We start from the raw sequence: 144,179 nt of genomic DNA, 5'->3' as shown, positions 1-144,179 counted from the left end.
GATCTTTCCCCACTCGTGCTGTGTGTGTAAGAAGAAAAAGCAGACCTAGAACAGGAGACAAAGAACCTGAGATCTTAGAACCTGCTCTGCCCCTTCTCACCTGTGGCCTCAGGTGTGTTGGCACGCTGCCTGCTCAACCTCTTATGCCTAACGTGGGGTGCAGGAGTGGAGGACGCTTAGGTCCTTTCCTGTTCTCACAATCCATGGCGTTATTTGGAGAATTTTGCCTAGATTGTGCAAAAGCAGGCATTTGCTAGGTACTTATTGAAGAGTCTGATGTGTACCCAGCATAGAGCTGAGCCCGACATGTTACCCCCAAAGTTATATAATGTGGCCTCTGCAAAGAAAAATGTTAGAGCGTAGCTGGAGACGCAAAACTAGTTCACAAGGAATAATGAGAAAGTCGTCTCATTTTGGGCCGCCAGTCACTGCAGAGTCCATAAGCGTTTGGAAGATAGGTCATTTTGAATTGGAAAAGTTGTAGTGACTCTTACAGAGGATGTAGAAGTTATCCTTCAAGACTTCCAAGAATTCGTGAATGATGGATGGTCCTTGAACAGGGGGCCATCCCTGGCTGTGGGTGGTAGCAGGAGCCCAGGGTCCGTGCAGGAGACAAGAGGGACCCGGTGCTCTGGGACGCGGCTGTTTACCAAAGGCAGTGTCCCGCTCCGTGCGCACTTGTGTCATTGACAAAAACAAGACTTAAGTTCTTCGATCAGCAGTTCACTCTTTTTCTTTGTTGGAAGCCCACTTTTTAGAAGGCCCTGAACAGCACATGGTATGGCCATCTAGCTGACACTGAGAGGGAGCCAGGGAAAGCTTCCTGGAAGAAGTGACATAGAAAAGAAAAGCTGGAGGATGAATGGGAGTTAGGGGCAGGGGGAGGGGAGGTATCCGTTGGGGAAATGAAACAGTGTGTGCAGCGTCCAGGGCCGAGGCACTTATGAAAACTGGAGGCGAGTCAGTGGATCATACATCAGAGTCCGTGTGGTCACACAGCGAGAGCTGAGGCCAGAGGTCTCAGGGCCCCATGGACCCCTATGAGGTCCATGGAATGGAGAAGGAATGGAGAGCCATTGAAGGGGAGCCTGGCACCATCAGATCTGTGCTCTAGAAGGAGAATTCTGGCTTCGATGGAGTGAGCAGGTTGGGAAAGAGATGGACAGGAGGGGAGGATGGCCGGTCAGGACGCTGAGGCCGAGGTCCAGGAGCGGGCCTGGGGGCCGGGTGAGGGCAGCAGGGAGGACACTAGTTCCCGGGGAGCGGGGGGCCAGCCTGGGGCAGGGGGAGGCGGGCTGTGGGTTTCTTCCCACTCAGCTCCCCAACGAGCATCGGGGCGCAGGGGCGTCGGCGGCAGCCTGGGCTGTCACTTCACCCGAGTCCCTGAGCGCTGATAAACGGAGATCAGGAGAGCACCGCGCTGGGGCTAAGGCATGAGGATCAAACGGCCCGATCTCTGCAGGGAACTCGTCACGGGGTGAGCAGTGCACCAGGCATCTGTGATCACACATCGCATCCCACCTGCCCTCCGTCCCCGGGGCCGCTCCTCCACCCTACAAGACTGTCGTCTGCGAGAGCTGGCTGTGCACGCGAGCCTGGGATTGGGGCCGGGGGGCTTCAGGAGGATGTGTGACAAGGAGAGGCAGGGGCCCGGCCACGCCAGGGCCGGCCCTTCAAAGGGGGCGGAGCTGGGTCGCGGAGCAGAGGCGTCCAGCCTGGTGGCCTGTGTCCTGCAGCTGCTGTGACAAACCCCCGCACGCTTGGTGGCTTAGAGCATCACGCGTTCAACGTCACATGGTTCTGTAAAGTCCTGCACGGCCTCGCAGGGCTACAGGGTGCCAGGACCGACTCGCTCCTCTCGGGGGTGTGGGCCGTGGGAGAGGCCGCTTCCCTGCCTTTCTGCGGGCGGGGCTGCCCCACCCCTTAGTGCACACACCACCCGACCCCCGCCCCTGCAGGCCTCTCCCACGTCGAGGACTCTCGTGGCGACACTGGGCTGCCGAGGTACGCCAGGATAATCCCCCTAATTTAAGGTCACCTGAGCAACCCCCTTGATCCCATCTGCTACCTTGACTCCCGTTCGCCAGGGGCCCTAACATCTTCCCAGATCCCAGATCCTAGAGTCACGGACTCTCTGGGGAGGGAGGACTATTCCTGTTGTCCCAGCGGGAACAGGCTGCCAAGTCAAGTAAAATCAATGCTTGCCTGAATTGGGAAGAAGAGAGACACCTGGGGAACTGAACTCAGTGAGGACGAGGCCAGCGAGAAACGGGTGCAAGGAGCAGAGGCAGGTGGCAAAGTGGAGAGGTCCGCTCAGGACGCTGTCGCGGGTGGCTCGGCCGTGAGGGCAGGTGACCGTCACCAGGTGTGAAGGGTCGGGTGTCCAGGTGCGAGGCGGGCTCTGGTCAGCGTCTGAGTTTGGATGCCGCCTCCACACTGGGGCCTCAGCTGCGTGCACGGGGTGGGCGAGATGCTGGCCTTTCCCAGAGAGCTGCTGGGCAGCGGCAAACGAGAGCAGGGATGTGAAAGCACTTTGTGACGTTCCAGATGGGTGTGAGATGTCATTCTGGTGTCTTACCCGGAAGAGTATATTTTCATACCCAGGGACCTTGGGAGTTCCTGATACTTTGGCTCATACCCAGTAAAAGGAGGTATTTACTGACAGCTGTCCCGTCCTCAGCGTTTGTATCAAAAGTGCTCTCAAATATGCTTTCCTAGGGGACCATCAGAGTTACGAGAATGCCGAGGCCCGTTCTCTTAGCCATATTTAGGAATCTTTTCCTATATTCATTTCTTAATTCTTGATCTCATAGAAACCACTATAGCCTCCACTATCAAAACCCCCGCTGTTGGTGTCTCCTAAAATTAACACCGAAATTGTTCCGAGGTTCACTGGCTGTAAGCAAGACAGCACCGTGGTTTCTTTATTAGGTCGCTTCAAAGTCCTACAGTGACTTCACGATCCTCTTTCTGTTTTTAATGAGCCACCAAGTCCTAATTTTCCTTTCTTCATCTCTGAGTTGTCTTGGTTGTCATGATTGGAAATCCTTTGTTATTATTTAGGTTAACAAGGCTGCGGGGCCTCTCCTTGCCCTTTGCCTCCCCCTCCGTGGGAGAACGAGAGGGTTGAACGCAGCTTCCTGTGTCCCCAAAGATCACTGTCGCTTGCCATGTTGTCCCAACCATTGCTCAGAGGATGCTTTCCAAATGGAATAATGAATGATTCAGGATTTATCGTGTTTTAAAAATACGGTACCGTGTTTTAGTTTCACATGGTAAATTATTAGATGTTTAGGTGGGAATGCCTCGTTGGGAGCTAGGCCTAAAATAAGTTCGCAAAACGTTCACTAAAATGATGATTTCCGTGAAGTTTTGGTCTGGGACAGAGCCTGTTGGCTGGCTGCAGGAATAAGGGCGATGAGAAAGGATCTAACAAAGGAATTACCATTGGCAAACCACGACTAAAAACCGTTGAATAGGACGTTCACTGTGCGTTGACGGCTGTGGTAGGAAGGGCAGAATTTCAGCCTCTCTGTCTAGCGGTTTCAACTACATTTCTGAATGTAGCTGTGAAGTTGAAGGGAAAGACCTTTGGGTTATGGGATATCTCGGTTGAACTAATTATAACTCTGTGTAGATCCTTAGCAATTCATCATTGAGAAGAATCATGAGATTTTATTAAACACATTCTAACATAATAAATACCTTGCTAAGGAAAAACCACTTAGAATGAAGTCTGTAATAGGGCTGAGAAAAGCAGGGTGACCTGAAGTCAGGTACCATATTCTCTCCCATATCCTCACCCGTTAGTCCGACCACGACTGATAAATAAACGCTAAGGCATCACCGGTTACCTCCTAAACGTCCAATACTGATTTCCTGACTTTGTAGACTTTCTATTCTAATCTATCAGCCAGGCCACGGTCATGGGCTATGACAGCATTTCAGTGGGGAGTATAAGATGTGGAATGATTTCTTCCCCTAGTCATTTCTTGGGCTTTAGGGAGCAGGGAACACAGGGAAAAGAAAGAGAAGATGAAATAAATGAGGGAGATATAATTGTCCCTTTCATTATAAGAATTCCACCTAATTTCTACTTCCCAGGAGTACAGAGTAAGTAGCTTTTCCTCCTTATTTAAAAAAAGAATTAATTTGATTTCTATAATTGGAACACTTTCTGTCTGCTGATTACCAACTGGAATCAGGATTCATGAATAAAAGTTTAGAATGACAATTCAAGAGAATCATGTCGTCAAATAATTAAGTTATCTGCAATAGAAAAAAGCAAGTCTGGATATGATGAGGAATAAACGGGGCTGTGGGCCTTTCTTGCAAACTCGGCCCTGGGGATGTAACATGAGATACGGGGTGATGGACAATCTCGAGATGCTCAACCGCTGACAAGAACGTTGTCTCAGGTGGGAACACAGTGGGCATGTCAGGCGTGAGGGGTGAGGCCCAAGACGGTCAGGAACTACAGGTGGGAGGGGGATTGGCAGTGTCCTTCTCGGTGTGTCCCCACCTCTCCCCTACCTTGCTCTGAGTGGGTCATTTCCAGCATGACACTGTTGTGTCAGGAAAGCTACAGAGCCAGCCAGAGGGAGTGAATCATCATCAGACAGAGTGGACACTGGCTGGGGGTCCAGCCGTCAGCCGTGAAATGGCCTGTTGGCCGGTCCACCCCAAGTGGTCTCTCCACCCCCTTAGCCAATGCAAGCGTTAGGTGCAGCTGCCCCTGAGAAGAACAGGTGTGGCGGTCCCCACAGCCGAGCTGCTGGGAGGAAAATGCAGGTCTAGAATCAACAACAAAAACACAAGACACACGCACACGTGCACACACACACACACACACACACACGCACACACGCACACAGAGTTGGAAGACTAACCCTACCCAATCTCAAGGATTATTATTTTAAAACTACAGTAATCAAAACATGTATTGGACTAAAGGTAGAAGATAGATCAATGTATAAGGATAGAGAATCCCAAAATAAACACACCCACATATATATATCGAAAACTGATTTTGGGGAAAGTTCAAAAGGCAATGCAGTGGAGAAAGGATAACCCTTCAGCAAATGATGCTGGAAAAATTGGATATGCAAGAAAAAGGAAACCCACCCCTACCTCACACCATCTGCAAAAATTGACTCCAAGGAGTCATAACCAGTGTAAAAGTAAAAACTGTAAAATTCCTAGAAGAAAAATTAGAGCGATAATTGTGACATTGACTAGACAAAGATTTCTTAGAAATGACACCAAAAGGATGATCCATAAAAGAACAGATTGATAAATTGGACTTCCTCAAAATTAAAAACTTCTCCAGAGATACCGGTTAAGAGAAGGACAAACAAGTCACAGTCTGGGAGAGAATTTTGCAGAGCATGTATCTGATGAAAGACTTGTATCTTGAATATATAAAGAACTCCCAGACTCAACATTAAGAAAATAAGCAACACAGTTTTAAAAAAGGGAAAAGATTTGAACACTTTACAAAAGAAGATATACAAGTGACAAATAAGCACCGGGAAAGAGGCTCGAGCGTTAGGGAAATGCCAGTTACAGCCGTGATGAGACACTATCATCTGATGCTGTGTCTACCAGACTGGCTCAAATTTAAGCGACTGACCGCGCTCAGTGAGGAGGAAGGGACTGGGACTCTTACACTGGTGGTGTGGGTGTAAACGGTACAACACCCTGGAAAAGAGTTTGGCAGTTTTAAAAAGAGTTAAACATCTAGCTACTCGCTTTTAAGTATTTGCCCAAGACGAAAGGAAACATGCTTCTATGCGAAGACTTGTAAATGTTTATTCATAGCAGCTTTACTCGTAATAGGTAAAAACTAGAAGCCACCAACAGGTACATCAACAACCTAATGGATAAACAAATTGTGGATTTCAAGCAATGGAATGTCCCTCAGTGAGAGAAGGAACGTTAATGATACACACAACAGATGGATGAAGCTTGAAATAATTATGCAAGTAAAGAAGCCCACCAGAAAAGAGCAGATGCTGTGTGGTCCTGCGACACGGTACTCTGTGAAGCGTAAGGTACTCAATCTTCTATGAGACGACAGAACACCCAGTGGTCCCCACCTCCTGGTGTTCACACTTCTGTGGAGTCTCACCTTGTGTGTGGCTGGACCTAGCAATTCACTCCTACTGAGTAGACTTGGCCCCTGTGGTGGGCTCTCACCTCCTCAGAAGGTTGCATAGACATTGGGCCTTCTGTCTCGGGCCCCCTCTCTCACTCACCACTTGCTCTGAGGGGTTTGAGCTGCCTGGCCGTGAGTTGCAGGGGCAAGGAACTGATTCTCTGTCCCACAGCCAGTGAGGACCTGAGGCCTGGCCACAGCTACATGAAGGGGCTTGGAACTAAATTCTCTGTCCTCTGGCCATGAGATGATGGAGGTGCCAGCTGACACCTCGCTCACACCTTCTGAGAGACTCTGAGCCCTTGGCCCTCAGCTAAACTGTGTCAGCATTCCTGGCATTCAGACACTGTGAGATAAAAAATGCTGGTTGTTTTAAGCTGTTAAATTTTGGGATAGATTGTTACACAGCAGTAGATAACTAATACACTATGCGAAGTATAAGTATAGGTATAAAGAATGTTATGTTTCTCATCTCGAACAGGGGAAGACATAAAAGACAATGCTATTGATAAGCTATAAACATTTCATAGGAAAAACAGACAGATGCTAGGTGCTAACAATTTGTGGGTAGTAGTAACAAAAATAAAAATAGAATAAATCACTTTCAAACCAGTAGAATTAATGTCTATATCCAAGACAAAACAGAAAAAGAGAAAGAAAATTTAAAAGAAAGCTTTATAAATGGAAAATGTACAATAAGATGAAATAAGCTGCTTAATATCACAGTATTTGACATAAATGTAAATAGTTTAAACTCACTGATCAAAAGAAGAAAGGCTCTCAAATTCTGAAACCAACAGATGAGACCCAGAATTATGTAATTAGCAAGACTGCATTTAAAAGGGTCAGAAAGGCTGGAAATACAGCAAAAAGAGATGATCTATACCACAGAAAGGTAAAAGTAAAGGGATCCAGAGTAGCAGTTTTAAATTTGCATGAATTATAACTTAAAGGAAATTGTGAAAAAGAGCAAAGATAGAAGTACTCATAAAAGTCACTTTGCCTTCCTTGGGCCAGAGTCAGGGAAGGGGCAGAGAGGGATGGAGGGCGTGCCTGGGAGCCTCTGACTCCTGGGGAGGAGAGGGATAGAGGGAAGATGGTTCCCTTAATAGAAAACCAACGGGGGCGGGGGGCAGGAATCAGGGGAAATAGATACATTAACAAATGTTCTTTTTTAGTGCACATCTCTCAGAAACTGATGGGCCAAGCACACGCAAACGTATAGCTACGTCCAGTAATGGTGGACCGGGTCATCCCAGCCAAAACTTATGCTGGGAACAATAGTAACTCCACACACACACTGCACACAGACACACATAGGAATGCTCGCACACGCACACACACACACACGCGCACACCACATGTGTGCACACCCACACACGCACAGACACACACAGGGATGCACACTCGTGCATATACACAGGCAGACACACATCTGGAAATGACTAGAAAGTTGACGAGTGGTGACGTCCTGGCTCAGGGTCCCGGGTCACCTGAGGGGGGCAGGTGATTCCAGAGTCTCGGGTTGCCTGGACTCCTGGGGAACTGGCTGATTCTCCGGCGCAGCTGAGAGGCTGCATGGCTGTGTGTGCGCGTGCGCAGAGGTGGCGGCTCTGTAGGGCGGGGGGACAGGCCTGCCAGGGGACCCAGTGAGTCGCTTCGTGTTCTGGTCCTGAAAATCTGCACCTTGGGAGTGCAGTGACTAAATGACTAACCTATTTCAAGTCCAGTTTTGCGTGTTGTGTGACGTAAGGTTTGAAGTTTCTTTTTGTGGCAGATGATAGCTGTTATTTCATTGGTTGGAAAGACTAGGCTTGCCCCCATTGGATTACGTTGGAAATTTTGTACACTGGGCCACGTGTGCAGGCTGACTTCTGACGCTGCCCTGTTCCACTGCTCCATGGTCTGTCCTGGGCCCAAACCAAACTGTGCTGTAGCCTCATGGTAAGTCTCGGAGTCAGGTGGCTTAAGTCCTCTATGCTAGTTATTTTTTGCAATTGTTTTGACTGTTCTAAGTCCTTTGCTGTCCTGTATACACTTTAGAATCAACGTGTCAAATGCGAAGTAAAAGCTTATAGGGATTTTTATTGGAATGCCACGAAATCTATTGATCAGTTTGGGGAGAATTAACATCGAAACCATTTTGAGTCTCTTCTGATACACAAACATGGTGTATTTCATCATTTATTTAGGCTTTGGTGTAAATTCCTTAAGATGTTCTACAAAGACGAGCACATCCTCTTCAAATAAAGACAGTTTTTCCTATTCCTTTTCACATGGTTTACCTTTTCTGCAAATCCCCGTTGAATGAAAGCGGCAAGGTTCTCAGTCACAGGGGAAAGATTTTTATCTTTTACTGTTGAGATTGGTGTTAGCTGTTGGGATAGTTAATGCTATCAAATTAGTGCTTTAACTAACTTCATTCCACAAAAATTTTGTTATGTTGTGTTTTCATTTTCGTTCAAACTGTTTTCTAATTCCTCCTGTTAATTCTTTTTGACACACTTGTTATGTAGAAGTATGTTGTTTAATTTCGAAATATTTCAGGATGTTCCCAAATATTTCTGCCAATATTTTATGTTTAATTCTGCTGTAGTCAGAAGAAATACTTTGCTCTATTACGATCCTGTTAAACTTTATGAGGCTTATTTTATGGCCCAGAACATGGGCTATTTGGTAAATATTCCATGTTCACTTAAAATGAATGTTTTTCTGCTCTTGTTGGGTGTCCTCCTATAACCATTAGGTCAAGATGGTTGGTAGGGCTTTTTAAATCGCCTCTTTCCAAATACATGACATTGAGGGTTAGGATTTCAACACATGAATTTTGGGGGATGTAAACGTTCAGTCCACTGTGAGCTTCAATTGAAAGACAGAAATATGTGAGCGGATTAAAAAATCAGATAGCAGCCAACAGAATGCTGCTCGTGAGTGACACATGTGCACATAGGGAGGCGGGAAGGTTGAAAGTGAAATGATGGAAAAACATATAATTTACGGACACTAGCCCCGCAGTTCCCGAGCTAGGCCTTGAGGTATCCTGTATGCCAGAGAAGCCCAGAGGGACGACACGGGGTATTTCACAATTTGAAGGAACACAGCAAAATGTGTCAAGCCCTGCACCAATTACCAGCTCAAGGTACTTCCCGGTTCCAGCGTCAGATCTCTATGTTATTTATGATGATGTCGTACCTTTGTGAGGCTGACATTTCAGCAGTTGCTGGGATAAAAAGCAAGTGCTGTGCAGAGATCCTTGTGGTCCTGGAAGTGAAGGGGGTGGTGTTCTTTCTGATTCCAGGTGCTGAGAGGCTGTGTGGCGCCTGGCAGGTGCCAAGTGCTTAAGACAAATGTTTGTCAAGTCTTCTGGGCCTATTTAATAAATGGAACAACTTAGTTTTATTTTGTCTTAACATTTTTTATCTTGACACAATTACTGAGACGTTGAGAAAATTTGGGAACCTAAACAAATAAACAAACAAAAAAGGGGTGAACTTATATTAATATCAAAGTAGAAATCAAATTAAAAAGTTTACTAGAGATACACAGGTTGCTTCATGATAGTAAAAAGTTCAAGTCACCTGGAAGATATAAAAATTCTAAGAGAGCCTCAGTTGTAGGAAGCACAGACTGACAAATTGACATGGAGAAAGTCAAAATTACAACCATATGGGGAGTTTGAAAAATCTCTCTCTCATTATCTGATAAAACACCTTATTAAATTATTAAAAATACTTATTTAAGCTGTGAGACCAGTAAGGGTTAAAGCATTTCTACAGTTAGCAAACTGGACTCATGGATATATTTTAAAACTACACCCAGGGGACTTCCCTGGCGGTCCAGTGGTTAGGGCTCCGTGCTTCCATTGCAGAGGGCACGGGTTCGATCCCTGGCCGGGGAACTAAGTGAGATCTTGCATACCGCACGGCGCAGCCAAAAAAATAATAATAATAAAATAAAATAAGAACTACACCCGATGACTGTAGAGTACATGTTATTTTCCAACACGTGAAAAGCATTTATAAAAATTAACCATATTCTGGCCATAAGACAAGGATGTCTCAACATATTTCAGTGAATTAAAATCATACAGGGTGTATATTTTGACCATAATTTACTTAAACCAAAACCCAATAGTAATAGATAACTAGAAAAAACCCTACACATTCATTTGAAAATTAAGGAATAAACTTCCAAATAATTATGGGTCAAAGGAAAAGTCATGATGGAAATTAGAAAATATTTTGAATTGGATGATAAAAATGCAATATATCAACACCCGTAGGATTCAGTTAAAGCTTTGCTTAGAGAAAATGTACAGGTTTTCATGCATTTTTCAGAGGAAAAAAAGGCTTAAAATGTGTAAGTTAACTACCTATCTTAAGCAACTGGGAGATGACAGCAAGTTAAACTTAAAGAAAGTAGAATGATGGAAAAGACAACACAAATTAATGAACTTGGAGATGAACAGAGAAAATCAAAGAAGGCAAAAGTTGGATCTTTGCAAAGATGTGAATGTCAGTCAACCTCTGGCACGTTTAATCAGAGAAAAAGAGAGAGAGAAAAATTAACGGTGCCTAAAGTGAAGACTCCATATCTCCAGATCCTTTAGACTTTAACAAAACAATAAATGTATTTTAAAGAAAAGTATTTATTTATGTTAATAAATTTCTAAAAGTAGGTGAAGTAGAAAAATTATTAGAAAAGTAAAACATCAAAAATTGTCTCATAAAGTATAAAAGTATGAATAGTTCCATAAGTATTAAAGAAATTTAAAGAGTTTAAAAACCTGTCTCTGAAAATTTGGGGATGATTAGTTGTGTTGGTAAATTGTACCAGATACTTAAGGAGGAAATGGTGTCAATGTTACACACACTCTTCTAGAGAACAGAAAACCTGGGGACGTCCCACTTTTCCAGCAGTGTGACCGTAAACAAATTACTTCACGTACCTGTGTGTCCATGAAGGTAATGACCCGATCAGGTCGTTATGAACAGTGAAGCACTTGGTATTTCTGAAGTGTCTGAGACACGTCCTGGCACAGGGTAAGCAGGTGCCAATGTCGTTAAATAAACTAACTTGTTGGATAACAAGATTGTCAACTAACTAGTCTGTATTAACTTGTCTAGTGACTTGCTGAGCGCTCTGAGTTCCGTACGGAGCTGACGTCCCCCCGAGAGCCACCTGGGCGAGGAACTATAGGGCAAGCTGAGATCAGGACTGTTGTCATAGCTCAGCTTGGGGTTCCCTGAGCCCCTCCCACTTAAAGCATGAATTTGAACTCCGCGGAAACACAAGAAGGCAAGCCTCTGATAAAGCATTCTTGGGGGAGAAAATGTTCCTATCCAAAGCCAAGTTCATCCGTACCCGCACCAGGTGTGGCCCTGCAAGGCTCTTCTCCCCACACCCGTTCTCCTCTCTTCCTTAGAGGGTGAAACCGATGACAGGCTCGCGGGGCCCCTTGCCGACTGGTTGGTTCTGGTTGGATGTAGCCAGTGGAAGGACTGGTGGGAGACCGGAGGGCAAGAGGGGAAGGGTGTCCGAGCATCCCGCCAGCCCCTCCGCTCCCGGGGCGCTGCTGCCGAGGGCCGGGCCCTCCTGCACCTGTGGTCTCTGCTGGGGGAAGGCTCCTCCCGTGGCTCTGTCCCCCAACCCCGGGCTCCCACTGTCGCTGACACTCGACCTCCTCCTCTCAGGCTGGTCCCCTCAACGCCCCGCCCCCCGTACCTCTGTGCATCATTCCCCCCTTGCATTTACTGCATCCCTGCCAGGGAGGGGTCCTGACGGGTGCACTCAGCCTCGTGGTGGTCCCGTTCCTCCGGGGGTGAAGGGCTCCTTCCAGCTTAGCTCTCTGCCTTTCAGCATCGCTTTGCTTGGCCTCTGACGATTCCTTTGCTTTCTTGTTAGTTCAGCTCTGCATTTAAAAAGACGCTTGTGCTATTTTATCCAGAATTTCTAAATGTCTTGTCCCGAAAAGTTTCATCAGGATGTCTAGTCTGCCATGCTCTCTAAAGGCAGATGTAGCCCAGGGATTTCCGATATTATTATATTGGGGGGGGCACTGCTCTTCAAACAAAATCGTATATAGATTCTTACTGTATACCATAAGAGTCTTAATATAGAGACACAGTAAGGAAGAGTGCTGTGCCTCTACTGCAAAAGAAATGGCACTGCCTGGATTTGTTTGTCTCTCCCCGTCTCCCTCATGAGGAACTCACGCCCCTGGAACTCTGTGCAGCTCAGTTTGCTGCCCCTTTGCTAGCTCAGTCCCGACTTTAGTAATACACGTAAGGAGTTACTTGCTCTGTTGGTTGATGGTAGATTTAGAAAGAACCAGGTCTCCTTGTGGCTAAATTAAAGCATTTTGCATTACATTTCATACTGACATAAACATGACACAATAAAGATAGCAAACGAGAGCAGTTTACAGGTAAGCACTGAACTGCAATTGTTGGCCTAAATGTTAGAACCTATGGATCATAAAGACTTTGCTTTCAAACATGCGCCTGGGACCTGAAATTAATTCAAGGGTCAGCTTCAAGCTGGGGCTTGAGATCCCCACATTTTCCCTACATCGAGTAAAAAAAGTCTTTCCCTGTTATATATCTTCAGCCCTAGGCACTGGCTTACGATCTGGTAGAGTGATAGGTTATAGAGCATGGCCGTTATGCTTTAGGAAGAAGCTTCTAGTGCCCAAATTGATCTTCTGTTTCCTTACAAACTGTGTATCCCAGAGATATAGATGACGGGCTTGAATGAAATAGGTCAACAGTACTTAAGGTAAGTAATACTTTAATCAATTTTAAGATAATTTCTGATGGCTAGTACATAATGGTAATATACTACTTTTAAAATTTCCTTCTAAAGTGGTGTAGACATTTAAAAACCCTGTTGTATAAATTGCTTTTGAAAGACACAATTACCCGTTCTGTCTTCCCTCAATGGATGTGTTTATTGAAGTAGGCCATAGCAGAGTTTTCATATTTACTGTGATTATTGTCGCTCTCTGGGTACCTTGTGAATTCCCATATGCTGGGGACGTATGGGTGACCTACATAGTTTTCATGGCTCTAGCGCTACGGAAGGAAGTCGCCTGCTTTTGTGACTGACGGTTTTGAAATTGGCAATGTATTCTTAAGGCCCAGTGAATGTCTTATTTAAATTCACACTAATTTTTCGTAAGTCCATATTGTAATATCCCAAGGGCAGAAAAAGAAACAAAACTGAAAAAAAAAAGTGGGTGAACAACGAGCCACAGTTACGCAGCACGTGACTCCTGACCCGCTCTTTCTAGTCAGCGGTGGACTGGGCAGCGTGTGGGTGCAGAGGGGAGTAGGAGGCGCCGTCTGTCTCACGGGGTGATGGAGTAGCAGACCGTCCGTTCTGACAGCTTGTGTTCTCCAGCACCGAGTCCCACGTAGAGCGCAAGTGCCCCCAGTATGCCATCTCCACAGAATCACAGGACGATGGAGCCAGGAGAGGCCTCTGAGGACACGTGGTCCAGGCATGACAAACGGGTTTCGTCTGGTGTCACCGAGTGACTGATTGGACAGTTAAGATAAACCAGAGCGATGGCTCAGTTAGCAACGTCTGCCACCGCCCAGGGCCAGGGGTGGGACCTGAAGCAGATGCTGCTTAGTCCAACCCCCTTGTTTCCTAGATGGGGCAGCGGACACCAGGGAGGCTGCTCGCTCAGGGTCATCACCCCGTAGTTAAGGCAGTTCCAAAACTCGGTCTCCTGGTTCTTAATTCAGGTTCATGCTGACACACCACAATGCTTCCTTAATCTGGAGGGTGAGATACCTTCAATTAAATGTGGTTTTTAAGTTGTACGTATTTTGATGGTAGGCGAACCCATGCATTAGTTTTCAGTCCTTCTGTCATTTCAGTTTGTGGCAACCAAGTGTTCTGTCTCTATCCAATGTCATCTCAGTGCAGATCTTCTGTGTATTAAAAAAAAAAGTAACTGTTTTTGTGAATTCAGCATTTAATTTGCTGGGCACGTGACTCACCCTCAATCAAACTGAACATCCTATCTCTGAAAAAAATTAATTTCCTGATCCTTCTTCAAGTAAATGAAAATATCAACTAAAGGGTAAATATAAAATGTTGATCATTTTTTTCTGGATATTAAAATGGAGTTGTCCTTTACCTACAACATACATAGCCATTATTTTTCTGAAAAATCATCTCTAAAGTGTGCATCCCACCCAGAGAGACTCAGGGGTCCTTGTTCACAAGGAGACGTGGCTTGGAGGGCTCATTGCAGCTTCGTTCATTATGGCAAAAACTGGAACCCGCATAAAGGTCCTTTACCAAGAGTGTAGACAGAAAAACTCAGGGCTTACTCATGTAACTGAAGGTGACATAACAGTTAAAATGAGTGAACTGGAATTGTATTTATGAATGTAAATAAACGTAAGTAGAAATACTATTTTACTGAATTGAAAACTTTTACCTCTAGTCTGATGACATTTATATGAAGTTAAAAACCCAGGCAACCACCTTCTGTAACACTTACGGATGTTCATGGGTGCTCACTATGCATTTCTTTATCTTTGTCTATTTGAAATGTGAATCTAAAAATGATGCTTACGACAATGAAAACTAAACCCGGTTTAGTTCAACCAAAAACTAAAAAAGATTTCACTGGTGATGGCGAAAACATATTCTCAATGATCAGATTCGAATTTTACTGGATTTTGACATACCCAACTTGCCCTTTCTCATCAGAATGCAAGTGTATTGTATGGTGCATGTCAAAAGTCAAAGAGTTTTTACACTAAAGGTAATTAATTGGCTTTGCTCATTTTAAGGCAAAAGTAGCTGTTTCTCTATTTGCTTTGCATTTGGTAGAATCTGCGGAGGTACCTGTGTTGGTGAGGAAGCTGGGTTCGTGGTGCCGGGTGGGTCAGCATCGAGGGCAGTAGGGGTTGTCCCGGGGGCTCTTCCACCCGGGATGGCCAGCAAGAGCCCAGCTGTGCACAGAACTAACTTCCAGGGCTGCATCCCTCAAAACCCAAGTATTAGCATCCCCACGTCACCACGGATGCCTTCCGCATCTTGTCCCCGGATCTAACGACTTGCACAACACCCTGCATCTCATCCAATCTTTTTTCACTCTCAGGGTACTTTCGTCTAGGCTGATGGCCTGATCTCCATCTCCCCCACCACCAATCTCTCCCACTAACGCCCACTCCCGACGGTCCAACTTAGATTCCCGTCGACAACGCAGACTCAACATTTCCAGAAGGAATTGATTTTTCCCTCCGCCCAGGTCTGCACGGCGTCCTGATCTCTCTCCGCATGTCTCTCCAGTTCCCAGAGATCCCAGAGCTCAGGGCTGTCTGGTCTTCAGGACTCCTGCTGTACCGTCCCGTATGCCGCCAGTTAGTGCCTTGGTGAGGTCTGATGCCCAGACCTTCATTCCGCACCGTGACCACTCTTACTACTTCAGGCCCGTGAACAGCTTCTCGGTCGCTGTGCCACATGTGTTTCCTCTCACGTCCTTCGCTTGCACACCAGTGACAGGGGAGCCCCTTCAACTCCACTTCCATCCTGTTCCTCCAACCAGTGGATTCTGCTTTCTCAGTCATTCTTCATCCAAACCCGTCTTGTTAGCCGTTGTCCACCCTTCTCCAGCAGGAATCCTGTATTTCTACCAATTTCGCTACTCCTGTTTCTTAGAAGTCAATACCAATCGTTGGATACTTATGATAAACTGCATGTATTGCCTTTGAATTTGCATAGCTCTTCTCTCCCTTTGGGTCATGAGTTTCTAAATTGTGTGCAGTAGTTCTTTTTATTTTTTGTTTCCTGAATAGTCACTTGCTGTACGTCTTTTGGGCACTCAAAAAGGAATGAATAAGTTCAAATAGAGTCTTGTGCATCTGAAAAACATTTTCATTTCAATAACTGTAAATAATCAAATCAAAAAATCCTGTCAGTTTTCCTTTCAGGATTTGTTTTCTTTTATTGCAACAACGCTTGATAATATTGGGTTGGGGGTAGGAAATTGAGCCCACATTCTGGTTATGCTTGAGAAGTATGCCTAGAAATGAATAGGTTATTTAAGTTATGAAAAACAGATGTGATTTTGACTGTGTTAAGCCAGAACTATTGAAAATGAAATACTCATCAAGTTGGTTACTTTTCATGCTTTACATATTATGGAAACCAACCCTTTAACAAGTGAATTCAAGGACTCTCTAGATGTGTATGCACGTGTGTGTGTGTCTGTGCATGTGTGGTGTGTGTGTATGTGATCTATGTGCATGTCTGTCTGTGTGTGCGTGTGTGTGTAATCTTGTACATTCATTGGTAATTGCCGTATGACCCCAACACGATGGATTAGTTTATGATAATCATAAAGAAATTCTTGTGACCAACAAAGCTACAGGGTCTGAAACTAAAAACATCATGGGACCAGCATTAGTCTGAATTTGGTCTCTGCAGTATCTATGATAGATTTTATAATAACTGTGACGATTAAAAACTTCAATTTCATATCAAGACAGAGTAAGCTAAAAGCAGATCATTATCTTAATGTTTTCTAATACATAGATTAATTACATTTTTAATTCGAGTTCTCATAATGGAGACGCAGATTATCTCTCCATGAATGAGGGTGGATTACGTGATGCCCACAGATTTGCTTAGTGTTTCCAACGTGCAACCCGACCAGATCAAACGAACGTGGGGACAGTCACGTGACCTGGTGTTTGTGTGTCCATCTGCATATTCTTCAGCTGAGGGTGAATGTGACTTGCAGGATAACAAAGGGTCTTAGAGAATCTTTAATTTCATATTCTAACTAGTTAGCCCTATTTGTTTGCTTTGAGTCACTCATTTCAATAAGGTGAAAACTTGCGTTAATCCCCCATTCATCAGTTGCCTGGATGCGTGCGAAATAGATCATGTGGACAAAACAAAGCCCTGCCAGACGCAATCTGCCATTGTCCCCTAAGCTGCTTCGAGGGGACTCTTCACAGGTACCAAGAAGCCACTCCAGCCACTTCACATAGTTTTGAAGATGCTCTCCTTTTTTTCCCCGCATAGCACATGACTCAGCACAGAAGAAAAGCCCAAAGCAGGCATCAGATGAAGGAGAAGCTGAAGGAGGCCGACCTCGTTTTCCACACACAGAGAGACAATTGGCTCTGCAATAGTTTTGGAGAGCTGAGTTCAGTGAATAAATTGTGACATGGGAAAAACTGAAAAGGACAACAGTTTCCTGGCCCGCACAGAATCATTACCTTGGTTGGCATTTTTCTTGAAGACCAATTGATAAAACAGGACAAAAATGTTTTTCCCCATTAATTGCTTTCAAACACTGTCCTGCTAAACACCCAATTAAAAGGTAGTAGTGTGGTCCTCTGTTTGCTTCTAATGACCGTGCAAGAGAGGCCGGGGGCGGATGGAGAGAAGGGACGGCAGAGGGAGAAAAGAAATAATGGAAGAGTCTAGCATTTTCTTTTATGGGTTGTAGAATAAAAAGATCAATGGAGAAGGTTTATCACGTCTTTAGCCTACAACAGCCTCCTGAAAGACAAGGGCCTTTGAAACACTACACAAGCCACATAACTCTTCTGAAAGGGAGTCATTCTTTGGGACTCCATTGGAACTGACGTGTCTAAACACGTTTGCACATCCAACCAAATATCTGGATTGATTTGTGCTCAAGGAGATACACGGTCAGCTCAAAACACCTTAAATCTGCCACTTACAGAGTAATCTCAAATTGTGACGTTCTAAACGTCGTTTAAATCACAAATATAAGGCATAGTAAAGTAAACAGAGCTAGCTGTGTTTTGACCGCATCAGGGCTTCTCATCTGGGAAGAGACCAAGTGGGTTCATGTTATAGTTGGAGCTGCTTTGGGTGAGTTCAGTTGGGGCTGGGCTGTGGAGGAGGGGGAGGGGTGCAGGGGGAGGGGAGAGAAGGAATCTAAGGCCTATCGGTGCATCGTGGTTACAGACTCCGTCTTTTCCTCTCTCACCCATCCCTCACTTTCTCCCATTTTTTTCCCTCCCAAGTCCTATTTCTATACCCATCTTAGCCTGTGGGATTTGGTGAACGAAGACAGTAAAAAACGCTCCTGGCTTTGTACGGCATCAAACAAATGGGGGCTGGGAGGGGCCTGAGGTGACTTCAGGGATGCACTGAGTCTCTATTTCTGTGGATTCTCTTGGGTTAGCTTTCAGAAGTTTGATCAGAACAGAACAGATATTAAGCGCAACTCTTTAAAGTTATCGTTTGCAGCAAGTGCACACCACCTGGTGAAGCAGACTGGGCAGCTGGATGGGATGGCCGAGTGAGCCCAGGCCCAGTCAGGTCTCCTTTGACATGGCCGGCCCGTGGGGATGCAGTACTGCTTGTAGGTTTTGTATCGTGTTTTAGCCAGCGAATTACAATTCTAGTAACAATAACTAACGTGTCTGGAGCACTTACTATGTGCCCGTGTTGTGTCAAACATTTTTCATTTATGAGTTCATTGATCCATGCAGAAGTCTCTGAGGCAAGTACTAACATCACCCCACGATCTGGGGGACCCCGAGTCTAAACTAGCATGCTCACGTACAGCCGGCTAAAAAGTGCTGGACTTGGATGTGCGTTGGTTTGCTTCACCTTCGTGTGGGAATCTTCATTCTGAACTGAGAGTTTGCCTGAGGTCACCACCATCTCAGTAATTTACTCCGAGAGGATCTGATGGTTGACACTGTCCTTGAAGATGACGTGGTTATAAGAAACATGGTGAGGCAAAGTCAGTTCTGGATTTTCCCGTGTTAAACATACAGGACAGGAAGGAGATTGGCAGGGTTGACCCTGCTTTACAGACAGAACACCTTTTTCCTAATAAAAGTCCGATGCCTCCAAGGGGGTACAAAAAGCCAAAGTGAGGCTGCCTGTACTTTCTGCTAGGATTCATCTTCATTCAAGATACCGTAAAAGTAGTTGGAATTGATTAACGGCAGCATCTATAGAACGGGATTCATAGCAACACTGGATTTGATTGTATCTGCAGGACTTCTAGAAACAAGATGAGCAATTGCCCAGTGAATCAGGGCTCTGTGGGGAGTTGTAAGTCACATTTAATGCACACAGATGGTACAACTTTCCACTTACTACTTAGATCATTCAGACAAACGCAGGCTTCAGAAATACACTGAATTATCGTGATGAGTATAAACCCAGGCCTGACCTTGGGAAGGGGTGTGGTTCGGGGACAGGGGCCACCTCCCAGCACTGGTCCAGCTACTGTCAGTGTAGCCTCTGGCTTTCCGGGAGCTTTCCTTCCAAGAATATTTGTGGGGCGCCACCCTAGCCTTTTAAAACATGTAACGGCCAAACAATCAGACAGAATTCTGCTTAGAAAACTGGATGTCCTCATAGCTTCTGTGCCAACTTGGGTGGGGGGATAGAAAAAATATCCAACTACTAAAATAAAAAACGAGCAAGAAAGACCAGGATTAAGAATTCCACCTGGCCACTTCTCTCGTTTTGAATCTGAGGTGGTGGAGTCCATACATTTGAAGGTTAAAAAAAAGTAGGAAATGGAATAAATAGTTTCTGGCCTCAAGTATCATTCACGTGTTTCTTGCAAGGGGAATGTAGTTAAAATTGCAGTCGCCTTATTTTCATTAGTCAAAGGGGTTTAAGGATAGCTGCCTTATTAGGTTGCTGAGTTAGATGCTGTTGCTTATGCAAAGGTTTACTGTGACGACCCCCACCTCCAAGACTCCACCGGGCAGGTTGTCATGGGTGCAGAGAAAGCTGTATCGCTCTCTCCTCCACTTTCAGCCTCAAAAGTAAACTAAACGATAATCAGAAAATGTTATCTCACTGATTACTGGTAAATTCTGAATTACATTTGGTATCACTCCGCATTTTCCTTCTTACTAAATACAGTGGGTTCATGGAAGTTACCTGCAGAACTTAAATGCATGTTGCCTCACTCTTTGAGATGATTAATGGATGAAAGGGCACAAATGTAATTCTGGACAGAGACGATTAGTTTCTAATGAACAGTGGCAAAAATCAGCTTGCTCTGAATGTACTATCAAAAGACAAATACAGGGACTTCCCTCGTGGCACAGTGGTTAAGAATCCACCTGCCAGTGCAGGGGACACGGGTTCGAGCCCTGGTCTGGGAAGATCCCACATGCTGCAGAGCAGCTAAGCCCGTGCGCCACAACTACCGAGCCTGTGCTCTAGAGCCCGCGAGCCACAACTACTGAGCCCACGTGCCACAACTGCTGAGCCTGCACTCTAGAGCCCGTGCTCTGCAACAAGAGAAGCCCCCGCTTGCCACAACAAGAGAAAGGCCACACGCAGCAATGAAGACCCAACTCAGCCAAAAATAAATTAATTGGTTAATTTTTAAAAACCAGAAATACAAAATAAGAGGCCTCAAAAGACAAATATAAGTGTGAAGTTAAGAGACTGGGATTATCATATACACAGTACTGTATGGAAATAGATAATTAACCAGGACCTACTGTACAGCACAGGGAACTCTACTCAATACTCTGTAATAACCTATGTGGGAAAAGAATCTGAAAAAGAATGGAGATATATGTATATGTATAACTGAATCAGTTTGCTGTACACCTGAAACTAACACAACATTGTAAATCAACTATCCTCCAATAAAAATTAAAACAAAACAAAAAAACAAATGTGAAATAAAAGATATCCATAGAAACAGGTCTCTGGACTTTGATCACACGCAGGTTTCCGAGTGGAATTTTGACCTGCTCTTGGAGGTTGACATTTCGTAGAAAGTGGCATGTAAGTCCATCTTTCCTCCATTTACAAGGTGACACACAGCTGAGCATCTGTCATATGCACGGCCCACAAGGGTTACAAAATAAAGAATAAAATGAAACAACATGAAAGCTACGATATGTGGAATAGGGGTTACTACTGGGTGGGGGACACTGAAAGGAAGGCGGTATTAGGGAGACCTCTGCTGCAGGAAATGTTCTGCATCTTGATCTGGGTTATTGTGAAAAGAGCGTTGACGTATGTAAGAGTCACTGAGCTGGACACTTCAGATTTGTCCAAACATCATGCATGAGACTAAACTCTACGGGGAGGGCTGGACAGCTGGGTTGATGGGTTCTACGGAAGCTGGACCTTTGCTCTGGAGCCTGGTGTCACTCACCTGGTCTGGCTTTGAGCTCTGCCCTGCGCGAGCGGGCCCCATGCTACCAGGACAAGGTACAGCCCTTCACGTGAGCGCTTTTCCTCCCAGGGAGGATGAGGTGGTCTTTGGTAAGGAAAGGGTGAAAGTGATTTAGAAGGATTGAGGAAATGTAGTGAGTGGCTCTGAACCAGATCCTGGGAGTGGGGACAGACCCTAATGAGCACACAGTAAATAGAAAAAGCATCAGTAGGATTTGCTGACAGACTCGGTAAGGTAGGGATGACCGCCAGCCTTGGAGAATGACATTGGTGAACGCCTACTCCACTGGCGAAGTGTTACGGAGTTTAAGTCACAAATACTGAAATGCACGCCCCGTGTTTTATTTCTTCTTGGAAATGTAAATTCCATGTTTAAAGTAATTTCCCCTTGTTTTGACCTTAATTAAAATATCCTTTGTTTTTGGTTTTGTTTTATGTCTCATATGAGGTTAAAAAAAGAAAACAAAACAGGTCTGTAAAATCCCGTGGAAACGTGTGTCTGAAAGAAGTGCCGTTTGGGTTATCCCAAGGTGAATGGTATAGAGCCTTTCCTTGGCGTATATCATGGTCCCGAGCGGGGAAGTGAGTCTGGGGCATTGGCACCTGAGTGGGGGTGATGGTGGAGGGATGGTATAGTGTCAGCCCAATAAAAGGATGAAATCCATTGATGTCCTGACCGGTCTTGGGGTTCGCGCCAGCATGGTTGTTCTGTCCTGTGCTGAACTCCCCAGCACAGTATAATTTTAAAACCCTCAAAGCATTTGGATCCTAGCTGGTGGACAAAGGAAATCAAATTAGATAAGATCATAATAGAAGAAAAACCAGTATTTAAAGGAAATTGCTAAGCTTGGCTCACAAGTACATCACGAACACCAATTCCATTACTTTCTCAATTATTTTCTGAGAAATGGTGGACTTTGCTTTAAATTACCTGAAATCTGTGCCACGTTCCAAACGCATCTTAAGAGCAAGCCGGTCAACAATACATGCATTTTTAAAGACCTCATTAAAGTAACTATCTATTAAGGCCCACAGTTCAGAAATAAATTTAGGAACTAAATTAACGGGAGAAGCAGAGTGAGGGGAAAGGAGATAATTACCGTGACGTGTCACAGAGAGTGTTATTTAATTAACCATAATAATAAGAATTATGTGCTCTTCCGCATTTGCAATTTCTTAGCTATTTAGTTTGCCATGAAACATTAAAAGGGAAATAAAAGAGGAACAAAAAGAATAGTTGAGTATAGAGCATTATAACGAACATGTTGATGCCTCTTTCCCATTACCAAATTGATCGATATTGGAATCCACTGTTCCCACAGTTATTTTATGTACTCGTTAAAGGGTCCATCCTCTTGCATCCTTAAAATCAAGAGAGAGATACCCGGGCACTGGAGTGCTTATGTGGTGATGGGAGTGGAGGGGGTGGGTAGGACTGTCTACAGTTTAGAGAGGTCCTCGCCAGTCCTGGGTGCTCACAAGTAAAATTTGAAAAGTGGCAGATTCATGAAAATAATTTCCATTTTATTTCTACCTCTCAGACTTGCTCCTGGGACTTGGGGTGGGCTGGGCCTTACGTAACCAAAGTCCCCTCATCTCTTTCTCTCTGCCCGTGGCTGCTGGGAATCACTGAACTCAAAGTCAGAAAGAGAAGAATATAGACCATTGGATGGATTGGTTACATTTCAGTATTATTTATAAGCTATTGGCCAAAAAGGAGGCAGATGCTTTCTTATTGAACAAAAATATGTTCATATAAACATGAAATCCCATATTAAAATTAAAATGTTCATCTTCACACTTTATTTGTAATTCAGTTACTTTAATTTAAACACGTGTTCCCATAAAAACAACGTTATAAATGGTGAAGAGGTTTCTAGAGTGGCCCACAAGGCGTATTTAAACTGAAAATGGGGCTTTAATACGTTGGCTGCTGGGGAAAATACTAGAAATTATGATGAGAGCACCACTAATTAAAAAAAAAAATCCTCTGAACTCTGATACCGTCACTTTTTCTTCTGCTGTTGCCTAAAAATAGATTGTTTAGTGGAAGAAAGAAGGTAGATACGTTCTTTGGGAAGGGAATTTCTGAACGTTTAAAATACTTCGGAGATTGAAAGCACTAACTCTTTATTATATATAATTTAATTTTAAAAACTTGGAGCTCTTTTCCCTTTTGGCAGGCATGCCACTCTATCATTACTAAGCTCCATTTGTCAAGAATGTGTCAGTTCCAAGCATCACGTTCCCCACTCTTAGAAAGATGACCTCCTTTGAGACTGACGTCTGATCACAGAGCTTTCCATCACTTCTGTTGTCCTGGTCTAACAAATGTCTTGTGTCCCCTTGTGTTGACTGAAGATGTTGACACCTTTCCGAGGATGTCTCCCCCTTCCGCTGGTCCTGCTGTTCATTCCCTGAAGAGGTGCTGTGGCTTCACTGAGCCCGCGACCTTCAACTCCAGTCTCCTTTAGACCCATCCTCGTGGGGACCTCTCAGAGATCCTGTTCCTGGTCTTCCACATTCTTCCTGCCAATCAGTCATTTTAGCCTGATCTCCACTGTGTGAAGTGCCTGAACAAACATTAATGTCTATTAAACCTTCTTATATATCTAAAAACTATTTTTATTGAATAGGGAATAATCTGGAAAAATGAATCTACCCCTCATCCCCAATATATTTTTGTTTTTAATTTAATTTTTATTTTGATCAAAGTAACCTATGTATTTATTTTTTAAATTAAGAAATAATTTTATTGAAGTATAGTTGATTTACAACCTTGTGCCAATATATACATTCTTTTTTAAACATTCTTTTCCATTATTGTTTATCCCAGTAGAAACAACCTGTGTATTTATTATTAAAAGTGAAAACAGGGCTTCCCTGGTGGCGCAGTGGTTGGGAGTCCGCCTGCCGATGCAGGGGACACGGGTTCGTGCCCCGGTCTGGGAGGATCCCACATGCCACGGAGCGGCTGGGCCCGTGAGCCATGGCCGCTGAGCCTGTGCATCCGGAGCCTGTGCTCCGCAACGGGAGAGGCCACAACAGTGAGAGGCCCGCGTACCGCAAAAAAAAAAAAAAAAAAAAGTGAAAACATATTACTATAAAACAAGGAAAACAGCATTCAAGTTCTACCCTCCATCCCCCTACCCCTAAGACAACAAATTTCACATTTTTCTATATTTATCACACATTCCTTCTCAAACTTTCCTTCAGCTGTAACACTCTCAACCTGATTGAATGCGTCAGGAAGTCCATCAGTTCTGTTATCTCCTGGCTTCCTCTGTCTCTTGCTCCAAGAGGGTCCAGTACCTCTGGGCCTGCTCCATTGTCATCATTTCAGAACTTGAATTCATCAGTGTGCTCCCCTCACTGGAGAAGGAATTTCTGTTGCCTGGATTCCACCACTTTCCTTTATTAGATTCCTCTCTTGTTGTGCGGGAGCACACCCTCAAGTAACTCCCTGAGAAAGAGTAAGTTGTTCGAGGATTTCTGTGCCAGAATATGTCTTTATTTTCACTCTCACTTTTGGTTGTTCCGAAGGGCGTAAGTTTTAGTCTGAAAATAAATTCCCTCCAATATTTTGCCCCACTGGCTTCTGGCTTCCAGGGCTGCTGTTGAGAAGTTAGATTCAGGATACTTTGCTTATGACTGTGCTCTCTTAGAGGATTTTAGGGTTTTCTCTTTATTCCCAGCTACTGCCTCTATTAAAAATCATCTGGGATTTTAGTTCTAGGGTTGGTTGGTTTGTTTTTACACTATGCACTTACTTTCTTAACAATCAGCTCTTAACAACTGCCTTTCCATTTTCCAGCCATGCTCTCAACAATTAAGCATATGTCCTTAGGTTTTCTGAGCAGTTTTGTTTGTTACTCTTTCTGTATCCTGTTATCTTGCGCATTTTCCTTTTATTTTTGTTGTCATTTTTTGCTGGAACATATTTGCTATCAGTTCCTTCAGAAAGATTTAACTATTGGTGGATTCTGAATCAGAGTCTGCAAATATCTTTGTTTTGTCTTTGTACTTGTATTAAATTTTAACTAGGTATCAAGTTCTAGGTTTCAAATAGTTTTCCTAATAAAATGTAAAGACAGTATTTCATCCTCATCTCTCAGGGCTTGTCAACCACAAATTTCACACCAGTCTGATCAGTGCACCTTTGGAAGTAAGCTGCTTGCTTCCTGAATCTATGTTTTTTGTTTTCAAATCTTGATGATCAGAAATCTTACTAAGCTGTGTCTGTGTGTGACAACGCCCAGCCACCTGTGGGCTCTTTCAGTGTGAAGATTCGAGCCTTTATTCCTACAGGGAGTCTCCTGGTGTTTCTTGGCTCACGTCCTCCTCTGTCCGACAGTGGCTGAAGGCTGTGCCTCTCTTACCCACTTGTATGAACCTTGCTCTGACACGGTTGCTCTTTCCTCTGCACTTCTGTGCACACACCCCCCACTCCCAGCCCACCCCCTGCCAGCCTCCAGTTCACAACACGTCCTTCATCTGCCTCTTCCTGCTACGGAACCTTCTACTGAGATTTTTGTTTGTTCGTACAATCATATTTTTAATTCATAAGATATTTGCTGAATTATTTTTCCTATCATTTACTCTATTTGTATTCATGAAATATCCTCTCCGATCTCTCTGAATGTCTTAATTACAAGTGTTTTGTTTCACTTTCCTCCATTACTATAACAGCTCTTTTTCCTTAAAGAGATATTTTTGTTTTTGTGATGAGCTGGGTGCCTTCCTTCACGTCACTGGTTTTCTCCAATGTTGCTGTTTCTCTCCTCCATGTGGGTCGGCTGTCTGGACTAGGGTGTGGGCCGAAGGGGTTTGCACGTGGGAGGGCATGTCTCCAGCCAGCAGGAATCAGTTCTGCTTGCAGAGGACACAGGGGCTCTGGCTCGGAGAGGGCGGGAGGGGAGGATGGGAGTGAAAGCAGTGAGCATCCTCAGGGCGTGGGGATCCTGGGAAACACCCGTCCTCACGATGGCTGTGGCTTTGCCCGGACGCGGCTCACTTCTTGGGCCCCAGAGCCTACCACCGGGGTCTTCCCTGCCAGGACCCACCCTTTAAAACCATCTGCGGCATTTGCCTCGCTGAAAGCGCCAGGCCAGCTGGTCTGAGAGCCAGCGCTGCCTCGCCCTGCCCCCCCCCCCCGCCCCCGCCCCACGGTGAACGCACCAGCAACATCTCCGCGGTGTCGGCGGACTCCTCCCTCCTGCAGCCCTCATGGCCTCTGCTTCTGGCTCTTTTAAGTTCTGCTGGGAAGACTCACTTCTCAAAATGTTCTTTCTTTCACCTGCGTGGGAACGCTGGTTCCCTGGTGGTTTCATCCTCAATCTGGTTCCATTTGTTGGATGTCTCCCAGCTATTCCTTACGGCCCAGGTCTGCTGGTGGAAACCCTTTTCAACTTAAGTCTTCTTCTGTTGTCATTTCAATAGGATTTGAGGAAGCATGGAAAGTGAACACACACTTATTCAGCCATCTCAACAAAAGCTTTTCTTTTCTTTTTCTCCGTATCAACTTGTCTCCTGGCCAAACCTGCTTTAAGACCTTTATAGACATCTCACACTTGGGGGCGTTCCCACCATCTCCAGCCTGCTGTCATGTGTGCCAACAGCGACCCACTTGGTGTGGCTCAGATAGCCTTTGAATTAACCACCTGCCTCATGACCCACTCCACATCTTACAATTCTGGGCTTGTGTTTTTATTGAGATCTGTTGTGGCAGTCGGTCACCTTTCTCCTGTGTTGAGGTGCGGTCATCCTGAAGTAGGGTGGCCTCCAATCCACTGTGCCTGGTGTCCTTATAAGAAGAGGGGAATTTGGACACAGGTGCTCGGGGAGAAGCCCGCGTGATGACAGAGGCGGAAATTGGAGGGCTGAGACTAAACACTTAACACAATACAGGCGTAGTTTTCCCTCTCAGCTCAGTCCGTGGTGTGTGAGGGGTGGAGAGGGGATGTGTGTCTAGAGGGAGGGGAGCAAGCCTCTGCCCCGTGGAATCGCTAGGGGGCTCAGGCTCCTTCCTTTTGGTGGCACTGCCGTATTCGAGGGCCCCTTCTCCCCTACTAGCTAGCAGATAGGACAAGGAAGGGAGGAGAGGATCCCTTAGGAGATTTTTAGCAGCCAGGCTTGGAACTGGAGGCCACCCAATTTCTTTCTTTCTCAGGGAAGAGTACACATATATGTAAGTCCATGCATAGTTTGGCGGCTTCTGTATATTACGGGTCATCTTTCTGTACTTTCTACACAGTGTTCCTAAGGACCAGCTTCCATCCTCAGCTTACCTCATGGTGAAAGGTGGCTGCTGGAACTCCAGCCATCGTATTTGTGTTGCAAGCCACAGAAAGGAGCAAAAGCAGAATGCCTGAAGAGCTGTTCCTCCAGCTGAGTTGGCTTCCCGTAATCATCTTCCTAGAAGTTTCACTCAACACTTCTACTTAAATCTCATTGGACTTATTTGTAGAGCTACACCCGGCTCCTAAGGAGGCAGAAAAATGTGACGCTTATAGCAGGTGGTTGCCTGTCTTGCTAAAATTAGGGGCTGTTGGAAGAAGGAGAATAAACATTGGGAGGCAACCAGCAGCCTGAGCTTCAGCAGCAAAACAACTTCTACTTTCACGGGAAGTAGAATAAGCTGTTTGTCTGGACGTCAACTTAATCTGACTTAGCTTCCTACTCCCTTGGTAAACTTGCTTAACTTTTAAGTGGTTTAATCATTATCAGTCAGTACATCAGTAAAAATAACTCATGGAATAAGTTTTGAATAAATTGGAGCAACCAGAAAGGTCTTAGTCAGTGCAGACAGCCCTGTGCATTAGTGAATTCTTCTTTCCCAGGGAGCTGACATACCGTGTTCTGGAATCAGTGGCTGCAGAACTTATATCAAAGCCTAAGTTATAAAAAAACTTTTTTAATTCCTTGAAATGTTATCAAATAAAATCAATTAATTATAAACATTACAAAATACTGTTTTGGGTTCAAAGTGTAATTTTCCTCCTTTTTAACTTGCTCTTCATTAGCTTTAAGTTTTAGAAGTTGTGGATTTTTTTTTTTTTTTTCATTTTGTGATCGGAAGTGTCTGGCTGTCTTGTTTTTTTTTTTTTTTTTTTTTGCGGTACGCGGGCCTCTCACTGTTGTGGCCTCTCCCGTTGCGGAGCACAGGCTCCGGACGCGCAGGCTCAGCGGCCATGGCTCACGGGCCCAGCCGCTCCGCGGCATGTGGGATCTTCCCGGACCGGGGCACAAACGCGTGTCCCCTGCATCGGCAGGCGGACTCTCGACCACTGCGCCACCAGGGAAGCCTAGAAGTTGTGGATTTTTAATTAGTTTTTTAAAATATAAAAGTAGTACATGTTGTCTAGATAAAATTAGAAGAGAAAAATATAAAGGAAAAAGTGAGTGTCACCTCTTGCTCTATTAACCATCACTTCCTTTATTAAGCACTTCTTGGGCACCTTGTCAAGTGAGCGTGTGTGTGTGTGCATGTTATCATTTCTCTAAACACAGAAATATAAGCCTTATTGTGCACCTTGCCCTTTGGGTCTGTGAATCACGTTGGCTGTCCCTCCATGGCAGTTCACACAGATTTGCCCCATCCATCCAGAGAGTCCTAAGAGATTCCACCGCATGACTGTATCATGGGGGATTTAAATAGTTTCCATGGGAGACACCTGTTTCTAATATTTCGCTATTGCACATAATGCTGTCATAACCAGACACAGACACACCCGGGCCTGTTTGTGTGAGCTTATCTGTAGGCAAAATTCTTAGTGAAGAAAGTGTTGGGTGCAGTGCTGCACACATTTTTGATTTTATAAATGATGTGAAAGTTCTCTCCAAAGGTTATGTGGCTCTAAACTATTATATTCCACCACCGTGCGTGAGAGTTTATCCCATGTTCTTATTAATGCTGCATGTTGCTAAGTTTTAACCTTTGTCAATCTGATAGGTAAACATTTTTGCCTGAAAGAACGTAGTTGACCATCTTTAGAAAACGAGGCAAAGGACATGAATAATCAATTCTCAAAAAAAAAGAAATGCAAATAGCCATGCACTCAGAGTTCTAAGGTCAAAATGGATGTGCACATCCATCTGGTATCATTCCTTGTTGTAGGAATCACACTGTTAACACCCCTGATGGCTGCGTGTCCAGCCGTCACTGACTTCCCCAAAGGTGGCAGATGTGTCTCTGAGCCCATCCTGTCATTGACTAAATTTGACTCTCTTAAAGTTACTGCTGGGGCTTCCCTGGTGGCGCAGTGGTTGAGAGTCCGCCTGCCGATGCGGGGGACACGGGTTCGTGCCCTGGTCCGGGAAGATCCCACATGCTGCGGAGCGGCTGGGCCCGTGAGCCATGGCCGCTGAGCCTGCGCGTCCGGAGCCTGTGCTCCGCAACGGGAGAGGCCACAACAGTGAGAGGCCCGCGTACCGCAAAAAAAAAAAAAAGTTCCTGCTTATTTTGAACAACGACAAAAAACATAACATACACGTTGTACAGCATAAACATATTTCATAAATGTCTTCTACCTTGAAGAGATTAGGCTTATGTATTGCATTTTTCAAAATTTTGAGTAGCTTGATTTCTGTATATCAAGGCTAGAGAGAAAATTGCCAGGAAGCACATCACAGCTAGGCACTAAAATGGAGCTTATAAAAGAGGACGGCAACTTCGGGTTCTAGGAGAAAAACAAAGTCAAGGAGCGTTTTACATAAATTTATGGGCACTCCCAAATTAATTATTCAGGGGAAGTCAAGGACGATCAAAAAATGTCTTCACTTTTTGAGGTTCCTGTACTGAGAGTAAAGTGTGTGCAACTCAAAATCAACAATAAATATTTATGGCTGTGCTAAGGCAGGTCGGGGGGATGGAGAGAGGCTGTGAATGCTGGGCCAGCGCGTGTTGCGGTGTGGACGCCAGCTCTGCCTCCCCACCGGCCGCTATCAGAGTGGGAGGGGAGAGGAGAGGAGGGGTGTTGTTTATTGGGAGTGGGTTCTCTAGAGAGAACCTCCAGAGAGTCTGCAAGCAGGGAGCGAATTAGGAGTGGTTCCAGGACCCCCACCTGTCGGAGGAGGGAGGCTGAACCCACTGGAGATCTGAGACTGGGATGGTCCTTGAGAGCTGGTACTGGCTGGGGCCGGGACTGTGGGCTTTGTTCCTGGCTGGCTGTGGGAGGCAGGTTGTCTCGGGAAGGATGACCTTGGATGAAGCAATCCTAGGAACTTCCCCTCAGCTGAGGAAGCAGGCCTTCCCATCCCGAGGGGTCTGGACGTTGCAACCACATCCCCGATGGGATAGTGGCCACCAGGAGGAAGTGGGGAACCAGGGAGCAGACACTGCACTTAAACATCCCTTCCTGTCCACGGAATGTAACATCATTCGGGAAAATCTGTTCTAGGAACTGAGAGAAACGTGTGTGTATAAGAAAACAATACTAATGTACTAGAAACTTCATCTTTTTGTAATTAATTTTTATTGGAGTAGAGTTGATTTACAATGTTGTGTTAGTTTCTGCTGTACAGCAAAGTGAATCAGTTATACATATACACATATCCACTCTTTTTTAGACAACCTTCATCTTATCATGGAAGCTGCATGCTTAGGAAGGTTCCTCCCGAGCTGGCTTGGCCAGGTTCGGACTCCAGCTTCACCAGTTACGAGCTGAGTGACCTTGGGCGTTTTTCCTTCCTCAGCTGTAAAATGTGGAAAATAGGAGAACTCACCTCCTAGGGTCATGGTAAGGACGGACTGAGTGAACATCTGCACAGCCTTCAACCCAGAGCCTGACACGGGCAGCTGCTCTTCACAGACGTTCTATCTGTTCTCGTCGGGCTACCTCCCACCTCCCCCCACCCCTTCCTCTCTGAGACTTTGTCTCAGTGAAGGATAGGGTGTCAGTCCCCACCATTCCCGTTGGAATCTGGGCAGGGATGTGTCTGGAGAAGGGCTTTGCTTCCCAGTACGGATTGTCTCGACCTTTCTCACGCCCACTTGCATTTCCAGGTGGTCCTGTCTTTGGACATCACCTTCCGTAAGCGAAAAAACCACTCCGGAAGTTAGGGGTGGCAGCCGCTCTTGATAAGTCACCCAGCAGGTACCCCTGCCGGCCCTCTCCCAGTGACAGAACGTGGACATTTGTCCAGAGCTGCTGGAGACCCCTCGTTTCCAGGAGACAAGTCCTGGTCGGTCTGAGCCGGGGCTTCTCAGTCTGCACAGTTGTCATCTGGGGCCTGATGACTCTCCTTCACGGGGCTGTCCTGTGTGGTGAAGGGTGTTTTACCATCCCTGGCCTCTGCGCACTAGATGCAAAAGGCACCCGTTCCCCCATTGCGACAACCAAAAATGTCTCCGGACATCGCCTGCTGACCGGGCTTGAGAACCACGCTCAAGGCGGTCCTGGACCTCCCGGCTGCTGCGTGCCCGCTCTCCAGTCCTGCCTGGATGCGTGATGGGGCCAGTGGAGAGCGTCCCCAAGGCTTCAGGGGCACGTGGCAAAAATGAGTGCCCTTGTTAGGAGAGACCTTCCCTCCTTCCGACCTTGGGTGTGTGTGTAAGGAAGGGAACTCGGTGCCTGGAGCAGCTCCGTGCGGCCGGTGGTGGAGGGGAGGTTGTGGGATGCTCGGAGGACACGCCGAGCTCTGGACCAACCGTGGACATTTCTGCCCCCTTTCCTCTTATTACATCACATAGTACTGTCAGCAGAGAAGCCACTGCGACTGGCATTGGCAGCCAACGTTATTCTTAACAGACACAAAGAGTTTCCTTGGTTTTCATCCTAGAAGTGTCGGGGGTCGTCAAATCCCTCAGAACTCATGAACAAGCCCATCTCCTCTCTACACCCAACATGATTTTATAGATAATTACGTTCTGCCATTGACTTTACCTTCTAGGGTTGAAATGCTCCATTTTAAAAAACATTTTAGGTTTTCTCTAAAGGGGTGAGACGTCCCTGGCTATATGGTCAGGGTCTTCTGTGCTCTGGTTGTGTAGTGGTCTTAACCCTCTGTGACACATCCGTGAAGGTGTAAGTTAATTACCCCGTCATTCAAAGGTGAGGGACCATCTCCCTGCTCTCCGGGGGTTTTCATGGAAGCACCTGCTCTCCCTGGCCCTGTCTGTGTGTGAGCTTCCTTCACTAAAGCTTTGCCTGCCGGCCTGCCTTTTTTTCAGAATTGTCACTGGGCTCCATGGCTGGAAGGAACCAGGCAGATCAGCGGGTTCTCTTTCCCTGCTGAACAGAGCGGGAAACGGAGCCAAGGCTGTTGAGCTGCCTGAGGGCCCAGCTTCCGGGAGGGGGCTTCCCCTCAGCACCTTTGCGTCTCTGCCCATTGTCTCTCGTCTCAGAATCCTTGCCCCGGCCCAGGTCTCTCCATCTGCGTATCACGTCCTAAATCATCCACTCAGCGATGTCACCCAGTCACTGTAGGTGCTGGACCAGGGCCGTGTCGGGCACAGAGAATAATCCCCGCCGCCCGAGCTCTCAGGTCACCTGCCGAATCAGCCTGCCAGCGAGGTCCCCTGAGGGCTGGACCGCTCTGGTCCAGCTGTCACGATCAAGGGCCAACACTCACCCCAGGGGGCCTCTCACTCCCCTGATGGGCCTTGGACGCCCGCTGTGGGATAAACTGGAGCCTTGCAGAATGCGCTTCCTCTTGGAACCTGTGCTGTGTGGTCTGTCCGTCCCAGGTGCTTTCACCTGCAGGATGTGCGCATCCTCAGGGCGCAGAGGCGGTGCGAACCGGGTGGCTCTTTTTCTCACGTAGCAGATGAGGAGGTAACGCCTAAGTCAGAGGCCAGGCGCCAGGTGCCAGTGAAGTGCTGGGAACCTGGGTCCAGGTCTGGACTTGGTGTGTTCCCGCCAGCGACCTGAACTGTGGCAAGGATTCCTGCTTCTCCCTTTCCCAAAATAATGTGGTGAGCGTGAACTTGACCGTCTGGCTGGTATCTTGACACTCTCAGCTTCTTATTTTGGAAGGTTCCTAATTTCCGGTCTGCAGATAACATCCCTCGTATGGAAATGGCACAGGAATCCCTCCTTCTGCAGCCCCAGGCCTGATAGAGACTCGTCATCTCTGTGAATAGACGGCTAAGTGCTGGTTTGCTTTCACAGAATGAAACGGGGACGCGAGAGAAGCGCGCGTGCAGCACATGAATATCAATCACTTCTATTATGACCCTCACGCTTGGGAAGAGCGTCTTGACAAATCAACAAAGGCGCGTTTCTCCTCTCAGGGGACCAGCGCAGATTTGGGAACCAGAGCAAGCCGCAAACGTATCTCTTAGTTCAATAAGCGCAGAATAGCTTTGTTATGGTAGTTTTAATTTCCATTTTTTCAACTTGTTATTATATGTCTCTTGTATGGATAAAAATGACAGTCTCGAGGGACGCCGGCGTTTCCCTGGGCCCGCTCGCTGTCTGTACTTGCACAGCGGTTCTCGCGAGAAGCCCGTCCTCTGTGTCCTTTGACGGTTTTCAAGGTCCCTGGTGAGCAGTTTCCCGGGCACCAGGCCTTCCGCCAGTGCACTGATCGCAGCGGCCAAAATCTTATACCACCGCCACCTCACCTGCAGCTACGGAGCACCACTTCTGATGATTATTGAACTTTCATCATAAAATACAAACCTTATTGGAAGATGATGGAAAATCAGATGTTCTGGAGCTCCTCATTGACACTTTCCTGGAAACTGTAATGGGGAAGTCACAGAAACAGCAGAGGGGGAGGGCATTCATAAATCTGGATTTCTCGTGGGAGATGGTAGTTGCCAAGATAGACCGCCGAGCTGGGGAGTGACCTGGGGGGAGGCGAGGGGCGGGTCAGGAGGGAAGGAGAGGAGTTCTGGGAGGCGGAGTGGGGGAGGATCTGGAGAAGACAGCCCCAGAGATTGGCTGCTGCTGTCGATTATTTTCCTTGATATTGGGTCGCTGTAGATGTCATTAATTAAGTTATAATGAGGTCGTTAGGGTGGGCCCTGACCCACAATGACTGGGTGGAGGCGTGGAACGAGGCTTCTTCGCAGCCTCGGAGGAAACCAGCCCTGTCCGCATGCTGACCTCTGGCCTCCAGAACTGGGAGGCCACGGGCGTCTGTCGCCGTGGGTCACTCTCTTTGCGGTGCTTTGTGACGGACACAGGCTGTGCGCCTGGTCACCTAGAAGTCAGTGCTCAGCTCTTCTGGTTTTAGCCCGACGTCAGCCCAGCCTCACTTTCCCAGCCCACTGTGTTCCAGGCCCCGCAGGCAACTCCGTGGCCGAGGGCCTGCCACCAGCGCCCCAGGGCCGCGCCTCTGCTGAGCCCCCCTCCTGCCAGCCTGTTCCCACCACCATAGTTTCGGCCTGTTGAACTTGTACCCTGTCTCTGAGCTGAATTGTCCATGTCTGGCTTTTGAAATTAGAGCTAAAATATCCACTTTTAGGCACTTTTCCAGAATGGGTTTCTCCTTTCCTCGTCCCTCATTGATTTTCTCTCCCGCCGCACTTGCTTGTTTTCCAGCAGAGCCGTTTCCCTATCTGCGTCTCCCCCACTCGCTGGTGTCTGGTGGAGGTGGGGCTGTCTCGTCACATCGCTGTGTTTCTGTAATTCCTCATGTGACGGCCAGCGCTCGGTCCACTTAGTACCTTCGTTGCATTGGATTTCGGACTTCTGGGGACTCGGACTTTCATCCGCTCCACTTACAGTATCTATATGACCCTTTCGGGCTTGTCCAGACCCACCTTCACTTAAGTGACCTCCTTCCAGGTCAAGGGCGTCTTCGTGGTTCTCTGTTCTGGGAGGGAGCCTCCCTGTGACCTCTGTGCGGGAGGCCCTGTTGCCTAGATCACCAACGTGCCTGATGACCCAGCAGCGCTGAGCCAGCCGGGTCCTGCCTTCTCTCACAGGCAAACCACACCGTGGGCTGGAGCTGGAGCACTGCTCCTCCCAAGTCCCAAACAGCCAAATGCGACCGAGTGGCCACTGGCCAGTGACGCAGAAATGGCGCCGATGAACTTCGTTCCGGAGAGTGGGGGAGAGCAGTGTGGGCTGTTGCCACGGTGTGGTGCCGCTGAGCTCAGTGTGGGCCAGCAGGGCAGGCGTGGGAGTTATGTGGGGACTTCGGATCGTCTGTCTCCTGACATCACTAACTCAGCACCTTGATGGACCCCCGATTTCCCTTCATCCTTTTTCTCCAGGTCCCCTCTGGATGTCTCTATTCTCTATCTGGATTTGATGTCTCTATTCAAATCTCTATGTGTTCACAATTACTGAAATGCTGTCTCTCCTGAATTCCAAACCTGACCTTTCTTTCTATTGGAAACATCCACATGAGCGTCCCACAAGCATCTCAAATAAACTATTAACGAACCTGGACTCATCATCTTTCTCCCAGATACTTCAGGACCTCCCGGGTCTCTGTCACGATTCAAGACATCACTTTATTCGCCCCTCAAGAGATCTCAGGTCAGGGACTTTCCTGACTGCCCAGTGGTTAGCACTCTGCGCTTCCACTGCAGGGGGCGTGGGTCCCATCCCTGGTCAGGGAACTAAGATTCCGCGTGCCACGCGACCCAGCCAAAAAACAAACAAACAACACCAAAAAAAAGAGAGGAAGAGAGATCTCAGGTCAGATTTCACTCCTGCCTCTATTCTCCTCCCACAGAAGCCTGTGGATTCTGCGAAAAATGCGTCTGGGGTCCATTCTCTCCCTCCCGTGTCCATCACCTACTCTGGGTCCTAGAGTATTTCAGTAGCTTTCCAGTTTGCCTCTTTCTTACAAAACGGCCCCTCTCTAGTTTACCCATCACTCTGATAACAGAGCTGTCCTTTAAGAATATAATCTGATTATGTCACTCTTATGGTAGAAAACCTCTGATGGGCCCTGACTGTCTATGAAGTCACGACCCCCTGACTCTGGCAAGAGGCCCTTCTCGGCTGGCCCTCTGCCCACCTCGCTCGCCTGACGCTAGGACCAGGGCTCCGGAATCACTGAGCTGATGACTCTGCAGCCTCTGGCCTTCTCAGTGCCCTTATAGGGCTAGTTCTTCCCCAAATGACCCATATCTTCAACACGGCAAGATTTGCCCTTTGTCAAGATCTCAAATCTTAGAGCCTCGACACTTGTTTATTTGTTTTGCTGATTTTTTTTTTTTTTCTGTCTTGAAATCCTATGGATTTCAACCTCCTAGAAAACCAGAGGCTCAAAGGCAGCGCCCACCACACGTAGCCCCTGACTGACCATCCTCACTGAGACCTGGCCGGGCCAAGTGCTCCTCAGTGTTTGCTGAGACCTTGGCAGTGGAAGCCACAGGGCTACCTTCCTGTATGTGAGATGATCTCAGACACTTTGCTCTCTGAGTCTTGAAGCTACTTTTTACAGTTTTTTCTCTTTTCTTACTGTTAACCTGTTGGTAGATGATCTATCTTATGGTCTGCCCCGGCCCTGCCTTCTTTCCTAATTCACTGTAGTTCTGTTGTAATGGAGGAAACAGGACAATGAACCTTGTTTTGTTTCTCGGTAGAATGAAATTATGGAGGGTCTGAATAAAGCCTGTGAAAGCTTCTCTTACAGTCAAGTGTGTGAACTTGGGGCAGGGAATCTCCGACCTCAGCTTTGCTTGCCCAGGGGCTGTCTTCGCTTCCTTGGAGTTCTCAGCGACTTGAGCTAGTTGAGGTTTCTGGATCATGGCCCTCTATCATTATAGAGTAGATGCCCTTAAAACTTTCAAATTAGCATTATGACCGTGTTAAAGTTATAAGGAATCCCTGGCAGTTTTCAACACTTGGGAAATGTGAAAAGGTAAATAAAAAAGCAGAAATAGGAATTGAGTATTCTAAATTAACCTTAAGGTCAGTCAATCCATGAAAATGACTATGAATGGAAATTACAGAAAGATTGTGTAAGAATATTTGTAATTAAATTTACAGTGAAGTCAGGAAAGTCTAGTCACTGAATTAATGACACATGCAGTTTTGTAAACATATTGTTGTCAGCAATGTGGTCCCCAAGTGACTGTTCACACTCCCCGTTAGAGGATTTTGTATTCCTGAGAGATGTGCGGAGTCTTCCTGCAGGTGGGATAAGCCCCCTACCCCACTGGGCCAGTGGCATGTAGGTGGGAGTTGGTGGGCTTTGGACATCTTGCTCTTGCCCAGGTGATAAGAACCATGTGTCCCAGGATGGGGTGGGGTGGGGCTGCTCCTTCAGGTTGGATCCCAGAATGAAAAGGCATAGGAAAGAGCCACAGCAGCCAACACAACCTAAGGAAGACAAGTCACTGAGATCTGGGGGCTGTTTGTTATTGCAGCAAAGCTGACTAATACAAGCACTGAAGAATATTCATCGAGCAACCTGTCAACCTGTCTTAGGAGCTGGGGTCTAGCTTAGCCTCTAAGCTTCCTGACTTCCGGTGCGTCAATATCATAGGAAGGGTTGGAGCCATGAAGTTGAGTTTCTCAAATGAATAAATTATCATTATATGGTAGTTCTCAAAAGTAACATAAAACCTGAATTAAATAGTACCCTGGAGATGCTCTAATCTTCCCACTGCCATGTTCTTTCCATAGAAGTTCAAGATTGTCTCTTAGCCTCTCTTAACTGTCTTCAAAAACACGGAGCACATCACACGGCAGGGCAGATGCTTCATCAAGGGGCCACCCCAATTTGCGGAAAGTCCCAGACTGAGGGGAGCAGTTAAATCGGAGTCCTAAGAGCGTGCACTTTGGTGTCAGGCCCGATGTGTTTGTTTTCCGTGGCGGTGTAACAAACGACCACACACCATGCCGCTGAAAACGGCACACACTTTTGATCTCACTGTTTCTGCCGGTCGGGAGTCTGGGCTCAGCTCGGCTGGACACTGCTCTGGGCCTCAGGAGGCTGAGCTCAAGGGTCTGGGCCAGGCTGGGGGTCTCATGTGGGGCATGGGGTCCTGCCCAAGATCACGTGATTGGTGGCAGGATTCACTTCCTCTCAGCTGTGGGACTCTGGGCACTTTGCTTCTTTAAGGTCAGTCAGAGGCTCCCTGACTTCAAGTTACCTCTTCAGGGTCGGCCTGGGCTCACCAGGTCAGGCCAGTCCCACCCGGGACAGTCTCCCTTTGGCAGCTGGATTGGGGCCTTGATTACATCTGCCCTGTCCCATCTCCTTTGCCACAAAAGAAAACCTAATCCCAGAGGGACGCCCATCATGGTTACAGGCAGTGGAGGAGAGCGGACCACATGGGGCGTGTACACCAGGGCAGGAATCCTGAGCTGTCTCAGAATTCTCCCAGCACTGACTGACCTCTGGGCGCTCTGGGGCATCAAGTTAGTGTTGCTAGCTTACCTACGTGCCTCTCTGCACTTCCGTTTCTAAAACAGAGATGAAGGTAACTGTACCTTATTATGGGGCTGTTACGAATGAGCATGTGGTAAACGTTACTGGGAATCCCATCAGTGCCTTCTCGTCAGCCCCCGGGAGCCACCTTTCCCCAAGTCCTTCGCATCCCTGACGTCACCTTCCTGCTCTCTGGAAGGTGTTTCTTGGGGCCCCACGTGCCAGACCCATCAGGCAGTCTTTGTGGACCTGTTCCATGTTTTCTAAATGGAACACGAGGTTTGGGCTGGGATGCGCTCGCACAGACGCGGGTTCTCGGTGGGGCTGCAGGAGAGGCGGTTCCCGGGGTGGGGGGGCGGTGTTGGGCTGTGGTCCCTAAACCTCCAGGTGTGCATCACGTGAACTGCTCAGTGAGGGCTTCCTGGCAGCAGCCAGGTAACTGCTAGACGCCTTTGAGTATGACGCCCCAGGTGAGCAGCACGGGGCTCCGTCACCACCGGCTGAACAGGGAGCCCTTCATAATTCAGCTGGGGGGGGGGCGTGCACCCCAGGCTGCGGGGAGGGCCCTGACAGCTGGGGGTTTTCTTCCTCCCCAAGTTCACTCAGAGACCTCAACAAACCACGGGGAAGAGACACGTGCTCTGAGCCTTGATAATCTTACATTAATTTGATTTTTCCAAGACCTTATGGAACACGGGCTATATTTAGTTCCAGGAGCCCCCCAGGAAAGTGATGGCTTTTAACATTTTAATCTTTAGGAAGTGAAACGGGTCCTGAGCAAGGTGAGATGGTGTTGACACTTCTTCTTTGGGGGCTGAGGGTGCAGGGGTGGCCGTGCTCGTGTCAGCTGGGCATCTTTTATAGGATTCTGCGTGTTCCTTTACCTAGAGGAATAGTATTACACGTCCCTGTGCAAAGGCAGAGGCTCTGGTTGCCATGGCAATAGCCAATCTGAGGGAGCTGTGACCTAAATCATGACTGAGGAAAAGAGTCCCTTGTCAGTATCAGCGCAGTTACAGCCCCAGCGGATTAGGCTGGGTGGCGTGGCTTACCCAAAATGAACTCTTTCACCTCAGGAAGAGTGAAACCGTGCTCTCCTCCCTGCAGAAACTTTTCCGGGACGTGGGTACTGAACGCTGTGCTGCTACAGCATCCAGGAACAGGGAGCGATGACGCAGCGCTTTCTCAGTGCCTGTGCGGACCAGCGTCTCGTGGACATTTGGGGGTGAGAACCCGGCCTCTTCCTCGGGTGGAGGCTGTTCCCACGTGGGCCCCGACAGACGGTCATCAGGGAGCCAGTGTCCCCCCTCGTCAGGTGGGTCCGCTAGTGACACAGACACACAGACACACACGGGGCCAGGCGCTCGCCCTCGAGGAGCAGAGCGGCTCTCGGGGATGGGGGCCGATTCTGAGCCTGGGCGGAGGGGGTGACGTGACCGTGACCTCAGCTGGGGTCAGGGGCCAGCGGGAGGCCGGACAGGCAGAGCCGCCTCCCATCCGCTCTTCCCTGTGCGCAGGAAGAGCCCCGTTTGGCGGCCCCCACCCTGCGCTTGGCATGAACCAACTCCCATCCTCCGGGGGGAGCAGATGGAGACATGTGGACAAGTGGGCTGAAGCCACAGTGGCTGCCTGGGCCAGCCAGCGTCCCAAGTGCCCCCCACGCCCCGGACATGCTGTGGAAGGGCTGAGTGTCCGCGACAATTAGGGACCCTCGTGCTCCTGGGGAGCCAGGTGAGGTCCGGCTGCTGCAGGGCTGACGCCTGTCCCCCAGTGCCCAGGAACCAGGGATCCGGCCTCGCGCGGCCCCAGGGCAGCATCCCGGGGCGCACTTCCTGCCCCCCACCCCCCGTTTGGGGTTTGCTATGAAAGCAAGGTCACCGTCTCCAATGATTTTCTCCTTACCTCCCCCCAGCAAAATGCGAGTTTCCGTTTTGTTTTGTCTTTTCCCTGGTGAGTGTGAAGCAGGTGTGCTGTCCCCCAGCCCAGCCCCCATCCTGGCCCTCGCTCTCCTCCGAGTGTCCCCATCAGGTGTTCCCTGGGGAACCGGAGGGCAGCTCAGAGACTCCAGGCTATGCCTTTCCTACCAGATGAATAGACAGGTCTGTAGATTCAACAACTTCACACATAAACGTAGCATTTTATTGTGGCCCAAACGTTCCGAGTAAGAAGTGAACCTCTCCCGCCAAGGGATCAGGCGCTGTTAACTGGAGGTGAGTGGGGAGTCGATTTGGGGAAGGGGCACCGGGTCCCGGAGTCGCTCTCCTACCTGAGCTTGTCTCCATGGTGATCTTCAAAGGGCCCTTGGCCGGCTCTCTGTCGTCCCACCTGGACAGACTGGCTCACGGGGGCTCAGCTGCTCCAGACGGTGCCAACATGCCCACCCTGAGTGCCCAGGTGGCCTGGTCTGTTTATGTGTGAAGTTGTCAAGGGACCTGAGAGCGGCTGAAGCCTGCGTTTGAATGGTCCTTCCAAGCCAGGTGCCATGATTCTTATTTCTGGTTGCCTTTCTTGTTTTTTTGTATTTCAGTTTTATGAAGTTGTAAATATAAGTTAACCCAGTGACATGTTAACTCATGTGCCAAAAGGTTCCCAGACAAAGTGGCCGATCGGGGTGGGTCCCGAGAGGCTCTGGTCAGTGGCCCCAGCAGAGCGGGAGGGGGTCAGGGCAGGAGCTCAAAAGCCGCAGGATGGGCTCCGGGCTACGTGCCTCCTCCCCTATGTGCAGCTGCTGTTTTCATAATGTGAGGACACCCTGGGAAGGCCTTGGGCCTGTCCACGCGGGAAGATGGGCTGGGGCTCAAGGGCACCCTGGCCGTGTCGCTGCCCCCTGCACCGCCCGAGAGCCCCTTTCCGGGTGTTCCCTCACGCTGCCACCCCTCTGTGTCCCCCTTGCTCATCGATGAATTGGGGGTGATAATAGTTATATGCCCTGTCGTGGGCTGTCATGGAGACTAAATGCTTTCACACTTGTAAAGCACATTAGCTATTTACTAGTAGTGCTAATAGCTAACGCGTGACTATGTTAGGGTTAGCCGTGGTTAGCACGCGGGTTCGTTAGCACTAGCAGTGGTGTTGATGCTAGTGTGCGTTAATATTAGCATTAGCTCTTAGTATTAATATAGTTAATATTAATTAGTTAATATAAATTAGTATTACTATAGTTTCAGCATAGGCCTTAGTATTAGCATTAGCTATTGGGATTACTTTGGGTATAGCATCAACACCAGTACCAGGGTCAGTACGGGCACCAGGATGAGCGTTGGTGAGAGCATTAGCGTGAACGTTACTACAGTTATAAGGGTCAATGTCGGCATGAACATTAGCTGTCAGTATGCGCGTACACAGTAGTGTTACATCGGTACCAATACCAGTATTAGTGTTAGTATTGGTGTTAGCATCTCCATCAGTGTCAGTATGAACATTTGTATTCCGGCACTGTAGAGCAGGGAGCCCGCCTGGGATGTCAGAGCTGCTGGAAACATGTCTGTGTTTATTGTCTGTCGATGGGCGAGTCATTCAGGGGATGGTCGCAGTGGATAGAGACCCGAATCCCCTTTCCTGAGGCCCTTCCCGCTGGGCCACCCTGCCTCTGTCTGACTTTCTCCTTCGTTTTCCCTGCCTCCCGCCCAAAACATTCTCCTGAAGGGCCCTGCGAGCTCCCCTGGGACCGGCATTAGCACCCCGGCAACATCTGCAAGGCAGAAACCCAAGTGTTTTCTTTCCTGTCCTCTCGCAGACCCCCTGGCCCTGTAGGCGGTGGTCGTACCTTCCTCAGACCCCTCCCCCATGCCTGGCAGGCTGAGACCGCTCCTGGTGCCAGGCCCTCTCCCTCCCCACGCGTGATGGTCTGGACCCTCGTGCGAACCTCCCCTGTGTGGCGGGAACCTCGCACGCCCCTCTGTCCGGGGGCCTTCTGCCCCCCCCGGGCCCACGTCCATCTCGGAGGGTCTCCCTGCCCCGATCCAGCCCTTCCCTTCCCCATCTGCATTGTGGTCGCACCGCGCTGCTTCCCCAGCGCCGTCCCCTTTGTCGTTTGCATTCTGCCGCAGTCTGTAATCAGTGCGGGCTTTGGCATCTCTCATTACCAGCTCTTGAAGGGATTCTTCAGACTCAGCAAGAACAGCCGCCTGGTCCCCGGCCAGCATCTGCTTCCTCGGGCTCAGGAAAGGCGTGTTTGCATTCGCCCGCTGCTCTTGGACTGCGGGGCTCTCCCCTCACCTGAACCACGAGGGCACCTGTCTGGGTTCCGGGTCTCGTGGTGGAAGATTGGAGCTCTGTCGCCCAGTCCCTCCCCAGCCCTCCTTGTAATGTGGGCCACAGAGTATGGGGCTGGGGACAAGGGACATGGGGACATGTCCTCATGTAACTAAAACCCCACATTTCCCCAAAAACGGCAGATCATTTTTAATTGAAAAATGCCTTAAGGAGTATGTGTGCGTCGTGTCTGCGTGGGTGCAGGTGTGCACACACACTCGCGTTTCCAGATAAGGGGAAGCGTCAGGGCAGGACACAGAAATATGTCATAGATCTTACACAATCTTTAGGTCAGGGTCAGAGGTTGAGTTCTGATGCACTAACAGCCAAAATAGAAAGAGACGGTGGCATTTTCCCAGGTTCCCCTTTTCTGAGGCCAGCGTCACCCCAGCTGCTCAGTGAAGGACAGGTTGTCAGGGACCTTTCCCTGGGGCTGGGGAGAGGGCGCCGAATGCCAGCCTGCCTTCCCATGCCCACCCCCAATGCCAGCGTCATCATAAAACCGCCTATTTGGTTTGCACAGGGTTGTCACCGCACCCACAAAGGGACAGGGACAGAGTGCAACGGAATTCAGTAAAAGCAATTCTAAAGGAGAGAAGGAAGGTGGAGAGGGGGCAGCACTCTGTGGTTTGGGCTTAATGGAGGGATAACAGGGAAACACCCGGAATGGACGGGGTCACCCAGCCCGTCCCACCCGCAGCGGGTCCAGCCGCCGGGTGTCCTGACCTGGTGCCCGAAGAGCCTTCCAGCTCCATCCCAGCGCCCCCTCAAGCCCACACCTGCCCGTCCATCGACCTGTGACAACGTACTGAAGACACAGATGATGCCGAGCCAGCTTCTAGTTTTATCCTTGGCCACCAGGAACATTTACAGTCCGTCCAAAAGCTTTAGTTTACCCGTGTTTTCACTCGTGTTCACAGCTACCTTGAAACAATCACAGAAACCTTATAGGGGCTTTACTGGGGGCATGACTTTCTCATTCATCTGCCTCATCTGAGACTAAGTGAAAAGCAAGAGTGGTCCAGAGACTTCCTGAGGGAAGCCACAGTGACTGCTCTTCCCATCACACAGGACGGTGGTTTGGCTCAAGAGGGCAGATACCTGGAAAGCAAAGACACAGAGACTTCGTGAGGGGCCCCAGGGGTTGCGTCAGCAAGCATTCTCTCAATAGAAAGGAAGTTCATTTAGCTTGAGAGACAGATGTCAGAATAGCAAACGGGGAGAAGTTATAAAAAATACAACCTCCCCCCGTCCCCCCTACGGAGGTAGGACTCTGCTCAAGGTGCCCTGTCACTCAGAGATCTGTCCTAAATTTACAGAAAATGTAGGACAGAAGAGGGTGTTTGTTATTCCTCTAAGGTGGGTCCCAGCTGCTTTGGCCAACAGTTGATTACGACATGCATGTGACCATCACTTAGTGGAGGGGCCGCTCAGCCCCACTTAAAAGCGAGCTTGACTTGAACCCAGTCCAGGCTTGGTTATGTTCTGTGACACAGTGATTTGATTAGGCCGCACTCGTCCAGAATCTCTGAACACTCAACCAGGATGCAGAACCTCCTGCCGCCAGAAATTCTGATGGACTCACTTCTCAAAAATAGCTTAATTTGTATTTTGAGCGTTTTTAAAGTAGCATGTGCCTAGGTACAGAATTTTAAATTATGAAAAATAGAGAGTGAGAAGAACTTCCCCTCTACTCCTGACCCCCATCACCTGGTCCCCTCCCTGGAACTGTGTTGTTGGACCCTTCCACGTACGTGGGCACACGGGCGTGCGCGCGCACACACACTCTTTTTTCCCCATATACGTATACTTCTTTTTTTTCCGCTTCTTTTTCCTTACAGGTTATTGTAAAATGTTCAGTATAGTTCCCTGTGCTCTAGGTACAAGTCTTTCAAGTCTCAGATCTTTTCAGCTCCGTGCAACCTCCCACGTGGCTCTGCTCTCCCCATTCCCTTATGTGATCTCATGACCGTCCATCCCCGTAGGACCTTGTTTATATATTTTACATATAGTAGTGTGTGCATCTGTTAATCCCAAGCTCCTAATTTGTCCTTCCCCCCCAACCCCCTTTCCCCTTTGGTAACCATAAGTTTGTTTTCTATGTCTGTGAGTCTGTTTTTGTTTTGTAAATAAGTTCATTTGTATCGTTTGTTTTTAGATTTCACATATAAGTGATATCGGATGATACTTCTTTTTCTGACTTACTTCCCTCAGTATGATAATCTCTAGTTCCATCCATGTTGCTGCAGATGGCATTATTTCATTCTTTTCTTATGGCTGAGTAATATTCCAATGTATATATGCACCACATCTTCTTCATCCATTCATCTGTCGATGGACATTTAGGTTGCTTCCATGTCTTGGCTGTTGTAAATAGTGCTGCTGTGAACACTGGGGTGCATGCGTCTTTTCGAACTAGAGTTTCCTCTGGATATATGCCCAGGAGTGGGATTGCAGGATCATAGGGTAGCTCTATTTTTAGTTTTTTAAGGAACCTCTATACTGTTCTCTATAGTATGTACATAAATATAAATTTATATATACTTCTCTACCAATATGTCCTGCAGATTTTCTTAGATGGTAGCATTAACAATTAATTAACAATTATAGAGACTCCTTGGTGGTCCAGTGGTTAAGACTCTGCGCTCCTGACGCAGGGGGCATGGGTTCGATCCCTGGTCGGGGAACTAAGAGCCTGCATACTGCAGCCAAAAAAAAAAAAGACTAACAATTATAATGGAACTTTGTTTCATATAAGGCATCTAAGGCTGTGTCGTTCTCCTAAACATCGGCACAGTATCTCACTGCATAGCTGTAACGTTTGCTGAACCTGTGTCCTATGCTGGTCTCAATGTTTTGCAGTTAAAATCAGTGCTGAATTGAGGAGATTTGTATATATGCCATTCTCGTGTGAAGGATAAATTCCTAGAAGTGGAATTGCTGGGTGAAATGTGTAAGAGAATTTAAGGTTTATAGATACTACCACGTTTTCTCCCCTGGACGCTGTATCCATTTACACTGTGACTGTAGTGACAGTCGCAGACGGGCCTGCTTCCCCATCTTCCACCAACTAATATGTAATCAGGTGCTTTGCTCTTTGCCGAACTGACAGGCCTTAAAACTTATTTCATTATAGTCTTAATTCACATTTCCCTTCCTCTGAGTGATACTGGGTTTCTTTTAACATGCATAAGAGCTCTTTGGATTTTTTTTTCTGCATGTTTAAAAAAAGGACCATTTTTTTCTATTGTGTTGTTGGTTTTTTTTCTATTGTGTTCTTTGACTTTTTCTTTTTGAAAAAACTTTGTAGATCAAAAATTATCTCTTTTTCTATGATATGTTCCGCAAATATTTTTTACTTCCCTAGTTTGTCTTTTGACTGTATTTTTAAGTTTTCCTTCCAAAGATCATTGTTTTTATATTTGTTGAGTAGGATTTCCCACTTTCTGTGGTTTCTGAATTCTGTGTCACAGTTAGAAAGGCCTTCCATACTCTGAGATTGAAAACATTCACCCCGTGTTTCCTTATAATATTTTTATAGTTTGGGTTTTACTTGTAACACTTTTTATATTTTGGAACTTATATTTGTGTGAGGAGTGAGAAGCGCTCTCTAACTTTCTTTTTTTCCCAGATGGCAACCCAGTCACCGCAACACTGGAGAAATTCTACCTTTGCTCTTCATTAAATTCTTTATATATTTGGTCCTGCTAGTGGACTTTCTATTCCGTTACATTGACCTGTTTATCTATTGATGTTCCAATATAATACAGTTTGAATAGCTGCAGCTGTACAGGGGTTATAGCATCTAAAAAGATGAGTTCTCACCCCTTCCTCTTCTGCAGAATAGTCCTGGTGATTTTTGCAGGTTTTCTCTTTTTTTTCTTTTTTAACGTGAACTGGATCTGCCTGGTATTTTTTGCCCATCCTTTTACTTTCAAGATTTCCGAATCACTGTTGCAGGTGTGCTTCCGTGGTGTCATCTTTTCCTTTAAATACAGGAGTTTATCGTATTTGTTTTGCTTAACCCACGGGTGTGTGGTAATACTGGGGTGCCTAGTTTAGGTCGTGCTTTGGGCATTTATCACATCTTCTCTTTGTTAACCTTTTGCGATATGTCATTGCTTGCCTAGCTTTTGTGCGACATTTCAGATGTAGGGTCCAGATTTGCTTTGTTCCTGGGAAGTTAAGTTACATCTGGAAATATTTTTATGTTCTGTTACTTGACTTCTCTTCGTGGGGACCAGTGTGCGTGTGTCAAGAGGGCTCCCTTGTCCTTCTTTCAAGTCTCAGATCTTTTCAGCTCCGTGCAACCTCCCACGTGGCTCTGCTCTCCCTGTTCCCTTATGTGATCTCATGACCGTCCATCCCCGTTGAGCTGCTCCCCACCGGGCTTCCTGTCTGGGCCGGTTCTGTTCTCTGCTTTGTGCCTCTGGCACCTCCAGCTCCTGACGCATGCCTGGGGTCATGACCATGAACTTCAAGGGCCGTCCCACAACCCTACCGTGTTTTCCTGATCACTCCACCCTCCCGCTGCCCTGGACGACTCCTTGGCCTTTTCTTCTTTTATCTCGAACCCTCCTCTCCGCTCCCAACACTGCAGCCCAGCCTAAGGGGATCTGTACGCATATAACCACCTTCTCCCTGAGATCTGGGATCACACGTCCTGCCTCCTACCCAAGGTCAACCCCCTGCTTGTACGCGAAAGCCCTTCTCCCCTGCTCAGCCACAGAGCCGCTGCCCCATCTCTGTTCTCCATCAGCGTTTTTCATCCCTCGTAGGATCTTTGCCATCAGCATATGCAGCCATATATGCTCTCCCCTCTTGCATCCTAACAAGAAAATCCCTTTACCCCACATAGCCTTCAGCGGCTGCCGCTCTGCTCTCACCTATAGCAGAACTCTGCAAAACACTTTCCTCGCCTTGTCCTAATCTTCCTTTTCTCCCACTTTCTTTTAAATCCACTCTAATCCGCCTTCTGCCCTTCCCCATTCCAGGGACACTGCTCTTCCTTATGGCAACAACCGTCTCCAAACTGCCGAGTCCTCAGATTCCCTTGATAGTTTCTGTTCATCTTTCGGTGCCTGAAAGTTGCCTTTTCCCAGAACCACTCTGGTCCATTTCTCCTGCATGTACATTTGCTCTCTTAGTGACCTCACTTGGTCCCATGGCTTTAGTACTACATGCTGAAGATGATAAAAACCATGTCTGAAACCCATATGCCGACCCCAAGTGTCCCCTGTGGTCTGTGTTCCCCACATCACCACTTGTGTGTCCGGCAGGCACGTCGTGCAGACACGGCGGCCCAGAGGCCTGACCGCCCCTCACTCCTGAGTCGCCTCCTTTCTGCTGTCTCCCCACTCAGAAATGGCAAGTCCATCCTTCCAGATGCTCGGCCCAAACCCTTACCATCACCTCTGAGTTCAGTCTTTCTCATCCCACGTGCACTCAGTCCACAGTGCTTGTCAGCTGTACTTTCCAGGTATATATGGAACACTCCTTAACACTCCTCATACGACCACTGGGCTCACCCAACATCCTTCCGTACCGAACGGAGCAGTCATGTGTCTGGGAATCCCAGTCAGCGGAGTCTGTGCAGAGGTGACGCTCTGTGTGAGCCCCTTCTGTGGTGTCTTGTTCATGGCGACTCCCTCCTTGTGCATTTTTGAGTGTGAGCTCACATATATTGGGATTTCATCTGTGGGCATTTTCTGAGGCCTGGTGTCAAGGTTGGTCTCTCAGTGGCTTCTTCCGACGCCTGGCTGTGTTACGGAGTCCAGGTCACAGTCAGCCAGAACCTTGGCTTGAGAGTTCATGGACCGTCTTGGTCCTGTGAATTTGAAACGCAAACCTGAGAATGTCTGAGGATGGCTTATGGTTTTGAAAACTCATGGGAGATATGTTCGCCCCCTCCTGCACGAGATGGAAAATGTCGAGTCTTACAGGAGGTGCTTTTCCTAATTCATCTGAAGTCGTTTGGTAAAAGGACAGTAAACGTTTGTGGGAGTAGCTCCTCCTAAATCCCCTGCCTCAGCTTGTCCCTCATCCTCCAAGCTCCTCAAGAGGCCTTGGAACCGAAGGTCAGGTTCATCTGGTTTGTCGAATCCCCTCAAAGCAGAATTGGCTTCTGTCTTATTCTTATTTTTTTGTCAGTCCTGAAAAACCCGGAAGCCAACATCTGTTGTCCTCCTCACTGGACCCCTCCAGCCTGCCTGGGACCCCTCCTACCCTGCTTCCTCTGTGGCCCAGTAAAGCCATTTTTCAGGGTTGCAGTGGACTCTCCTGGACACCGAGCTGACCCTGTGACCCTGTCTGCTCTTGCATTTCTTCTCTGCCTCAGTCGAATCCTTGAGTTAGCTCTCGTCTCCTGATTCTTCCCTGGTTTCTCTCTGTGGCCACGCACGAGCAGAGCGTCGTGCTTCACAAGGCAATCCCAGTCACAGCGCAGGAAAGCTTGAACTTGAGTTCTCAGCAACACGTGCCAGCGCGAGCCAAGCTCCGCGAGAGGATGGACGCAGCCACGTGAGCGCGCAGATGGAGCGTCAACGAGGGTCCGTTGGAGGGTCTTCCGTGCAGGTTTACATATACTTACGGGATTTCAGAAAACACAAGGAGGATCCAAGGACTGTCTCGTAATCGTGCAGAAACAGCAGACCTGTGCTCGACGGTCCAAAGAGCAGCGGCCTGCGACACGCCTCAGGGAGACGCCAGGATTTATAACTCACCTCCCGGTTGCCAGTTCTTTTCCAGAACGTCGCAGGATAGTTGAAGACAGAGAAGATATTGATCATGCTTTTTTAAAAAAAGATAAAGCAAAAAATACAAGAAAAAGAACAAACTATATTTTAAAAGCCGGTTGTATTGTGAAATCGGGTGCTTTTCCTTTGGGGGGGGTTGCCTTGCACAATTTAGGTTCTGTGGGACATATTTCTGCTGTCGGCAGGCCTCTAAGGATTGCTCTGTTTAGACAACTGTATTTACATTATTGGAGTTCCAGTAATATAGGAACACCTGAAAATGAGTAAGCAGAAGCCTGTTGTTTTCACTACTTTTGTATATTTTGAAGCGAAGTTCTCAGACGCGATTCTTCTGTAGCCTGAATTTCATGATCTGTAGATGAGGGAATGAGCTGTCAGGTCAAACTGTTGTTGCCTTCTGCACCAGCTCCCCTTCCCAGCTGGACCAGAAGAGCCTGGCCGTGGAACCCTGGGCTTATGAAAAGGGCATCATTCCTCCAAGATTCCAGCAGGCCCAGCCCCCAGTGAATCAGGAGGGACTGAATCTCTTTGGTGTCTTTCAACTCCTCTCTCTCTGCTTTGCACCTGCCTTCTCACCTTTGCTGCACATCTTGCTGACCAGTATTTTCCTCATATTCTACACGATGGTCTAAGCCTGTCAGAATCCCTGATGGCTAGAAGAGGTTTGAGCTGAGCTTCCTCTCCTTTCTTTGCCTCTAGTGGTATAAATAAGACAAGAAGCAGCCTATTTGCAAGTACCAGGCAAAATAGAGGATTCTGAGAAATTGAGGGACCCATAAATTGGGTAAATGATTAACAAGATTGAGCAAATGATTAACAGATATGAACGGATGAGAAATGTCTTGGTTTCAATAGAGGCATTCTCCTCTTTGTCAACAGTGGAAACTGGGGTTCAGTATTTATTGCTGAGCATGTCACACTTACACCGAGAAGTTCCTCCCTCTGAAAAATAATCATGTTGAAAAGTGTAAAGATTCATTACAGTCACAGGCTCTGGTCAGTTTGAGCGCGTTAATCATCTGTTGCTGTGTAACAAATTACCACAGAATTAGTGGCTTGAAAGCGCAGCGCTTGCCGTCTCGCAGTTCCTGTGGGGCAGGAGTCCGGGCCCAGCTGAGCTGGTCGGGTCCAAGGCCTCACGAGGCTGTGGTCGAGGAGCTGCGTGGGACCGCGTCTCATCTGAAGGCTCCCCTGGGCACGATCGCTGCCGGGCTCCCCGTCCTGGTTGCTGGTGGGATTCAGCTCCTCCGGGCCGTCGTGACGGCTTCGCCACTTGCTTTACTGAAGCCTCGCAGCTGACGGAGAGGACGCCGCCAGGGTGGAAGTCGCAGTCTTTTGTAATCTAATCACACAAGTGACACCCCGTTAGTTTTGCCTTATTTTATTTAGTCAAAGCCAGTCGCTAGGTGCAGCCCGCACTCAAGGGCAAGAGATTCCACAAGGGCATGAACGGGGGGCTGGGGCCACCAAAGACCATGTTTGAAAGTTGCTGCCCCACCAGGATCCGCCTGCCTCTCCCCCTTCAGAGGAGAACAGAACCCCGCCAGGCTTTCCTGCTGTTCGGCGGTCTTCATCTGGTCTTGGCGACGGAGGAGTTGCCTATACCCTGTGCTTGCATTCGAACCCTCACATGAGAGCAGAGACACTCGAGGGCTTTTCCTGAGAACCTCTGTGAGCCCAGGAGCGGTTCTGAAGGCAGCAAGAGACTAGGGAGGTCGGAGGCCAGCCTCAGAGGAAGCCTGGGATGCTCTGTCACAATTAGAGACAGATTCGAAAAGCCTTGAGACAAATGCTGTCAGCCTGGGCACATGGCTGGGGATTTTATGTCCTCCAGTAATCCCTATAAAATCCTGTATCTTTAATTATCCAACCCACAGAAACTCTTAAAATAGATGATTAAGTGGGAGATAATTAATGACTTTCCATGCAGACCTGCACGCTTGCCAGTGGAAATCAGCGGCTAGAAAGTTGCCCCAGCGCTTGTGCTGGCTGGAGAGTCTCCCCCTCATCTTCTAGAAGCCTTGGGAGCCTCCCGCCACTGAGCTACCCAGGTGCCCAGGCGCCTTGCATCTGCTTCACACCCTCCTGGGCACCGCTATTTGGCTTCATAGGTTGACCTCCCCCAGGAAAGGCTTCGACGCTTCCATGGCTCTGAGCCGACAGTCACCACTCAGCGGACAGAAAACAATGACACCAGGGGTGGAAGTGGAAGCACCGTTACTGAGGTGTCTGCCAGGGAGCAAAGGCCGGAGGTCAGGGGGCGTGTTGGGGGAGTGTCTTGTTGCCCACAACCCAGAAGACACCTGAAAGCAAATTTTTCCACTGATAACTTTGCTTTAGACTTTGAGAGCGAGCTTTCGCCTGTGAGAAGATTAGCCTACTTCTCTACTTCTTATCCAATGGAAAGGAAATGTGTGTGTGTGTGTGTGTGTGTGTGTGTGCAGGAGCGTGCATGTGCGTGTGTGTGTGTGTATGTGTGTGAGAGAGACAGAGAGAGAGAGAGAGAGAGAGAGAGGAGAAAAAGTGAGGCTACAGGAGAAAACGTTCTCGCCCTGCGCCGTCCTGCCTCGGAACTAGCAGCCTGATGGTGGAGTCACTCAGAACCCCCGTGTTCCTGACCGGCGGCCCTGACACACCTTCCTGATAGCTGGCTTCCAAAGGGGCAACAAACACGGCACAGCTGAACACGTCACTATTACAATTACAGGCAAATGCATCAGTGATCAGGAAAATGGCGTGTCTGCATGTCTGGCTCCAGAACAGTTGCTTTTACATTCGTAGATTTTATCCTCAGTGGGACCCTCTCACTCCACAGAAGGCAAGAAAAAGAGAAGAGCTCACGGGTGATGAATCAGCAAGTTACACTCCGCTAAGCCTCCACCCTCGGGAGGTGGATAATTACTCCCTGAGACTTGGTTAATCAATGGACAGTCGTTGACTTATGCACTGCCGTGGTGATTCCATTTCTAATGGGCCCTAAATTAAGATTAAGTCACGCTGTGATTGGCTGAACTGTCCTTTCCCTGCGGTTAAAACTGGTCAAACGCTTCACCTCTGTGTTTTATTTATTTATCTATTTATTTTATATTGGAGTATAGTTGATTTACAATGTCGTGTTCGTTTCAGGTGCACAGCAAAGTGATACATATATTATTTTCAAAACAGAAACAGACTCACAGACTTCAAAAGCAAACGTAGGGTTGCCAGATGGGAAAGGAGGGGGAGAGGGATAAATCAGGAGATGGGGATTAACATACACACACTCCTGTACATAAAATAGATCATCAACAAGGACCTACTGTGTGGCACAGGGAACTCTACTCGATACTCTGTAATCACCTCTGTGTTTTGAATAGCATCTGTGGGATGTGGTTGCCTTGGTGTCTGACGCTTCCCTTGCTCTGGCCCAGCGTCCTTCACCAGGTCAGTGAGCTGGAGGGAGTCTGGCCTGGCCTCTCCCCCACAGCCCCCAGTCCCCCAGCATTTAAGCCGCTTGGCAGCAGAGAGACATGTGCCCCCGGCCGGCTGCGGCCGTGCAGACGCAGAGGGAACTCAGACCCAGCGCTTCCTCCTTTCTGTTCACACCTCACAGCTCGCCAGCTGCACGTCGAGATGAGGCCTGAGCCAGGGGACCAGTGTAGGGGCGGCCAGGGGGACCCAGCAGGTCCTGGACCCACAGCAGGTCCAGGCGGGGGGTGGTGCTGGCCTTCAAGTGGAAGGTGGAGCTGGGCCTCTTCACCCCGCCTCCCCTGGGAGTCAAGCGCTTGTAACATGCAGGGTGCTGGGCTTAGGAAAGGTAAGTTTCAGCCCTCAAAGTGGTCTGGTAGGCAGGGGGCTGACAGCGGTCCCCATAGTGCTTAGGAGATGCTCTCTGGGACATCGCTGTGTCTTGGACAGGCCTGTCTCCGGGATGGTACCACTGGGCAGTGCCATTTAGCCAGTGGATTTGTTTCTTAGATCCACCGGCACCTACAGACCGGGTGGCTTCAGCAAGGAGGGTTATTGTCTCCCAGTCCTGGAGGCTGGAATCTGAGGTCCAGATGTGGGCAGGGCTGGCTTCTCCTCGGCCACTTTCCCCGTGTCCTCACGTGGCCGACCCTCTCCTCATAAGGGCACTAGTTCTGTTGGATTGGGACGCACCCTCATGACCTCATTTAACCTTAATCAACTCGGTAAAGGTTCTATCTCCAAATACAGCCGCATTCTAAGACAACAGGGGTTAGGGCTTCAGCATGTGAATTTAGGGGAAGGGGACACTATTCAGCCCATAGCAGCAGGGTTTTTTAAGAATGATAGGATTTTAGGCAGGAAGGAGGAAGTCACGTTTCTGGAGCCGCAGGAGAAAGTGAGCAGGGTGGGGCGACGCAGGATGTGTTTGGGGGGCGAGGGGTACCGCCGGCAGGGCTGCCTGGCCCCAAACCCAGCCCCGTGGCTCCCATTCCACCTCCAGCCGGGACGAGCCTCCCTTGGCCTCTGATAAGGAGAGAGGTTTTCTCTCGCTCACCAGGGCGTCTTTCAGAGGGAAGCCTTAATAAATAGGTTCAATGTGGTTTGATACCCATTTAGAGAAAGATGCTGAAACAAAAATTAAAGGTAAAACATTTAGTATATCAACACATAATCTGTTTGCAACTTAGGCTAGTGACAGTCTTTAAACCTGTCATTTTTAGGCCGAAGGCAATACCGACATTAAAAAGGGGAAAACGATCAATGCAGGTGTTTCCTTCAACAGGACGGTACCACATTTCAAAGGACACATAAACCATGGGATCTGCGCCCACTAGACAGAACCAGTTTGTACGAAGAAATCCAATGATGCTTTCACAAACTCAGCACTTTCTGCTTGCACTGTGAGTCCGTCCACCTCATCCTCTCTGAGCCCTAAAAGGGCTCAGACTTTTAAAACGTTGTGTGCTAACAGCTCACAGCTTCAAGAGTTTGTGCTCCTGTGGAAAGTATAGCAAATACACGTCTTTTGGGGCCGTGGACAAGCCCAGGGACGAGGAGCCCTGCTCTGCGTATAGCACCTCCTCCAGTCCAGACCCGAGGATCCTTTTGGAAGCGCGCTGGTTAATCCCACACACGCGTGTGCACAGGTCACACACATCGGGTGAGCTGCCACCTATGCTGTGCGTGTGCCTACAATTTCTAGGTTATCTTGGCCTCGTTTCTCCAGCAATTGAAACGATGAAGATTAAAATGTCAAAGCTCCCACTGACGAGTTGTTCTCAGTGGCGCACATCGCTCATCTGTTTTGACAGTCTTTACCTGTTAATAGTGATTAATGGAAAGCCTCCCAGAAATGGAAGTGTGTCAGTTTTATCCCGTGCTTTAGAGCCGAGAGCCTCAGCTTGCGGCAGCTTTAACGTGGCTCTACTATTGTCGATGTCGTGGTAAAGCCCATGGTCCCTGAAGGGCAGGGTGGAGAAGGGCTGGATTCGTCGGCCTCGACCATGACCCCCGGGCCCCCATGCCCTGCAGACTTCAGACTTGAGAGGAGGGGGAGGGAGGGGAGAGGCTCCGTGAGAAGCAGCGCAGGAGCCAGAAGGAGGGAAGGAAGGAAACGCCTGAAATAAGGAAAGGATGCCAGCTGCGTATTTTGGAAATGAGTTCTGAACAGACTGAAGTCCTGAACTGTAATTCAGGTTACATTGTAGGTTAGCGCAAGGTTCCAGAGCCATCCGGCGTATTCTCCTGGAGCTGTTTTATCCCTTCACATCAGGCCTTTCTTGGCAAAACTGAGTTCCCATGGAGCCCCCCATCCTGCCTGGTTCAAGGCTGTCCTCATGGCACCCCTGAGGGATGCTTCCCTTCTTGAAGGTCTGGTTTGGTGAGCTCACGCCCGAGATAACTCTGTTAGGATGCTTCCTCCTGGATGTTATCCAGTTCTCTCTCCTTGTATGTCTACCACACAAAAAAGAACAGGAAAGTGTCCTAAAAGTACGTGAAGACAACTCTTCTGCTTTCCCCCAGCTCCCTCGGCGTCGGCTGGGGCTCCGGATCAGGGGTCGTGGCAGCGGCCAGAGCTGCAGCCGTTCCCCAACTTACCCTGGAGGGAGCAGCAAAAGCCCCGGGGGCTCAAGGTGGATACAGTGAAATGGCACCACTCAGCACATCAGTCACAGCTTATGCAGAAATCGTTAACAAACAGACTCTCCGGCCGGCTTCTCTGGCGAAGGAATGGCCCCGAGAGCCGACCCTCCTGAGGCCCGAGGTGGCAGGTGCTGCTGTGTCCATCCCCGTGTCCATTCCAGACCCTCTGTGCTCTATTAGTGAAAAGGATGAACAGAATGGACTAAATGAAGACTGCAGTGAGAGGATTTTAAGGAAACATAGGAGGTATAAAAGTCATTGGACTTCCAAACAAATGAAACCAAGGAGAAATAGCGGGTCAGCCCTCCCGGGTCCCTCAGCTGTATTCCGTTGGGATGAGCTCTGTTCGTGGAGGGGCCCCTCTTCCAGGAGGAAGTGTGACGGCACAGGGTTCACAGGCACAGAGGATGGAGCTTGGAGGAGACCTTCCAGCCCCGTGTGGACCACGCAGCGCAGTGGGAGCGGGCGCCCCTGGGGCCCTTGCCTGGGGCAGGTCGGAGTGCATCCCATGCTCTGACAGCTGTGGATCTGCAGAGGTAGAAATAGGACAACAGGAACAGCACCGGAAGGAGCGTGAGATACACACAACCGGCGACCCAGAAGCCCTGATGAACTCGCCAGAAACAGTTCACCTCTCAGGGTTTAAATGTATGCATTTATGAGGACTTGAAATAAGCCAAGCGTTGAGAGTAGGACTAGCCTCGGTTTGAAGGCTGTCTCCCCCATCACTGACCGTGACCTTGAGCCAGTTAAGACTCTGGAGCTCAGTTGTTCATTAAAAAAATGGGGATAATCATAGCGACCAGCCAGGGTGCTGGAAGGATCTAAACAGACGAGTTCCGTAAAACACTACACACAGGCTAACAGCATGTCGCCCTTGTGTTCTATAGTTGCTGAAATGAGAGGATAAAAGAGAAAATATGCAGATAAAACTATAAAATCAGATATACTCATCTGCCACGAGCCCATGTCGTTGAAACACTTAGCATAAGTTGCAGAATATTTATCAAATATGTAAATGATACAGAATTAACATGTTGCATATTAATCCAGTCTCAACAAGATTGCAAGAGCTTTTAAGGTTGCCATGTCTTCATGCACTAATTCCACTTTTAGCAGTTTAAGAAAATAGTCGGAGGTTCACAGAATAATTTATGAACAGGGTGTTCGTTGCAGATTAGTTAGTGCTATGTGACAGGTAGAGAACTCTAAATGTCCAACGATAAGGACTTTGTTAAGTAAGTTGTGATATGTCTCTAAAAACTGTGTTCATTTAAACAAGAGTATTTAATGATGTGGGAACATATGCACTGTATATTATCAAGTAAATAATATATCGTTTAACACATCTGTTATATGTTTTGTGTGCTTTCGCCGCAGAGAGAAAAAGAGAGAAATTAAGAGAACGATCCTGCAGTATCGCGGGAGTTATTACTAATGGGATATTGCGGGTCATTTTCATCTCCTTGTTTCTACTTTTCTCTATTCCTCAAATTTCCTATTAGAAATAGAGGGAAACTGTTCAGCATCTCAGCAGTCTGTAACAGTGACTAAACAGAACAGGAGACCATACTATATTCTGAAGTTGGGTCCAAAAAAGTTTAACTCTGTACCAAAAAGGTTAAAAAGTTAAGAGGAAAAATCTATTGAAAAATTATTTTGCAAGAGATTTTATTTTAACAGTCTGTGACCTCAATGTGAGTTTCAATGAGACTTAAATTCTCCCCAAAATATTTTTTTAAAGTCTGTTCTCTCTTATTCATTTTGTAAGACTGAGGCAGTTCAGAACACGTCTAAAGAATTGTAGCAGTTCTGGTGACCACATCTTAGGAGGAACATTGATAAGCTAGACGGTCCCTCAATGGAGAAACCAGGATGGAGACGGTTCTGGAAAACGTGCGGGAGAAATGGTTGAACGATATGCATTGAGAAGGTGTGTAGAGGATGTGAAAGGTGCCTTTGAGTGTCTGAAGGCTGTCGTTGGACAAAGGGTCAGACTTCTTAGGTATGAATCCAGAGGGAAGACCCAGCACCAAGGGTGATGGAAAGTGAGGTGGAAGCAGACTTCTGAGCGTGAGGTCAGGGGGGACATCTGGAGCAACTGGGACCAACCTGTGCTGGAGGAGAGCTTGGATCTCTCACCAACAGGTGTGTGATGACTTTGCAGGCTGAACATTCCTTATTCCCTGTGTCAACCAGTGTCCAGAGCCTTTACCACCTTTACTACATTGGCTGGCCGGGCTGAGTTTGCCGATGCACTTACCTGGGCATTCTTACCACATGGCGGTTTAGCCGCGTGGATACAGCTCTAGTAGGAGAGGAATATTGAAAAGGGGACCATGTTGTAGCCATGGGAAGACGGTCCTTATCGTCAAGGTCAGGCAGCCTGGGAACGGGCCACTTAGGATGTATTCAGTTAAGACACAAACCAAAATTGTATGGTAATTAGTAAAAATAAAGAGTTGATTGGCAGTCTGTCTAGAAAAAAATATGAAACTAATAATATGAAAATACTTATTCTTCTCTTCTAGTTAATAAAACATGTTCTAATTTTAATTATAGGCTAGTTTTAACAAATGAGTCAAGTGTTGATTATGTCGTAATCTTCCTGACAAAGTTACATAGTAGCATGATGTAACACTGGCTACTTCACAGTTGGACTTCATAACACTGTCAAAAGAGCATCACTTTTTTTTAACACATTTATTGGAGTGTAATTGCTTTACAATGGTGTGTTAGTTTCTGCTGTGTAGCGAAGTGAATCAGCTATACATATACACATATCCCCATATCCCCTCCCTCTTGCGTCTCCCTCCCACCCTCCCTATCCCACCCCTCTAGGCGGTCACAAAGCACCGAGCTGATCTCCCTGTGCCATGCGGCTGCTTCCCACTAGCTATCTGTTTTACGTTTGGTAGTGTGTATATGTCCATGCCACTCTCTCACTATGTCAGCATACCCTTTGCCTTTCCCGTGTCCTCAAGTCCATTCTCTACGTCTGTGTCTTTATTCCTGTCCTGCCCCTAGTTTCTTCAGAACCATTTTTTTTTTAGATTCCATATATATGTGTTAGCGTAGGGTATATATTTTTTCTCTTTCTGACTTACTTCACTCTGTATGACAGACTCTAGGTCCATTCACCTCACTACAAATAACTCAATTTCATTCCTTTTTCTGGCTGAGTAATACTCCATTGTATATATGTGCCACATCTTCTTTATCCTTTCATCTGTCAGTGGACACTTGGGTTGCTTCCATGTCCTGGCTATTGTAAACAGAGCTGCAATGAACATGTGGTACATGACCCTTTTTGAATTATGGTTTTCTCAGGGTATATGCCCAGTGGTGGGATTGCTGGGTCGTAGGGTAGTTCTATTTTTAGTTTTTTAAGGAACCTCCATACTGTGAATGTAAATTGAGAATCACTGTTGAGCACACAAAACAAAAAGAATGAAGAGCAGCTTCAACTTTCACAAGAGATTCTTTTAAAACTTTGTGTTTAAATCATTCTCTTTCACAGGCGTATTTTATTGCCATCTTTTATAGTTTCTTCTTTCTGGTTGTTAATTGGTTGGGCTCCACAATGTCCTCATTTGTGAGGTGTGTGGATTTGCTTATGTGGATAGAGCTCCTGTGAGGTGTGTGGATTTGCTTATGATGTGCTTAGAACTCCCACATCCCTTCAACTGACTTGAAATCCATCATTTTGTCTCATACTTTCAACGTCTCCTTGGAACTGACCTGCATTGGACTTGCCCCGTCTTCTTGGGTGTTGCGACATCAGACCATCACTGACCAACTGGCCAAGGAGACTTTGACCTTGTGGGCAGAACAGTGGAGACCAAATATTGTAGGCGTTAAGCTCTTTTTTTTTTTTAATTTAGTTTAATTTATTTATTCTTTATACAGTAGGTTCTTATTAGTTATCTATTTTATACATATCAGTGCATACATGTCAATCCCAGTCTCCCAGTTCCTCCCACCCACCCAGCCACTTTCCCCCCTTGGTGTCCATACGTTTGTTCTCTACATCTGTGTCTCTATTTCTGCCTTGCAGACTGGTTCATCTGTACCATTTTTCTAGATTCCACATACATGCGTTAATATACGATATTTGTTTTTCTCTTTTTGACTTACTTCACTCTGTATGATGGTCTCTAGGTCCATCCACGTCCCTACAAATGACCCAATTTCCTTCCTTTTTATGGCTGAGTAATATTCCATTGTATATATGGACCACATCTTCTTTATCCACTCGTCTGTTGGTGGACACTTGGGTTGCTTCCATGACCTGGCTATTGTCAGTAGTGCTGCAGTGAGCATTGGGGTGCGTGTGTCTTTTTGAACTGTGGTTTTCTCTGGTGTAGGTGTTAAGCTCTTAGTGAGGGTTTTAGTCCTCGGATGATTCCTCTTTCTGTCTGAAATCTTATAGATTCAGGAACCTCAGGTGCTGAGGTTGGGGTGACGAGACCTCCAAGGGACTCAGAGACAGACAGAGACCTAGTGTGCAGGAGACCCGAACCATCAATGGGAGTGCCAAAAACAGCCTCCAGTGGGGACTCACTCTTTGATACTTGAAACCCTGGGGGCCAGATGAGTTTCAAAGCTCGGAGGATCCAGAGTTTCGCAAGGTAATAAGGTGCGCATAATGAATATTATGCAACCAGCCCAGGAGATGTGGAGAAGTACCCTAGAATCAAGCGCATGACGACTTCTGCAGGGAAAGATGAATATTCACATTAAGTGGAATAAATGAGGACTAAAAATAGCCGCCTGTCACTTCAGGACAAGTTTCACCATCAAATGAGTATGAAAAACGTTTGGTGTTCAGGGTGTTTGGGGTCTGAGGTCAGGCTTGGCGTCAGGGCTGGTGGACCACACTGCATCTGAGGGCATCAGCAGGAGAGGACCCTGGACCTGTTCCTGTTTATGCAGGGGGTGGTAGAGCTGCATTCAAATCTGGGTCTTCTGCGTCTGGACCCGTGGCCTTTCTCCGTGATGGCCAAGCTACACAGGCCAGTCCACTCCTGTCTCGGTGGGAGGCACTCAGCAGAGCTCTGGAGGGCCACCGAGAAGACCCCCAAACACAACTACAGCTTTGGGAAATGTGACCAATGAGGAAGAGCCCCTTGTGTGTGTCTCTTAGTAATTCAACCAATTCTGAACTCCTCTAATATGGAAATGTTTATCTTCTGATTTCTCCATGGGGCTTAGTGTAAAATGCTGAGCTGTGTTGGAGGTTATCAGTCAGTATTTCTGGGGTGAAGGTATAGCTGAGTTTTACTGGTTGGGAGAGAAAGCAGGGGAGAATTCTAACACAGAGGGCTTCCTACCTGAGAATAGAGACGAGGGTCACCCACGTGTCCAGGGAGAAAATGAGGTAGGAAAGGCCTGAAAACAGAGAGAAGAATTCTCTATTAAAAAGAGAGAGAGTTGTTGAAGATTTGAAGGGATTGAGTCAGACGTGGTGTCTTACCTCTCAAAAGGATTTTCTTCAACTTTGGGGCCACACTGTGTCAGCCATTCAGAGAAAAGAAACCGGAAAACAAGTCATCCATCCAAGAAGCATTTGTCCCGTGCCTAGGAGGTCCTCACACGTCTTCCCTCTGCCCTCGGAAATATGCCCTGGGGCCTGGGAGTGGGAGGGGGGATGGTAAGGGAGGCCCTTATTTGTATCACTGGCCAATTTCCAAGATGTAAATCCTCTACCACGACCAATTTCAGGCTACTGAAGGCTTACAACCAGCTCCCCAAATTCCTGGATATTTAACAATTAGCTCTCTCTGGCCAGCATCACAGGGGCTCCCCTAAAAAGTCTCGATTTTAACGAGGTGTTGGCCGAACCCAGAAAACACAGGGGAGCGGCCCCTGAAGACACGACCTCCTCTCTTAGATTCACAGTCTGCACACACAAAACGTCTATATGAACGTGCCGGCTAAAGTTGCTCTCCCCAAAATGACTCTGATGTTTTGCTCTATGGTCCACTTAATAAATGCTTATTAAGAAAATGAATGAATAAATCCCAACAGTGAAACAATGAACATGCAAATCCCATCTTGTATTTTCACAGATCTTTAGTTTTTAAAGCACTTATATAATTATTAGATCATTTACACCCTAATCGCTCTACGAAATGGATAAAGCAGTTATTTATCATAATCCTCTGCAGATAAGGAAATCGAGACAGAAAGATTAAATGATGCAACTGAGATCACGCAGCTAATGAATTCCAGCATCAAGCATGGATTTCGGCTTTTCTGTTTCCCCCGATCCTTCCCCTATACCTACCTCCCCACCAACGGCCCAAATAAGTCATTCTCAAGAGTAAATTTCACCTGAATTTTCATCAGAAAATACCTTTTCCTTCCAAAGCAAATACTTTCTGAGATCCTCCAGATTGAGACGAATTTCACACCTGGGACTTTCCGGAAACAAAAGCGTCGCCCTTGGCGATCCTAAGCTGGAGAACCGGCCTCTGTATCTCACGGGCCGTTCCTGCCCCAGCACCTTCTCATCCCCCTCCTGCCCCTCGGCAACGTGCCATCAGTAGCTCTGTCCCCCAGCCGCTCACATCACAACCTCTGGCCACAGCATGTGGTCCAGTCCTGGCTGGGGGAGAAGGGGGGGTACTCATCCCGCCAGACCCCAGTTCCAGGGCCCCCTGCATCCCTGCCCGCAAACGCACATAAGTCCCAACATCATCACGTTCAGGCCCCGCTAGCCAGCTCCAGGGTCCCCTCCAGCGTCCTGCCAGTTGTTCACAGGGCCCCAGCGCCACCAAACAGGGCCTTCAGAGGCAGCCTGGCTCCAGTGTGTGGGGCGGAAAACGGGGAGTTTGAAATATTTGCTTTCAGGGTAATCTTGGAAGTAGCAGACTATTTTTCAACTACTAAAAACTGAACTTGTAGACTGGAATTTTCTCGAGCGAGTTCAGGGTACAGCTTCCGGGACTAGACTCTTGAATTGGCAGGTGCCCTGCAGAGGAGGTGGGCTGTGATCCCGCAGGGGCTTCTGTCACGCGGCTCCCGGTCCAGCGGGCACCCCATGGGGGCGGCCCCGGGGAAGGGGCGGCTGCCTGTCTAGTCTTTACTCAGTGGCACGAATTCAGAAAAAGAGGTTAAACCCCCAAGGCCTAGAAGCCCTCCTGGGGGAAGTGGGCCGTGGGCCCAGTGGAGACAGAGGGCGAGGGCCTGGCTCTGGGTTCCGAGGACCTGCGTTCAAATCCTGGCTCTTCTTTCGTCAACTTGGTGGACGACCCTCCCTAAATCTGCTTTTCCTGATAACAAGAGAATCAACCCAACAAGAGGTTTACGTAACTTTTTCGCCTATTTCATTATTTCTTCAGGCAGGGCTTGATAGAAAAGCAGAATTCAGACCAGAATTCAGAATGAGTGGTGGAGGACTCTGGGAGTGTGCCGAAGGGGCCTTGGATGTGTCCAGCAGCCAGACAGGTCAAAGACCAGCGGAAGAAGAACCCATGGGAAGGCGGGAGGCCTGGTTACGGGGGTCCTTGCTGCCCGGCCCAGGAACTCTTTTCCTCCTGAAGCGAGTAAGGAACTGCAGAAGATTTTTGAGCAGACGAATAAGCATCGTGAATTCGGCAGGTTACCACAGTCTAAAATAACCACTGCAGGGAATTCCCTGGCGGTCCAGTGGTTAGGACCCTACGCTCTCACTGCTGGGGCCCCGGTTCGATCCCTGGTCGGGGAACTAAGATTCTGCATGCTGCGCGGGGCGGCCAAAAAATTGAAAAATGAAATAAAATAACCACTGCAGACTCCAGCGTGTTCAGGGTTTGAGGCTGTGTCATTTAAGTGGTTCAGCGTGAACAAGAGTCATATATGCTCATTATCGTTCATTTTTATTACAACCTGTAACTCGCCTGTCCCACGTGTGTAGTCTTACTATAACTCAAGGTTGTGTGTTTAGCACGATGTTTCTTTTCTTTATAACAGGTACCCACCAACCCTTGTGAAAATCTGCAAACCCGTTGTTAGTGAATTTTCTCCCCTGGCCATTGGTTACAGCCACACCTAATATGGGATTCAGAATGCAGCGCTGAAGAGAGCAGCTTCCAAAAGCAAACTCCCTGGGCTGAATCCTTCTGTCCTCACACGCCGTGAGGACAGCTCAGGTTAAGGCAGTGAAGCTTCCTCAGCGTGTTTCCTCATCTTACAGATGAGGATCTTGACAGCACCGAGCCTGGGTTGCTCTGAGGGTTATAGCGGTAACGCAGGCCCCCAGCCCTGGGTGGGCTCTTCCCCTCACCGTGACCAGCATCATCAGAAGCCTTGGTTGGTCAGGGTGCAGGGAATGGATTCCTCAAACCAGTTACTATTCCCGACGGGGCTGAGAAATACAGAATGAGCCAGGTTTAAGGCTGAAATTGATCGTTGCAGGAGGGTTAACAAACAGCGAATCATTCAGGATGTTTTAATCACCATTTGAACACACTCAGAGCTGGTGTGTAAATCCAGACTAAATCAGAGAGAGCTTGTGCTGTGGTAGAGATTCATACTGAAATTCAACGACACATGGTGAATGCAGTAAAAGCCTGCATCTCTCTGTACCTTATGGTCCTTATTTAATGAAATGCCACTTCTTCCCTGTCACTTCTTCCAGTCTTTTGCCTGGGGTATTGAATGCTTTTCTAACAGATTATCAATTCACTGTTTGGTATCTACGCGTGAAGGGTGCATATGACATAGATTTTAGACTCACTACCTCTCTACGCTGTGTCTGTGGTTACTAGACTCTTAACACTGAACTGGGATGGAAATGTTTGATTTTGAACTAGTGAAGGACTATAAAAAATGTCCACCTCCAGTGCAGCGTTGTGTGTGTGCCAATGATATTTAAAGCAACAGGTCTGAGTTCAAGCACATGTGCAGGTTTTGATGCCTAACTGTTAAAAAAGCAAAGCAGACATCACACCAAAGTGCCCGGAGCCCTGGCCCGCCCACCGAGCAGGGCAGAGTCCTGGGACTCTGGGCGGGGTAGAGTGACACCAACTTTCATTCACCTTTCATGATTTGGTGATGTATTAATAATTGTGGTCGTTTTGGGTTGCTATTTATTAGTGATTTGGTTTGGTTATTAACAATGGCCAGAATCAGAGATGAATGGCTTCTTCTTTCTTTTGGACCTAAGCTAAAACAATGGCCAACTACAACTTTCTTTTTCGATATTTGAAAATGCAAATATTTTGCGGGTCTGTTAAGATTCCTTGCTCTTACTGGGGAAGGTACTACACGGAGCTAAATTAATGCATTGAACTTGGTTCAGGGTCATTTTCCGTGGAGTCCACCGTGGAGTCAGGCTGTTGAATTCGAATTTCTGAGAACATCATTATTTACTTACATTTTGGATATTAGAGATGTCCTAGTGTTAAGTGCTCTTCATGCAGCATCCAATTAATAACTCTGCTCCTTTGTAAATATTAAGTCCTCATTGAGAAGAATCTGAAGCTTCTGAAATTTTAGATAAATACTGTAAGTTATTCAACTTCATACTTTAAGTCGTGAGATGAGCTAGTAAATACGGGTGATGGGGCCCGTGTCTCCTGTCTCTCCGGCACAAAGGGCACTGTAAGTCGTCACTTAACTTCCCCAGGATACAGACGGGAGTACCTCCCAGAGAAAGGAAGGAGACTCCACTCTTAATGCCCTCGGAAACGTTCTGGTTACTCATGAGTTAACTGACAGGCCCATAAATAAATTATGGATGCATTTTTAGACCACTTTGCTAAGAACAAGAATGGCAGAAAATATCACAAGGCTGTCAAATCATATTAAAGCTCAACCACTCGCCACATTCTGCGGGGAAAACTGACAAACTATACTTTTGTCACGTATTAAAACATATTTTACTGATTGGCTGGTGGGAAAAGATTTATCCACGACTGTTGTCTTCGCCATGACGCTGCGTCCCCCCCGATGGCTCGCTCTTTATATGCTATGTATGGTGCAGTTGGGAACATATTTCACAGACATAAATATCGTCCATTAGGGCCTTTAAAAGTGAAGATAGTATCATTTTTAATGTGGATTCCATTATGGAGAAAGCTGCCCAGGATGGGGAGCCGTGTCTAGGCACCATCTGCTCGTCCTGGCCGGGGTCCCCCCGCCGCTTCTAATGCGCCCGCCGCCCCACCCCCGCGGAGCCCCAGCCTTCGGGTGCCTCGCTGTGGAAGCCAGGCCACGTGTCTGCGCGATTGCACAAAGGAAGTGATTTAGGACATTACAGGCCAAGAAGAGGAGGGAAAAAATCAATATCCATCCCCATCAGAGAGAAGTCTTGTCACCACGGCTGTGAACTAGAACCGTCCTTCCCCTGGCCTCCTCCATCTCCACTGTGAATCCCACAGGAAAGAAATCCCTTTCCCCGAAACCCATTGTGCACCTAAAACAGCTAAACCGCCGTGAAAACAGAACCCCCGAAATACCGCAGGTTCACCGGGTCTGTGTAAACCTCCCCTATCAGCCTTTCTGCCTGAGCCATTTATTCACTCACAGATACACAGATACTCACCAAGCGCCTACTGTGTGACAGGCGTTGTCCCCGAGTCCTCGCTCCACCGAGACTTCTACTTGGAAAATGGTTCTTTCCCCAGCAACCTCACACTGCAAGTACAGGCCAGCGTGCGACAGGGCTTTTGAGACCTCAGAAACAAAAGGCAAATTTTCAGTGTCTCTGAACAGACGCTCCAATTCGGTCATTCACTCTTCCATTTATTCAACCGTGTTTGTTGTTGTGTCTCGACCCTCGAAAAGCCTCTCGGTAGGAAAGACCTTCCCACAGATCCTGTTCCCTTGCAGGTTACAATGTCACAGCAGATCCTGGGTGGATATAGGAGGAAACAGCCCTGAGAACACAAGTATTCTGAACCGTGGGAAGGGTCTGGGCAGGAAGGGTGATGGGCAAGCCTTCGTTCCTGTAGGACAGGTGCGAGGAGAGGAGTTTAGAAGAGGTAAGTGCTGTCAGAGTCCTGATTGGGTCGGATACAAGTGGCTCAGTGCTTCGTGTCCCTGGCTGGGAAGAACCCTGCCTGGGGGCACGAGACAGAGACAGAGTAGCTGGAACCAGGACTCAGATCTAGGATCCGGGGTAGTACAGGACCAGACCTGGAATTTGGGTAAAAATATGGAACATTTTCCCCAAACTTAGGCAAAGGATGCAGAAACCTAGCACTAGAAGAGTCCTGGGGTTGGGCAGACAGGGACTGGACAGCCAGACAGGTGCCAGGACAGGTCTTCACTTCTTTCGTGTTTCTTCTCTTCCCATCTTCCAGCCATAGACAACAAGAGTGTTACTTCCAGAAAATGCAACATAGCGATCTGTATCAGAGACTTGGTTTTTCCCTCCGTTCTTGGCCTTTTTCCAAAGATAAGGAAGAAAAGTTGCCCCCCAGAAATTCTCCCTGAAGGACCAGCCAAAGGCTCAGAGAATCAGGTCTGGTAAGTTTTGGTTCCAAATTCGTTCCCTTGGCCGCTGCTATAGAGAAAGTAAGGCATCGCTGCCCACAAGGGTGGATTTGAAGTCTGGAAGTCGTCTGTTTACACTTTGGGGACCTAGGAGGATGTCAGCGATCCTACTGAGGCTGCTCTTTTCATGGTCCACCTAAAAAGGGCTTCCCTGAAAGCAGACGAAGAATCCGGAAGTGTGGTTGGACTAAGCGCTTCTCCGCCAGACCCCATCTGGCCATCCCGAGTACCGTTTCTTACTGATGCCTCTGGGCACAGTCAGGAATTAGGGTCGCCATGAACTGTCTGGATTAGCCGCACTAGAGTTAAGGATGAAAGACCAGTTCCTCAGGAAACCTCCCTCTTCCTGCCTCTGCCATTCTGAAGGCCGTGGCACCTCTGTCCGAGGGCAGTGCCCAGCGTGTTGCTTTAGGTTCTGTGCTGCAAGCCATAGAAATGGCCTCTGATGAACTCGGCCAGAGTGGGGAAACCTGAATTCCCAGTCCTCAGGAGAGGCCGGGTCGGGGCCTCTGCGGGACTCTCTGCAGTGAGAGTTCATGGTCAGCTCCTGGGGCTCCTCTCAAGGGCCACCATCAGATGCTCATGTGCGCTCACCTTACAGGTGCCCAGGAGACAAACTCCCTGCCCAGTTTTCAGCTCGTGCTCACACAATGGACTCACCTGTTGGCCAGGGATTTAGGGTACTGTGATTAAGCTGGTCAGTTGCACGTGCCCACTACTTCCTGTGGGCAGGAAGCAGGATGTTTGCTTAATGAAGCCGGGAGGCGTGGCTGGCCACTCAGGTGGGAGCCCCTTGTATCGTCCTCTTGGCCACCAGCACAATTTACACTCACTTCTTCCTTCTGGGGCTGCCTGTAACATAATGCAGCTCCCCTGTGAACAATGGCCAGTGTGCTCACTTTCTAACGAACGGAAGAAAAATCGAGTCACACACAACTGTCTGCCCTGCCACTGATGCCATGGGGTCATGGCTCTGAGTCTAGGATCTCTGGGCGATGGGCAGTGCACCGTCATCCTAACTCAGTCCTGCCGCCCTGCCATTTGGCAATTCATGGAATAAAGGACAATTTTTCCGAACATCAATACATGTTATAGTTTTTTATAGTAAACAGAAAGAGGAAATACCTTTTAAGTCATATGAAATGGTAAGAGTGAAGCAAGGTAAGAGTGACTCACGAAGCCTCGTGGCCATGGCTGGTCGGCAGGCTGGTACCCAGGGCATCCATTCTCCTCACCCAGGTCTCCAGCTGCTGCCGTGTGCTGGGGTGCTTTTCTTGGCAGGTGACCCCAGCATTGACTTCTGCAGGGTCTGGGTCTCTTTTTTCTACATAGGACGGTATCACTGAACGTGTTAATACAGGGAGGGATCCCACGGAATTCCCATATTCCACCCACATCCCTCACCTCCATTTTGAAGCAGAAATCTTCCTTCTCCTGTTTTCCAAGTTAATCTTTAATGACCTGATGGTCTAGTTGCAGACGCAGCTTCCAGTTCATTGGGGAGAATCGTGGAGCCTGGAATTCAAGTCCTCTGCTGAACACTGGGTGCTCTGGAAACTAGAAACCAAGTGTGAGAACTTCCCAGTAGACTTGATCTTGAGACGGGCATCTCCTTTTCCACCACTGTGCCCCGTAGTGTCAAAAGAGGGCGAGAGGGAGGTGCTGGAGGAAAATCAGTCCCTGTGAGAGGATGCCCTGGATGGGGGTGGCTCGTGACACCGTATCACAGTCTCCTTTCATAAAATCCAGGTTCTCAGGCTCTTTCCTAAGGAAAGGCCTGAGGTGTGGACTCTGTGTGTCCCTGGACAGGAAGGACTGACACTCTTGTCCGAGGGTGTCAGAGGAAACCACCTACAGCAGCAGTGTGGATCCCGAAGTGACCTTTCCCAAGGGGGCCCCGGGGGGACACCTCCACAAGTGGGGCCTCTGTAGAGAGGTGGGAAGGAGAGGTCGGAACCCAGACACAAGGGCCAGCTGGAAAATGACCTCAAGACGAACCCACCGTCTTCTAAAGCAGAGTGTCGGTGTCCAGTGCAACCCTGGAATCAGAATGTCCTGGGGACAAATGGAAGAGAAGCAAAGGCGAAGGACAGCGGAGGGACCCTGTCCCGGGAGGCGTCGGTGGAGGAGAGTCTGGTTCCAGTCTCTCTGTGCCACTTTCTTTTTTATTGACGTACAGTTGATTTGCAATGTTGTGTTAATTTCTGCTCTACAGCAAGGTGACTCAGTTACACACACATATACATTCTTTTTCATTTCTTTTCCATTAGGTTTTACAGGATATTGACTATAGCTCCCTGTGCTATACGGTAGGACCTTGCTGTTCACCCATTCTGTATATAATAGTTTGCATCTGCTCATCCCAAACTCCCAATCCGTCCCTTCCCCCACTTGGCCACTTTCTTGAGGAGCAAATGCCAAGTATGTGCGGCTCACACCCCGATGAGCCCAGCGGGCTGGCCTGGAACACACAGTGGATTTAGGGGTGAAATTAGATCACGTAGGCAGCAACCCATCCTGCCTTTGTCTGAATCCGGTGGGGTTTTCACAAAACCCATTGGTCACTGTTACAGTGTTACCCCTGGACCCGTGCACGTGCGCACAGGCATGCGATTGGCCAGAGTAGGGACTGGATTTCGGGGCAGTGAGTGGGGATGGTGTCTGGTGATGGGGGAGTGTGTTTAATCCTCAGACAGGACAGTGAGCTTCTCAAACAATAACCCTCCTGGATGCTGTGTGTTCCAGTCACCATGGAAATCACTGATCTGTAAGGCGGCCACGGCGACGCCCTTCGTGCTCTCCACGTTTGCCTGCGTTCCAACAATTGCCTTACGTTCAGGAGAAACGTGTAGGGAAAACAAAATAAGAGTATCTACTAGACACGTTGACTTTGGGCATTTAAACAATAAACACACTGCTATGAAGAAGAAGGTAAATTTGGAACCGAAGCCATTTTTCTTTGCTGACATAGAATCGAGTGGCTCCGGTACCACAGACGCGTAGACCAGGAGCTGCGCTGTACTTTTTGGATTTCACGTGTTAGAAGCCGCTGAAATCACAGGCCCTCAGAAATCTTGTTGATGTGTAACTTAATTGTCTTTTGAGCTAGAACCCCGACCCAGGTGGGTTCTATGCCAGTTTTGATTCCCCAGGTAATTTGAACCGTCAGGAAATCGCTCTTCAACTGCCCTCTTTATTCCTTCTGAGATTCAGGTGGCTTGTTTGATTAGTTTCAATGCCTATTGTATTCAGAGACTTCGAAGCAATTTGAAATACATTCTGGGTCTTCAGAAGCGAAGGAGTTAGAAACTATGAAATCAGGGTTTGTCCACAGCCTAAGGGGCTGCAAACCAGGGGAGCAGGCTGTTGGGAGAGCTTGCCTGGGAGCCAGAAGGGCGACACGAGGGCGCTAGAGCCTGTTGCAGGGAAGACTCCCGGCCCGGGCAGAGGTAGTGTGAACTGATGGACCAGGCACTCACCATACGTGGCTCACTCTACCAGGAAACCCACTCAGGATTGAATTCCACACGGGCCGGGGGCTACTTACAAAGAAGTGGCCGTGTTGGTTGGTGACAGGACTTCTGAGGTCGGGTTGCTCGGGCAGACGGGGCTTGTTCAGCGTTTACTGCCAGGTCTGCCCTGCGCGCTGCGTGTGTGGGGGTGATTTGCACTCTCTCCCCGGGAAAGGATGCCGAGCTCCGGGTTCACGTCCAGCTTGGGGCTGGGTGACCGCTGCGGGCATGTGGTGGCCTCGGCCAGCTTCTCGGGTGCCCTGTGTACAGACAGAGATGCTCCCAGAGACGGGGTGTTTGAGAAATACCTGTGGGTTCACTTCCAAACAGCCGTCTTCCCGAGCTCTCTGGGAAGTGAGGGTGGTTTTGAGTCAGGAAAGGCTGGGGGGTGAGGTCGAGGCTGCGATGAACTGTGGCTCCGTGAGCCCAGGTGAGGAGTGCAGTCAAGAACCTCTGCATCTGTCGGTCTGTGAGACGTGATGATTCCCACCAAGCAGGCCAGGTCAATCCTCATGAAGTCCCTCTTTGCGGGTGGGGGGCCCTCCGTGGGTGCCCCCTCTTCCCAGAGTGACAGCACCTCCCCTGCAGGCCTCCAGAAACTTCCTCATGTGTCCCCGGGAAGACCAGCCCCAGGGGTCCGGGTTAAGACTGAAGCCAGAGGAGGTTCTCACTCCTTCCAGGACCCACCCAACTGATCCAAACACAAGGAAGAGCAAACCAAACCCAGACAAAAGATGGAGAAACTTTCTCCTGGCCAGGCCTCACTTCTTGCCTCATGTGGCGACTCAAGACTGATTTTTGTCTTTCTTTTGCATCCAGAGACGGGGTGATGCTGTCAGAAGGGCAGGGAAAGCAATGTCCCCCAGGAAGCCCGGCCAGCCTCCCGAAACCCTCCCTCCTGGGGCCCTTCCCTGTCTGTGCTCCTAGCCCAGGTGGTTCGAGACTCAGAGGAGCGTTTCTACGCGTCTGACCTCCAAATACCAAACTTCAGAAGGGTGACTTCCCACAGCTCACGGTGTTGGTCTCGGGCGCTAAGTTGAGCTCTAAATCCTAGGGATCAACAGGGAGACAAATGAAGCAGCGTTTTACAGAGCGGCGTGAGGACTTCGAGCGATACTCTCCTTTCATCTCCCAGGGATCACTGGTGTTATGTTTTCCCCTTCCTGAGAATTGAGCAAAGGAGTTGGGGCGCTGTGTGTTTCACAGGGGAAAAAAGAGAAACAATTACAGACTGAAATAATCCCAGTAAACAATTATTTGACAAAATTATGAACATACGTAGATTTTCAAGTCACATATCATAAGGTTATTAAAGTGCTGGAATTTTGAATAGTAAAACAGACAATGGACGATATTCAAACTTCAGGTAAATAAAAACAATCATTTTCTCTTGCAGTGGCAAATAGTTCAGTAAATACATGGGAACACTGAGACACTCCCATGAAAAACATTAATTAAGTAAATGCCGTTCGGAGAGGGTGTGGGCAGGACACAGAGAAGCAGGCCTGCCTCTCAGCAGCCCTGCCAGCTCCGCGTTGAAGAGAGATTCAGAATCTGAAAAACAGTAGATGCGTGTATATGTATAACTGCATCCCTTTGCTGGACACCTGAAACTAACGCAACATTGGTAATCAACGAGACTCCAATATAAAATAAAAATTAAAAAATAAAAGCTTTAAAAAATCATAAAGACGGATTCACATTGTCTGTCTAAATAGATATGTTGGCGGTGCCTGGTCTTCCTGCTTGGAAGGTCCTGGGTCCCCTAAGGCAGCAGAGATCCGATGAGAGAGAGGGATTCCCGAGGTGGCAGAATATTCCAGAAGGGAGATGGATGGGAAGGGGATGCTCTGAACAGGTGGGGTCTAGAAGAGTGTGTTGGAGTCAGGTGGGCTGCCCTCCAGCTTCTGTAAAACACCAGAATAGATTCCCCTAACCTTTGGTATAGAGCACCATGCCCATAGAGGAAAAAGAATAATTCCTTTCTCTTGATACAACATTCTGTCTGACTCTCTTCCTTCCCAGTTGGAAGCTTGTCTTCTCTTGGGCCAGCCCTCCCCAAGTGATGCTTCCCCATCGGGAGCCTGACCGAGGCTCAGAACCCTCTCTTCCTGGCTTGCGCTGGATCCACTGTCTTGAGCTAAGGTGACCACTATGGGGCCAGTGACTCATTTGTAGCCGCGTATTTTTTCCCTGCAGTCAGCGGGACCCTGGATGTCTTACAGGCTGGAGCGCACCCTGACGGGCTGGCGAGGGGAGGCTTGGCCCCGAGGGCATCACAGCTCTGCACACGCTGCGTCGTTCCTCCTTGCAGGACTGGCCTGGCACATGTTTCTAAAACATCCACAGTAGCCACACGTGTGGCTTTCATTGTTTGTGTTTTTATCCCCTTAATTGACATTTTAGTCAATTAGAAGCTACCTGTAAGATGGGGTTGCTACAGTCATCCGCAAGTCGATGGACTTTACCTTGAAATTGACCCCCTGCTGAGGAGCCACTTCATAATGTCACCCCTTTCCGACCAACCCAGATCTTTATTCCCGCGATGTGCTGCTTCCCTGGTACTCTCCTCTCTTTGTTATCAATCCCCAAGAATTCTCACTGGAATCTGTGGCGATCAGGATCTGTGTCACCCTGTGGGTGTCACCACCGGGAGCATCTCCCGGGGAACCCAGAGCTCGGCGGGCTTGCGTCGCCCTGAGCCCCGAGTGTGACCGGAGGCGAGGCAACTGTCGCTCATGAGGGGCTCTGTCAGCTCCCCCCACACCTCTCCATCAGGCTCCGGGAAACCATTTCCTCTGGATTCCAGCTCTTGCCGGGTGTAATCGAAGGCCTTTGGTGCTGTCAGAGGTAACGTCTGATGAGTAGACGGATGGAGAAAGTAATTAAGAAATATCTGTCGACTGGCCACATGATGGGATCACTTGATTATCTTTGCAGCACCTGGCCATGGCTGGAGCTGGCCTGCAGGGCTCGTGAGACCCCACGGTCAAGTGTTCAGGAGTATTAACACCACAGAAATGGGCGAACGCTACGAATCAAGCCCCCCCCCCCACCTCCGCCCCAGCCCCAGCCCATTGCACCTGCACGTCACTGCGACACCACAGTGGCATCACGGTGTGCTGCGGATCTCAGGTGACACCAAGTCTGTCAGTCCCGACTCCAGCAGTGTGGGGTTGTGAGGGTTTGATGGGCATGATTTGATCTATGCAACGTCCAGGTAAGAGCAAGCTGTGTAATAGCAGGCCTCTGCTTCCTGTCTTCAGTATCAGCCTCTCTTTCAGCCAGCTTCCTGAAGGTGTTAACTCTGGGATCAAAGGTGGGAAGCAAACGCCCTCTTTCATCTTCTGAGTTTCAGGGGCCCTGCGTTCCCACCGTGCGTTAATATGCCCCTGTTTATCTTTGCTCTTTGGCCTCGAATGGATAACAAACGTTTTCCTGAGACACTCCTCCAGGAAGGGATTTGGTACCCTGTTTCAGAGCCAGGTAGCACGCACGCACTAATAGATATAGAGTCATCACAGAGTCTTTGAGAATTCTTAGGGTTCCTTAACATCCTCGAATTTTGTTGATTAGATCCAGTTAATTAAATCCAATAATTCTGGTCCTTCTCCCTAAATTGTCAGATTTTTCAAATAGACACATTATTTTGAACTAAAGTGTCTAGATTTGCTTCCCTTGCCCACACAGTTTTTCCTGTTAAGACTATGTTTGGCTTATTTGTCCTTTATCACCTCTTCCGTATAATTTTCTGGACTAACTTCCCGCAAGACAAAAGCCCTCTGGAGTTGTCCTTGGTCCCTAGAGCCTTGCTGTCTTGTTTTTTGTCTCCTCTGGAAAGTTGGAAGAAATTCCTCTTTAAACAATTTTAGATTAGTTAAAGGAAAAACCACCGTTTTCTATTTATAACTCCATAGCTCACCAGCATATCAAACTATGCCTGAACCAATAAATGTCACTGGGGGACCAGTTGCCAACCCCAGACCAGAACTGACTGATGGATGAAGGAACAGACTAGAGGCCCTGCCTCATTGGCTCAAGTCACCAGGCAAGTGCCAGGGGCCCGAATCACTGCCTGCTCACCTGCCTGGACCCAGTGCACACCTGCCTGGACCCAGTGCTCACCTGCCTGGACCCAGTGCACACCTGCCTGGACCCAGTGCACACCTGCCTGGACCCAGCCCGCTGTCCTGAGCAGCTCAGACAAGTGTGAGGAGATGTAGCTAAGCTTTCTTGCCTTGAAGATAACCTTTTGATGCATTGCTGGTAGGAAAATTAACACGGGAGGTCACCGAGTACAGTGGGGTCCTGATGTGGGGTCCGAAGGAGCTGCAGCGACCAGAGACAAAGGCAGACGGTCACCCCGGCCAGGGGCACACGTGCGCCGGGTCTGCTCATTGGACGTTGCAGTGACCGCAGGGCAGAGTCCTGGCAAAGGATGAGCGTCATAAAGGCTGAGGGGGACTCAGCCGCCTGCAAACAAGTCCTAAGTGGTTTCAGGAAAAAATGAAATCGAGTAACTCAGACACGTTTGCTGTGGTCTTCTTTCCCCAACAACAGACGTAAAATAAAGGAACGGCAACCATCCGTCCACGGAGAAGAGTTTGCGCCTGCGACTGGGGGGTTCCAGAGGATGAGCTCCAGGAAGGGAGAGGATGCGGGCCTGTCTGCACTGCACTGGAGACTCGGGACACAGCATCACTGGGGCCCAGGACAATTTATGGGCCTTTGGACGTCCCTCAGTTTTATAAGTCACTTGACATTCATGACAAGATGCAGAATGCCATCCACACGCTACCAAAATAGAATAAGACACAGTCTCAGATGACATCAATTCCGAGCCATCCCCCAGGAGGTAGCAGAGCGACCATCCGTCAGATCACCCCAGTGAGGAAGGAGCAATGTGCACACGCGGAGACGTACCCTAAATGTAACTGTGCAGAGCTTGTCAGCAGCAAACAAGGGAAGCAAGGTGACGATCTAAGGAGCCTCTCGTGACCTGAGACGCACACCCAGCTGCTGCCTCTGCGGTGCAGCCTTTTATGAAGGACCCGCTATTTCTTGCAGGTGACTTACTTAGAAATTAAGGCTCTATGACACGTCCTCTTCTGGTCTTTTGTACCCTGCATTTTCTGAAACCGTGGTTCTTGAACTCAGTTTGCAGCAACATTACCAGAGGAGCTTGTTAAAACCACAGGTACTCAGGGACATCTTGCTGGAGAATCTGATTCACAGGGTGGGGGTGGCCTAGGCATCTCCATGTTCACCAGGCCTCTTGGCAAGCCCCACGTCGGTGGTTAAGAGGCCACATGTTGAGCTCTGGGATGCAGGGGTTTGAGTGGCCGTGATGGGAGACGTTGCAGGTCAGGTTTTCCGGAGTGGAGATGGGAGGGCATGTCTGTGGGAGGGGTTGGAGGAGAGCAGGTGGGCAGAGGAAGGTGGGGGGCACTCGGCCAGCCCCCAGGGGAGCTGGAGTGGGGAGGCCCCTGTGAGCTGGAGGCAGGGACTGCGTCACGCGAAGGTGCCACATCGATCTGTCAAGGCTCCTGGAAGGAGTGTGACCGTGAGCAGGGTAACTTTACTCACCGAGACAATTCCCAACACGTCAGCGTGAGCTGTCTGTAGGCAGCGCTCCCCAAAGCTGGGGACCAGGGCTTCATCCTGGTGTAGACCTGGGCAGCACACTCAGAGCCACCACAGCCAAGGGGGTTGCATCTGGAATTCCTGCTTGGCCACATTTTGTTCCTCCCCGGGGTTTCCTTCTTCCCTTCTCTTCAGCTTCTCTTAGACTCACATTTTCTTAGTTTAAAATACAGCCCCCCCTTTTCCCCCACAAAACCTTTCTGCACCACCTTCATCTCATGATCAACTGCAAATAAGCCTACTTATTTCTCCTGCGATGTCCTCCGTCATGAGTGGTGTGTGCATTACTCATCACTGATATCACAAGTATTTATTTGTCCTCAGTACGATCCCATTTTTCTCAAGTAAAGAACTCAAGTCATTAGGGTCCAGACCTGAGTTCTGTATGAGGAAATGGAAGGTCTGTTCCTTTTAGGAATAAGGCAGGAGTAGATGCATCCCTGAGAAGCTGTAGGACTTGGGCTGACCTGGGCAAACCCCATCCCGAGAGCAGACAATGAGGAGGGCGCTGGTGAGGCATCCCTGACACACTGTGGTCCCAGGAGATTGAATTGGCAACTGGTCTAATGAGTCACCTTATGGCAAATCCAGCTTGAGTCACTGACAGAAATAATAAAAGGAGGCATATGTGGATTCAATTAAGCGTAGGGGAACCCTGATGGGCACACACAGGAGAGGCTGAGAATTAATAACTCGTGAGCATGCCAACAAGGAAAACAGGAACTAAAAGCAGATTAGTGAGCAGTGATTTGTGTTAGAAAGGAAAACTCGTGGTTCTGGATGTTTGCACATCTCACGGCTTTCCTGGTGTCCTCCAGCATCACTCTCTTTGGTCCCTGCATCCAATCAACACGCACCACCTGGGCACGTACCGCGGGGCCTCGATCCGGGACTGCAAATACTAGAAATAGGAAAGGTGGAAGCCGAGAAAACGTTAGGAGAAAACTCAGTGCCCACGTCTGGGGAACCAGTGTTGCTTAGACCTTGAAAACTACCTTTAAGTAATCTTAGAACAGCCTTGGGATGCAGACAGTGGAGTTGGTTCTACATGTTTATCCCATAGATGAGGAAGCTAGAGCATCCTTCATTTACCGATACATGGCTTCCTTGTCACATATGTCCTTCCCAAAAGGACCAGGACAGACGGGATGATTCCTGATGCTATGTCCCCACAGCGCTGGGCTGCCTTCCTAGTGGATCCTGGAAGTTAAACCTCCTGGGGGTTGTCAGTGAGACGTAATTCCTGTGGCCACGGTAGGCCTGGGTCACATTCAAGTTCCTACAGGAGAGAATGTGTAAGTAACTTCATCCCTGTAACCCTAGTGAGCGTTTAGCATCACCAACCTTGGATTATTATTTCTTTTTTGTAGATGTGTCCTAAATCCTCAACTATATCGTCAGTCCAAAGGAGCAGAGGGGCGTGACTTGTCTCCCACCCGGGTCAGCCCTTGTACCATGGGTGCTTGGTGGTCATCACAAGCGGAGTTAACATGTCTTAATAACATGTCCGCACACAGAATCAGCAATGTTGTTAATGGTTGTAATAAACACATACGTGGGAGCTGTGGTCATCATCATGCAATCAGGGGTGCTCAGCCAGAAGGCGACCCTTGAAAGGCCAGTGGTTTTCACAGGCAATTGTCCAAATAAAGACATAATCAGTCTGGAAGAGCCATGTACATATTTTCAACAGATTTCGGATGAAAAGAGACAAAAGAAAAGAAAAGGTGGAGTGAGCGTGCGTGCGTGTGTATTGCGTGCGTGTGCACGGGTACCTGCTCGCCTCTGTGGTTTCCAACAGAAGCTTTGCAAGTCTGATCTGCTTAGTTTAGGTTTCTCTTTTTATTTTTTTTAACATCTTTATGGGCTTAGTTTAGGTTTTGACTGTGGTTGAACTCAACAATGCTTCCGTACTCCGCTCCTTCTGATGTTTTCACTCTTGCACTCTTTCCAATCCTATGTTACATGTTGGCTGCGAGATAACAGGAAAGGTTAAGTTTGCAGTGATCCATTTATGGAGAACCACGGCTTCCACGCCAAAGTAACAAGATTAATACCTTTTTGACAGAATTTAATAATATGGTTTTATAATATTTAATTTTGTTCAGAAAATATCTCTCAGTAGGAAGCCTTTTTTCCTTTACTTACCTAAACATTATTCCTTTAAAACAATTTCCTGGCACAGAGAATTTATTATGTAGACTTGTGACCTTGTTCCTACAGGCCTTGTGGGGAGGGGTGGATTAACTGCGAGTTAATTTGGACATTCGGCTGAATTTGACAAGCGGAGTTGTCAGCCTGCTGTAAATAAGGGCAGTTACATCTGGATTTATCTTATTTTAAGGACAACTGACGGAGGGGACCTTTGTTTTAGTCTCAGATAACAAGACTTCTCTCCACTTCCGTTTCCTTTGCATTGAGGTTGGACACAGTTAGCCATGTTAATTGGTCTCCCCCGTGGGTTTCAACAGTCACACTACATGACAGAGCATTTCTGCTAAATGACCTAATTACTCGCTTTAACACCCCAAACAGTGATTTACAGCCATTAGGAAATTCCTGGTGGAATCTTCTTGCTAAAATCCTGGTGGTAAAACCAGTGAACATAAATTGGTTCTGTTGAATCTCTTCCGGTGAGGCTGGAGTGGGTTCTTACTAAAGAGGAAAGAGGGAAGGGGGTCAGCTACCTCCAAATAGTGATATGGGTTGGTCACACGGTCTTTCATCAATACGTAAAAATGATTTCTTCCGAATGATCTAAACAGAACGTTCTCAGAAAAATTGCGCAAAACGGAAATGACAATTTCTGGATTCTCCATTGGCAAGAGTCCTCGCTCCCCCTCTCCCCCCACCCCCGGTACCCAGTGCACAGGAGGAAGTGACACAGTAAGTACCAGTGCCTGAGGGGCCGCCCTGGAGATGGCAGGCAGGGGCAGGGGGACCCGGGCTCAAACTGAGCTGGTCGTCACTGAATCTGGTACTTGGGTGAGACCCAAATCCTACATTCCTTCCTCACCCATCTTTCCTCCCGAATTGCTGGTCCACACGTACCCCACTGGACAGGTCCAGATGTGGTCATTTCGGAGGGAAAACTCCTGTGAAGACGGCAGAGCTGGGGAGAAAAAGATAACAGAGAGGCCGGTAGTATTGGGGTGATAAGACCGGGGCACAGCTCACCTGTAAGGAAGGATCCTAGGGTGGGTCACTCTGCACTGGGGGCTGACTCATTGCATTGTCCCTCCCGGGTGCCGGGCGCTGTGTCATCCTCACAGGGCCTCCCTGAGTTAAGGTCTGTCAGCACCCACATTTAACCGAAGGGCCACCAGAAGAGGTCCTGCAAGTAGGAAGTGACAGGACTAGTTTTTATTCCAAGAAGAGTAAAATAAATATGGAAAATCAATAAACAAACTCATCTAGTCGTTTCTGTATTTGAACTCCAGCCCTTTCAGAGGGTCCTTGTGATGTAGGGTGGTGGCCGCTGTGCTGAGCCCCCAGGCCCCCTGCACAAGCCAGACACAACCTCCGCCAGCCTCTCTCACTGGTCACTGCGGTGCCGGCTCACGGCCTGAGCGGGTAGACGTGGTGGCAGTGTGGGTGCCTCCACCTGCTGCTGACATCAGCCTCGGCGACAGGGACCTGTAACTCTGTGTTTCCTGGACACAACCAACGTTGGCACAGTGTGTGTCATCCCCCAAGGGAAAACCGTCAAGGTGCTGACTGTAACTAAGGAACAGCTGAGGGAAGATCGGGCATAAATCCTTGGCACGCAGTTCCTTCCTCCTGCTCAGACAGAAAAATAAGTTGCTACCCTCAGTGACCCTTCCTCTGATGATTAAATAATTAAGACTTTGCCATTTAAAACCTACGGCTGAGCCCCCACCTGGGTAGCGCTGTATAACCCCACCACTGCATGACCGCTGTGATTTATGACTCCAGAGACCTTGCGTTGAGCATCATTTTGTAGTTCATGAAAGAGTGTTGACTAATTATCTCCGTGGTTCACGAAGTGGACTCCCGAACGTCCTGGGGGTTTTGCAGGCGTGTCCTAGAGTTTCGAGGGTAAAGGAGCGCCCAGGGCAGCGTTTTAGGAACCCCACCCGTCTTCAGCCTAACTGGATCTGCTTTATGTGTTGGACTTCCTCGTGAGGTTTTCTCTGAAGAGGGTGGATTCCTTGATGAGTCCAACTTTCATGATTCACTTGGGGACGGAAGATGGAGCCCTCCACCCCCGCCGGACTCGGCAGAGAAACCCCTCGTATCTGAAGTGTCTCTTAGCCTCTGCACTGCCCACGCCAGGTGGCTTCTCCACATTGTCCTGACGGTAGTTTTCCAGTGAACTTAGACAATGGCCTGCCCCAAATCCTTCAGGATATCATCATACCGCTCACTTTTATGTGACCCTTATCTCCCTGGTGCTGTGTTCTGAACACGCATGCCCTGAAGCAGCAGCCGGCTGGGGTGAGTGCAGAGGATGCAGCAAAGCAAAATGACAGTCACAGCTCTCTTGAAGGCAGTTTTGGGCATTGTATAATGTCCTGTTGCTCGACGCAAACTACTTTTTCTTTTTTTAAATTGAAGCATAGTTGATTTACAGTGTTGTGTTAATTTCTGCTGTACAGCAAAGGGATTCAGTTACATATACACCCTTCTTCATGTTCTTTTCCACTATGGTTTATCACAGGATATTGAATATAGCTCCCTATGCTATGCAGTGAGTCCTTGTTTTCGATCCATTCTCTGTATAATAGTTTGCATCTGTTAATCCCAAATTCCCAATCAATCCCTCCCCTCCCCTCCCTCCCCCTTGGCAACCACAAATCTGTTCTCTATGTCTGTGAGTCTGTTTCTGTTTCATAGATGAGTTCATTTGTGCCATATTTTAGATTCCACATATAACTGACATCATATGATATTTGTCTTTCTCTTTCTGACTTACTTCACTTTGTATGATAATCTCTAGGTCCATCCATGTTGCTGCAGATGGCATTATTTCATTCTTTTTCATGGCTGAGTAGTATTCCACTGTGTGTGTATGTATTTATGGACACTTACGATGCTTCCATGTCTTGACTATTGTGAATAGCGCTGCTAAGAACATTGGGGTGTGCATATATTTTTGAATTATAGGTTTTTATAGATATATGTCCAGGAGTGGAATTGCTGGATCATAAGGTAACTCTACTTTTAGTTTTTTTTTGAGGAAACTTCATACTTAGTGGCTGCACCAAGTTACATTCCTACCAACAGTAAACTACTTGTATTGTTAATAGAAAAGAGCACATGCATCTAAGGTAATTCCATCGCTGGACAATTTTTATCAGTGATGATTAATGAGTCGTGGTCATGATCACAGTAATACAAGTTACCTTTAAGAACATAAATGTATGAGATTAGATCACTCCCTAACACCATACACAAAAATAAACTCAAAATGGATTAAAGACCTAAATGTAAGGCCAGAAACCATCGAACTCTTAGAGGAAAACATAGGCAGAACACTCTATGACATAAATCACAGCAAGATCCTTTTTGACCCACCTCCTAGAGAAATGGAAATAAAAACAGAAATAAACAAATGGGACCTAATGAAACTTCAAAGCTTCTGCACAGCAAAGGAAACCATAAACAAGACCAAAAGACAACCCTCAGAATGGGAGAAAATATTTGCAAATGAAACAACGGACAAAGGATTAATCTCCAAAATTTATAAGCAGCTCATGGAGCTCAATAACAAAAAACAAACAACCCAATCCAAAAATGGGCAGAAGACCTAAATAGACATTTCTCCAAAGAAGATATACAGACTGCCAACAAACACATGAAAGGATGCTCAACATCATTAATCATTAGAGAAATGCAAATCAAAACTACAATGAGATATCACCTCACACCAGTCATAATGGCCATCATCAAAAAATCTAGAAACAATAAATGCTGGACAGGGTGTGGAGAAAAGGGAACACTCTTGCACTGCTGGTGGGAATGTGAATTGGTACAGCCACTATGGAGAACAGTATGGAGGTTCCTTAAAAAACTACAAATAGAACTACCATATGACCCAGCAATCCCACTACTGGGCATGTACCCTGAGAAAACCATAACTCAAAAAGAGTCATGTACCAAAATGTTCATTGCAGCTCTATTTACAATAGCCCGGAGATGGAAACAACCTAAGTGCCCATCGTTGGATGAATGGATAAAGAAGATGTGGCACATATATCCAATGGAATATTACTCAGCCATAAAAAGAAATGAAATTGGGCTATTTGTAATGAGGTGGATGGACCTAGAGTCTGTCATACAGAGTGAAGTAAGTCAGAAAGAGAAAGACAAGTACCGTATGCTAACACATATATATGGCATTTAAGAAAAAAAAAATGTCATGAAGAACCTAGGGGTAAGACAGGAATAAAGACACAGACCTACTGGAGAATGGACTTGAGGATATGGGGAGGGGGAAGGGTGAGCTGTGACAGGGCGAGAGAGAGGCATGGACATATACACACTAACAAACGTAAGGTAGATAGCTAGTGGGAAGCAACCGCATAGCACGGGGAGATCAGCTGGGTGCTTTGTGACCGCCTGGAGGGGTGGGATAGGGAGGGTGGGAGGGAGGAGACGCAAGAGGGAGGAGATATGGGAACATATGTATATGTATAACTGATTCACTTTGTTATAAAGCAGAAACTAATACACCATTGTAAAGCAATTGTACTCCAATAAAGATGTAAAAAAAAAAAAAGAACATAAATGCTCTTTGGTAGGGGTATTAATAACAGTACTGGCAGCATCGTGATCTATTTAATGCTTACCATGTACCAAGCACTGTTCTAATCGGTGTGTTGTAATAACTCTTTTAATCTTCACGACAACTCTTTGAGATCGGTGCTACTAATAACTCAGTTTTGTAGGTGAGAAAATGGAGGCACAGAAGTAAAGGAATTTGCCCAAATCCCCACGGCTAAGAAGTGACAGAGCCTGGGGTCTACCCAGACCATCTGCCTAGCCTCTGCCGTGATCATAGATCATGATATCATGATTGTAATACAGCAGAGAACCTTGCTAATATTTAACGGACCATCTGTTTTTATCTGAAGAACAGGGAATTCCAGGATAAAAGAAAAGAATGCTGGTCTCCCTAGCTTTTTTGTTGTTTTTTCTGTTTTGTTTTGTTTTGTGGTATACGGGCCTCTCACTGTTGTGGCCTCTCCCGTTGAGGAGCACAGGCTCCGGACGCGCAGGCTCAGCGGCCGTGGCTCACAGGCCCAGCCGCTCTGCGGCATGTGGGATCTTCCCGGACCGGGGCACGAACCCGTGTCCCCTGCATTGGCAGGCGGACTCTCAACCACTGTGCCACCAGGGAAGCCCTTTTTTTTTTTTTTTTTTTTTTGGTCTCCCTAGTTTTAACTACTTGTACATCTCCTTTAAAGGGAAATTTTGGCCAAAGGAATATGTTCTATAAAGATCAAGTCTTAGCCCTCTCTTATGTTCTGTTGTTAAAGACCAGCATCTGGCTGGGACCTGTAGCATTTGCCTGAGGAGGTTTCTTGAAGGCCCAGGGCCATGGGAGGCACGGCCACAACATGTGGGAGCCACTGTCCCTAGTCACACACAGCAGTGTGACAGTGGCGGACTCGGGCCCTGTCATGTATGTGGAACAAAGAGATTGGACGGAGCTGTCTTGTACTGACTGATTTCCTGTGGATGGTACAGGAGATCCCCGGGCCTGTGGTATCGCGGTGTGTATTGGGAGGTTTGCAGTAAACGGTATCCGCACAAGCAGCTGGTTCTGCAGTGAAGCCACTATACCTGCAGCCCCCATCCCACAGCAGGAGTAGCCAGTGGTGACCCCAACTTCTATGCAAACATCCGTGTGTGTTTTCGTGTCTATTTGTCAAGCTCACTGGACTGTGAGCTCCTCGGGGCAGGGACCCTCCGTGTGGTTTCCGTGTGGTTTTTGTCTTTCACAGGCACAGAGTCCCCGGCACAGGGTGGATGCCCAGTAAATAATTCCTAGGAAAATGGATCAGTCAGTGGAAGTTGGGAGGGAGGAGATCCTTTAGGGGAACAACCTTACGGATGAGTGATGTGAGCTCTAAAGGGAATATATATGGCTGTATTGATCCAAGGCTTCCCTTAGGGAAGGTGAACTTCTTCATAAAGATTCCTTCAACCAGCAGGCACTACAGGGCTTTTAAGATTTTAATCCCCCTTTAATATTTCCTTCCACAATTTTAAGAGTGCCCTAGGACATCCTAAGGGTGGCTAACCAAACGTGAACGGAACACTCACAAGGGCTCCTAGGGAGGGATTTCCACTCTAGCTGTTGTGTAACCGCTGCTGTGAGACCCCTCCCACTAAAGACAACTATAAAACCTGTGGGCAGGCATCAGGGGGCCAGCGAGGGCAGCGAGACTGGGGGGCCTAGGACCTGACAGGGTTTTGGCGAACCCCACAGGGAGCAGCAGGTCAATGCCGGGGCATTAGGGACCCTGCCCGAGGTAGAAATGGCCGGTCATCAGCAGGAGACTCCCAAGGGAGGGCATGTCGAGGTGGGCCCCAAAGACACCGCTAGCTGCTGCCAACCAGTGCACTCACTTGAGAAGAAGGGCAAGTCCTTGTTTGAAGGGTGATCTGAGCAGCACACTTCCATGGCTTCCATGGAGGCGGTACAGGAAGGTATCATGTGTATGGAACTGGAGTCCCAGAGGATGGGAGAAGAAAGAATAGGGGCAGAAGCAATATTTGAAGAGATGCTGGCCAATAATTTTCCACAATTCTTGAAAGATGACAAGTCACACATTCATGGAGCCCTAAAAAGTATTATCAGGACAAAAATAATCGCAACGACACCAGGTGTATCACAGTCAAACTACTAAACATTGGGGACAAAAATAAATCTTAATAGAAACCAGAGAAAGTAAGCATACCCTTCAAACAAGCAACATAAAGATTATAAATGACTTTTCAACAGAAACAATGGAACCTGGAAGACAATGGAGGGGCATTTTGAAAGGGGTGTGTTGTGATGTCCCATATCTGCATCTGGGTGGCAGTCACACAGATCTGAGAAGTTGGTAAAAATGTACTGAGCTGTATCTTTAACATGTGTGTACTTTCCCGTAGGCACGTGATACTTCAATAAAACTATCTACCAAAAAAGGATTGTGTCAACGTATTCAAAGAAAAAGCAAATGAAAAGCATGATCTTGTTTACAGTTTTGAAAGCTACTTTGGATCCTGTGTTTAGAACTTCTTGTAAAGGAGAAAAGGTATAAGCTGGGACCACTTAGGAGGCTATTGTAATAGCACAGGTAGACTAGGGAGGTTGTAGTAATAAAAAAGGAGAGAAGCGGAAAAATACCAGATAATTGTGCAGGACAGTTCATAAGTAGCTGGATGTAGAGGATGAAGGGAAGAATGAAGTTCAGGATGATTCCTAGAGTTTTGGCTTCAGCCACTGGGGGCATGGTGGTACCATTTACTGAGATGGTGATTGATTACTTTGAGGAATTTGCACGGAAAATAAAGGATCCCATTTTTGACATGTGTTATTTCAAATATTAGATGCCTCACTGGAGATGGAATATCAGTTTAGATCTTGTCATTTTATTGGATAACTTTTCATTTTAATTTCTATTTAATTATGCATATATGCCTATATACACACCATATGTAATTTCTGTAAATGCCAAAATGTGATTATCTAGTATATACTTTCACCTACTGCAGTCTTTCTTTTCCTTCTTCTTCTTAAGTTTGACTCCTTAGTGCCCTTTTAGTCTCAACGCTCGCTTATCCCTAGGTAATTGCGTCAACAGCCAGGTCGGTGTCCTCACATCCTATAATCTGTATTCTGGATAATCATATAGGGCCGGTGATCATTGCTTGTTTTGCAAAGGTTAGGTTATGTTATTCAGACTTTTCGCCACCCCTCAGAAATTCCTCGTGGAAATCTTACCAAGTGACCCTGTTGGGCTTCAGTTTATTGTATTTAATAGCTGCCCTATATTCCATGGGGTGGGTACTCTCTCTAATTTAACAATTCCTCTATTAATGGGCATTTCTACTTTTTTCTACTACACTGCTGAAATAAACATTCTAGAGTATATGTCCCAAATGCCAAAGATTTTATTCCATGAGAGGTTTTCAGGGGAGAATTTCCAGGTCAAAGAGCGCATGTATTTTTAACCTTAATGGATGTTTTTGCCATATAGCGTTTTCTTCCTCCAAAACCCTGTAACGCTTTACAGTTCCTCTAACAATGTATGAGTACTCTTTTTCCCATATCACTGCTAATTCTTCCTAAGCGTTTGCCAGTATAATGGATGTAAAAATTCCTTACTGTCATTTTAATATTTTCTCACCATTAATAAATTTGGATATATTTTCATATATTTTGCCACTTGAATATGCTGTTCTGTGAATTGCCTATTCATATCTTTTAACATTTTTCTATTGGTTAGTCTTTATTTTTTTATTTAACTTTTTAAATCTATTTTTATTTACTGTCTTCATCAGAGGTCATTTTATACTATGGATATTAACTCATTATCATCTGAGGTACGAATATATTTTTTCAAATCTATTATTTGTATATAGACTCTGTTTATGATAATTTTTTTTTTTTTTTTTTTTTTTTGCCATTCGCGGGCCTCTCACTGTTGTGGCCTCTCCCGTTGTGGAGCACAGGCTCCGGACGCGCAGGCTCAGCGGCCATGGCTCACGGGCCCAGCCGCTCTGCGGCATGTGGGATCTTCCCGGACCGGGGCACGAACCCGTGTCCCCTGCGTCGGCAGGTGGACTCTCGACCACTGCACCACCAGGGAAGCCCTATGATAAATTTTGAGCTTTTATTATTGTATATGTAACTTATTATGGCTATGTTTTCTTTTTTAGGTTTTGAGTTTCTACTCTTCCCAATACCTTTCCAGTATCTCAACCCTAGATTTTATTTGTCGTGGCCTAAATTTTCTTACTAGAGTTTTATCTTTTACATTTAATCCCTTCATTCTTCTAGAACCTATTTTTTATATTGGATAATGTTGTCTCTAGTTCTTCCGTATGGATCACCAGTTGTGTCAGCATCATTTAGCAAACAGTCCATTATTTTTCCACTGGTACGAGCTATCAACTTTGTCCCATATTAAATTCTTACATATACTGTGATAATTTTCAAGATTCACTATTCAGTGCCACTGTTCTCTTTATTTACTTATATACCAATACCATAGTGATTTCATTTCAGTGGATCTGTGTTATGTTCTGATATGCAGTGATGCAAAGGTGTCTCTCCCTATTCTTACTTTCAATAATTTTCTTGACTTTTTCTGGGTCCTTATTCTTTCATATAGATGTTAATATCATTTTAGCCGACTAAAACCTTTGCATTGTGCTTGGAATTACTTTAAATTTGCATTACATTCATTTGGGGAGAATTACCATTTTTATGGTAATATTTTCCCATCTAAGAACGTGATTACTATTTTATTGGTCCAGATTTGGTTTTATGTCCTTCTGTAAGGTTTTATAGACTTTATCTTATGGGTATTGTGCCTTTCTTATTACATTTATTCCTAAGTATTTTATAGTGTTTGTCACTATTGTGAATATAGTTTTTTTTTTCTTTTATTCTCATTTTCATTTTTAGGTTCTTATTGTTAGAGTGAAGAAAAACTATTAATTTTTGTATATTTACATATGTATGCCAAGATACTAAAATTTCAAATAAACTTTAATAGTTTTTTGTTTTAATAGAGGCTCTTTGGGTCCCCAGTAGACAGTCAATCCTCAGCAAGCAGATATGGTTTCATTTCTATTTTTTCTCTGTGTTTATACAAGGTAGTTTACTTTCTTGACTTACTGAATTCACTAAAAATGTTGAAGTGTAATTCTCTTATAGACATCCCTTTCTAGTTCCTGATTTTAATTTAAATGATTTTAACATTTTACCATTTAGGGAAATATTTGCTGTTCGGTTTTATCAAATAATCTACATTTATACTTTTCCCTCCTTTCTCTTTTGTGGAAAGTTTTTATTAGGAATTACTGCTATAGTTTTCAAATACCTTTTAAGCCTCTGTCAATAGGATAATTTGTTGAGGTAAAGGCCTATTTTGATAGCCAGAATTCTTTATATCAATCTATTCTTGTGTTCTGCCTGGTCATGGTGTGTTTTTCTCCTAATACAATGCTAATATTTTATTTATAATTTTTGCCCTTATGTTTTTAAGTGACATTAGTCTATACGTTTTATATTTTTATTGGGTTTTGTATGAAAAGTTATGCTCCTTCATAAAATAAGTTTTCTGTGTCCCGAAATAGCTTAAATAACATTAATATCACACATTTGTCAACTTTTAATTCAACCCCTATGTGGTAATCTGTTATTGCTTCTGAGTTCTGTAGTCAAAATATGACCCAGGGTCAGTTATGATGAAATTGTAACCATTGGCACAAAGACACTTTAATGTCCTCTGTGTTAAATGATGCCTGATTTTTGCAATGGGAGGCGTCATAGGAAAAAAAAACCCATGATAATCAACTTCATAAACCGTTTCTTAAACTGCCACGTGTTTTTTGTGTGCAGTGGGCTGTGGGGGGCAGAGGGCCCGATCGGAAGCGGGAGGCTCGTTTCTGGTACTGATGTCGTCTGTCCTCATTGCACGGCCTGGAATCCTAGTGCCTCAGTCCCCTTATTTAAAGGGGAATAAAAAAGCTACCTTGGACTTCCCTGGTGACGCAGTGGTTGAGAGTCCGCCTGCCGATGCAGGGGACACGGGTTCGTGCCCCGGACCGGGAAGATCCCACATGCCGCGGAGCGGCTGGGCCCATGAGCCATGGCCACTGGGCCTGCATGTCCGGAGCCTGTGCTCTGCAACGGGAGAGGCAACAACGGTGAGAGGCCTGCGTACTGCAAAAAAAGCTACCTTACATCCTGCTTCGGAAGCCCAAGGACTGGATACAGAAATGACTGTAAGCTGTCCTCAAACACCATTAAAACCAAGCAGAACTTGGCTCCAGTGAAAGTTTTTTTTTTAAAACACCTTTCTGGCCCCCCGGGGAAAACCATTTCTTTGTAACCAGTAACTTCATCCATCTCTATTGGGGGTTTTAGACATTTGGGACATCTTTGTCGGTGGTGATGTGTACAGGACAGGTGAAAAGGGGGAAAAGGCAAGTCATCTTTCGTTATTCCTCTTTTATGTGTGTCCAGTATCCGCATTAGGGGGAGCTGCCGTTCCCCCTAATGGTGCATTTCAGACGCCATTTTGCCATATTCTCACCCAGCCTACTCAAGGCCAACGTTCAGAAAATGGCTCAATTAGGACCGGCCTTCGGGGTTTCCTGCTGAACATTTGGAGTTGTAAGCGGATGGGGAGACAGAAGAATGTGTGGCGTTCTTCACCTCAAGAAAGTTCGCGCGGAAATGTGATGAGTGATTTTCTCTTAAAACTGGACCCATGGAGGGGAACCTAGCGATTCTCCGATGCTCAGGGCTCGCCCCTGCTGAGGCAGAGGACGCAGCGACACAGATAACTGGACGTGGGTTACTGGGAAAGAGGGAAGGGAAAGCTGGCCCTGTGGGCGCGTGTCTTTGCGAGGCTGCCCACACTTTCCCTTTAGAGGTCAGGTGGGCAGAAGCTGACAGGGAGCGTTGGCACCGGGGCGTATGTAAGGCAGATCTGTGTCCGCCTTTATAAAAGCGAGTTTTCTCTGTATGTGGGCTCTGCCTTCTCAACTGCTGGCTCTCAAAGCAAGATGCAGCTTTAATCTACAACGTGATGCTGCGTATCCTCTACTTCTGGACCGCGTCAGCTCTCCTGAGCACTGATGCTCATGGCTGTTTGGTGGTGGGGGTGGAAATCTAGCAGGGCTTTGGGTCCAGGACGCTGGTTTGTCATTGATTAGATTATCCTGTGGATTGAATGACTTACAGGATCTACACCCCAAAAGTAGGTGCTATGTGTGTCACCGCTGAAGGTGGCCACGAGACAGCAAACAGAGCAGCTGAGCTGGGTATGTTATTTGTTGCCATGTCTTCACAGCATCAAAACCACCAGAGGGACATGGACACCAGTAAACTCAGAAAACCACAGATGCTGCGCAGAGGTTGGACTCACAAGAAGACCAACGGACCCTATGACGGCTCCTTTTGAGTCGATAGCCTGGTTGTTTTGGAAATATGTCATCCTATCTTGCAAATACTGTGGGGCCCAACCCTGGCATTTTATAAAACTCCAGTGACAGGCCAGTGTGGGAGGTCATGCTTCCTTCCAGAGCAAGGAGCCAACGGATGTGGCTGGAGGTTGTCTCAATCAAGACTCTGTGCAGGAATCGCTGTTCGCCTTGCATCCTTCACTCGTCTGTTTTGGCGTATCCATCGTCCTGGCTTTGTGGAGCCCAGGCCCCTCTGGTTCCCCACTGTGGCATGGCCCCCAGGCCCCAGAACCTTTACCTGACCTTTCGTTCAATGTCACAAATGCCCTACTCTATATCCTGTTTCCGCGGAGTCTTGGCAGGAAATAGTACTGCTGGTTTCTGATAAACTCACTCCCAAGGGGGTTTAACATGCTCCTTCCCAGGTGGTCTTATCCTTGTAGAAAGAACTTCTAGAAATATCCATGCCTTTGCCCCAGGGCAAAGTCTCCTTTATGGGACTCCTTGAAACACTGATAGGTTACCTGGGAAGGCGGTTTGGACTTGGCCCTCGCCCTGGACGTCACATTCCTGAGCGTGACAGCCCTGTCACCTCTGTGTCAAACCCTGGACTCAGCTGACAGGAGCAGGGAAGGCTCTGAGCACGGCCGAGGACCGGGGAGAAGGACCGTTTCTTCACCCCTCCCGCCCCCAGGAGCTCGCTCTGAACAGGGAGGGACCTAATGGTCCAGTTAAACTGCCGGCAGAGGCCTTCAAGCCTATTGGAACTCATGCTCCATTTTCCCCGAGTGATGCAAACAGCCGTCTCCCTGGGCTTCGTGTGTCTGCACACGGATGCATCCTTTCTCTCCTTCCCTCTTCTCTCTCTCTCTCTGTGCTTCTCTCCTCTTTCCTCCCCTCCCCTCCCGTGACCTCGCATTCCAAATCAAACCCGACTGCAATAAAGGATAAAGGACTGCCACTTCCGAGTGGGGAGCAGGGCGTGTCTGAAACCCCCCGTCTGCTCACAAAGGGCAAGGTGGTCAAAGCTCGCTCCCTTTCAAGAAACCTGGCCGCCGCCCGCGGCCCTCATCCTGTCCCCGAATTAGAGATCATAGACATCCCGAACAAAACTGGCAGAGCCACGCCGGCCGTGAAATACACATCCCCTAATTGCTAATGTTTCCTTTTTGATAACTAAAAAGACGGTGCACATTAAATAGAAGGAGATTTAATTTCTCGTTTAAATACAGCTGCTGCGATTCTTGTGTACCACACAGCTGGTGCGAGGCTGGCACAGGGCCACGGCCGAGAGGCTCCGTCACGTCTGCGCCCATTGTCTTTCTGACACACGCACGCAGAACATCTTGGCGTGTTTGGGAAATATTTTTATTCATTTTCAGGTCTGCACCGCATCACAGAGGGACGCGCCTCGCCAGCCCCACACCTCCAAGCTTTTTGCACCTGCCAACCCGCTTGCTTTCCCTCCCTCTGGCAACGTTCTTTCTGCAGAGGAAAATCACTCGTTTTAGCCTTTCTTTTCCCATTCTGGGCAGGGGCAGGCCCGATTGAGTCTGCCTAATATTTCTTAGGCTTGTGATAAAAACCATTTTTTTTTTTTTTAAAGAAAAGGACCGATCACATGTTTTTATTTTGAAAACCACGAGAGCAAAATTTCGGGTTGGCGTCTTAAAGGGACGTTGCCCATCCGGGGGGGTCGTCCGGGGGAGTGTCTCGGGGGCTGGAGAGGAAGAGAGATTGCTGCCAACTGGGGTGTCATTGCCGGTTCATCTCAGAGTGAAAGTAATCTTAGAAGATGCAGGACAAAATTAGGAAGATTAAAGTCTTCAAGGACGTTCTGACCACTTACTTTAATTTAGGAGCGCTCCTCCAGGACTGAAATAGTTCCTGCTCGTGTTCAATAAAGGAGAATTGTTGCCGTCGGGCCCTCACGGGGTCCTCCCGTCTGAGGACTCTCCTCTTGGGAGGGTTTGACCGTCAGAAGCGCGCAGACGTGCTGGGCTTGGCACACTCCTCTGACTCCACGGTGTGAAGACAGACGGCTCAGTCCCACCTCCCGCTGCCCCGGGAGATCAGCCTCAGCCTGTTTCCTGGAGACCCGCCCAGACCCCTAAACACAGCGCCGCACCCTCACCCTGCTGGGCTCTGCAGAAGCCCAGAAGCTGGCGGGGCGGGATGCGGCGGGCGGTTCCTGGGTCGGCCTTCCCAAAGCGGCTGGCAGAGTGCAGGGAAGAGGAGGCAGCGGCCTGAGAAAGAGCCCGTGCCGGTGACGTGGAGACCTTGGCCCCGTCACCTCGCTGCCGGGGGCTACCGTAGCCAGGGACCGCTGATGGGCGGTTTAAATAGAAGTTTGTCCCTTCACAGTCCCAGAGATCCAGGTGAGGGCAGGGCTGGGTCCTCCCGAGGCCTCTCCCCTCAGTGTGTAGACGCCGTCTTCTCCCTGTGTCCTCACGCGGTCGTCCCTCTGTGCTTGTCTGTGTCCTGGTCTCTTCTTACAAGGACACCAGTCACACTGGATCAGGGCGCACCCATGCCCTCATTTAGCTTCATCACCTCCTTAAAGACCCATCTCTGAATACAGTCACAGTTTGAAGGACCCCAACATATGAATCTGGGGGACACGACTCAGCCCACAGCGCGAGCTGAGCCCATCAGGAGCTGCGTGTAGCAGCGAGCTTCCAGACGGAGTGTGTGTCCAGCCCATCCCAGGGCCTTGGACACGTCCCGCGTCCCAGGTCCTCAGGACACAGCCTCCCTGACTGATGACATGACCAGCTCTCCCAATGAATGGATTTAACCCATGGCAAGAGGAGTGGAGGGGAGATGGCTGAGCAGAGCCCTGGACGTGTACCTCAGACCCAACTAATCATGTCCTTGGGAACATGGCTGTCTGTCTGTGAAAGGGAGGGGCGGGGCTGAGTGATCTCCAAGGTCACCCCATGGTGACCTGACTCAGGAAGAAACACAGAATCGGCAAACTAGAGCTGAGGGCCACATCCGGCCCCTGACCCGTCTTTGCAAATAAAGTTTTATTGGAATGCAGTCACACTCACTTAGATATTATTTTGCTGCTGTCATGGCAGAATTGAGTAGCTCTGACCAAGACTGTGTGGAACACAGAGCCTAAAATATTTCCCACTGGCCCTTTATAGCAAACGTCTGACATGGAGAACAGACTTGTGGTTGCCAAGGCAGGGCCGGGGCCTTGGAGGGGCAAATAGGGGAGGGATGGATTGGGAGTTCGGGATTAGCAGATGCAGACTATTATATATAGAATGGATAAACAGCAAGGTCCTACTGTATAGCACAGGAAGCTATATTCAATATCCTGTGACAAACCATCATGGAAGAGAATATAAAAAAGAATATATATACATGTATGTATAACTGAGTCATTTTGCTGTACAGCAGAAACGAACACAACATTGTAAACCAACTATATTTCAATAGAGTAAATTCAAAAAAAAAAAAAGAGGGCTTCCCTGGTGGTGCAGTGGTTGAGAGTCCGCCTGCCGTTGCAGGGGATGCGGGTTTGTGCCCCGGTCCGGGAGGATCCCACATGCCGCGGAGCGGCTGGACCCGTGAGCCATGGCCGCTGAGCCTGCGCATCCGGAGCCTGTGCTCCGCAACGGGAGAGGCCGCAGCAGCGAGAGGCCTACGTACCGCAAAAAAAAAAAAAAAGAAAGAAAACATCTGACAATCCCTGCACTTAGAGCAAAAATTGGTCAGTTATTGGGTTTTCTTGGGAAGGTGGCAGTCTGGCAAAACTAACTTATGAAAATTCCGTGGAATGTCCATTCATTTGCTGTAACGTGCAACGTGTGTTTCAGTCTGTATGGTTGAGGTTGAACTTTCGGGGGCCACAGGCCGTCAGTCATGATCTCGGAGACCCACACCACGCATCGTCTCCCCACCCCCATCCACCAACCAATAGCAATGAAACCCAGCGCCGGTGGCAAAACCTAACCTTTATTTAACTTCTTCTTTTTTTTTTTTTTTTTTTGTGGTACACGGGCGTCTCACTGCTGTGGCCTCTCCCGTTGCGGAGCACAGGCTCCGGACGCGCAGGCTCAGCGGCCATGGCTCACGGGCGTCGCCGCTCCACGGCATGTGGGATCTTCCCGGACCTGGGCACGAACCCGTGTCTCCTGCATCGGCAGGCGGACCCTCAACCACTGCGCCACCAGGGAAGCCCCTAACTTCTTTTGTCATGAACAAGCTAAAACTTTTTTTGAAGGATTTAATAAACCAATCTTTCTATTTTTCTTAATTAAAAAATTAGAAAAAGTTTTAAAAATTGCTAAATAAAGTCACCATTTCATCCAGGGCCTGGTCCCATAACTACATTTGGGGGAAGAGCAGCCGCGGGGGGCAGGGTGGGGAGTCCAGGCAGCAGAGCTTGGAGCTTGTAGGGTTCCCTGAGCCTCGGGTGTCGGGGTCCAGCCCCCTTGGTCATCCCCCCGGCAGGTCGGAAGTGAGCCGAGCCCGCGGAGGTGACACAAACATGGGGATGACCTGCAGTCTCACTGTCACTTCCATACCCTGCGCTTCTGTCAAAAAGGATGATTAGAGCTACTCCCAACAGGGCTTACAGTTTCCTCGGACCCGTGATTCGGGAGTGTGAGCTTAGCTGGCTATTACCCGCCTGAGCCCTGTGGGGAGGGGCCTCCTGCGGAGAAGCCCACTGGTGCTTCCCCCACCTCGTGCCGTTGTGTGCAGACGGCACCGGCCAGGCGCCAGGGAGCAGGTGTCCCCAGAGCCCACTCAGCCCAGGTACCTTGGAGGTCCTCCAACTTTAGACGGAAGCTGTGGCCCCGCCTGTCGCTGCATCTCCGGCCTGGAGGTCAGGCGGTCCGTCCGCCTCGTGTGTCTACCCCGGGCCTCTCTCCTTTCACGGCTCCGTTGATATCCGCCCCCTCCTGCCGTGCCGTCGGCTCCGAAAAGGCAGGAGTGGCGCTGGCCGCGTCCACGTTGACACTGATTCTTGCTGAGCGCCCACTGTGTGCCCAGGACAGAGACCAGGGCACTGCGCGTCTTGGGCCTCGTGCCCCCAGACACCCGAGAGAGGCTGTCCTCTCTAGAACGTGCTCACTCCACTCGGGGCCTGAGATGGGCAGGGCTGGTGCCCACTTCCCGGAGGAGGGAGGGGAGGGGCGTGGTCATCGGGGCGCGACGCAGGCTCCCACGAGAGGGAGGCCTGTGTGACCGGAGGGGAGGGAGGGCAGCCGGGTCCGGGGGGGCAGAGATTCACAGAAAGGAAGCTCTCTTCCCTAGGGGCTGAGGGGTACCTGCACCCCGACATCTAAGCGCTCCTGCCGTGCCTCTGGGGACACCCCAGCCTCTCAGCTCCAAGCCTCAGCACCTGCAAGTACACGAGGGCTGAGGCCACAGCTGGCTGTGGTGGCCCCTGGTGACCAGCGCTAGGCACGCTGTGGTACCCAGGAAAGCTGCTAGGAGGTTCCGATCACAGGAGACACGTGTTGTCTTTTCTTTTTCTTGTGTCTATGCGAGATGACGGTAGTTCACTGAGCTTATCGTGCTCGTCCTTTCACAATATACACAAGTCACACCGTCACGCTGCGCATCTGAAGTCTGTGCAGGGACTTACGCCAGTTATTTCTCCATTAAACTGGGAAGAAAAGAAGAAAAGGCCTCCCGCCCAGGCCGATGCAGCCGGGGCGTAGGGCTCGCCCACCGGGGTGTGGCCGCATTCAGCTCCGTTTCCAGCGCCCTTTACAGGAGCATCCCACGCGGCGAGGGTGGGCGTGGACCCCCGGGGACACGGCGGAGAGGAGGGAGTGAGGGGAAGCTTGGAGCCCTCAGCGCACGCCTGCACACGCCGGCACACGCCTGCACACGCCTGCACACGCCGGCACACGCCGGCACACGCCTGCACACGCTCTGACCTGGACTGGAGCGCAGAGGCGACGCAAGCCCAGCTCCACTGCCCCCGCCCCGCCCGTGGGCCCCCCACGCCAAGCGTGTTCCCCTCCAGGAGAAGCGCTCCCGAGAGGGTTCCAGAGCGTCCAGGTTTCCCTGTGGTTTGAGGGCTTCTTGCTCGCTTCAGTGCTAGGAGGGAGTTCAACCCTCTCTGAGGGGGCAGGTGAAGCAGGCCTTGTGGTCTGGACGACGCACCCGGGGGGCCTGTTGCTCCAGGCTGGGAGTGAGGCCCCCGATTCCCCTGGGCACCTGCCACGTTCTCTCTGCTCTCCCCGCCCGTCCAGAGGGCCCCCTCCCAGGACACCCCAGCCCCTGGCCTTCGCGTCCCCGTCACCCCCTCTCTCTGTCTCTGTGTCCCCGGGGTCTCCCTGCTCACACCCCCTCCTGGCAAATCAAACATGATGCTCTTGGCTGGGTGTTTGTGGGGTCCTGACAGACTTTTGGGGGGCCGACAGAGGAGCCACGTCAGGGTTTTCTGGGGGGAGGGGCTTCAGGAAACAGCTCTCGGGGGGCTGGGCCAGCCTCAGTGCTTTGGCCACACCCCCTGCGGCTTTGGGCTCTGCGTGTCCCCACAGCCCCGGGCTAGCCACTGTCCCGTCTCCTCCGTGACACCAGCATGGAGGTGCTTGTCTTTGGCAGTGGGGCGATCGAGGCAGGGGAGCGGGGCTTGAGCTGGTGGACAGCCCCGCTGCCCGGGGGTTGGTGATGCCCCAGCTGTAGCCACCTGCCATGAGGTTGGGCGCTGGCCACGGGTGGGGTCTGGATTCAAGGAGGAGATCGGGAGTCCCTCTTCCGTCTAGAGTCACTCAGCATTGGTCCGTCTGTCCCACAGACACGTACTGAGCCCCTCTTACGAGCAGACGCCATGCGAAGTGTTGCGGGCACAGTGCCAACAAGAAAGGCAGGCCTGGCCCGCTCAGGAGCGGACACGTGTGCACACGCGCGTGCACACACACACACACACACTGACGCTAAACATAAAAGCATATAAACAGGAGAGAGACGAAGTGCTCAGCCTCTGGTGTGGGCGGCCTTGTCCCAGCCCACGGGCACCCTGGGAGGGTCTGAAGGAGTCCTCACAACAGCCCCTCATTCCCCACCGGGTCTGCCCCACTCGGGACCCTGGCGGGTGTGCTCCGCACCGCAGACACTGGAAACGGGGGCATCGGGTCCAGGAAAACCCAGCGTTTCCTCTGTGTCTGTAACTCACCTGGAAAACCAGTTCTGCTTCTGGCTGTAGGGGCCACGTGGCAAGAGCTGTGGGGTTCTGGAGGCCCCCATGCCCAGCCCTTCCAACCCCAGCCTGACCCGGGCTAGACGTGCAGTCATCTCCGCTTGGGTGAAGCCTGGCGGGGGGCCTGGAGGTGCAGCCGCCCAGCAATGCTGGGGGGGCGGTCATGTCACTGTTACCAGCCGTTAGGGCCCGGCCTGGGCCACACTTCTCAAACGAACCACACACAGGGATGCCCGCGGAGACAGTCTGACCGCCAGGGGCTCTCGAGGGAGAGAGGCGGGGTGGGGTCCGGGCAGGCCCAGGTGGCTGTGTGCTTGCAGGGGGGCGACAGTGGATGGAGGGTGAGAGGCCGCGAGGGAACAGCCAGCAGAAAACAGCTGTTGCTGGAATCCACCTGGAACCTTCCGACCCGCCTGTCCTGTAGCTACAGGCGGACGAGGGAGGGGCCTCTTGGTTTGCTGGGAGCCGTGGTTTGCAGCATGTTTTCCTCCATCCTGGGAGGCAGAAGCTCCGCTTGGCCTCCATAGTCCCGAGGCCAGGAGAAGCAGGGGTTCCTCCTCTTGCGAGGTCCGTAGAAATCCCCAACCTGAATTCTTTCACGAATTGCTTTTTCCCTTGGAGCACCTGGAGCGTTAATTGCGCTGCAGCATAAGCTTGCCTGTGTTGGTCGTCTGCGGGGCGCTTGGGCGCTTCTGTTCCGGCTGGCTGCTGGCCGCCAGTACCTTTGCTGGCCGCCTGCCCCATCACTCAGGTGGCTCTCCCTGGCCACTGCAGCCCACCTAAGCCTCAGAATTCCAAGTGGGGCCTGTTCACGGCACTGATTATTAGGCAAGATCATCTTGACCTAAAATACCAGTTATATTTGTATGTGTTTAGTTCTCTCCCCGGATCGATGACAAATACTTTGAAGGTGCAAGTCTCAGCGAGTGAACCACGTGTGTTCCAAGGGTCCAAGCCGAGGCCTGGCTTAGTGTGAGAGCTCCGGGTGGATTTATTGACCACCTGAGTCGCTGATAGATCCGGATGCACTATTAGTAAAGCAGATCGTCTCCGCCCACTGGAAAAGCTGAAATCTCACAGGGCGACTCTCAAGCCTTGGCCTTTGCCCTGTCATCGTAGCCCATCTGATACTGCTGGAAGCTGCGCCAGCACCGACCCTCATAATGGACAGTGGGGGCTGGAATGGTCTCTCGAGGGGCCTGATGTTCAGAGCGATGGTTGTGCGGGTCTAGGGACTAGGAAGACGGTCCAGCCCGGCCTAGGAGTCAGCCGAGAGGAGCGGTGGGCACTGGAGGAGCCTGATGGTGGGGTGGGGTCCTCCAGTGGGAGGACGGATCAGTCTTCAGGAAACGTGCGATCAGGGTGTCCGAGAATAGAGAAATGTGGGGCAGACATGAGCTGGCCGCTGTAGGGCCAGCCCAGATGGCTTTTCACTTCTGGCATTCAATTCCCTTTCCTCCCCCGAAACGTGACAAAGAAAATCCATTTCTGGGCCCGCAATCCTGGGAAATCACCTGAGGACCTTAAGTAGCGCCCTCAGAGGCACGGGATGGGACCGGCCACGTGGCCGAGGAGAGCTGAACAGGGCTCGGCGCTGGGACTGCCCTCCTGACAAGCAGTTCATCAGGCAGCGTCCTCGCGCCCCTGCCGGGTGGGGGGGGGTCGCTCACGACCAGGGGGAGTTGGTTATTTCCTCACCCCTCCCGAGGCATCGTCCTCACCATCACTAGAGGGATAATAATAACATAGACCTATTTCCATGAATACTTAGGGCAGAATGTAATTTGTTATAATAGACGGAAAGGCACACGAATGTGTCACGTCCGTGTTTTTCAAGTTCTCGAAAGCATTCCTCTCGCCCGTGTCGCTTCTGAAGTAATTTCAGCCCTCTTGCTGTTTCCACTTTGCGGGGAATTCTTCTGCAGCTTGTGCCACAGTCAATATCCAAACGTGGGGTGGATGTTTCCCAGTTCTAACAACTTACCCCAGAACGGACTTCGCGAAGCAAGCCCCCCGCCCCGCAGATGACTGCCTGCGCTCCCCGCTGGGGCTCGAGGGGCCCGGGTGCCTCCCCACCTCTTTCCCCTCCTCCACTCACGCTGCCCATGATCTGTCATGGCAGGGACGGGGAGCCTTTGCGGCCTGCCAGGCAGCTACCACAGACTCTGCACAGTCTGCCCCTCTGGGGATGAAGGATGCTGTACTGAGTCCGACCTCGGGGCCCACTGGCTTTTTGGTTGCAGTCAGCATCCTGGGTCCAGGCCTTTGAGGCAGAGCCCCTGGCCAGACTGGCGTGCTCCCCGCTGGCCTGACCCTGCCTTGCCGAGTTCCAGCAGGCGTCGCTGGACCCCAGTTACTGTGCGCCCACCCTTTCTACAGCAAAGAAGGAGCCCAAACCGCCAGCGTGGAGGCGGCAAGGACACAGCGCGTGTCCCCTGCCCTGGTCACGCCCAGGTTCTCTGTCAGTCCAGGTCTCCAAGCCTCGAGGTCTCAGCCACCTCCTCATTGACCCAGGTCTTTCCCACTCTGGTGGCCTTCCCGCACGGGCGCCAGCATGGTCAGGGCAGACAGCGAGGCGGCCGGGCCCAGCAGGTGGACACTCCCCGGGCACGACTGTCCTCGGGGTTTGCCGTCATCCTCCCCTCCTGGTGTTTCACCCAAGCCCACCGCCCGCCTTGGGTGACCACGGAATTCCAGAGGCTCCAGTTTCCTTCTGAGACATTCCACTCGACAGGACAACTCGGTCTTGTGTGGATGTTATGTTTTGTGCTTCACATGTGTTTAGCTCCTTCTTAAGGTTCTGAAGGGTCCTGTAGAGTCAGGGAGAAATGAGATCAGGGTGTCCGCAGAGGCTTTGTGGAGATCTTTCAGCTGCTCTTAAAAGATGGGCAGCATTTAGATAACAAGAAACCAGGACAGAGGGTTTCAGGTGGAAGGGCACGCAGAGCTCACTGGACCACAGGAGCAAAGCTTTAAGGTGCCTCAGACACACATCCCGTGGCCCTCCAGTGCTCACCTGGTGAAGGTTGAACCCGTGACACAAATGATGCCCCCCACCTGACAAGCCATGACGACGGCCCCATCGGATGGAGAGAAATAGAGGACGGAGAGATTAAACTTCCTGGGCGGCCCTTGTTTATCGCCATCAGATCAATATTCCATAAACATGGGGGTCCTCACATCATGGTCCTCCTGCAAAGAGGCTGTGGCTCCCGCTGCCCATGGCATGAGACCCGCGTTTCTGAGTGCATCACCCAAAGGCCAAGCAGGTCCGTCCACTCCCTGCCACTGCCCACTGGCTGGGCCACATCGTGCCCCCTTCCCGGGTCCAGCTGAACCCCAGGCTCCTCCCCGAAGACTTGGTGACACCACAGCCTCCTTCTCACCCTCTTGTGAAATGTAGATTTTCCTTGGGGCCATTAATTACGCCTGGGCTCAGGAGATGTGTTCTAGTGAGAAGGTTTGTTTAGACCATCTCACCTTGGGTTACAGTTTCAGGTTATTCAGGGACAATTTTGTTCACCCTGGGCCCTCAGCCTGAAGCCCCCTGCTTCCTCCTTTCCTTCAAACCAGGTTTCTCGTGCTTCGGAAACGCGGCTCAGAGCTCCCTTCTCTCAGGAGCTGCAGCCGTTCACCGGCTCCCACCAGGGCCGTCCAGAGCGCTGACTTCCTCTGGCTTCTCGCCTGCTGGCGCCTTGGGGGTGACAGTGTGGGACTTCTCCCGAGCTCAGTGGTCCTTGTGTCCTGGGAGACGGCTCCCGCGGGGAGGCCCGTCCGCGCACAACGGGGATGGGAGTCAGGAGCCCGCTGCTAACCTGGACAAGCCCAGACAGACGCCGCCCTCCAAGCTCCCGTTCTCTGCCTGATGAACGATTAGCTGGGCTGCTTGTCCCACAGATCCACTGGGGCAACATGCTCGTTAACCCAACTTTGGATAAGCTCTGTCCGCTTCCCGGGCCCCCGGACTTTGGGCCACCCCTAGCCCAGGCCAGCACGGGCCCTTCCTGAAGAGTGTCTCCTGGAAACCAGGCTGGACCCAGGCGAAGCATCCTCTGCTCTGCCTCCCACGTGGCCGTCCCTTTCCAAGGGGGACTCTCCTTCCCGAGTCTGGACTTACCCTCCTCTGCCAGGTGGGTGGAAGCATGGGGACGTGGGTGGAGGGGTCCCCTCCCCGCTCCTCCCATAGCTCCTCCGGGGGGTTGGGGGACCACACTGAGCACTACACCCCACTGCACCTCCCGGGAGCATCAGGAGTGAAACACCCTGACATGCAGGCCACGTGCTTTCACATCACCAGCCTCCCAACTCTGCTGATCTGTTCGCCCGGGTGAACGCGTTCTGGGAACAACTAAAGGGAGAGCCGGTGTAATACCAACGTTGGAGGGGAGGCGCGGCCCTCTCTAGGTCCCCAGGCACCTCCATCCTGGAGAAGCAGGGGGTCATAGGGCGGTGGCCTGGAGAGCCTGCCCCAAGGGAGCCAGCGATGTGGAGGGATGCTCTGAACTGAGGAGATGTGCATCTGTGTGCCGTGGCTGAGTTTCTCTGTGTTTCTCTCTTCCAGGGCCCCACTGACCATCTCTTCTGTCACATCGTCTTCAAATAGTTCCGTCTTTCTTCCCCCTCGAGCTGCCGTCTGCCAGGCCTGACGGGGAGCCGCTCCGGGCGGCTGATGAGGCAGGCAGCGTTTTCACCTTCTAAGGCCGAGCAGAGGCGGAAGGCTCTATTTATAATTTGGGGGATTTTTGAAATCATAAAACTCTTTCATTAGAAAATGCCTCAAGCCTTCAGACACGGCAATCAAACACAGCAAAATCCGGCGTCGTTTAAGAAGGACCTGTGCTTTTAAAAAAAACATTATCAAAGAGCTGAAGTCTATACTCTGTAATAACCGATATGGGGAAAGAATCTGAAAAAGAATAAATACATTATATGTATAACTAAATCACTTTGCTGTACACCTGAAACTAACACAACATTGTAAATCAACTGTTCTCCAATATAAATTTTAAAAAATTTTTTTAAAAGAGCTTAAGTCTAAACGATGTTCGTTGAAGGAGTGCGTTGACCACATTGATGACTAAGAGGTGCAAACGTTCTTATCAATAGGAAACACGAGAACGTTTCATCACTGTGGATTAGTTAATGCCCTAATGTCAGAGTCCTCCTTGAGGTGATACTGTTTTTTGACACTAGTTTATACATGGGTTTTAATGCCTCTATAAGCAACAATTTACAAATCAACCAGACATCTACTCTATGGGACGATTCAGGATTTTTGCCTTTGAAATCCCCTCGGGAGACTTGAGAATCCAGTTTGTTGTGTCTTTCTTTAAGACTTGAAATAAACTAACATGGAGCTGAAACATGCTAAGGTTAATCTGCAGCTTCTTTTGCAAGATGGGTTTTTATGTTCTACTCACAGGCATCTCTGCTTTGCTTCTTAAATCTGTAAAAATAGTCCAAAGTTTCAAGTAGAACAGTTCCAATCTTTGTTGCTTAAGAGGTCACACACTTCCGTGAAGCTGGTGGGTACCCGCTGTGTCCTTGTGGGTCCCTGGGGAGAAGAATGCGTCTCGTGGACACAGGAACACTCCCCACGGTGCCTCGGCCACGTTTAGCTCCAGGGTAACATTTGCGGTCGAGCAGTCTGGTATCATAAGAGCTCAAGAAACTCTTGCAGTGGGCGTGGGGACAGGCCGGTGATGAAGGAAGTATTCCAAGCTGCTTGCAACCCAAATGCAGGACTCTCCAAAGCAGACAAGATCAACACGTGGATTTGATGGGTACTTGATGTTTTAATAGCATGCCTGAAAAATCAGCGCCAGAAAGTATGATATCTGAAAGAGTACAAACGCAGCACAGATTGACATCGTCATGAAAATGTATAACAAAGTAATGAGTAATCCATCACATTAAAAAGGACCTGCTTCCAGGTCCTCTTACGTGAAATTATTCCATGAGTCGGCCCAAGGACTCTGCAGCCCAGTGTCCCCCTAGCTGGTGTGTTACCTCCAGCCTCTCAGGGCTGCTGGACACTCAGAATGTGGCAGGTCCACGCCAAGACGTGCTTAGGGGCCTCTGAAGACTTAGTAAAAGAATGTAAAGCATATCATTGAGGATTTTTAAATGTTGATTATATGCTGAAACGCAATATTTTTGATGGTTAGGTTAAAAATATATCGTATTAAAATTAATTGCCCCTGTTCCCTTTTTACTTTCACAGGTGTGGCTCCTGGGAAGTACACAAGCCATGTGTGGTCGTGTTGATAGCGCCTCTTCTCTTCCTCCTGGGCAGCGTTGATCTAGAATATAGGTAAGTGAACGGATGTCAATACACGGCATATTGTAGGTGGTTGTCCCAGGGTTGAAAACAGAGGTAGGTGCTCTAAGATTTCATATCAGAGGGAGGATCCTGGGGCCTGGGTGGGCACCTTCCCGGGGAAGATACTTCTTTTCAACTTTAAGAATGACGACAGTGGACGCAAATGGCCTGGAAGTGGAAGGATGGTCCAAGAATGGGGTTTGTGTGGGAGCCACTGCTCAGCGAAGGATGACACAGATTTGCTAATAATAGCGAAATCTGACTTCCCACTAGGTACCCACCAGGCACTGTGCTCCAGCGCCAGAGTCGTTTAGTCCCTGCGGTGCCTGATGAGTTACCCGCCGGGGTGCTCCCATTTCACAGGGAAGGACACAGGGTCCCTCCAGGTAAAGGAACTGCTGGCCTGGGTCACGCCGATAGGAAGGCGGGATATGACTTAGGTCGTCTGAGTCCAGAGCTGAGGCTCTCAGCCGCTGAGCCCTGAAATGCTCCATACTCATCGTGTAGAGACGTGTCACCCTCTCCCAGCTGGACTCCAAGCCCGGCAAGAGCAGGGCTGTGTGGGTTTGTGTGTCCCAGCAGGAGGTGTGGCCGCGCGGGCACAGGTGGGCTGAGATGCCTGCTCCAGCCGAGGTGCCAGATGGGCATCTCTCCTTGCTTGGTTCTGGCCACGCTGGCGTCCAAGCATCTCTCCGTCCCCATTGTGCATCCCTCCTCCTAGCAGGATCAGGAGACAGTCAGCCTGTAAAATGCCCAGGGCAGCTTCTCAGGGCGCCAGCGTGGAAGCTGTTGGGTCTGGGGCTGGTGAGTGGCAGAATTACAGCAGGCAGGTCCGTCCATTCGTGGCAGACAGGGTGTTGTCCTCTTCCTGCGGCCTCCCCCAGGGGCTGGGGTCACAGCTGCGGGGCCCTGCGAGGTCAAGTCTTCAAGGACCCAGCTCTCCGTAATGAAGTCATGAGCCTAAGAGTGTGACAGGGGCAGCCATGGAGGGGAGGAGGGGGGCGTCCTTGCCCTGCCAGGCCTGCTGGTCACAGGGTGCCCAGACCCCCCCTCTTCTCGCTGAGTCCCCTCCCCACTGGCTGGCGCTGAATCAGACACCTGTCCAACTACTCCCAGAAACAAGAGCCCATTAGGAAAGGGGTTACCTGGAGCACTTCATAGGCAGCATTTGATGGGAGTTGAGTTCATAGCTAACGGGATCTCCCAGGCAGCCTTTCCCAGCCCAAACAGCACTATAGACAGCCAGCCATCTGGGCTCCTTATCCTGGACCCCAGGACTTAAAGCAAGTGGGGAGTGAGACAGAGGAGGACCCATCCTCGCACAGCTGCACCATCTTCTTGGAGGACAGCTGTCCGTGAAGGCATCCTTGGGTCACTGGCCAGGCCAGCTTCTTGCATAAAACTGAGCACGTTGATGACCGAAGGTGCAAGTGACGCTGGGAAGGAAATGACGTAGTGACGGGACCCAAGAAGAAGAACGCAGGGCTCCAACTTCTGGCTAGTTTTCCTCTCACTCCAGGATCGATGTCCGTCTGCCCGGAAAACCTCCACCTGGCACATCCAGATGAAGTCTGACCTGGAAGCAGTTCTAGCAAGGTCAAGGTTCAAGGTCATTTGGACTTTCTCACCTTCTCAGTCTCATTCTTTAAACAAAACAAAACAAAACAAAACAAAACACCGCCTCTCTGGTGACTGAGCCGGCTGGGCCCTGAGTCCCAGTTGAGAAGGCTGTGAATGCTCCCCCGGGCTGCCCTTTGGGTAACGTGTCCTCAGCGCACCAAGACCCCAGATGCTGCATGGCCCGTTCCTCCTCCTTGTCACTGGAAGGCCTCTACTGGGATGACAAAGGCTCCCTGGTCTTAGGGACACACTGTGCCCTCATTATCTATTAGTGCCTCATCTTAGAGTGATTAATCAAATGAATTAGTGCTTCCCCTGGCAGCACCCCCAGGATGTAGATGAGATACAATCACTAGTGTGAGACTCTCAGGAAACTCCAGAGTAGAGACCTACAGTGCGATGGGGAAGGAGACGTGTTCCCCAGAGGATAAAGGAGGGCAGTGAGTTACTGTGGTGCTGGTGCTGGTGGTGGGGATGGTGGTGGCGGTGATGGTGGTGGTGGTGGTAGTGCTGGTGGTGGTGGTGGTAGTGCTGGTGGTGGTGGTGGTGGTGATGGTGATGGTGATGGTGATGGTGGTGCTGGTGCTGGTGGTGGTGCTGGTGGTGATGGTGGTGGTGATGGTGGTGGTGCTGGTGGTGATGGTGGTGGCGGTGATGGTGATGGTGGTGGTGCTGGTGGTGGTGCTGGTGGTGCTGGTGGTGATGGTGGTGGTGCTGGTGGTGATGGTGGTGGTGATGGTGGTGATGGTGATGGTGGTGGTGGTGGTGGTGCTGGTGGTGATGGTGGTGGTGCTGGTGGTGGTGCTGGTGGTGGTGCTGGTGGTGGCGGTGATGGTGATGGTGGTGCTGGTGCTGGTGGTGGTGCTGGTGGTGGCGGTGATGGTGATGGTGGTGGTGCTGGTGGTGATGGTGGTGGTGATGGTGGTGGTGCTGGTGGTGATGGTGGTGGTGCTGGTGATGGTGCTGGTGGTGATGGTGGTGGTGCTGGTGATGGTGCTGGTGGTGATGGTGGTGGTGCTGGTGGTGGTGCTGGTGGTGGTGCTGGTGGTGATGGTGCTGGTGGTGATGGTGCTGGTGCTGGTGGTGGTGGTGGTGATGGTGGTGATGGTGCTGGTGGTGATGGTGGTGGTGGTGATGGTGGTGATGGTGCTGGTGCTGGTGGTGGCGGTGATGGTGATGGTGGTGGTGGTGATGGTGGTGGTGCTGGTGGTCCCAAACACCACCTACTGAGCTCAGCGTTGATTCTCACTAAGTGCAGACACTGTCCTAGGTATGTTACTCTGTGCAATTCCTCCAACCTTCCCTGGAAGCAGTTACTCTTGGCTTCATTTTACAGACGGGGAAGTGAGGCTTAGCCAGGTAGGTCTTGTGCCAAAGGCTGCAGCCGGGAAGTGGACTGGACCTGAGTCTGAATCATCCCAAAGCCCTTCCTCTAAGCAGAGCTGCCTCCCTCCACCACTGAGGCCTGGGGACCAGGGTGCCGAGGTGGACGTGGCCTTGAAGATGGTCTGTCCGGAGCGAGCTCCTGGCGGAGCCAGGGCAATCCCGAGAGCCGTCTTGGTTCCTCTGCTTACCCTCCCCATCGCATCTGCCAGGTCTCTTCCTCTTCACGGGATCTCCTTGCCCAGCTGTGGAAGGAGGTGATAATATCTACCCAGAGGGTATGGCGGCAGCTCCTCTATTATTGCACATAAACTGATGAAAGACCCGCACAAGTTCAAAGACTGCAGAACTGTATAATTACTCTTTTAAGCACAACACTTTTTAGAAGCTCCGAATCAGCTTTCTCTCTGAAATGCATGTTTCTCCTCAGATGTGTGCTTTCTGCAGAATAGGAACTTGGAAGCTGGCATTCGCTCTGCCAGCAACTGCAGGGTCCTCCGGGGATTGCCTAAGTTGGCTGGAAGCTTGTGGGAAATTGTCAGCAGAGCCTTGGCCTGCAGGGCGGCGCTTTCCGGTTCTGGCGGCCCTGCCCCGCTTGGTAGGGTACCCTGTGCCCTTCAAAGCCTGATGCCCAGAGCTTGAATACGAAGTGTAATCCCAACTCACCCTAGGACCGGGAGCCCATCGTTTCATGCCTTTGGCCCTTACTCTCCTCAGCTGAGACACAAGAAGTGCTGCCTGGGGGTCGCCATCCCGAGGGCCCTCCAGCCTCAGCCCAGCATCTGGGGCTCTAACTGGGCTGCCAGGCCTGCCCGTTCTCAGCCCACGAGCAAGTAGCCGTCAGGCAGAGAGCTGCCAATGGATGAAACTGTCCCTTGAGTTAAAAAAAAAACTATTAAAGATAATTCCATGCAACCCCTCCCCGCCACACACACAATTTGACTTGTGGAAGCAGAGTTGCTGAGAATCTACTGAAAAAATAGCCTCACCAGCAAATACGGTTGCCCGAGGCTTTGCCCCTACCTTCAGTAGGCATCACAGAGACGTGTAGACCAGAATAAAGGCGCAGGGAGGAATTGCCCAGGGCAGAGAGAACTGGCGGGTTTCCCCACCATAGAATATTGGTACCCACATACTACACACTTCCTTAAGGTTCTAGCTCCTGGGTTTTTATGGGTAAACTCTACTCCTTTCTTCCTCTGCTCTCTCTTGGGGGCGGGGGTGGGGATACAGGGAAATGACGGAAGTGACCGTTTTCCTGGAGTGGGATGGCCCAAGCCCCAGTGGAAGGATGATGGGCTGGGGCGGAGGCGGCGACACGTTTCCAGATCGTGATTAGCCTTTGTCTGTCTTCGCTTCACCCAAACAACCATCGCCACCTCCAGGTGTGCAGGGGAACCAGGCAAATGGGAAGTCCAGCAGTCGACCCCTCCGTGTCGCTGTGCTCAGTGATGGCAAAGCAAATGGCTGAGCTCCACCTCCAGCCCCCAGCTGGACTGGGGGACGGGCTGGGGCATGATGGCGCTGGTAGCATCTCCAGTTTCCTCCGGATGCATTGGGTCTTTGGACAGCACACGAAGGTGGGGGCCCCGCCATACCTGGGCTGCTCCTTCGTCCACCAGCCAGCCGCTCTTCCAGCTTTCCCCAGCCTCCTGTGTCTGCCAGCACTGCCCCTGAGGGCACAGGCTCTCGCCCCGGGGGCGACACCCTCAGAACACAGCCAGGGACCAGGCTCCAGGTGCTGGAGAAGGCGGGGGTGAGGATGGTGTAAGGATACCGATGAGTTTGTTCTTGCTGCTGGGGTAAGGGAAGGTTCCAGCAGGCAACGCCATTTCCAGTGGGTCTTGAAGGAGGACGTGGAATTTTCCAGGCGGACGAGGCTGGATCTGTCCCAGGCAGGAGCATCTGACGTGGACCATCCTCTGTGCTGCGGCTGGGCCCAGGATTGGGGAGCAAGGCGTGAGGGCAGGAGAGAGAAGAAGGGGAGGAGACGCAGAGCTGGTGAGTCGCTGGCACCAAGCGGAGGCGGCGGTGTCCCGGGAGCTTGGGGCGGAGGGCACAGAGCAGGAGGGGACTGTACAGGAAGAGTGGGGGCGCGAGAGGAGCTGGGTGGGGTGCACCTGGAGAGCCACGGCGCGGCCCTTGCGGGTGGGGCGATGCCACGGCCACCAGCGGATGCCCGGACGGGGTGCCTGCCGCTGGCCGGGATGAGGCTGGGGTTCCGCTGTTTGTCAGGAGGCCATGAGCTGTGTCTTGAAGGCAGCAGCCTTCAGAGCCTGAGGCTGACTGAACCCCGAAATTCTATCCCCTGAGGCACAGGAAGGCCACTTGCTGAAGATTGGAGGGGCGGCCGGCTGGGATCCAGGCCTCTTAACCCCCAACCTCCAGCTCTTTGGGTCAGATTCTAGAGGCCCAAGGTAAGGATTTGAGATATTTAATTTTTACCAATACGTTCTATTTATTGACTAGTTTCTGGGTGTCATACCTCATGCTAAGCCCTGTATGGTGCAGACAATGGTAATAAGAAAACCGGTAGTAGCACAACACTTATGAGGACTTAAGACGTGTCAGGCACCATTAAAAGCGCTTTTCATGCATTACCTCATTTTCTGAGGCAGGTACTATTATTATCCCTATTTTTACAGGCGGCACAACTGAGGCACAGAGAGGCGAGGGCTCTCCCGCTGCCGTTCATCCCAAGGTGACTGAGCCGGGGTCTCCCAGATGCGGAATCTGCACACTCACTTAGTGTGTTAGAGGCTGTGCCTTGTGTGTCTTCTTATATGACATTATAATATAGTGTGTGCTTTGCGCTTATTCCTGCTAATTCCACCCCGCCTTACAAGATGGTCACTGTTACCCCAGTTTACGAGCCAAGCAGACGGAGTCCCAGAGCTGAGCTGCTTGACGAGATGCCCCCCTAGTGAGGGACGGAGCTGCGGGATTCGGGTCTGACCTCACAGACCCCACGTCCAGAGTCTGCCCGTTCTGGGCTTCTGTGGGACACACTGCGGGAACCACTGGAGATTTCTAGCTGGGGAGTAAGATGTTCAAAATAACATTTTGGCAGTCCTTATCTACCCGCACTGTGCCAGGGAGATGCACACCCCTGCCTCCCATCAGCCTCTGGGCAAATCTACGATAAATAACAGGAAACTAGGAAGACGGCTGCCCTTCACCGAGCCCTATAGCCCGGGGTCAAAAGTGCCCAGGATCCAGTGAGAAGATCCTGCAACAACCCTCTGATTATTACTATCAGGATAATAATCATCTCTATGAACAAGAGCAATAGCTGTAATGATAGACTTGCAAATGCTGTTGATGTTTTGCTTGCTATATCTCCTTTCATCTCAGGATATCAAAGTATCTTGCAAATTAATTAAGCCCTGGGAAATAAACATCATGACGTCACTGTTAGGAAAAGGGGAACTGAGGTACCTTGAGCTCAGGTACTTTGTGATGGACCCCCTCCCCGACCCAGAGGCAACAATCAAATGAAAAGGTGATAGTTCCCCCTAAATGTTATTTTCTTCAAAGGTCTCTGGCTCAAAGTATTTGTATTAAATTCCTATAGGCGTCTATTTTGTATCTGCCACTGTGGGTACTAGGCTACGTGAGCTAATCTGAAAGAAATGTGCAGATGGATGCTTCCTGCCCTCTGATGGAGGGAGAAATTACATGAACTGTGTGGTCACTTTCGAAGCTATTGTCAAAGAGCCAGAGAGCAGACCTCCCCTGTGGCAGGACACAGAGAGATGGTGCCTTCAGACGAGGCTGCATGTGCGTCAGGAGAAGGGCAGAGAGGAGAGAGCGTTCCAGGTAAAGGAGAGAACAAGCCTGGCACATGGCAGACTCGAGAGACACAGTCTTGACCCAGGGGTGATGAGCACAGGTGCTGTCAGCCTGGAAGTTCTTGACTTTGAGCCATGAAATCCAGACATGATGCCACAGGTCATGGGCCACTGGGTTACCTGGGTGCCCCGAGATGTGCACCAGGAAGGAGACGGTGAGCCGGGTCAGTGGACGTGGCTGGCATGGCAGCCCCGCTGCTGGCGGGCAGTGGGGAGCCAGCGAGTGTTCAACACCAACTAAGAGGGCATCTGCTGTTCGATGTCACCCCGCCTGCAATTACAAACGATGCCCACGATCTAAACAACCCACAACGGAAAAAGATCTTTTGTTCTAAATGATTGCTGTGGTTCCTGCTGACTTTTGATGTTACATATGGAAGCTTCGAACGAGTGTGTTTTTATTATGGATTCTTTATTAAGCGTTTTATTGACATGAAGGTTAATTTGGAGAACCCCTAGTTAGACTCAGCTGCGGGCGTGCATGTAGAGGGCAGCTTGCGACGGTTCAATGTGTTTTGAGTTCACTTTGGGGAAAGTCCACGTCTCCGAAGCCTGTCTTTAAGTAGCAGATTCAAACTAAACGATCACAAAGCGGAAGGCTCAGAACTTGAGTTTCTGTATTTCCAGGCCACCACTTGGTGTGTTTAATTTGTATTTAAAATTTAAAACAGTGGAACAGATTGCAAACGGCTGAGGTATAATATTTTTGTGGGCAAGTACAAATTTTCTTTCGTACACGAAACACTTCAGTGAGTTTGAATAGTATCCTTACAATTGAAATTTATTCTTTTAGGAAACGTTGCTTACTTTGACCCTAAAGAACAAATCAAGAAAATAATCACTGCTGGTTATTATATGATTATTTGTGAGAATATTGTATGGAAGAGGGAGATGGTAGAAATGCTCTATTCTGGGGCTCACAGTACACAAAGTGTGCCGTGCCCCAGCCAACGGCCGCAGAGACGGACGGAGAAGGAGCTGGGGCAGGACGTGGCGTTCACCAGCACGTTCAGGGCCGCGAGAAGAGAGAAAGGGTGTAATTGCATCTGCTTTATCGATAAAGGTATCCACAGAGAGAAAGCGGAGGGAAAGGCTTTCCTTTGTATCCTCACGTACAGTCTAGAAATTACGTTCTGAAATGTATTGTTTCATAGCTGTTCTTTCATGAGCCTCTGTCTCTCCAAAGATACACATTCCACTGCAGAACTTGCATTGTCAGTTTTCCTGGTATCTCCCCGCCGTGCCTAGGACAGTGCTGGACGTGAGCACCTGGCGGCCTTCACCGCGTTTCCGTGGAGACTTCTTCGCAATCGACGGCAGTTTCTGCTCAAGGCCCTTCCTTCTCCCTGGAGAGAGTCTCCTCGTGTCACGGCCAAGGACTCGGCTGGATGGCGCTCATCAGACCGTTCCGCGGCTGTTTGCTGCCCTGCCACGTGCTCACGGTGCTAACCCACTGGAGAGGGTGAAGGGGAGAGAGGGCACAGCCCCAGCCAGGAGGGACTGATGGTCTCCCGGGAGGTGGAGCCACAGACAACACGGTGTCAAAATGTGCTTCTCAGACTGTGAGTCCGGGAAGGCTTCAGGGAGGTGGTGAGCTCCTGGATGGGGCTTGAAGGGAGGGATGGATCTGGAAAGGAGTAGAGAACAGAGGGGGAATGGGAGGGACCCAAGTGTGGGTAACGTCAGAACCTGTAAAAAAGGCAAGGGTCCAAAAGTTGATCCCCAGGAGCCCGGACCCATCCTTCACCTAAGTGATGCTTACTTTGTTGGGTCCTTACTGCAGACGCTCAGGTGGACCCTAAGTGCTTAGATGACCCAGAAATGGGGACTCAGGGGGAGAGGGGCATCTGTAAGGGGGACATTGCACCCCTGTCTGGGGTGGTCATCCCGGAACCCCCAGCTCTGCCTACACATGGTTTAGAGATGGGAGAGTTCTACCCTTGTTCACACCCACACTTGGGGTGGGAGCTGGGGAGACTCGGGGTGCGTGCTGAACGACACAGGGCAGAAGCCAGGACGGGGAGCTGGCCGGGCCCTCCTGGCCCCCCCAGGTCATCCAAGCCACACGGGTGGTCCCTCAAGGGGCTTGGGACCAAGTCCTGGAGGCACCAGCCAGCCTCTCCTTATGGAAAGAGCACAGTTTCATAGAGTGATTAAGGCTTTTCACTTAACAAACAGAAATCCCGTAGTCTGGGGCAAACCTGAGCTGCAAGTTCACTTAGCTGCCGCTACGTCCTCTCCCGCGCTGGCCCGCACCCCTCTGTCCCGGCGTGGTCTGCTCTCCCGCTGGGCACTTCCCACATCCAGGCTGTGAGTCCCCCCGGCCATCTCCACTTTCAGCTCCACCAGCAAACGTGTGGATGGTGCCCAGATGAGCTCCTCGCCAAGCACCAGGGGCCTCCGGCACTTTCAAAGGAATCTCGTGGCCATCAAAGGGTGCCCAAGACCACAGGAAAGTGGGGTAGGGCAAACCGAGAGCTGGAGGAGCTCACATCCTGGGGAGCGGATTCTCCCTGTGCCCCCTCCAGTCACGCACGCGCGCTCAAACACACAAGGCAAGCGGCCCGTCCCCGAGCTGGGGGTGCAGCGTTCTCTCCCTCCACCCACCTGGCGAGAGCTGCACCCTCCCGCGGCGTGGCTGTCGGATCCCACACAGCGGAGGCCATGCCAGCGTCCTGGAGTTGGGGTCCTCCTGGCGACCATCTCTCCGTGCTCCCCAGCCAAGGGCAGAGCGGGGCGGCCAGCTGGTCCCCTCAGCTGGCTTGCCTGCCGATAGCATCGACCCTGCTTGTTTTTCCATTTTAATAAGCGGCACTACAGGTAAGAGGCGGCAGCCTGACGGTATAGAAGGCATATTTCAGAGCCAAATGCTGTGCTGTTGTTTTGGGTTGTCTTACAACGATCAAAACAGCCCAAGTCATGGTAATCTCAGTCTTGTCTAGTGATCAGATGGAAGCAAAACTCAGTGATCAGAAAAGCAGCTGATGGGCACAGAGTCCGCGAGGGGAGCTGCGTTCCCTCCCGTGGCCTGGGAACGACTCCAGCCACGCCAGGGAGACCACCGTCCTCCGCCCCCGGCACTCTGCTGCCGACCACGACGCCTCTGGGCATCTCAGGCCAGATCCTGGCATTTGACTGCCCCTACGGAGATGAGAGTAGAGATGTTTCTTTCTGAAAGGTTCCCACAGTTCCAGCCGGAGGCTGAACGGAAGTCATCCACCCAGGCTCTAGGGGCTGTGCTGGGCCTTGGTTTATCCATTCAAGGTGTCTCTCCCGGGGTCCTGGAGGGTAGAGCTGGCTTCGGGGATGTACTCTGATGGCCAGAGTGGACGTTGCTTTGCTTCTTGTAGCACATGATTTCACAGCTTGTGTGTTCTGGGACAGCACATGGGACCTTTGTCCTCCAGAGGGAGGACAGGAACTCTCAGAGGCCATCAGATGGTCCCCTCCCCTTCCTTTCAGCAGGTGAAGGTCTAAGGGTCCGTCCACATCACCATTCATACTACTGATAACAGCCGCAGTGCAAAATTACATTTGTATATAAATCGTAAAAATTAAATAAATTGTGTAAAATGTACATTTAATTTTTCAGACCCTTGCCTTAAAGATCCCTAAGAAATAAGACTCCACGGTGAGCCCATTGAAAGCTGGGATAGGAATCTAAGTACTTCAGTTAGTGATGATCTACAGTGAATGGAACACGGGGAGGAAACACCTTGGAGAGAGCGAGGGGTACCACAGGCTCTGTCCCTGTGAGCCCTGGATGCTGTGCAAAACCACAGTCCAGTCAAGCCTCTTCCGGGGACCCCAGGGCAGAAGCTACTGACGATCTAATGATGGCCTTGCACATAGTAGGTTGTCAATAAACACGCCTAAACCAGGTGAACAACTAAACAAGGGTACAAGCTTATTCCCACTCATTCTGGGGCTGGACCCCAGAAACAGAAGGCCTGCGGGACAGCAGTGGGGCTTGCAAGTGCGGGGCCGGGAGGAATCCTCGCGTCCTGGGTCTGGCGTCAGGCAGAACTGCTCTAACTCCTGACGTTTCTCCCTAAACCTCCACCGCCGCCTGCCCTCTGGTCATCTGGTACTGTCTCAGGAGCACAGACGTGATTTTAAGACTACATACGTCTATGGACCAGTGGCTACAATGAGGGTCCATGAATCAGGGCAGGCAGCAGAGGACGCTACCTGCAGGTTAAGGCAATCGCTAAGCAACACCTCGCCCTCGTTCTAGACGCCCATCTAGACAGGAAATTCTACCTGGCCCCATGCAGCCAGCGATGCGGCAATGCCAACGAACACAGAGGTATTTTGATGCATGTGACAACTGCCGCCTCCCCACAGGGCACGAAGGGGCTCTGTCCTGGCATCACTGGCCCCTGAAAGCCCTCCAGGCCAAGGCCATGCAAATCCTCAAAACGGAAACGTTCCCTGATTCCTTAGACCACAGTCGGCCAGTGAAGAGCTGAGATCAGCCCCTCAGAGCAGCCCTGGCAGGAGCACGAGCCCCAGGCACGGGCGGCGCTGCCGACAGGGAAGTGGGGACGGGTCCAGGGTGAGGGGCTCAGCCTGAGACGGAGCTGAGGTGGGTGGGCGGCAGTGGGACCCCGGGCTGATGACCAGCGAGGAGGGGCTGGCGGGGGAGGGGAGCCCCCTCCCCGGGGCAGCACCCCCGGCCTGGAGCAGGGAGCCCACGTCAAGCAGACATTAGAGCCGCTGCTCTCAAGAAATCAGTTGATTTCCCCTCTGTTGGACCCAAGCAGAGACGCCCACACGGCAGTGCAGGCCTGTCTGGCGCTCTGCCCAGCAATCACTTGTCGGCAGTTCACCTCGGGCTCCAGTGCGAGGCTCAGATCCCCAGGGCCAAGTCTGTCTCGCGTGCGCTCCCTCCGGCGTGCCCATCCCCACCCCACGGGGCACGGGTTTCACCCAGCCTCCGGGGAGGTACAGGTCCTGGGACAGAAGAGGAAAGGACGGTGGGACGGCCTCACTTTTGTCTCCATGGGCTTCTAGTCACAGCCCTTTCCGCAGTGAGGGCCTGTGGGACAGCCCTGTTCACTTCCAGTCCAACTGCACACCTGCACCGTCTATACCTGCACTGTGTCCACACCTGCACTGTCTACACCTGCACTGAATCCACACCTGCACTGGGTCTCCATCTGCACTGTCCACACCTGCACTGGGTCCCCATCTGCACTGGACCCACACCTGCACTGGGTCCCCATCTGCACTGGACCCACACCTGCACTGGGTCCCCATCTGCACTGGACCCACACCTGCACTGGGTCCCCATCTGCACTGGACCCACACCTGCACTGTGCAGGCTATTGCAGGGGTTGCAGGTGCCTGTACCTGGGCCCACCCTGGAGGAGCTTGCAGTTCTCTTGAGGATTTTAAAGTTACACCTGTCAATCCTGCCTCTTGTAATTCTTTATGATTCTCGTACGAAGAATGGTTTTTGTATTTTTAAATGGCTGAAAAAAATCAAATAAAAAAAATACTTCATGACACATGAAAATTATATGAAATTTAATGATCAGGGTCCATAAATGAAGTTCAATTGTAACACAGCTCTCCTCGTTCCCTCGTGGGCGGTGTCTGGCTTCCTGGCCTGACTGCAGCAGAACTGAGCAGCGATGGCAGAGACCCTATGTCCACGGGGCCTAAGAGACTTGCTACTGTGTCCTTCACAGAAAAAGACCCTAAGTAGACTTTGAAGTTCATGGAGACAAGACTGAGAATGTCCCAGCCAACACGGTGTCCCATGGCCTCCCCTGGACTTGGCCTCAGTGGGCACTTTCAATATGATAGATGAAAGAATAAATACCAAAACTCCTCGACGGAAAAAATCTTAAACTTCTCTAGGAGTGTATTTTATACACTAGGGGATTCTGGTGATCCGTTTGTAGGTTTTTTTCCCTTCAGTGGTTCCAGAACCAAAAGCCTTGGGACAGCCCCTCCTCCTCCAGGAAGCCATCCTGGACTTCCATCTTGCATGGATCCCTCTTCACCCGCTTCTGTGCTGTCTTCCGTGCCTTGGACTTCTGAACAGAGCCTCTCCTGGGTTCATTGACTTGTAGAAAGTTTCTTTTATTTGGGACACCCGAAGCTCCTGCATCTTCTTCTAGGGCAAGGCCTGGGGGAATCTGTGCGTGACTTGTGTGGTTTCCCTTCCATGAATCTCTTCCCCTTTTGTGAGTGGATGTCCTTCACTCGGTATCAACAGACGCCATTATGATGCTGTGTTCCAAGGTGAACATTCGTGAACGTCCTTACAACCTATAGTAGCAGTCCTCAGCTGACCTTCTTCCCACAAGGACATGAGCTCCTGTATTTTGCCCTCTTGTTTTACCCCAGGGTTGTATCCTGTTAGCCAACCTAGATGTCTTTCTGGACCAGGATTCTAAACGTCCGGGTGGAGTTCACAGCTGGACCCTAGGGAACAGAGTGTAAGATGGTAAACGTGCGGGCTTCACACATAGAACACACAACAGGTGAGCGAGCGCAGCCTGACAGGTAACATGTAGCCCCGTGATGGAGCATAGCTCAGAGGTTGGCCCTACTACTTCTTCCCTAGTAGTCCTAAGCAGGAATAAAAATACCGACTTCTTCGAATTAGAATAAGAATTATATGGGGATATGTACGAAAAGTGCATAAGCCCCAGCTTGTAGTGACTGTGCAATAAATGTTCTTCCCTGTGCTCCACAGGGCAGGGAGCGGGGTTTTCTCTTTTTGTTTTATTGCTGTAGCTCCCAGCACAGGGTTGTGTGGGGTAAGAACCATTGTCCAATGATAATCAGTAATGAAAACAGGTAGCTACTTCCTGGGAATCTATTGGTCGACTGCTCTGAAATGAACAGACAATAGAAATAGGGTTGTTAGACTTCAAAACTAAAAATAAAGGTGTTCCAGTTAAATTGAAATTTGAATATGTGGGATATTCATATACTAAAAAAAGTATTCATTGTTAATCCAAAATTCAAATTGAACTGAAGATCCTCTGTTTACCCAGAAACCGTAAATGGGAGGGGTTTCTGAGTCACGTTCATGGGCAAGGAGAGCTAGAGAGCAGGTGTAGGAGGCTCTCCTTCCTGCCCGTGAGAAAGACCTGGGAGATGAGGACCTACCAGATTGATCGTAATAAGCAACTCATTCTTTTTCATGGGGATTTGCCTCAGTCTGTTGACCAAGATCTGAAGCCTCTAATCAGGAAGACTCGGGGATGCACGTGAGCTTGAGGAAAGGCCAGGAAGCTGGCTGGCTTCACCTGACATATAGTCCTAACTCCCCAGAGTGATTCCACCAGAAACCAGGAAAAGCCTATGCTTGTTCTTCAAGGCGTTTGAAGGTAAATTGAACTGAATTTTAGGCATTTTTCTTCCTCAAATTCGAGACATCTTATCAATGTGGTAATAAGGTTTCTAATTACATGTCTGATCTGATGTGAACTTATTGCATCTTATCAAAAATGCATACATTTCCTAAGCCTTCATGTAGGCAGATTTCACAGTTTGCTTTTCCTTTAGTTATGCTTTAAGGAATACTTTTGAAAACCAAGCTCTTTTTCTCCCTTATTGACAAATGACACCTTTCTTATTAACGAAGTGGTTCTTAAGTCTTCCTACTCAATCATCAAAATCTCTATTATTATTATTTATCATCTTCCTTATCATTTCTCACACTGCTTTGCATGCAGCAAAAACAGCTCAGAGTTAGCACCACCAATTAAAAGGTAAAACAAGCCTGAAGAATTCTTTCTTAGTAATAAGTTATCCATTAAATACTGCTGAAGCTGTTCTTCTTGTAAAACGTATGTCAACATAATCTCAAATACTTTTTGTAAAGTACCGGTAGTAAGACATTAAAAATGACAAAAATGTCTTTAATCTATAAAAAATGTAATCACCTGAGATCATTTGCTGCACAAGGAAATAAATATTGCCCAGACTGCTCTATGCAACCAGCAGCTATTCTGAGGGGCAGGAAGACAATTACTTTCTAGTAGACCATCAATAGGAGTTGTATCATCTCTTCTCCCTTCAACAAAGAGGAGTGAATCTCATGATCCGTAACTCGTGAAGGATATCGCAACATACCTCCTTCTTTGGGGAAGACCAAACAAACACACTGTATTTTAGAAGCTGAAATATATCCACTAGTCAGTCAATTCACAGACATAGAGAACAGACTTGCGGTTGCCAAGGAGGACGGGGAGACAGGGAGGGATGGATGGGGAGTTCGGGGTCAGCAGATGCAAACTATTACAAATAGGATGGATAAACAACAAGGTCCTGCTGTAGAGCACAGGGAACCATATTCAATATCCTGTGACAAACCATCATGGAAAAGGATATGAAAAAGAATATATATATATGTATAATGGAATCACTTTGCGGTACAGAAGAAATTAACACAACATTGTAAATCAACTATACTTCAGTAAAATAAATGTTTAAAGAAAGAACTGCTTTAAAGAGCCAGAGAGAGAGAAAGAGATGTGGGGATACGGTGCTTTACAGTTTGGAGGTCCAAGTCTTCCTATGTCCCAATCAAATACAAAGACAATAATTATGCAAATAGAGTCTCAGGTCAATCAACACGTCTATCCGTCACTCCACAGGTGCTCACTCAGTACCGTGGGAGGAGAGATGCATGTACATGGGAACCAGTAGAATATGAACATACAGCCAGTCTGGGGCAGCTGAAAGAGAACAGGAAACACTGACTGAGGAAAAGGAACAGGGCTGTGTTGGCCAGAGCGCTGAGGACCACAGCTCTCCAGTTCCGCCGTTATTTCCACGCACAGGGAGCTGGGACGGTAAATAGTAGGGTTTCTTGTGAAGTTCATCTGAATAATAAAATAAAGTCTCCTGGAGATGCATGGAGAATTTGTTGATTCTGCATCGGAGGGTCGGTCGTATTTCAGCCTGCGGGGTTTTTAGGGACCGTGTGTTCAGGTCTTGGTTCACCCCAGCACAGCTAAGACACCCAAAAGTTACTGTAGCTCATGTCAGCGATTTTCAAAGGTTTTTTTAATTGCGGTAAAAAATACATATAATATTTATCATCTTAACCGTTTTATGGGTACAGTTCAGTAGTGTGAAGTATGTTCACGTTGTTGTGAAACGGATCTCCAGTGTAGGATCGGTCACTCGAAATTCTCCACAGAGCAGAGCAAGCTCTGCCCTTGGTACAGCACGTAAACCAACTATTTCCGTGAGGGCTCAGCATCCTGACCGTTTTTCTGGAACTCGTTTTGAAGTCTTGTCTTTTTCTCTCTGCAACTCCCAGCCCCATGCACATCCTTTTCCTCCCAGGGATGTTAAACTCTGATCTCTTCCAAACCCTTCTCTATAAAAAGGCAATAGTTGACTCAGCAATTCCACTCCTGGGTGTATACCCCAAAAAACCCCAGAACTCTAATCCCAAAAGATACAAGCACCCCAGTGTTCATAGCAGCACTATTTACAATAGTCAAGACATGGAAGTTACCTAAATGTCCATTGACAGATGAATGGGTAAAGAAGATGTAGTACATATATATACAGTGGAATACTACTCAGCCATAAAAAAGAATGAAATTTTGCCATTTGCAACAATATGGATGGACTTAGAGGGTATTATGCTAAGTGAAATAAGTCAGACAGAGAAAGACAAATACTGTATGATATCACTTACATGTGGAATCTAAAAAATACAACAAATTAGTGAGTATAACAAAAAAGAAGCAGACTCACAGATCTAGAGAAGAAACTAGTGGTTACCAGTGGGGAGAGGGAAGGGGGGAGGGGCAACAGAGGGACAGGGGCTAAGAGGTACAACTACTATGTATAATATAAGCTACAAGGGAATTCCCTGGCAGCCCAGTGGGTAGGACTCGGTGCTTTCATTTCCGGGGCCCGGGTTCAATTCCTGACCAGGGAGCTAAGATCCCACAAAATTCACAGTGTGGCCAAAACATTAAAAAATAAAGCATAATATAAGCAAAAAGGATATATTGTGCAACCCAGGGAATATGGTCAATATGTTATAATAACTATAAATGGAGCATAACCTTTAAAAATTGTGAAGCACTATACGTATGCCTGTAACTTATATCATATACATCAACTCTACTTCAATTAAAAAAAAAAGAAACCCATAATGGGATTACAATGGGGGAAAAAAAGGTGATACTGTTAACAGTTTATGATAATATCACCTTGGGGATTCAAATTTTAACCAGGCAGTTTTAAGCTAAAGGAATGAAGCTGTTAAAACAAGTCCAGGCAGTAGCAAACAGACAGGCGAGGATCCGAGGGTCAGGTGGGCTGTCCAGTCCTCCAAGCCGATATGCCTGGTGCACAGGCAATGTCCAGGCTGGTCACGTAGGGAAGAAGCAACAAAGCAAGGGGTATTGCACACGGCTCATCTGTGGAGCCTGCCTGCCCACAGCCATTCTGCCCGTACCTTGTTCTCTGTGATTCTGGCAACTTCTGGGCGCTTCACGGGTCCACACCTATCTCACGAGCCAGCCTGTGGCTTTACACTGTTTGGCTTGGAGCCATGAGATAACCCGGGAACTTCAGCTTTCTCTTCTGGGAATCAGACTTGGCAGAGTGAGGACTGTGTGCAAGCCCAACGAGTGAGAAGAAACCAGGAATGTGGAGAAGAAGCATGCCAGTTAAGACAGACACATGGAGGTATTTGGAGCAAGGGAGAGATGGAGATGAGGACAGAAACAGAGATGGAGACAGAGACAGAGATGGAGATGGATATTACATGGAGAGAGAGACGGAGACGGGGATGGAGACGGGGATGGAGATGGAGATGGGGATGGAGACAGAGACAGAGAGAACTCCCGGATGGGACCCAGGATTCCCAGAGGCTACTGCTGGTCTCCACCCCCAGTTCTCGTTTCTGAGGAATTGCTGGGGTTTGCTCCATCAGGATCTCAGGAAGATTCATTCCACCGACTCTCCCACAGTCACCACCTTCACACGCACACTCTCATTCCTGAGGTCACTTTCGATATGTCTCTTGAAAGCTAAAGGACCCTAAAACAGCTGCTCTACAGGAAGTCCCCAACCAACTAGGAATGTCACTGGGGGCCAACTGAACTGAAGGATTTGTTCCCATTTTGGATAAAAATCTTTGCAAAATTCCAAATTCCACCCCCCACACACACCTTTTTTTTGCTTTACAAAAGAATCTAGTGGCTAAAATTGAATACCTTAGATTAAATAGTTCAAAACATGAATATTTGACCATCTTTGATGACCAAAAACAGCAGTTTATTATGAGAACCTAACAATTTCTGTAACACAGGACCTTAAAGACCTTGGGTCACCATCTATGATTTCAACTCTCGTTATGAAATATTGGGGCGTGGCTAATCTTAGATGAAGACCTGAGAAGTTTGCCGTGCTGAGGGAGGCTGCTGCAGGGGGTCAGGAGGAAGGGGGAGGCTAGAGACAGTCGTAGGACCATTTTCTTCGGACAAATGCTTTGTATGAACCAACTTCTTTGTCATTTCAGAGCCGGGAAAAATATAGCTTGGACTTTTGGTGAATTGCATTCCTACTAACGAAGCTTTGGCTGTGCCGGCTGCAGCAGTAACAAGGTGTGGTCCTCTGGTCACCACTCAGGTCAAACCTCCTCTGAGACTTGACAGTCGTCCCTTGCCCAACGCCCCCAATTCAGGATCCCAGGGTCCAAACAAGCAAATTCACCTCCCCAGCGAGTTCTTCCCATGGGATGGGATGTGTCACTCCAGTCCTTCTTTTAATGTCCAACCATGAATCCTTTTTTACATCTGTAGTTTAATTAGGGCATTTAATATCACCTAATCCTCTGTCCAAATGCACTGCCATCCTTTCCTCCAACACACACACACACACACACACACACACACACACACACACACACACACACACACACACACACACACACACACACACACACACACACACACTGGACGGGGCCCCTGTGCCCGGAAGGGGCCGTAAGGAATTTTCAGTTGTGTGTTTTGCTAACGGCAGTTTTATTGAAAGTGACTTTAAACAGTTTCGGCCTTCTTGTCAGTAGGGTTTTCAATGACTTGTATAAATGGTAGAAAAACTAATAGGCTGAAGTTCAAATGCAGTAGAACTGATAAAGATTTATGTTTTGTTTTGGAGTTGCAGTGATTCTTTTCTTTGAAGACTGGAAAAAGGACACATTTCTCTACTTCTTGTGAACCAGGGAAACCCCCGTATTCACAGAGGGCGATCAGGTTGGGAGTCACACGGAGGCATGAAATAACATTTTCTCTGCGTCTTTGAAGCTCTTACTGTTCCAACTAGCAGTGCAGCTCGACTGTGCTCCTAACTTCCTTTTTTCTTTTAAGAATCCTACGCAGGGGTGATTCTCTGCCAGGAGAGTCAGGGCGCCGACCCACTAGGGCAGGCCCGGGATGGATCCTGGATCCGAGGGTACAGACGGGAGTCAGCACAGCTCACAGATCACATCTCTGCTGAATATAGGCTCGTTCCTGACACCTTCCCGGGTCCCCGCTCAAAACTCAGCTCGCCTTTTCCTCCTCCCCTTCCTCCCTGCCCCCCGAGCCCTGTCTGCGAGCCCCCATTGCCTTTGGAACAATGAACAAAAGCAAGAACAATCCCAGAGCCTCTTGCCTCTGTCTTCCACGTGCCTCCTGCGTCTTGTTTCCGTGGTCTCCCCGACCCCGCAACAGCAGAGAACCCCAGCCTGTGCTCCGTGCACCAGACCCAAGGCAGGGCCCTGGGGGACGCCTCTGCACCCAGACCTGGACCCGCCCGCCCTCTGCTGATGCGGGTCTCGACTCCAACCTTCCTTCTCCTCCGCTCCATGCATTCGGATCAGGGTCACCCCTCCTGGGCCAGCGCGGTTCCCACTCCCTCCACCCACCCCTTCCACGGTGATTGTTCCCCAAGCATTTCCAGGACCACCGACACGGCACGGAGCCTGAACTGTCCTGGGGAGTTGGTGACGCTTTTAGTGCAACATGCCTTACACCCCTAATGAAACTGCCTGCTGCTCTTGGGGAGACATAGGGTCTTCTTCCCCCCAGGCCAAGGCCAAGGGGAATTCTCCATCAAAGAGAGCTGATGGCAGGAGGCACAGTAGCACAAAGGACACCTTCAGGCCACTTTTACTGATGCACGAAATACCTGCACACATGGAACTATCATGAGAACGTCTCGTGACCTTCCACGTGCCACACGCAGCAAGACAGGAACCCAAACGCAAAACCCGATCAGCTGTGTGGGTTGGTGCAGTGACGTTTTCCAAGGAGTGAAGGAAATTGGAAGCAGCATGGAAACCCCATCCTCCTTAAGCATCAACCTAAAAATGGAACTGAAACAAAAGCATTATTAAAAATGTACACAATGTCCTATATACACACTTTGCCATCGATGCATTTTTACGTAACGTCGTGTCTCTCTCTGTTATATGTACCTTTGCCTCTAGATAAATGATTGCAATGCAGTAGTGAAAATCTACCAGGATGAATGTGAGGCAAATGTCATGGCTTGAAATACTGGGATGTAAGACATGTAATATTTATTTCCAAGTCACTGTGTTCAGAGTGGACATTTTCTAAATCTGAGGGTGAGCATTGGAGGATTATAAGTGAACAGGAAACACCCACTGCAAAGAGCAAGTTAAGAAAGTCAACTGTACACGTGTACACACCCTGGGGGCTGTAGGAGGAGATCGGGGGCTTCAGCTGAGGACTGAAAAGCCTTGCTTGACTCTTTGCTCATCAGGAACTCCTGCCTTTCACATCCAGTTGGGGTGTTCCATTCTAAGAGGCTCTTGATAAGTTACAGTGTCCCCAGGGGTGACTGGATGGTGAGAGGCTGTGCACTGTATCGTCAGTAAGTGTGTTCCAAGGGCTAATGCGTTTTCTTGGTCCTGAAGAAAAGCAGATAACTGTGGTCTTCGTAGGACTTTGTCAGAAATGTTCTGAGCTGCCTCCAAGGCTAGAGTGCCGGGATCCAGGACTACTGGAAGGAAGAGACAAGAAGGAGGGTTCGGATGAGAGCTTTGCAGCAACAGAACTGGACACCTCATGAGGGAAGGTGGGCAGAGGGAGGGCCACGTTCCCAGGGATGCTGAGTAAAAGTCGGGCAACGAGCTGGTGGAGATGCAGAGGAGAACCCAGGGCGGGGCTGACCCCTGGGGCCCCTCCTGCCCTGAGAGGATAAAATCGAGTGTGACAAGGACGTGGGAAGTAGGGATGGAGGATCCCATCATTCCCTGCCAGAGAGGAGCTCACCCCAACAGGGAAAGGCCAGGCTAGGTGGTCCTCTACCAGCGGGGGACCGTGAGCCAGGGGAAGTGTCTGGGGCACAGTCTCATCTGCATGATGGCGTTCCCGCTCCCCTAACCCCCCCCCCCCCAGCCCCCTGCAGGTCCCCAGGCCCTGCTCCCTCAAGGCCTCCCTCCCAAACCAGGCCGTGAGGCATGAGGGACCCCTGACAGTCCCAGACTGGAGGTGTCAGGCCACAGGGGAGGCTTGGGCTGGGTGTGCCCACATTGCCCACCCTTTCCCCAGGTAGATGTTTGTCAAGAACATTCCAGAAAACGGGGTCTTTTCCAGCAATGCTGAGCCCCTGCAGAGGTGAGAAAATACCACACCTCCCACGTAACCGGACAACGCTGACTTCCCCTTACTCGCTTTGGGAAGAAAGGTGCACAGTTACAGGTCTGACGTGTAATGACCTTGAAGGAGAAATGACGGGATTGGAGACATGGCACAGGGGTGCGAGAAGACAGGGCACCAGGGCAGTGGGAGTTTGTATGAGCTCTTCCACTAACTGGAAGAGCCATCTTGAACAAGTCAGTCCCAGAATTATAAAAATCTAGAAGGTTCAGCTCAGAAAATCATCCAGGTCTTAAATTTTCTGTTTATGTATTTGCTCTGTATTTATACTGTACTTTGAATCATAGAAGCTAAGGGTTGGGAGAATCTAGTCATGAAATGTTGTACCTGCTGTGCTGTGAAAACCTTTCTACAGTAAGGGTAAGGAGCAACATTTATACACTTTTAATTTTCTATTAAAATCTGTGTGGCCAGGATGGGTGAGTTAAAGGAATTCATTTGTTAAATGAGGCAAGTGGCCCTGGGAGGGTGTTTTCTCTTTCCTCCATATTCCACAAAGTCTAGAAAATTGTTATTTGGGATAGACTTAAAAGTTTGGTTTTTACATTACATTATTTCAGGTCCATCACATTTTGTCTGCAACTTATTCTAATTTTCTTTCACTATTTCAATCATCCACTTACAAAACCGGATATGGCCATGACATAAAGAGGTTCAGTGTTTATATAAAATGTGCGTTGCTGGGTAATCAATGCATACTCTAGAATGCTGTTACATTTTTAATAGAACTTCTGTTTTAGTTGAGTCTTTAAGCTGATTAGTGAGGATGGTGGGATTTTAATTGGGGTCCTCATTTTCTTTTGGTCTTTGGAAGACATCGCTCTTTTTTCCATCCCACATAGCTAATCAGTCATGAAAATCTTCCCAGGACGAGTTTTGTTCTTCCTTTATTCAGAGAGTGAATTCTCCAGTTCTGGTCGAGACAGGTTAGCGTTCCGTACAAAAGATATCTTAATGATGTCAAAATAACGTATGCATTTCTCACCTTTGGACCGGAGAAAACGGAAGAAGATCTTTTTTTTTTTTTAATAGCCAATCTTTGCAAAGTATTCAGCCCTAACTTCATTATAAGCTGGACTCGTCCAAACCCTTACAAGTGTGGGTGCCTTTGACAGACCCTCCTGCCTGGGCCTCAGAGTGGCGGTGCGAATGGGGCTCTCCACCACAGCAGGAATGCATTTATGATCATGCATTGCTTAAGTCTGTTTTTATTTCTCGTTTTATGGAAAATGCAGCGGTAATCCCTTTAGAATTCCCCACAGCTTAAATCTCAGAGACCGTTCACGGCCGCCTCTTAATGTCTCAAGGGTCCTTCAAGTCACATAAGCCCCATATTCAACAGGTAAAGCCCACTTTGTTCTATAGACATGGCTGGAAATAATGTGAAATTAAAGATTTAATCTTCTGGGGGCAACTCAGCCTTTCCGTAGTCCGTCACAAAGAAACTAAAAAGTCCAGCACCTTTTCAGTGAGGAGAAAAGTCTTTGATTGGCAGGGCCTGCGGCATTGATCCCCAAAACTATGTTGCTAAAAATTTTATTAATACAATTAGGCAGAGAGGCTGCTGCAGTCTTAAATGTTGGGGGAGATTTCATTTCACGTTGAAATTTGCTTCTATTATTAACCTAATTGATGGGATTTATGTGCAGGGCAGAGGGGGAAAAAAAAGAATCAAGCTCTGGTGACAAATTAAGTACCTTTTTTTTTTTTTGCTCAAGGAACACTCACTCAACTCCACCAACACAAATTAGAAGGGGCAGTCAAAGCAACACTGATATGAGAGGAAGGAATTAGATGAGCAGAGGTTGCACTGGTCTGAATGTGCTCTTTGTGAGTTCCATCACCGTGCACTGTCAGACCGTTGAGTGGAATACTCTCTAGCCAGTCTAGAATACGAATTAGTTTTCCATACTGAGTTTTCATTTTGGAAACGTAATGGAAAAACATCAAGAAATATGTGCTACTTAGTTTCTGGAATCCTGTCTGACACCCTCACTCTTCAGCATTTGATCCAAATGTCCTGACAGCGAGCCCAGGGCCTGCCTGGGTTGCACAGTCCCTTGGTTCCTGTGCGTGGCCTGTCTTGCACTGTTTCTTGCAGGGAGCAGGTCTGCCTCTGTGCTGTCCTTAGGGACCCCCAGGAATAAACCTTTCTCTTTCTTTTTACAGAAAAATCAGAGAGCCCTGGGTAGGTTGAGGTAGAGACTTCTGATGAGGTAGAGGAATTTTCAGGGGCAGAGACCATCTGGGGTCCCCCGAGGCCGGGCAGCCAGGCTGAGGACGCGTGAACATCCAGCACCGGCAGAGCTGGCCCAGGATTCAGGCCATCAGAACCCAGAAACCCTCAGCCATCTGCAAGGTCACATGCCTGGGGAGGCTTGTTTATGTGAGGACCCAGAGACAACAAGCACACGGCAGCAAGAGCACTTCAAAAACAGCACAAATTAACTGAAAACCTGAAATAATTTGAGCAGATCTCTAATGATTAAAAAAAATGGATTTAGTATTGCAAAAATAATGAGTAGAAGAAAATGGAGAAAAAGCAGAGCATCTAAATTAGATTCTTTATAAAACAACAAAAAAGGTGAGAGATTTTATAAAAATTCAGCTTGCTTCCCTGGTGTCCCAACATGTCCAGATCCCTGGGCCTGGGAACCCCTGAGACTGTGCCCCTGTGGTCACAACCGAAACAGCTCTGTTGAGCAGACCCTGCCCTGGGGAGAGCGGGAGGTGCTGGGATCGTTAGAGACCTCCCTCATCTGGACCCTGAAATCACGAGAATTTGGCACAAGTTCATGGAAGGCTTCAGATGCAAGTATTTTTACTCTGAACGCCTGCAGTGATGCTCTAGTCCACGGAGATCGGCCACAGTGGTTTGATCCAGGGGCTCCGTCCCCTTCTCTGGGCTCTAAGTGACATGTACTACTCAGAAACGACTTACGTGATTGGTGTTTGGATTTAAATCCTGAATGCTAAATCCAAACAAGGGTCTACACAGCCGCAGGCCCTTTGCAGAGCAGTGGCTTCGAGACAGGCTGGGACCTGGGACCTGGGACCTGTAGAGCCTGCACCTGGACACACGTCTCCTCGGGCTGCAAGATACAAAGAAATTATAAGGGATTTTTTAAAATGGAATATTACTCAGCCATAAAAAGGAACGAAATTGGGTCCTCTGTAGAGATGTGGATGGGCCTAGAGACTGTCATACAGAGTGAAGTAAGTCAGAAAGAGAAAAGCAAATATCGTATATTAACTCATATACGTGGAATCTAGAAAAATGGTACAGATGAACTGGTTTGTAGGGCAGAAATAGAGACACGGATGTAGAGAACAGACGTATGGACACCGAGGGGGGAGACTGGGAGTAAGATGAGTTGGGAGACTGGGAGTGACACGTATGCACTAGCATGTATAAAATAGGTGACTAATAAGAACCTGCTGTATAGCACAGGTTGTGTCAGTAGAAACTAACACAACACTGTAAAACAACTATAGCCCAATAAAAAAATAATAAAGTTCTAAAAAAAAAAAAAGAAACTATAAGGGACTAAAAATAAGTGCATGAATTGTGCAGTTGGGGCAAATTACGGACAGTGAGATACAAAGAGACCGAAAAAAACAACTGCCACTTCTGAAGAGCCGGGAGCAAAAGCAGGGGGTCGGGAGCAAAAGCAGGGTACTGAGCACGGCCCCCCACTCGACACCTCCAGAGGAGTGGGCAGACCACCTAAGCCACCCCTCAGGCCCGACCCCTGGACACACCCCTACCCTCATCCCATATAAGGAACAAGCTCGCCCCCCCTCAGGGAGCGAGTGAACAAGGGAACCTGTTGCTTGTTTTCTCTCCCCCACCGCAGCAGGGGCCCCAATAAAGCCGGGCCTGAATTTCTTGTCTGGCCTCTGATCAGCTTCTATTGATTAAGGAACCGAGAACCCTGGTCGGTAACAGCCGCACGTGGCACTGGATGCTGGTACCGCCAACCAGTTACCAAGCACAGCGAGGGACACAGTCCATCTCAGCAAACGTGTACCGATGGCCATTTCAGTCAACTGCTTCGTAACAAACCACATCCCGAATGCCAAACACAGAGACACAAGAAACCGTTTATGATTTCTCGCCATTTTGTGGTCTGGACTCTGGGCCCACCTGGGTGACCCCGATGCTCAGGCAGCCGATGAAAGCTCAAGGAGGACCTTACCTTTGGCGGTCCAGCCCGAAGCCTGCTGGTGCAGCTGGGATGGGTCCAGCCCGAAGCCGGCGCTCCCTCCCTGCTCCCCCGGGAGGCCCGCCCCACCCACAGGAACAGCTTGGGGCTTGTGTTAGCTTCCCAGGGCTGCTGTAACACAGCACCGCGAGCTGAGTGGTCGAAAGCGGCAGAAATTCACTCTCTCACAGTTCTGGAAGCTAGAAGTAGGAGATCAAGGTGTCAGCCAGCCGTGCTCTGTCCTCCAGCTTCTGGTGGGCCCTGGAGAGCCCTGGGGTTCCTGCGTTTGCATCTGCATCACTCCAGTCTCTGCCTCTTTTGTCACTTGGTCATCTTCCCTCTATGCGTCTGTATCGCTCCTCTTCTTATAAGGACACCAGTCAAATTGGGTTAAGGGTCCACCTGACTCCTGTACGACCCCATCATAACTTACATCTTAGCTATAGCTACAAAATGCTATTTCCAAATAAAGTCACATGCTCAGGTGCCAGGGGTTAGCACTCAACCCTGTGTCTTTGGGGACCCCATGCCACCATGCACAGTGGCCTTGGGACGGGGGGACGGCACACAAGGCCGCAGCCCACAGGAAGGAACATTGCAAGGGCAGAAAAGCAGCCACTGCTCAGAGGCCAGGCCCAGAGAGGGCCCAGCACTGCTTCCACCACCAGCCAGCCCACATCCCAGGGAGACAGACCTCTCATGGGCAGGGGAGGGGCAAAGGACGTGCTCCCACTTCTAATCTCCACCATCTCCTATGCAGGGCAGGCATTGGAGATACAAATATCAAAAAGTCTCAACCACTGACCTCGGAGGACTCCCAGTGTCTGGTTAAGTGGATGCTCTCCAACCCTGTGTCCAGCTACTTCAATTTGAGCATCTTAATGACCAATAAATGATGGATCCCACCATGCTTTTCATTTTCAAAATGTGTTAGAATTGTGTTGATACAACCTCGGTAATTCAATAAATGCCAGGTGGGGGGAATAGCACAGAAGACCAGGCCTCTCTCCTTGAGAAGCTTAAACAACACAAAGGGATGGGGTCCAGCACATGTGAATGCCTCTTCAGCGAACACCATCACACGGTCTGCTGGGGACGCCAGGGATACAGAAGAAATCAGTGATGTCTGCCAGCCTCACGCCGTCCACCACGTTATCGGCATGACAATCAAAAGCATTACAAAGCCAACTTACAATAAAATCCATAGTAAAGTGCCAAACTGACAAAGTAAGACGCCAAAATATGTAATCCAGACCATAAGTATTCCAGCCAGTCAGTGACGCAAGCACACGTGCATGAAAATGACGGTAGTCAACAGAACACACACCATGCCTGTCAGTGCTGAGAGCATGTTGAATCCTCCCACATCTCATTCTGGCTGGAAATGTGGAAGCGTCATAGAAATAATCACAAATAATCCCTTGTGTCTGTAATATACAAAATACAAAACAACTGTTGAAAATGAAAAAATTGCCTTAACCAACTACAATATCTCATTTATGAAGCATCATCAGAAAATGAAGTTTACGATATAAGTGAATTATCCAGGCACCAAAGTTTACCCAATTTACAAAGAGGAGGGGGTGCAGTGGGAGGGAGTTGCATCGATTGGGCACATCAGACTTGGGGGTACCAGAGTAATTTCCTCAGTGGTTTCTGGAAAAAAATAAGATGCTGAAACTCAGCATCTTATTCTTTGCTCACAACCTTCTCCCAAGAGATTTATTACCGATATAGAGCAGTAACAAATGAGAATGAGTATTTTTCATCATTTGGCTAAACAAAAGCTATCCCTGTGGTAAACTGGCTTCTCTCTCTCTCAGAAAAATAAGAATGGAAGGGAACTTCCTCAAACTGGTAAAGCACATCTACAAAAACCTTACAGCTTTTATTGTACTTAGTGATAAAAGATTAAATGCTTTCTTTCTAAGATTCTGAACAAAGCAAGGATGTCCGCTCTCACTAACTTTATTCAACACAGTGCTGGAAGTTGTAGCCACTGCAATAAGGCAAGAGAAGGAAATAAAAGGCATACAATAGGGCTTCCCTGGTGGCACAGTTGTTGAGAGTCCGCCTGCCGATGCAGGGGACACGGGTTCGTGCCCCAGTCCGGGAAGATCCCACATGCCGTGGAGCGGGTGGGCCTGTGAGCCATGGCCGCTGAGCCTGCGCATCCAGAGCCTGTGCTCTGCAATGGGAGAGGCCACAACAGTGACAGGCCCGCGTACCGCAAAAAAAAAAAAATAAAGCATACAATATTTGTACTCCCATGTTCATAGCATTGTTATTCACAATAGCTAACATAGGGAAGCAATCCAAGTAAAATGTTATATGATCATACAATGGTATAGTATTCAGCCTTAAAAAGGTGGGAAATTCTGACATCTGCTACAACACAGATAAAACTTGAAGACATTATGCTCAGTGAAATGAGTAAGTCACAAAAGGACAAATACTGCATGTTTCTACTGATATGAAGTAGGTATTTAGAGCAGTCAAAATCATAGAGACAGAAAGTAGAATTGTGATTGTTAGGGCCTGGGGAGGGGGAGTGGGGGGTTATTGTTTAATGGGTATAGGGTTTCAGTTTTACAAGATTAAATGTTATGAAGATGAATGTATTTAATATCACTGACCTTAAAAATGGTTAAGATGGTAAATTTTATGTTATGACATTTTACTTCAATTAAAAAAATTTTAAGGCATACTGATTGGAAAGGAAAAAATAAGACTGCACCTATTTAGAGATGATATGATTATATACATATGAAATCCAAGGTATCTCAAACAGCTCCTAGAACTAATAAGTGTGTTCAGAAAGTTCACAGCATACAAGATAAGCATTCACAATCAGTTGTATTTCTACATACTAGTAATGAATACATGAACACCAATATTAAAAATTCCGTGCCGAAGATGGCAGTGTGGGAAGATGCCGAGTTAGCATCTCCCCACAACTAGGGCAACTGCTGGCCACTGATGGGGGACCCTGAAGCCCAAGGAGATGGGAGACACTTCCAAGTGAACTGCCGGGCATCAGGTGAAACTTCTGTGGCAGGAGCTCCGAGTCTGAACCACTGGACTAACAGAGAACCTCAGACCCCAGGGAATATTCATCGGAGTGAGGGCTCATAGAGGTTCTCATCTCAGCACCAAGACCCAGCTCTACCCAACAGCCTACAAACTCCAGTGTTGGAAGCCTCAGGCCAAACAACCAGTAAGACAGGAACAAAATCCCACTCATAAAAAATTTTTTAAAATGAGATAGCAAAAAAATATGTCACAGATGAAGGAGCAAGGTAAAAACCTACAAGACCAAATAAATGAAGAGGAAATAGGCAGTCTACCTGAAAAAGAATTCAGAGTAATGATAATAAACATGATCCAGAATCTTGGAAATAGAATGGAGGCATGGATTGAGAAAATACAAGAAATATTTAACAAAGATCTAGAAGAACTAAAGAACAAACAAACAGAGATGAACAACACAATAACTGAAATGAAAAAATACACTAGAAGGAATCAATAACAGAATAACTAAGGCAGAAGAATGAATAAGTGAGCTGGAAGACAAGATGGTGGAAATAACTGCTAAGGAGCAGAATAAAGAAAAAAGACTGAAAAGAACTGAGGACAGTCTCAAAGAGCTCTGGGACAACACTAAACACACCAACATTCAAATTATAGGGGTCCCAGAAGAAGAAGAGAAAAAGAAAGGGTCTGAGAAAATATTTGAAGAGATTATAGTCGAAAACTTCCCTAACATGGGAAAGGAAATAGTCACTCAAGTCCAGGAAGCACAGAGAGTCCTATACAGGATAAACCCTAGGAAAAACACACCAAGACACATATTAATCAAACTAACAAAATTAAATTCAAAGAAAAAATATTAAAAGCAGCAAGGGAAAAAGAAAAAATAACATACAAAGGAATCCCCATAAGGTTATCAGCTGATTTTGCAGCAGAAATTCTGTGGGCCAGAAGGGAGTGGCAGGATATTCTTAAAGTGATGAAAGAGAAAAACCTACAACCAAGATTACTCTAACCAGCAAGGATCTCATTCAGATTCGATGGAGAAATCAAAAGCTTTTCAGACAAGCAAAAGCTAAGAGAATTCAGCACCACCAAACCAGCTTTACAACAAATGCTAAAGAAATTTCTCTAGGTGGGAAACACAAGAGAAGAAAAAGACCCACAAAAACAAACTCAAAACAATTTTAAAAAATGGTAATAGGAACATACATATCGATAATAACCTTGAATATAAATGGATTAAATGCCCCAACCAAAAGACACAGACTGGCTGAATGGATACAAAAACAAGACCCATATATATGCTGTTTACAAGAGACCCACTTCAGACCTAGGGACACATACAGACTGAAAGTGAGGGAATGGAAAAAGATATTCCATAAAAATGGAAATCAAAATAAAGTTGGAGTAGCAATACTCATATCAGATAAAATAGACTTTAAAATAAAGACTGGTACAAGAGATAAGGAGGGACACTACATAATGATCAAAGGATCAATCCAAGAAGAAGATATAACAATTATAAATGTTTATGCACCCGACATAGGAGCACCTCAATACATAAGGCAAATGCTAACAACCATGAAAGGAGAAATCAACAGTAACACAATAATAGTAGGGGACTTTAACACCCCACTTACACCAATGGACAGATCATCCAAACAGAAAATAAATAAGGAAACACAAGCTTTAAATGGCACAATAGATCAGATAGATTTAACTGATATTTATAGAACATTCCAACCAAAAGTGGCAGAATACACTTTCTTCTCAAGTGCACATGGAACTTTCTCCAGGATAGATTACATCTTGGGTCACAAATCAAGCCTTGGAAAATTTAAGAAAATTGGAATCATATCAAGCATCTTTTCTGACCACAATGCTATGAGATTGGAAATCAATTACAGGAAAAAAACTGTAAAAAACACATATACATGGAGGCTAAACAATGCACTACTAAATAACCAAGAGATCACTGAAGAAATCAAAGAAGAAATTTAAAAATACGTAGAAACAAATGACAATGAAAACACCATGTTTTCACCATGGTGAAAACACCCAAAACATATGGGACGCAGCAAAAGCAGTTCTAAGAGGAAATTCAATCTCACCTCAAGAAACAAGAAAATCTCAAATAAACAATCAAACCCTATACTTAAAATAACTAGAGAAAGAAGAACAAAGAAAACCCAAAGTTAGTAGAAGGAAAGAAATCATAAAAATCAGAGCAGAAATAAATGAAATAGAAATGAAGAAAACAATAGCAAAGATCAATAAAACTAAAAGCTGGCTCTTTGAGAAGATAAACAAAATTGATAAACCCTCAGCAGATTCATCAAGAAAAAAAGTGAGAGGACACAAATCAATAAAATTAGAAATGAAAAAGGAGAAATCACAACTGACACTGCAGAAATACAAAGGATTATAAGAGACTATTACTAACAACTATATGCCAATAAAATGAACAACCACAAAGAAATGGACAAAGTCTTGGAAAGGTACAATTTTCCAAGACTGAACCAGGAAGAATTAGAAAATATAAACAGACCTATCACAAGCAATGAAATTGAAACTGTAATTAAAAATCTTCTAGCAAACAAAAGTCCAGGACCAGATGGTGAATGGTGAATTTTATCAAACACTTAGAGAAGAGCTAACACCAATCTTTCTCAAACTCTTCCAAAAATTGCAGAGGGAGAAACACTCCCAAATTCATTCTACGAAGCCACCATCACTCTGATACCAAAACCAGAAAAAGATATCACAAAAAAAGAAAATTACAGACCAATATCACTGATGAACATAGGTGCAGAAATCCTGAACAAAATACTAGCAAACAGAATCCAGAAGCACATTAAAAGGATCATACACCATGATCAAGTGGGATTTATCCCAGGGATGCAAGGATTCTTCAATATATGCAAATCAATCAATGTGATACACCACATTAACAAATTAAGGAATGAAAACCATATGATCATCTCAATAGATGCAGAAGAAGATTTTGACAAAATCCAACACCCATTTATGATAAAAACTCTCCAGAAAATGGGCATAGAGGGAACCTACCTCAATATAATAAAGGCCATATATGACAAACCCACAGCAAGCATCATACTCAATGGTGAAAAACTGAAAGCATTTCCACTATGATCAGGAACAAGACAAGGATGTCTACTCTTGCCACCCTTATTCAACATAGTTTTGGAAGTCCTAGCCAAGGCAATCAGAGAAGAAAAAGAAATAAAAGGAATCTAAATTGGAAAAGAAGAAGTAAAACCCTCACTGGTTGCCGATGACTTGATAATATACATAGAAAATCCGAAAGATGCCACCAGAAAACTACTAGAACTAATCAATGAATTTGGTAAGGTTGCAGGATACAAAATTAATGCACAGAAATCTCTGGTATTCCTATACACCAACAACAAAAAATCAGAAAGAGAAATTAAGGAAACACTCCCATTTACCACTGCAACAAAAAGAATAAAATACCTGGGAATAAACCTGCCTAAGGAAGTGAAAGACTTGTGCTCAGAAAACTATAAAACACTAATGAAAGAAATCAAAGATGATGTAAACAGATGGAGAGATATACCATGTTCTTGCATTGGAAGAATCAATATTGTGAAAATGACTCTACTACCCATAGCAGTCTACAGATTCAGTGCAGTCCCTTTCAAACTACCAATGACATTTTTCACAGAATTAGAACAAAAAAGTTTACAATTCATATGGAAACACAAAAGACCCTAATAGCCAAAGCAATTTTGAGAAAGAAAAACGGAGTTGGAGGACTCAGCCTCCCCAACTTTAAACTATACCACAAAGCTACAGTAATCAAGACAGTATAGTACTGGCACAAAAACAGAAATATAGATCAATGGTACAGGATAGAATGTCCAGAGATAAACCCACGCACATATGGGCACCTACTTTATGACAAAGGAGGAAAGAACATACAATGAAGAAAAGACAGCCTCTTCAATAAGTGGTGCTGGGGAAACTGGACAGCTACATGTAAAAGAATGAAATTAGAACACTACCTAACACTATGCACAAAAATAAACTCCAAATGGATTAAAGACTTAAATGTAAGACCAGACACTATAAAACTCTTAGAGGAAAACATAGGAAAAACACTCTTTGACATAAACAACAGCAAGATCTTTTTTGATCCACTTCCTAGAGTAATGGAAATAAAAACTAAAATAAACAGAGGGACATAATTAAACTGAAAAGCTTTTGCACAGCAAAGGAAACCATAAACAAGACAAAAAGACAACCCTCAAAATGGAAGAAAATATTTGCAAATGAAACAACAGACAAATATTAATCTCCAAAATATTCAAACAGCTCATGGAACTCAATATCAAAAAAACAAACAACCCAGTTAAAAAATGGGCAGAAGACCTAAATAGACATTTCACCAAAGAGGACATATAGATGGCCAAGAGGCACGTGAAAAGACGCTCAACATTACTAATTATTAGAGAAATGCAAATCAAAACTACAATGAGATATCACCTCACACTGGTCAGAATGGCCATTATCAAAAAATCTAGAAACAATAAATGCTGGAAAGGGTGTGGTGAAAAGGGAACCCTCCTGCACTGTTGGTGGGAATGTAAGTTGATACAACCACTATGGAAAACAGTATGGAGGTTCCTTAAAAAACTAAAAATAGAACTACCATATGACCCAGCAATCCCACTATTGGGCATATACCCTGAGAAAACCATAATTCAAAAAGAGACATGCACCACAATGTTCACTGCAACACTATTTACAATAGCCAGGACATGGAAGCAACCTAAGTGTCCATCAACAGATGAATGGGTAAAGAAGATGTGGCACATATATACAATGGAATATTACTCAACCATAAAAAGAAACGAAATTGAGTTATTTGTAGTGAGGTGGATGGACCTAGAGTCTGTCATACAGAGTGAAGTAAGTCAGAAAGAGAAAAACAAATACTGTATGCTAACACATATATATGGAATCTTAAAAAAAATGGTACTGATGAACTTAGTTGCAAGGAAGGCAGGAATAAAGATGTAGACATAGAGAATGGACTTGAGGACACAGGGTGGGAGGGGGAAGCTGGGGCAAAGTAAGAGTAGCATCGACATATATACACTACTGAATGTAAAATAATTAGCTAGTGGGAAGCAGCAGCATAGCACAGGGAGATCAGCTCGGTGCTTTGCAGTGACCTAGAAGGGTTAGATAGGGAGGATGGGAGGGAGGCTCAAGAGGGAGGGGATATGGGGACACGTGTATGCATATGGCTGATTCTCTTTGTTGTGCAACAGAAACTAACACAGCATTGTGAAGCAATTATACTCCAATAAAGATCTATTTAAAAAGAAAAAACAGTATGGTACTGGCCTAATGATAGACATATAGATCAATGGAATGGAATTGAGTTTCCAGAAATAAACTCATGCATTTATGGCCAATTGAAAAAAAAAATACAGTGCCACTTACAATTGCTCAAAAAATGAAATTCTTAGGAGGAAATCTAACAATATGTGCACAGGACTTGTATGCAGAAAGGCATATCATGTTCATGGATTGGAAGACTCAACATAGTGAAGATGTCAACTTTCCCCAAGTTGATATAAGGTTTTGAACAATCCCTATCAAAATCACAGCAAGATTTTTTGTAGATACAGCAAGATTATTCTAAAATTTACATAAATATGCAAATGAACTAAAATAGCTAAGACATTTTTGAAAAAGAAGACTAAAGCGGAAAGAATCAGTCTACTGATTTCAAGCCTTATTATATAGCTATAACATAAGCTATACAACTGTGTGGTGTTGGCACAGAGACAAACACATAGATCAATGGGACAGAAGAGAGAACCCAGGAATAGACCCACATAAATATGCCCAACTGATTTTTGACAAAGGTGTAAAAGCAATTGAATTGAGGAAGGATGGCCTTTTCTACAAATAGCGCTAGAGCAGTTGGTTGTCCATGGGCAAAAAAAAAAAAAAAAAAATCAACTTAATTCTCATACTTTACACAAAAATGAATCATGGGGTTTGATGAAAACTGTAAAACTATAAAACTTTAGAGAAAAGTGGAAAAGATCTTCAGGATCTAGGCCAGGGCAGGATATTCTTAGACTTAACACCAAAAGCATAATCCGTAAAACAAAAAATTGGTAGATGGGACTTCATGTAAATGAAGACTTTTTGCTCCGCGGAAGAGTCCGTCAAGGGGATGGAAAGACAAGCTACAGAAAAGGAGAAAATAGTTGCAAACCACCCATCTGACAAAGTACTGGTATCTAGTGTACACTCCTGAGCATGTGTTGTACAGCATGGTGACTATAGTTAACAACACTGGACCGTATATCTGAAAGCTGCTAAGAGAGAAGATCTTAAAAGTTCTCATAAGAAAAAAAATTATGTAACTATGTAAGGTGACAGATCTTATCTAGAGTTATTGTAGCGATCATTCTGTAATACATACGAATATTGAATCATTACGTTGTACATCTGAAACTAATATAATATGTCAATTATATCTCAATTTTAAAAGTGAAAAAAAAAGTAGAATATATAAAAGACTGTCAAAACCCAACAGAAAAAAACAACCCTAAACTAAACTGAACAAAAACCAAATAATCCAGCAAAGGCACATTTCACTAAAGAGGACATACAGTTGGCAAATAGGCCTAGGAAAAAATGTTCAACGTATCAGCCATTAGGAAAATATAAATTACAACCACAATGAGATACCACTACACATCTATCAGAATGGCTAAAATAAAAAATAGTGACAACACCAAATGTTGGCAAGCATGTGCAGAACTGATGAAATTACACAAAAACCTGTGCACAAATGTTTCTAGCAGCTTTATTCATAATAATTTCAAACTGGAAACACCTCTGTGTCCTTCAGCAGATGAATGGTTAAACAAATGATGGTCCTTCCACACCACGGAAACTCCTAGTAACAAAAGAAACCATTGATGCGTACAAAAACCTGAATGACTCTGCAGAGAATTATGCTAAGTAAAAAAGTCAATCCCAGAAGGTAATACTGTATGATCTTGTATATATGACCTTCTCGAAGTGACAAAATTATAGAGATGGAGACTAGATTAGTGGTTGCCCGGGGTTAAGAAGAAGGTGGGGTTGGAGGAAAACGGGCTTGGCTGTAAAGGGTAATGCAAAGATTCCTGTTGGGATGTCGATGTTCTGAACTTGACTGTGTTTTGCCAACAGCCTGGCTGTGACATTGCACCTTAGTTGTACCATTGGCACCATTGGGGGAACTGGGTGAAGGGTACACAGGATCTCTCTGTCTTATTTCTGCCTGTGCATCTACAATTATCTCAAACAAGAAGTTTGATTAAAACAAAGGCTTTGCAGCACAGCGACGGAACATGGGTCCAAAGTTCTTGAGGTTCAGAAGTTGGCAGAGGTGACCTCCGTTGGGCTCATAGGGTAATAGGTTAAGTTCCCCCACAGCAATGTCATGCACTGTGCTGGGCTGTGGTTGACAGGCAGCCACAGGCCTGGAGACAGGCAAATACAGCACCAATGTGGACCAGAACCTGAGACAAGCCACCTGAGTCCCAGTAACCAGTTCTGTGATAGCTAGTCCCAAGGTCACCTCATGGCAGGAGCTCGAGCCACCATGATGTGAGCTGGGCTGGACTAGGAACCTAGGAGGCTGGGTGGGAGCAATGGAAAAGCCACAGACAGACAGACCGAAGGGAGTGCTGAGGCAAAAGAAGAGACTGGGCAGGAGAGGGAGTATCCCACTCAAGACGAGACTGGGAACAAAACGACCATACCTGGAGAAGACTAATGGAAAAACAGCAAACGCAGTCAACCATCGTAGCATGAATTCACTCCAGAGGAAAGGAAAATAATAGGACAATCTCAAAAAGACTTTGAGATAAATGAAGCCATAAGAGCCTGAAATTAAATAACAGGTGAATACAGGAAAAAAATCATGGATATTAACAATACAGTCATTAAAAACAATAAACTCTGTAAGTGGAATGTGCTCTAGACTAGGCACAAAGAGAATAGTGGACTTAAGTTCTTCCGTTAGAACTCAAGAATTCATCCAGAGCACAGAACAGAGAGTCACAAAATAAAGCACATGAAAGGCAGGAACGACATGTAGCATTAGAATTTTCAACTTAGGTCAGATAGGAATTCCCAGAGAAAAGAATAAATGGGGAAGGAGCAGTATTTGAGGAGAAAATGGTAGGAAATTTTCCAGACTTGCAAAAGACATTAGCTTCCACATGGAAAATGCCCTCAGAAAACAAAGAAGCTTAAATAAAAATAAGTTCACATTGAAAGATATCATAATGAAACTATAAAATAGCAATAATAAGAATTAACATAGTATACATGATAGGCAATATTTCACCTATGTATGTAGGGAAAGCATAGAGAATAAAGAGTATAGCACCTTAAAAGATGCTAGAGAGAACATAGAGATTATTACCAAATAAAACAATAATTATAACAACAGCAAACAATCGGCAACAAAAGATACCAGAAGACCTTGATGGGTGCTTTCAAAATGCTGAAGTGAACAGCTCTTAGCCTAGAATTCTGTCCTGGAGCATCTGGTGAAGCTGCCTCACTGCAGGTGGACAACCGTAAAGGGGGGACAAGCTGCAGGGGGCCCAGTCCCCACACACTCAATTACGGCGCCTCCCTGGCCACTGTCAGCATGTGCCTGATTTGCCCCTGCCACCGACCAGAGCCTGAACCCAGAGCAAGTCTGTGATTGGCTCAAACTAAATTGTTAGGACCAGACCCGTTTGGTGCTTATCCCAGAAAACAGCTATGTTGTAACAGCGGAGTCTCGTTCCTTTGCTCTGCCCCCAGTGCCCTTCTAGCGCCCCTCCCTACAAATGCCCAGTAACCATCCTTTGGGTTTTAGGCACAGAGATGAGTCATCTCAGAGTTGCCCTCAACTCTAGTGGGAATTAGGCAAAGCTTAGGGGCCTTTGATGCAGGAGACGGAAGAGGGCAACCTCTGTCGTTGTGACCACGGAGGTGACGCCTGGTTCTCCCAGAGGCTTTCTGAGATGGCCGTTACTGTGGTCTACACACCTGGAGTGGAGTTAGAGGACAGTGTCTTTGGCAAATTTCCTGTACAATTGTTGCTTTTCTCTGTGTGGATTTTCTAGGCAGTGGTTGGTTTTTCTTCATTTGCTGTCAAAACTTGGACTTGAACACAAATCCAGGAAAGGTTCATGGGAAGTTGTCCTGATCGAGGGATTCAGAAGAGGATACTGAGGATACTAGGGTTTTAAAATGCTGGCTACTAACGTTCATCCCTGTCATCCCTGTCCACTAAGTTTCTGATTCAGGATTAGATCAGGCGAGTAGGGGGTGTGGAAAACTCCAAATCCACTCTCAGAGACTATGATTGAAAACTCAGCCCACTGTGAAGGCAGCCACAGCACACGAATGATTTCAGATGCCTCTAGAACGCTGAGTTGCAGAAACTGGAAGAAAATGTGCTATGGGGGAATGGTTAGAAAATGGGCAGAATCCATGAATCCTTGAAGGAGTAAAGATTCTATGTTTAGAATCTAAATCAACCCAAAATAATAAAAAAATGTGGTACATATATACAATGGAATATTACTCAGCCATTAAAAACAATGAAATAATGCCATTTGCAGCAACATAGGTGGACCTGGAGATTATCATACTAAGTGAAGTAAGTCAGACAGAGAAAGACAAATATATCACTTATATGCGGAGTCTAAAAACATGATACAAATGAACTTATTTACAAAATAGAAACAGTCTTAGAGAACGAACTTATGGTTACCAGGGGGAGGGGTGGGAGAGGAGGGATAGACTGGGAGTTTGGGATTCACGTGTACACACTGTTGTATTTAAAATAAAATGCCTTTCCATGAAAAAAAAAAAAATCAACCTGTAAGAGCCATTGTCATTCTAAGACGCTTAGTCATTCTTAGAATTCCAGCTTCCCTACGACAAAAAAAAACTGACTACATGTTAACAGAAAAACACTGAAAATAACAAAACAGAGGTGCTGTGACTTCATTGTTTTGCGGTGGGGAGGCCACCTGGGTGAGTCTCCTACAACGGCAGGATCAAAACAGGGCGTCTCCTCCTTCAAATCCCAAAATAACATTTTGAACAGGAATCAGCCTTTCAGGCTAGCCACGAATACCTATGTAAACCACAATAGAGCTGAAATATTGTATTTCTACGTTTATTTTTATATTTATTTCTACATTTGACATGAAGACATTGTAAAGATAAACTCTGAATATGAAAAAGTTCTCTATGCCTCAGTGAGCTTGCCTGAGAACTTAACCAGAGCTACTATTTTCCATGAGAACATGTTCCCTAAATTACAAAAACTGACACGCAAATAAACGTTTGGCGCTTAACAGATTTATAATTTAGAGATTTGTGTAACGATTTTGTTCACAAAGTCATGGACGGATGCAAAGAGTAGAAACCATTGGCTCACCTGACAAATGAACAGAAGAACTTGTAATTAACTGTCATCCACAGTAACTGTTGCTTAAGAGTCGCTCTGTTTGGGTTTCGCACACGTTTCTGGTGACAGAGCCGTGAAGGACGATAACTGGGCATTGCTCCGTCTTCACGCCTAAGGCGAGCGCAGTGCATGTAGATTCCCCCGACGCTCTGACCCCGATGCCCCCGGGGAAATACTGAAAAAAGATGTTGATTGGAGGTTGTCTCTGTCCTCTCTGCAGCGAATCAGGTAAGAGACGGACAAAAGTTCCCTACAGCTTGACTCGGTGTCAAGGAGATCCCCGGAGTCTGGCTTCTCATCCCGCAGGGTTTGCTCAGGCCAGGGCTGCAGGTGAGGAGTCTGACTCATTTCCAGCCCAGGCTGCCTGCTTGCGACCCCAAGCCCAGGGTCATCCGCCCTAAGGAGACAGACGCCCATCCCGGTTTGTGCTGTTTGGCCTGGCTCCTGGTCACACCAGGTGGCAGTCAGTATGCAACCTTCAAGGCCAGGCCTGAGTACAAAATGACAAGAGCCCAGACTTCAGGAATGAGGACAAGAGCAGAGGGACCAGTGTCAGCAATTTACAGCGGGACTTTGCTCTCCCACCTGGGGAGATGGCGCTTTCAGAGACAATGCAAAAGGGAAGGAAATTTATCGAGAAATGTAAAAGCAAAGGCAAACAGGACAGAGCCAGGCAAGGCCACCCCTGTTTGAAGAAGGGTAACATCCTACATAGATGCAGATTTAACTCCTCTCTCTTTTAGGTGCCCCACGTCCCCCTCTTGGCCTACTTCCCTTTTTCTCGTTGCCCCTCCTCCTGTCTTCTCCATTCCTCCCACCAGACCTGCCCCCCACCCCCCAAACTCCCCT

The 144,179-nt window shown here is 48.2% G+C and overlaps 1 long non-coding RNA gene and 1 other non-coding gene across 4 annotated transcripts; both read left to right on the top strand.

Moving 5' to 3' along the window:
• Window positions 1-39,619: 39,619 nt before the first annotated feature.
• LOC137229511 (uncharacterized) lies at window positions 39,620-114,835 on the top strand. 3 transcript variants are annotated; one of them, XR_010945731.1, is made up of 6 exons: window positions 39,620-39,941; window positions 103,925-104,014; window positions 104,297-104,409; window positions 108,897-109,027; window positions 109,340-109,443; window positions 109,672-114,835. It is a non-coding gene; the product is annotated as an uncharacterized lncRNA (long non-coding RNA). The 3 variants fall into 3 exon arrangements; XR_010945730.1 differs by lacking the exon at window positions 104,297-104,409 and having other exon boundaries at window positions 109,346-109,443; XR_010945729.1 differs by lacking the exon at window positions 104,297-104,409.
• Window positions 45,495-45,567, top strand: TRNAR-CCU (transfer RNA arginine (anticodon CCU)). The gene has a single exon. It is a non-coding gene; the product is annotated as a tRNA-Arg (tRNA).
• Window positions 114,836-144,179: the final 29,344 nt, after the last annotated feature.

The sequence above is a fragment of the Pseudorca crassidens genome, chromosome 8 (genome assembly GCF_039906515.1).
Source record: "Pseudorca crassidens isolate mPseCra1 chromosome 8, mPseCra1.hap1, whole genome shotgun sequence".
NCBI classification, from domain to species: Eukaryota; Metazoa; Chordata; class Mammalia; order Artiodactyla; family Delphinidae; genus Pseudorca; species Pseudorca crassidens.
This window is presented reverse-complemented; position numbering and strand designations above follow the sequence as displayed.